The 144,179-nt window shown below is 37.4% G+C and overlaps 9 protein-coding genes and 2 long non-coding RNA genes across 16 annotated transcripts; 6 read left to right on the forward strand and 5 right to left on the reverse strand.

Annotated features, from left to right (window-relative positions):
* Positions 1–12,210: 12,210 nt before the first annotated feature.
* LOC110910913 (serine/threonine-protein kinase Nek2) lies at positions 12,211–20,349 on the reverse strand. Its single transcript, XM_022155490.2, has 15 exons — positions 20,146–20,349; positions 17,928–18,086; positions 17,684–17,750; positions 17,492–17,557; positions 17,359–17,405; positions 17,216–17,261; positions 16,535–16,615; positions 16,399–16,441; positions 16,273–16,322; positions 16,096–16,177; positions 15,968–16,017; positions 15,714–15,787; positions 15,457–15,508; positions 14,055–14,498; positions 12,211–13,089 (listed from the first exon to the last, which is right to left on the reverse strand). Exons 2-15 carry the CDS (start codon positions 18,011–18,013, stop codon positions 12,448–12,450), a joined length of 1,830 nt encoding a protein of 609 aa, XP_022011182.1. The 5' UTR covers positions 18,014–18,086; positions 20,146–20,349; the 3' UTR covers positions 12,211–12,447.
* A 34,090-nt stretch (positions 20,350–54,439) lies between these two features.
* Positions 54,440–60,502, reverse strand: LOC110910912 (peroxisomal adenine nucleotide carrier 1). The gene is made up of 5 exons (XM_022155488.2): positions 60,211–60,502; positions 59,124–59,355; positions 55,695–55,841; positions 55,069–55,226; positions 54,440–54,932 (listed from the first exon to the last, which is right to left on the reverse strand). Exons 1-5 carry the CDS (start codon positions 60,354–60,356, stop codon positions 54,644–54,646), a joined length of 972 nt encoding a protein of 323 aa, XP_022011180.1. The 5' UTR covers positions 60,357–60,502; the 3' UTR covers positions 54,440–54,643.
* A 1,286-nt stretch (positions 60,503–61,788) lies between these two features.
* LOC110910911 (ras-related protein RABH1e) lies at positions 61,789–68,265 on the forward strand. 2 transcript variants are annotated; one of them, XM_022155487.2, is made up of 6 exons: positions 61,789–61,997; positions 62,744–62,814; positions 63,354–63,442; positions 63,618–63,729; positions 63,963–64,053; positions 67,937–68,265. In XM_022155487.2, the coding sequence occupies exons 1-6, from the start codon at positions 61,881–61,883 to the stop codon at positions 67,982–67,984; spliced, it is 528 nt and encodes a 175-aa protein (XP_022011179.1). In that variant the 5' UTR covers positions 61,789–61,880; the 3' UTR covers positions 67,985–68,265. The 2 variants fall into 2 exon arrangements, with proteins under 2 accessions (XP_022011179.1, XP_022011178.1); XM_022155486.1 differs by having other exon boundaries at positions 61,792–61,997; positions 67,903–68,265.
* A 20,035-nt stretch (positions 68,266–88,300) lies between these two features.
* Positions 88,301–99,341, forward strand: LOC110910909 (uncharacterized protein At5g08430). Its single transcript, XM_022155482.2, has 8 exons — positions 88,301–88,607; positions 89,853–90,572; positions 90,706–90,815; positions 96,133–96,192; positions 96,262–96,312; positions 96,450–96,520; positions 97,461–97,645; positions 98,475–99,341. Exons 2-8 carry the CDS (start codon positions 89,912–89,914, stop codon positions 99,107–99,109), a joined length of 1,773 nt encoding a protein of 590 aa, XP_022011174.1. The 5' UTR covers positions 88,301–88,607; positions 89,853–89,911; the 3' UTR covers positions 99,110–99,341.
* Positions 91,866–94,883, forward strand: LOC118487395. Its single transcript, XR_004881741.1, has 2 exons — positions 91,866–94,670; positions 94,822–94,883. It is a non-coding gene; the product is annotated as an uncharacterized LOC118487395 (long non-coding RNA).
* A 795-nt stretch (positions 99,342–100,136) lies between the features above and the next one.
* LOC110914845 (late embryogenesis abundant protein 47) lies at positions 100,137–101,907 on the reverse strand. 2 transcript variants are annotated; one of them, XM_022159529.2, is made up of 3 exons: positions 101,693–101,907; positions 100,837–101,130; positions 100,137–100,466 (listed from the first exon to the last, which is right to left on the reverse strand). In XM_022159529.2, exons 1-3 carry the CDS (start codon positions 101,801–101,803, stop codon positions 100,278–100,280), a joined length of 594 nt encoding a protein of 197 aa, XP_022015221.1. In that variant the 5' UTR covers positions 101,804–101,907; the 3' UTR covers positions 100,137–100,277. The 2 variants fall into 2 exon arrangements, with proteins under 2 accessions (XP_022015221.1, XP_022015222.1); XM_022159530.2 differs by having other exon boundaries at positions 100,837–101,115; positions 101,693–101,897.
* A 7,017-nt stretch (positions 101,908–108,924) lies between these two features.
* Positions 108,925–113,082, reverse strand: LOC110910906 (DNA-directed RNA polymerase II subunit 4). Its single transcript, XM_022155479.2, has 7 exons — positions 112,948–113,082; positions 110,019–110,086; positions 109,743–109,851; positions 109,579–109,656; positions 109,397–109,430; positions 109,256–109,324; positions 108,925–109,176 (listed from the first exon to the last, which is right to left on the reverse strand). The coding sequence occupies exons 2-7, from the start codon at positions 110,065–110,067 to the stop codon at positions 109,099–109,101; spliced, it is 417 nt and encodes a 138-aa protein (XP_022011171.1). The 5' UTR covers positions 110,068–110,086; positions 112,948–113,082; the 3' UTR covers positions 108,925–109,098.
* Positions 113,083–117,740: 4,658 nt separating this feature from the next.
* On the reverse strand, positions 117,741–124,730 carry LOC110910908. The gene is made up of 4 exons (XM_022155481.2): positions 124,586–124,730; positions 120,732–120,839; positions 120,491–120,654; positions 117,741–118,042 (listed from the first exon to the last, which is right to left on the reverse strand). Exons 2-4 carry the CDS (start codon positions 120,826–120,828, stop codon positions 117,959–117,961), a joined length of 345 nt encoding a protein of 114 aa, XP_022011173.1. The 5' UTR covers positions 120,829–120,839; positions 124,586–124,730; the 3' UTR covers positions 117,741–117,958.
* On the forward strand, positions 124,105–131,758 carry LOC110910905. 4 transcript variants are annotated; one of them, XM_035984208.1, is made up of 5 exons: positions 124,105–124,263; positions 129,362–129,472; positions 129,560–129,605; positions 130,620–130,688; positions 131,133–131,371. In XM_035984208.1, exons 2-5 carry the CDS (start codon positions 129,374–129,376, stop codon positions 131,222–131,224), a joined length of 306 nt encoding a protein of 101 aa, XP_035840101.1. In that variant the 5' UTR covers positions 124,105–124,263; positions 129,362–129,373; the 3' UTR covers positions 131,225–131,371. The 4 variants fall into 4 exon arrangements, with proteins under 4 accessions (XP_035840101.1, XP_022011169.1, XP_022011170.1 ...); XM_022155477.2 differs by lacking the exon at positions 124,105–124,263 and adding an exon at positions 130,860–130,921 and having other exon boundaries at positions 129,256–129,472; XM_022155478.2 differs by lacking the exon at positions 124,105–124,263 and adding an exon at positions 130,863–130,921 and having other exon boundaries at positions 129,256–129,472.
* Positions 126,185–128,072, forward strand: LOC110914844. Its single transcript, XM_022159528.2, has 2 exons — positions 126,185–126,837; positions 126,908–128,072. Exons 1-2 carry the CDS (start codon positions 126,588–126,590, stop codon positions 127,525–127,527), a joined length of 870 nt encoding a protein of 289 aa, XP_022015220.1. The 5' UTR covers positions 126,185–126,587; the 3' UTR covers positions 127,528–128,072.
* Positions 131,759–137,759: 6,001 nt separating the features above from the next.
* LOC110910904 lies at positions 137,760–139,100 on the forward strand. Its single transcript, XR_002576575.2, has 3 exons — positions 137,760–138,028; positions 138,478–138,648; positions 138,826–139,100. It is a non-coding gene; the product is annotated as an uncharacterized LOC110910904 (long non-coding RNA).
* The last annotated feature ends 5,079 nt before the right edge of the window (positions 139,101–144,179 follow it).

Genomic DNA, 144,179 nt, shown 5'->3' on the forward strand with positions numbered 1-144,179 from the left:
ATCAATTACTTGTTTCTAAACTACTTATTAAGATCGTTTGCCCAAAATACCCATCGAGGGCATTTTGGTCAACTTTAATCCCATCATTTACGACGAAAGACTTTCCTACATATTTAACCTCAAACATCATGTTTAATTAATTTCAACACTTTATTACTTACTTGAACTAAGAAGTGATTACGGAAATCACTTACCTTGTAAACCTCATGCTTCTTACTTGATATGTTGCTTCCCTTGTCTTGCTAGCTCCGAAGGTACAAGTCCGCCTTTCCGAGGACCTATCCTTCATTATCATTTACATACACACACACGTTAACCCACAATCTAATACTAGCTAACCACATCCACAATCGACTTTCATGTCACATTAACTTCCAAGCATTCAATGTCAACACACACATTGTGACCTTATCCATCTAACATATTACGCATTCATCACACCACACAACATGTCTATGAGAGTCATGTTACATTCGTAGTTTTGCATAGATTCTAGGGTCATTAGTTTAACCATAGTATTACTTATATCAAGGCAAGTTTACTTCCTACTTGTTGGGTTTCTTAGAAGTCAAACCACCAAACTTTTCCACATCTAGACTAATCGTTGTAACATGGACCTACATCAATGTTTTCAATTAAGATTCTACATACCATCCCTAACAACACATGACTTGCATGTTTACCAAGCCAATGGATCACATAGTGTGTATCTTTTACAACAACAAGGTTCATGGACCTCTAAGGTGCCATCGTTCACCAATTGCATAACTATTATACTTGCAACATGAAATTCATTCAAGACACCTTCATTTTTTCATATTTACTAGCAACTAACACAACCAACTCATTATACTAGTAATTCACAATTTCAAGGACACCATATCATCTATTATCACTAGTTAGGCATTTTATCAAACACTTGGTGTGCATACAACTTACTAAGCATAGTTTACAACTAGTTTAAGCATAGTCATCTCCTTCCAAGTTCCAATCACTAAGAGAGTGCTCAATATCACATTCCATTCATACAATTAGCCCTAGACTATCATCTTAAAACCCATTTCAAGCTAGGAACAAGTAAATCAAGCAAGGATTGGACATGGGTATAACACCCATGTCGGCACTTTCATTCACCATGGTGGGTTTCACCTCAAATCATCAAATTGATATAAATTAGCCATGAATAAGGTCCCATTTCATGATACTATCACTTATTCATATTCAATTTCTCACAATTTCAACAATTCAAGATTTACCCATGACTAACAACTTCTCTAAGTTGAAAACTATGACTTACATGATGATTATTGTAACTAGATGGTGATGAATTAGCATCCATGCATGAGATTTGGGCTAGAATTCCTCTTCAATTGGAGCTTCATCAAGAAGTTGGAGAACTCTCCTCCTGCTTCTCTCAAAATGGCGATGGTGCACACAGACTAAATGTCTGGTATTTTTCCCACCCCCACATTCTTATAAAAATTCATCCCTATTGCCCACCTTTAGCCCCTCATGTTCTTTTCTTATTTATTTGACCCCCATTATTTTCCACTCTTATTTAATAGCCAACTTTACCTAACCAAGTTAAATGACTTGGTTATTAGTTAAATATCCCACTTAGTCAATAAATCCTATTTACTTATTCCATCCTAATTAAATGTCCAAATAAAATATTTGGACCCGAGTTTTGGGGCGTTACAAGTCTACCCCCCTTAAAAGAGGTTTCGTCCCCGAAACCTTGTTCATTATCTCAGAAAAATAACTGCCTTTTCTTCTTGGTCAGTATATTCATTCATTTACATATTAAGAACACACTCATAATGCGTACACCTTAGGGCTTTGCTTTGGTCTTCTACCGTTAGCATTCTTTCTAGTTACTCTCATTAACACATGTTCATTTAGACCATGTACACATGCATCTTGCTAACATTCATTCGGGGTTATGATCATTACTACATAGCTATTATTTCACTCTCATAATTCGCACTTGCTAGAAGATTAAGTATCATTCTGTTGTCATTACATGTATAACCACTAGGCGTACCCTTGTAAGGTAACCCCCGAGATAATAAATCATGACCTAAAATCCCATTCTAGGGTTTTATGTTCCTATCCATGACTCAAGTATGAGTCAATGTCCTTCCTGTGTTGACTTATAAATTCTCACCCTAACCACAACGTAGCTACTATTTCACGCATATATATATATATATATATATACATTTTTGCCATATCACAATTGTGCTACCATTAGTTCATATGGAATTACCTATTCAACCCATAGCCTTATATCTACATTCACATATTAAACAATTCACTAACCTTGTTACTTTGGCGCAATATTACGACTTGCAAGAACAGATCGGTCCACTTTGTCACAAGTCTGTGCCATCTCTGGATGGGTTTTATTCATTTTTATGACATATTCTAGCTCGCGAGCATCCTTTTACTAACTCTATTGGTTTCATCACCTCAAGAGTTTTACCATCCTTACATATAAAATCGATGATTAGCGCCTTTCATTCAATTCCATTAATCATGAAATTTATCAAGTTATCTTGTTTACATACTACCCCCCTTCCAAATTCCTTTAAAATATTTGTTCGTTTGGCCCGCTCGTAATGGGTCAATGCATGTTCGTTCCTTAGTATATCATCTTCATTTGTTTGACTTTTCGAAAGTCCCATACTAAATACATTCTCACCTCTGTTTTATTAGTTACCCAAATTTTGACACACCCTTCTCTAGTCGAGCCATAAGCTACTATTGAAAGCATAACCTTTTATACATACCTGGCGTGAGTCAAAAGCATTGACTCGCTATCAATACCTTGCGATGGTTATTTCTTTCAAATTTGTGGTGATGCATGCCCTTACCTTGCGCTTACCTATAAGCATAAAACTTGACAATCAAAACATTACTTACCGGGTTCATATGGCGTTTACCATTTGACCCGTATGACTCATTTGTCCTTTTAACCATTCTTGCATACAACATATTTTCATATAAATATATATGCAAAATTTGAAACATAATTTGGATAATATCCGCTTTAAAGGATATTTACTTGTTTGGTCCGTACTTACTTACGAATTCAAACATTTTCCTATAGTTCATTCTTACTTGTTTGACTCGTACTCACTTCTGGATTCAAACTTTTCATTCTACTTTTCATTCCTTTCACTTATATACTTTCATTTCTTTTACGCATTCGATTACCCAATTAAATGGGTAACGGCATATACTCTCGTAATGAGATTCAAGCATACCACTTACGACCCGGTCACATCGGGTTAATTGCTTTCAACATTAATCTTTCGTTCTATCCATATAACGGGTCGAACTTATACATTCGTTATTGCATTCACGACCACCCGTTCTAAACGGATGGTACCTTATCCTTACTCGACTTGTTCAACTTGAACCGGTCGACTTGCATAGCTTATCATAGCATTCGCTATCATAACCAAATCCGCAAGGGATTTGCATCATTCTTATCTTTCATCCTTGAATCCGTCTCGCGGATTCAAGCATTGCATTCGCATATTTCATTCCTTGAATCCGTCTTGCGGATTCAAGCATTGCATTCACATCTTTCATTCCTACAAGGTACTCTCAATCCCCCGAGAGTCTTACTACCCATTTCACCCACACGCCTAGCTGCTACCAAACTCTATCGGACATACCTGTAATAATTATCACGGTCTCACGAACGTCATACGTTTCTTGTGTACTGGCCAGGTACACATTCCACGTACTAGTTTCGTGCCTTCGTGTAATTGCCACCTTATGTCGAAGAATTTAGTTTCGGCTCGTGTAACCTTTTCAACTTATTTGTTATGTCGTTATTATATTTTGCTAAAAATTTTCTTTCACTTGCTTAATTATACCATTTCATATGCCCACACGTTAGGTTTACGTACCTGGGGTCAATTCGCCTTATTACTTGCCTTGATGTCGGTCCTAGACCGCATCCACGGATCTTCCCTTCCAAACAATTGCGCTTACCCTTCACATAACATACTATTAATTTCCTTCAATTACATAGGCTAATACATACTTACATTTGCTTTTGCCTTTAGGCCTTGACCGAGTCTTGGATTGTACGGGTTCCTTATCATAAGAGCACACAAGTTTGAGTTCGAGTACTTACTTTCTTGTACTTGATTCTCTCAAACCAGGGCTCTGATACCAACTTGTAACACCCTAACACGTAATTAGCGAAAGTCGCAGCGGAAGTTCGTGCCATAAACATTCTTTCACTATAAACCTTACGTCTTACTTGAAAGTTCACTTTTAAAATAACTCTTTTATATCGAATACAACAAACTGACTCTATTATAGAATAAATCATAGCTTATGTACAACAAATTTACATCCTTAGACAACCCCGTACAATCCCTTAAGTGACTCGGTCTTCGATCTTTATTCCTTGATGATCCTCCGTGACCCGCACAACCTGCATTCACCACATACATTCAAAAACATTAGCACACAATGTATAAACAAGATCATTCGTATACACTTCACATCTCGTTCTTTATCAAACTTCAAGCATTTCATCTGCGTATCCATTTCCTGGCGAGGCTTCATGAATGTACCTGCATTACTTATCATTCTCAAGGTACACCATTAATAACGTTAATCCTCAATGTGTCAAAATCATACACATATATGTACTTACATACCCACATACATATACATCTACATGCGTACATACACTCATACATACCCTTATACATACCTACATACACAACTACATACTTACATATCCTTCCTACAACTAGACATACGTACATACACTCATACATATCATTAAGCATAACTACATATCCTACTACATACGTACACTTGGAGTTATAAACATACATACGTGTATACCTACATACATGCTTACATAACTTCTACATACGTATACAATTACATACAAGCACACAAACTTGCTTATCTACATATGTACATACTTTAACGAACACGTACTAGATCACGCGTACCTCTTACATAATCATACATTATTAACGTGGGTCTTAGACTTAGCTTTATAGCCCATAAACATCCAAGGAACCTTCAAAATCATGTTTGGAAAGTCCGCCGTAGTCCACGGATATCAAACTGAAGCCCACGGTACATAAATTAACTTAAATAACAAGATTTCAGCTTTTGGGACTTGGGAAGGCCGTCACCGACGCCCCTAGGGCCGTCGGCGACGGGCCTTGCATTTACCCGTAGCCCAAAAACCCGTAGACAGGTAATTAACCCGTCAGCACAAAAGCTGATTTTCTAGAGCCCGTCGGCGACGCCCCCATGCCCGTCGGCGACGCCCTCTAGATTTTGCATTTTTCTGCAGCTCCGTTTCGTCGTCCGTACGCACTAAAACGCGCATAACTTTTGAACCGTTTACCCGTTTAACCTCCCGTTTCTTCCTACATGCTTGTAAATTCACGTTCTATCATATGAACTTAAAATCCCATATCCGGATTAAGGAAATTCTTAACTTACACTATCGGCTTATTATTCACTTATGAATTATTCGACCCGTTATGGGTATTTATACATTAAAAGGTCTATAACATACAAAACCCTATACTTCACTTTCATACTTGTCCAAGACATTACACTAATCAATTACTTGTTTCTAAACTACTTATTAAGATCGTTTGCCCAAAATACCCATCGAGGGCATTTTGGTCAACTTTAATCCCATCATTTACGACGAAAGACTTTCCTACATATTTAACCTCAAACATCATGTTTAATTAATTTCAACACTTTATTACTTACTTGAACTAAGAAGTGATTACGGAAATCACTTACCTTGTAAACCTCATGCTTCTTACTTGATATGTTGCTTCCCTTGTCTTGCTAGCTCCGAAGGTACAAGTCCGCCTTTCCGAGGACCTATCCTTCATTATCATTTACATACACACACACGTTAACCCACAATCTAATACTAGCTAACCACATCCACAATCGACTTTCATGTCACATTAACTTCCAAGCATTCAATGTCAACACACACATTGTGACCTTATCCATCTAACATATTACGCATTCATCACACCACACAACATGTCTATGAGAGTCATGTTACATTCGTAGTTTTGCATAGATTCTAGGGTCATTAGTTTAACCATAGTATTACTTATATCAAGGCAAGTTTACTTCCTACTTGTTGGGTTTCTTAGAAGTCAAACCACCAAACTTTTCCACATCTAGACTAATCGTTGTAACATGGACCTACATCAATGTTTTCAATTAAGATTCTACATACCATCCCTAACAACACATGACTTGCATGTTTACCAAGCCAATGGATCACATAGTGTGTATCTTTTACAACAACAAGGTTCATGGACCTCTAAGGTGCCATCGTTCACCAATTGCATAACTATTATACTTGCAACATGAAATTCATTCAAGACACCTTCATTTTTTCATATTTACTAGCAACTAACACAACCAACTCATTATACTAGTAATTCACAATTTCAAGGACACCATATCATCTATTATCACTAGTTAGGCATTTTATCAAACACTTGGTGTGCATACAACTTACTAAGCATAGTTTACAACTAGTTTAAGCATAGTCATCTCCTTCCAAGTTCCAATCACTAAGAGAGTGCTCAATATCACATTCCATTCATACAATTAGCCCTAGACTATCATCTTAAAACCCATTTCAAGCTAGGAACAAGTAAATCAAGCAAGGATTGGACATGGGTATAACACCCATGTCGGCACTTTCATTCACTATGGTGGGTTTCACCTCAAATCATCAAATTGATATAAATTAGCCATGAATAAGGTCCCATTTCATGATACTATCACTTATTCATATTCAATTTCTCACAATTTCAACAATTCAAGATTTACCCATGACTAACAACTTCTCTAAGTTGAAAACTATGACTTACATGATGATTATTGTAACTAGATGGTGATGAATTAGCATCCATGCATGAGATTTGGGCTAGAATTCCTCTTCAATTGGAGCTTCATCAAGAAGTTGGAGAACTCTCCTCCTGCTTCTCTCAAAATGGCGATGGTGCACACAGACTAAATGTCTGGTATTTTTCCCACCCCCACATTCTTATAAAAATTCATCCCTATTGCCCACCTTTAGCCCCTCATGTTCTTTTCTTATTTATTTGACCCCCATTATTTTCCACTCTTATTTAATAGCCAACTTTACCTAACCAAGTTAAATGACTTGGTTATTAGTTAAATATCCCACTTAGTCAATAAATCCTATTTACTTATTCCGTCCTAATTAAATGTCCAAATAAAATATTTGGACCCGAGTTTTGGGGCGTTACACAAAGGGGATCGATGAGCAAGACCCCCAAATTGAGAAGGTTTACTGGTCCCAGTGGCATGATGAGGAGAAACCTTAAAAGCTGAGACAATACGAGCAATGCTTACTTTTGGAGTCTTGTCTCGAACACGGGAAGAGGAAGGGCCAGTAGGAATCTCTATTGGATCATGAGAACTTCCCTACTCGGACAAAGAAAGAAAAGAGAACAACAAAAAACTCCCCAAAACAAAGCGAATGTAAGGCAACAGGTAAAAGAAACTCACTAGCAAGGGCGCACTCACAAGGCTGGAGGACCGAAGGTGCTTAGACAAAGAACCTTTAACCCCAATAGGGGGAAGTTCAGAAACAGCTTTCGTTGCAGGAGGGACCTTTTGTCCGCTGGCACTCCGGAGCCTCTGCCGGATGTCATGAGGGGCAAGAACTGGCTTAGGGCTAACAGCCTTCCTCTTACGAACCAGACGGATCTCCAGCTCTTCATCACCATCACGATCAGAGTGCTCGACTTGTAGAGGATCAGGGGAACTCTCCTCCCCATCAGAAGAAGTCCCCTTACCTTCTCCTACAGAAACAGGGCCCCCGGCCTGAACAGACTCTCCAACCACCTGCATCTCAACATCCTGGTTCAAGCCCAGTTCAACTTCATCACCAACCACAAACTTAACGTCTTTGGAATCCCCTTGAAGCAGTCTCCACAAAGTCAACTCTACACAAGAAAGAACACTAAAGATGACTGCACAGATTCCAAAGGGTAAGAACAGATAACAGCGAATCCAGGGTGAAAAGATACCTTTTTTACCGAAAAAGGCTTTGGGGCGAACTGAGTAGGAAGGGCTCACCCCCCCCCCATAGCCAGGATTCCCTCAGAAAAAGTAAAAGCACTCGTCGGATTTTCATACATACGCTTCCATTGGACGATCTCGTCAATAGATAAAATGGGAACGCTGTCTTCAATAGCAACCTCGGCATCCTTCGGTGGTGGAGACTCCGGTATCATGGCAGCAGAAACGAAGATAAACTTACTCTTCCATTCTTTAGGGTAAGTAGAGGTCGGCATAAAAGTATAACAGGGTTTCGACACACTATTCTGCCGTTTGGCAAAAGTGAACCAATCCCCATCAGATATCAGTTTATAAAACATGCAGAACAAGGGGACAGATGGCTCGCCGAAAACGGCCGCACAAGACAACTCAAAATGCACTACTCTCATAAACCCTAGGGGGTGCAATTGAGAGAAATGAATCCCGAAGTGACGCAATAAGGCTATCTTGAAAGATGAAAGGGGATACCGGACTCCACAAGAAGAAAACGCTAAGGTATAAAGGGGAATCCGGTCTGGTGTGCATTCGGCCGATTCATTAGGGCCCGGCAAGGTGGGAGAAAAATGCTCAGGAATGTTGTAAGAAGAAAGGGAAATTAATAGTTAATCAAAAACGGGCCCACATTCGTAGCCCGAAAAATATAACCTCCTTCTTGCACAGTTGTGACTCAGCCCCGGATCATGAGCCTTAGGTCTCAGAACCAGGGACTAAAGATGACTTGACGACGGGCCTATGGGTTGCCCCATTTACCCATCTTGGGCTACTATCGTGTGGGCCCAACAAGATATAAGCCCAACAGTGGCTTACCTTGCCCACTAAGGCTCTCCTTTTGCAAAATGGCCGGGAAACTGGAATCAGAGGACACAAGCTACATTTAATGCCCGATTAGAAAAGGATCTTTGGCTGGAAATTGTACTTCCCATCCGAAAGCATTAAATGAGGTTGCCATCTTACCGTTGGGGGTCAGACACGTGTCTGAGCCCCCCAAAGACTCTCGGAATCCGTTGGATCATCTTAACAAAATATCTCACATGGGAGATAAGGACTCGAGGTTATATAAGGGAGAAAGAGGACGATCACAAGGCAGATTCAAGGTATCACATTTAAAACTCTTTCATTTACTCCTCTCTCATTTATTCCGACCAATATTCTTATACATTAAACACACACATACATTTATTGGATTCACACCCTAGAGGAACATTCCGGTGATCACACTCATCGGAATAAGCTCCTCAAACTCTCCGGCAAGTTTACTAATTCTCACGCCGGAGCTTGGTCACGGGTCCCCCCCCCCCCCGAGGCCCTCCGTGACGAGGCTAACGGTTTACTTTTTTGTAGCGACGAAGGCCGGGATATCTTGACGTCAGCGAAGACCCCTTTGAACGTAACCAGGGATTTGGGCATTCGACAAACAATTGTCCCTGTTACCCTCATAGTAGAATAAGAAGGTATGCCGTAATGGCATGGATTGAGATCTGAGGCTCATTCCATTGGCTTTTGAGACTGTTTTCTTCAATACTTTGCATATCAACATTCATTAACTCTAACTCTTCTTCACTCTCATCATCTAATTCCAGCAAAAACACTTGCTTATTTTTATAGCGGTGAGCAGGTGTATACTTTTCATTACACCCAAAGCACTCACTCTTAGCCCTTTTTTCTTCTATTTCTTTTCTTGAAAGTGTTTTATAATTCCCATTTGTAAACAATTTTTTGTTGTTAGTAGGAGTGGGTAATACTAGGGGTGTTCAAAAAAATCCGAATCCGAAACCGAATCCGAAATATCCAAAAACTAAAGATGACTAGTCTGGTGGGTGAGAGAGCCCATTTGGTATATAAACCACACATCAGTTGCCCATACAACCGATGTGGGACAAGTCTCATACCTTGCAATGGTATTAGTCTATAACAGCAAAGAAGTCGTTTCTTTAGTGGTTGATAGGCTCATTGTATCTCTTTAAGTCGTCCTTTTTTCTGCAAAACAAGTGACTCAGTTGTTCATTGATCATGTGTACAAGTCACATAGATGGCCATCAATAATTGTCTCTGATAAGGATACAATTTTTTGAGTATTTTTTGGCAAGAGTTCACCAGGGTTCAGGGCATTTCGGTCAACATGTCCACTGCCTACCATCACAGAAAGAAGTTGTTAACAAATGTGTGGAATCTTATTTGAGAAGTATGGGATTTGACATACCAAATAAATGTGAAGGATGGCTATCTTTGGCTGAATATTGGTACAATACCAATTTTCATATAGCCATTGAAACAACACCTTTTAAGGCCCTTTATGGTTATGCTCCTCCTCTGCATGTTCTATGTGTTACTATAGATTCTAATGAAGATATGTGTGCAAGAGAGGAGATTATTAAGGTCTTAAAGGCTTCCTTACATAAAGCCCAGAACCTTATGCAACAATTTGCCAATGCCCATAGAACTCAAAGAAGCCTAGAAGTGGGATCTTATGCTTATGCAGCCTTATGTACAAACATCTGTTAGGACTTTGGGATATTCAAAGCTTTCTCCAAAGTATTTTGGGCCTTATTTGATAATTGAGAAAGTTGGTTCAGTTTAGAGGTGCACAAACCGGGTACTTTTAATAACTGGTTCTGGTTATGGAACCCGTTTCGGTTTCTCAGTTTAAAGGTTGGAACCGGTTATTGCTATAACCGGTTCAATTCCGGTTCTGATTCTGGTTATTTGACCAAAAAAACCATACTTTATGTGCCCGGTTTCGGGTAAGGTCCGGTTCCGTGTCTTAAGAAACCAGGTATTAAAATTACCCTATTTTCGGGTTTTTTATACGTATTTCCGAGTTTTTAAGTTCTATATTTTCGTATTTTTTAATACTCTATTGCGTTTTTATTACTCCATTTTCTCGTATCTTTTGTTTATTATTATTAAACTAGTTTAGAACCCCGTGTACTGGTTGCATAAATTTAATTTTATATAGTAAGCGATATGGTTATATCTTTAAAATAACTCGTATATTGCACGAGATAAATAAATATAATGTAATCGATTAACACGTACGGTCATCAAGATATGTATTTAAATGATAAACTTGATGTACTGTTTAGTTATTAAAATTTTAATTTGTTTTTTATTTATTATTAGGTTAGAAATATGTGTATTACATGTGATAGAACCAATAAAATATTAGATGATTATTAATAAACAGAAAAAATAAAATAAATATTAAATAAATAAGAGAGATCCATGAAGTTTGTGATTTAATATAATTTTCTTATTATCGCTATCTAAATTATATTTGGTTAAACAGTTGTTTAGTAGGAAAAAGATATTGAAAAATAAGACTAGGAGATTATTAGTTCAAAGTTTGATAAAAAATTGTTATCCTTATCTAAAATATATCTAGTTAAACTATTTTTTAATGGGAAAAAAATTGAAAAATAATATAAGGAGATACCATAGATTGACACGCGTCAAAAAAAAATTGTTATCCTTATCTAAATTATATCTGGTTAACTATTTTTTAATAGGAAAAAAAGATAAGGAGTCACCAGAGATTGACACGTGTAGTATAGAAAGATATGCATTGTATAATGTAAGAAAATTATAAGAAATGCACTAACACAAATTTAAAAGAAAGATATCAGAATCATGTATCGGGTATAACAGAGTATAATCGGTTACGGTTCCGATTTTTGTCCGGTTTCAGGTATGATCGGTTCCGGTTCCAGCTATTGAGATCCAAATGCATACCCTATCTCTACCCTACGGGTAGGGTCGGTTCCGGTTTCGGGTATAGAATACTTGGGTATTAAAAAACCGGTTCCGGGTTTTTTTTTACCGGGTACGTTTTTTTTGTGCGCCTCTAGTTCAGTCGCATATAGATTAGATTTACCTTCCACTGCTCAAATTCAGCCTGCATTCCATGTTTCATTACTAAATTCATCCTTTAAGCTGTAATATAGTAAATAGAAAGATATAGGTGTGTAATTGTAACATGAACAGTCAGTTAACTGATAGTCAGTTAGCATTAGTTAGGAATTTTGCTGTACTTAACAGATTAAACGGTGGTGAATGAGATTACGCAAGAATTTAAGATGTCGAAATAAACATACAAGGATTTAAACTAAGGTCATTACACTACATGCAGTTACAACTTACAAGAGATTAGAGAAATAATTCCTACAACCCTCCTCTATCGTATCGGTATCCGTGTCAGTATCCGTGACCCATTACATTCTATGACTACAATACGTCCATACATAATTATTGCGCATCATAATAATAACAATGATAATAACTTAGTTAAAGGAAAAACATAAACATTTTAATTTATCATTGAAATTGGTCCTCTTGCTTCAATGTGTTCTCCTTCAAGCTTTTAGTCAACCAAATAGCAGTTTCTCTTGGAGAAACCTTCCCTGGCCCAAACGGTTTCAACAACACTCCAAGCTCTTCAAATCTTTCCTCTTGCCACAACCTGGCACTGAACTCAAGAAGCCCTTCTAACGCTTCGGCTCGTTGTTTTTGTGACGACGTGTCGAACCGTCGTCGTCTACAGTCCGATGAGGTTCGGCTTGATGCACCCGCTGTTGCATTTTGGTCAGAGCAATCACTACCCGACCCATGCCATTCGGTTGGGGAGTTTGAGTTTTGCTTCGCGGATGTTGTATCAACGGCTTGAACCATGCACTTGTCTTTCATGATCGAGCGGTCATGTTGTGGGGAGGATGACCCTTGTACAGAGGTTATTGAGGTTCTACGGGTGGGAACGAAGAGGTCGTGAATTGGATCGAATTCGACCATTTTGTCAATTCGAGGGGCATTGACCGAAACATCCATGGAGTTGATGCAATCAAGGAAACCTGTACTTTTTCTACATAGGGGATCTTCGATTACAGGTTTTTTCGGAAGTGGGAAAGACGATCTTCTACTCGTTGGACCCGGTTTTTTTACTGAACTTCTTGAATATGAATCCTGCATTTGTAAGCGTTTTCATATTTCAGAATTAAACTTGAAAAGTCGCAACTTCAACACATTTACTTATGAACGGGTTGATTCGGACTAAGATTTATTTTTGACGGGTCAACAATTAATTAACAAGGAAAATAGCCCAAAGTCTATATAACATCCTAAATCAATTTGATATAAAAAAAATAACTAATGTACTTAACTAATAATGTAAATTTTGCAATTATATATAACGCATCTAGGGCTGCAAACGAACCAAACATTCAGCGAACAGTTCGTGAATTGTTCGACTTGTTTGTGTTTGTTAGTTTAAGAAAATGAACGAACAAACGAACAAGAAATTTCGTTAGTTTAGTTAAACAAACGACCATGAACAGAGGTCGTGTTCGTTCATTTATGTTCGTGAACATTCGGTAACGTGATTTATGCTCATGAAAACTCGTTTGTGTTCGTCCGTTTCCTTAAACGACCTACGTAATGTTTGTGATGAAAGATGTCGATTTTATTCGAATATTAATATATGTTCATTTGTGTTCGTTTATGCTCATGAACGCTTGTTTGTGTTCGTTTGCGTTCATGAGCGTTCGTTTGTGTTCATGAATGTTCATTTGTGTTTGTTTGCGTTCACTTTTGTCTGGTACCTAAAATTAACAAACGAACACATTTATTTCCTTAATGAACGAACACGAACAAAAAATCTCGTTCAGTAAGTGTTCATGAACAGTTTGTGAACACATAACTTTCTTAACAAACGAACACGAACAAAGCCTTGTTCGTGTTTGTTCAGTTCGTTTGCAACCCTAAACACATTAATTAACAAGAATAAATGGGCAAAAATGTGTATGTGGGTCAAACCAACCCAACCCATCTAGACAACGCCCTGTTCAGCCAACGTGTATATAACTATGATAATATACTAGTGTAGAAGGAAGCAAAAAATGCATGCATCATCAATATATAACGGATCATACCGTATCACGGCCCCTTGAGAATTCGGTTCGTTTTTTAGGAGCAGAGGATATCTTAGGTGAAGCGAACCTAAGATTCTTGGTAGAATTGGAAGGCTTGGAAGAAATATTCTTGCTAACGGGGGGCTCGTCACATGTGCTTCCAATAGACATCCTTTCCATTCTTCTTTGCAAATAATAAGGGGAATCCTGACACCGTTTAGTTAAATATGGTGAACCTTGGTCACCTAAGGATATGCTTGGATTCAAAGTTCTATCGTTTCCATACGACATCCGCCTGTCCCGTGATCTTGGACGAAGACAAACTGGCTCAACGAATCTTGTTTTCTTCATGTAATCAGGTTCGGTCCAATGGGTTGATAAACTGCTCCGTTTGGGGCTGTTTAGTTTAAGGTTGACTTTAAGTACGTAAGGCTGGAGGTGTTGATGCCTAAGTAGCTCTCCTGCCTGACAAACCAAAGACACAAAGATTGAACTCTTAAAGTCATAAAAATTAGCTATAAAAAACATTTTGGAAAGTGGAATGTCTTTTAAAGGGTATTTTTTTAATGCTTAAAACCTCTTATAATATTTGTAACACATATTTTACATACTGAATAAATCAATAAATTATGACAAACAAGTGTGTCATGGTCCCAACCCGGGCCCGCGTTGACCGGTTATCCAACCTGCCCAATCAGGGTGCTAAATGGGTCATGTTGGTGGGTCGAACCCAAAAATATAACACGAAGCGGAAAATTGTATAGAATATGTAAACCCAAAGACAAAAAATGTATTCACAGGTTGACACACAAACATGACCAGTTTAACCTGAAAAAAAAACAACAAAAACAAAAACAAAAACAAAAACAAAAACAAAAAAACAACTTATCCTAATTTCTCTTTTGCATATTAATACCCAAAAAATTACAAATTTACAACCAAAAAAGCAAACATATAAACAATTACGTTTAAACTATAAAATTTCATGCCCGTTCTCTGTATCAATAAAACTTTGGCATAAAAACCTTGTCAGTTTTAAAATTATGACATAAAACATTGTTCATGGGGGTTTAAGCTGAATCTGTTTAAACTAGACCCAAACCCACGAATTTTGTGCTAGGTTCATATCATGTAAGAAATGTTACCCCTACAGTATCCGAACCACTCATTTTGCCACCTTTGTAATCATGATGGGGAATGAACATGTGACAGTTTGTTAATTGTTATGCTGTCATATTTATTGTTTTTGTGAAGCAAAGTCGAGAAGCCAGGTTAAAGAGGCTAGGACTTCCAATATTGGAAAGTAAAATCAATAAGAAACTAAATTTGTAAAACATAGTTAACCCTATCTACACAAAGCAAGATTTGATTTATAACAGGAATGATTTGTATAATGTATATGATGAAAGAGAAGTATGCGTACACTTGGCCTTAGTTCCGGATTTTTCCTCAGCATGCTTTTTACAAGTCCCCGACTGAGACAAAAAAAAAGAGGAAAACGATTAGATTCTGAAATTAACTTGATGCCACAAGATATAAAGAAGAAAATCATACAAGTGAGTGCTTATAAGAGCATACTGCATAGCATCAAAAGTAAGTAAACTTATAATGCTCTGCTAGTCTCTACGATTAAAGTACTTATCGGAAAACTCGTAAGTAGAACAAAATTATGTGACTCACAAGGCACCGGTGTATTTGGTTGGAAGTGGTGCCACAATCGACTTATTGATCTTGTTAATCAGTGCTTGCATGTCCTGTTTAAGAGGTTAACAGCAAAATTATAAGCATTTGGTGAATCAGGTAGAACAAAAACCATGTTTTTGCCCGGTATTTGATCATATTAGTTTTCAAATAAATCAACTTTGGCCTTTTAGGTGACATGTGATGTAACATACCGCATAGTTAATAAAATAGGTATATATAAGAACACTTACAAAAGCTTTAAATGCAGCCTTATGGGAAGCCATTTCATATATACAGCATCCTAGAAGACAGAAGACAGAGAATCATTAATACATCGGAAATAATTATGACAAGCAAGCAAATATCATTTCTTCATTACCAAGAGACCAAATATCTGATTTTGAACCATATGGTATATCTGCAAGAAGCTCGGGGCACATATAACTAGGAGTTCCAACCACCTGAGTATTTATAAACAACAAACAATGAGATATGTAACAACAACAGAGAATGAAACTCAAATTTAAAGGGCGTATATAGGAAACATGTCACTCACAGATGAGGCAAGGTCGTCTGAAGTCAACATCTTGGCTAGTCCAAAATCACCTGAAAGAACCATCGAAGATGATGTTGAGTCATCACTTTCTTTCAGCTCAAAAATAGTTGAGGGATGTACACTTACCAAGACGTATATCGTGATCTTTTGTCAAGAATATATTTGAACACTGTGAAAGGTTATTGATCAGCATATGAAGGTCCATAAAAATTCGGAATATAATGATGTGTCAGTAAAAAGCAATTTAATCTGACAAGCTAACCTTTACATCCCGATGAAGAACATGATTTGAGTGTAAGTAGTCAAGCGCCATTAAGAGTTGTACAAGCCACTTACATAATTTCTGCATGATAGTTTGCTGTTTTGAATAAACAATCAAAGGAACAGGGAGAGAGAGAGAGAGAGAGAGAGAGAGAGTAGATATATGACCTATGCAGTTAATATAGGTGATATATCGGTTATCGGTCCCCATGTAAAATATCGGTGTCAAAAATCAGTCAGAATACCGGTACCGATATTATCGGCAATATTTGACCGATATATCACCGATTTTCCCGATATCAGTACCTTTCTTCTTAATTTCTACCATTCGTCTTTCTTCTTATTGCTGCTATTAGTGTTTTAAGTCTTAATTATTAATTGGTAGTGTTACACGTTGGTGTTTTAAGTCTTAATTGTTAATTGGTAGTGTTAAATGTTGGTGTTTTAAGTCTTAAAAGTTCTTACTTGCTACAATTGTTAGTGTTTTGCAAGTTGCAAAAGGTTAATTTGTTAATGGTAGGAGAGTATATTGAATTGTTAGTGTTAAATTGCTATATATAAATTCTTCATGATATTAAAATTATCAATATCCCACCGCGATAACCTATATCTCAAATATCGGTCTTTGACCAATATCCGATGTTTTACCGCATTAACTGGCTTAGTATATGACGATAAGTACCTCTTCAGAAAACAGCATGCCGTTGGCCTTTTTAATAGCTCCTGCCCTGTAAAAGGAGGATATTGTAAAGACCATGTCAATGACCATTGTACCATTGTGTCACAATATTATAGTTTTAAGAGGATTAGTTACAAACTACTAACATGTCTCCGCCTTCACAATATCCTATAATAATGCAAACATAGCATCCCTGTCAAAAAATAATACATGAAAGCTGAATTACATCGAAAATAATGACCGTGAACATAATACAGAGACGAATTTTCATTTTCTTACCCTTTCGACCCAAGAATCTTTATACTCAACAATAAAGGGATTTCGCATTTTAGAGATGAGCTCCATCTACAAACAGAGAAAGTGGATTAGGTTGTACGTATTGGAAAACAAAAACTGATCTAAAGTCATCATTAGATAGTGTTTAGATGTAATAACATACAAAACAACATAATTATCAAACATTATACCAACCTCCTGATGTGCAGACCTACGTGTTCTATCAGTTTGGCGAGCAAGGCGTATCTTTTTTAACACATACCTTATATCCAAAATTACACAGAATGGGAGAAATAATCAATATGTGTCAATGAAAATGAAACTTAGCATCATTGAACAAACATGATATGTATTATGATAAAGAAGCAAGGACATAAATACGTAGATGCCGACATAAAATATAACTGAAAAAAGTTAAAAGTTTAAAACTCATCCTCACTTTTTTCTTTCATGTTTATGACGTACGAGAAGGGCAGAACCAAACGCCCCCTTTCCAATTTGCTCAAGCACTTCATACTGGTCCATGTAGCTAGCAGTGCATTACAGTTATGGAGACTTGAGGATTCTTATCCCGATCGTGCATTCAACAAAATGGACCCTGTAAGCATACAATAATTAAGATACTCAAAACAAATTCCTATAATAGATAACAAGAGATACATAAAAACGCAGTAGCATAGGCCATGTAATACAAGCATCTTTGCACAATAAGGCAATATTTTTTAAATAGAAGTTCAAGAAAACAGAAGATATGCAACTACTAGGGCACACTTGAACGTTTGTGATGCCATTTAACTTTAATTCATTACAAATATAGAAACGTCAAGCATACTGGCGTAAGACAACGTTGTATATCTTAACCCCTCACCACAATCTGTAAACACATAAATGTGAAACTAAGTGGCTTAGAAAACAGTAAGAAGAACACGTTAACAATTTAATAGACCGCTTCTACATTTAGTTATTTAGGTACCAAGACAATAATATGCCCACACCCACCGTTTATAGAAAAACATAATGCAAAAATTAAACATCGAAGGAGATTATAACAAAAAGAAAAGAAAAAAAAAATCAATGAGTTGTATATTCAAGAAAACAATATGTGCTCTTACCCACCATGTATAAACATCGAACTGTGAAAACTAACTACTCGAGGTACACCAACCAGAATATGTCAGTGTCTTATAAATTGCTCAGCAGTTCATTAATTCAGATTAAATCAAGTATTGATTACCTACAACAACAATGCTTCCCTTCAACCACTATTTATAATTATCATAATGAAGAAACTAACAACTAAGTACTTGTAATAAAAAGACTGTGACTACATGTCTTAAATAATTCCTCCAGGATTCTTCAAAGTTCAAACTAAACAAAATTCGAAAGGATGCTACTCAAACAGTAATATGCCTCTCAACCACCGTTTAGTAAACATCAAAATGCAAAAAAAAAAAAAAAAAGTAACTGAGGCTAAAATAGCTAAATTAGGACACAATGTAACCAAGGTTTAAAAAAACGGAAACGAGTTTCTAGGCGTTTTCCCTTCGCCTCACGAGGCATAAGCCTCGAGGCGAACCGAGGCGTAAGCCCGAGGTGGAGTTAAAAAATAAAAATAAATATAAATATTATATATCTTATAAAAATAGTAATACTAACTAAATTCATCATCAAATTCATCAAAATAATAAAAAACACACATAAAAAAGACATAAATTGCTTGAAATTGACACAAAAACTCAAAAACATCAAAAACAAATATCAAAAACCCCTGAGGCGCACCTGAGGCGCAGCCTTTTTAGCGCCTCAGCCCCTCTGAGGCGCACATACAGTATAAACCCCCTGAGACACGCCTCAGAATCGTTTTTTGACCGTTTCGTCTTGAGGCGCGCCTCGAGGCGCACGCCTCAACCGTTTTTTAAAACCACGAATGTAACCACAATTCCACACTACTGTTGCAAAATGATGACTTAATCACACAAGCAGATACTACATTTGAATCTAACAACGAGAGATCCAAAGCAAATTACACAAATAACAGCATATAAGCTCACAGCACAACACTTGTAACCAAAATTAAGCACGAATGAAGTTATAATACCAAATGTGAGACCGTAATATGCAACAACAAAGATGCAGGTCTAGAAACAAACTGAATGCACAAACACGAATCGGAAAACAACTTCAAGCTAAACTAAATTCAAAAGGATGCTACTCAAACAATAATATGCCTCTCAACCACCATTAAAATGTGAAAACAAAGTAATTAGGGCTAAAATACCTAAAATAGGTCACAATGTAACCACCATTCCACATTTACAGACTACTGTAGCAGAATAACAACTGAATCACACAACTGCACAAGCAGATACTACATTCGAATCTAACAAGTAGAGATCCAAAGCAAATTACACAAATAACAGCATAAAAGCTCACAACACAACACATCTAACCAAAATTAAGCACAAAAGAAGCCCAAACACCAAATGCGAGATTATAGTATGCAAAAACTAATCAGAAGCAAACTAAATGCTAAAAAAAGAATCTGAAAACAACTTCAAATGCATCGGAAACCGTACCGACTAATGAAAAACGACTTCAAATGCTGTTTATAGTGACTGAATCGAGGTCAAATAGTAGAAAATGATTGAAGTTTATACCTGAGAAGGTGAATTTGAAGAGGAAATTGAAGCGGAGCAATGAAGAACGGTTGAAGATGAAGATTATTAGTATCGGAGATGAAGAGAGTGAAATCTGAAGGCTGACATTTTGCACGGAAAGAGTGATGGAAAATTGAAATCCAAGTGTTTGATGAGAGAGAGAGAGAGAGGAGAGAGAAGAGTGGGGTGGGGTGGGGTGGGGTGTGGGTAGGCCGTAGGGGTAGGGGTAGGGGGAGTGTAGCAGGCTATATGTATAGTGTATGTGTCTGCTGCTGCTACTCTCTGTCGTATATGAAAGTATAAGTTTTGATGCATAATGTACAAGTGTTATCGTTTCTTTATCTATAAATATAATATAATATAATAATTTAAAAGATCGGTGCAATATATTTTACCTAAAAATATTTATATTTATATTTATTTATTTAATTAATAAGAAAGCCATGGACTGTTCTTAGAGGAGAGGAGAGAGAATGCGAGGATGTTCACGAGGTTAGGGGATTTTTTTTAGAGTAAACCTCAATTTTACCTTTTGTGGGGTGACATTTTTACTCTTTTAAGTGTCTTATTCCTCGTCCTCTTCTAATTGCATTAATCCTGTTTTATTTAACTACCAACAAAAACGAGTTTATTCAAATGAAAAAATCAATAAGAAGCTAGCATAATACATTGAAAACAACATTACGGATATGTTTGGTAAAAGTAGCTGGTAGTTGGTGGCTGAAACCTAGTAGCTGATAGCTGTAGCTAGTAGTTGATAGCTGTAGCTAGTAGCTATAGCTTTTTAGATATATTTGGTGTTTGGTAGAGTAGCTAGAGCTTTTAATAAAATGTATAAAATGACCAAAATGTACATAACTAAAAATTTAAAAAGATTGTGTATTAAAAAGTTTATTATCTTTAGAGGTTAAAATAGTCATTTTTTTCACTAAAAGCTTGTAGCTACTTCTAAACGCTGTATGTTTGGCATGAAGCTTTTAGGAGCTTTTAGAAGCTTCTAGCTTTAAGCTTTTTAGAAAAAACTCCTACTCAATAAAAAGTCTTGTTTGGTTGAAGGAGCTTGAAGCTTTTGGTTGAACGCTACTACTAGTAGCGTTTAGAAGGAGCTACAAGCTTTTAGGGAAAAAATGACTATTTTAACCTCTAAAAATAAGGAACTTTTTAATGCACCAACTTTCTAAATTTTTAGTTATGTCTATTTTGGTCATTTTATACATTTTATTAAAAGCTTCAGCTACTCTAGCAAATACCAAATATATCTAAAAAACTACAGCTACTAGCTACCAGCTTCCAGCTACCAGCTTCCAGCTTTCAGCTACCAGCCACCAGCTACTTTTGCCAAACATACCCCTAGTAGAAGCGTTCAACCAAAAGCTTCTAGCTCGTAACCTAAAACCTTCAAGCTTCTTCAACCAAACAAGACTTTTTTATTGAGTAGGAGCTTTTTCATAAAAGCTTAAAGCTAGAAGCTCCTAAAAGCCCCTAAAAGCTCCATGCCAAACATACCCTACAAGCGAAAAAATCAGAAAAAACGAACCAGACACCCGAAGTATTTTACAACCCGTCTATCTCACTTTTCACATTCTTTCTCTAGGATAATATAGTACCCGTACTTAAGGTATCTGCAACAACAGGCTCATTGTCTCCATATATATGGTGATCTTCTAACTTTGATTCATTCGTTGTTGTAGATTCTATGTTGCTTCTATACAAGTTTAATCAGATGCTAAGTCAAAGTAATAAACGATAACAACGGCTTACCATACCTCTGGATCCAAGATTGATGTTTCGCAGAGAATTGAAGGAAGAAGACGACTTAAATTGTCAATTTTAAAAATCATGGGGTGTAAAAAGAAAAGGTATAAATGTTATTTCACATTTAAACTAACAAGAAGATGATGTCATTAGACAATAGGGTCCAAGATTGATGCAATTTTAATTAGCTTTTTTAATATTTTTTTACCTAATTTAAACCTTTTTACCCTTTTTAAAAATATCCACTATCTATCTTTCTCTACAGACACACTCTTAAAAAAAATACTCATCTTCTCCATCTTTTTAATAAAAAAACAAGGAATCCCGATTTATGGTGCGAGAATTGTTACTGGTCGGTTGTTAACTTCGATCAAGACGACAAGTACAATGCAGAGATTGACCGTAACATGAGTCAAATTCCACCACCGTCTCCCGACTTTGTTATTTCGGGTACGCAAAACGATCCGATTGAAAGTAAAAAATAGAAGATATCATAGAGGTTCCAAGAAAACCGGAAGAGGTAGAAGTTCGAAAAAAGACAGGAGAAACGTATGGGCCAAAATAAATAACAACTTCTTTGGACGAAAGAAGAGAAAATTGCATTGTGTCGTGCCAGGTTTGAAATATCGGAGGATCAAAAAGCTGGTATATTATTTCAATAATTTTTTGGTTTCGTGCAATTTTTATAGGTTTTTTTTAACATTTGTTAACTTTTTTTATGTAGTAGACTACCAAAAAGCGAGAACATTTTGGACTAAAATACGAGGTGGGAAGTGAGACACGTGACCGAATATGATATCGGGATGGTGGGCCGAAATTCGCAAATACGTAGGGCTATTTACGAATCTACATAACAGAAACAGTAATCGAATGCGACCAAGCGGGAGTGATGATCTTCAAGTTTGCCAATTCACTTGCGAAGAACAGAAGAAAGAGGTGTTTCGTAAGTACAAGATTAGGAAAAGGTTTGACGAGGACTGTGTGACAACTCGAATTTCCAAGATTCCTATTTTCGCATTTATTGCACGTTCTTGTATTGTTTAGTTGTTTATTTGCACAATTGATTGCTATGGAATTGTATACGTTTTAATTCAATAAAGTGTATTGTGTGTTTATACAAGGTTATGTGTTAATTGTGATAGACTTGTCAAATGCATAAACTTGGTGGTGAAACTGTGAAACTATTTGAGATGGTGTACTATTGTAAAATATATTAGTTAAGGGTGTAGAGAGCCATTAGTGAACTTAAGCTATACTTAACCCTAAATCATTCACTAAACCTCTCACAAGAATCCAAGCACGTACTTTCATTTCTTTGGCTCTCTAGCAATCATCACCATCATCATTGACAAGCTAATCATCACTTTTGATTCCACATTTCTCTAGAAACATCACAAGGTAAATGATTATTGTTTGTTGATTATTTGATTGTTATCAATTCTTGATCCTTGTAATCCTTATAAACCCTAGTTCTTCATATGATGTTTTGTGCTATTGATTTGATTCTGAGTATTGAGATAATGATGTTGATTAGTTGTATAATCAATTGCCTGATGATTTAGATGCATGATATGCTAGAAATATTGATTGTTGATTTGATCGGTGCAATGCAAATGTATGAAGTTAGGGTTTCCTGATCGTGTTAGTGTAAGAATGTAACTGTCCCAGTGATTGTGTGAATTAGCTTTGGAAATCACGTATGTTAAAGTTCGGAGTTAACAGTCAGAGTTTTGTGAAGTCACAAAAGTCTGAGTTTTGATTGTTGTCCGAGTTTTAGGTTGTATAAGTCCGACCTTTATCTATGTTAACTAGTCCGAGGTTTATTACTATGATATCATGTCCGAAGTTCATCACTATGTAATCATGTCCGAGGTTTGGTAAGGGTTGGCATGTCCGAATTTCTTTGGATAGAAGCAGGTCCGAGTTTTTTTGAGCTCCACCTCTAGTCCGACTTTTGTTGATAGAAGTGTGGTCCGAGTTTATTCACAACCTCATGTCCGAGTTTTAGTGAGGGATCTTGTCCGAGCTTTGTTTGTAGCAATGAGGTCCGAGTTTGAGGAGGGTCACATGTCCGAGTATATATAAGGGACCCTAGCCCGACTTTTAATCAAAGGAACTCTTGTCCGACCTTTATGGCAGTTGCCCGACTTTGTTTGGGCTCAAGATGGTCCGAGTTTAAGGAGGGGGCTACCCCTCCTCCTGTCCGACTTTTATATATCTAGCATAGACTTTCGGGTTCAAGCAAGGTGGTACGATTTTGGTGTATGTTTGTGATCCGAATCTCATAAGGATAGTGATTGTCTGAGTGTTAACTAGTAAGCTTTGCCTGAATGCTTGATGGTACAATGAAATAGCCCGATTGTTTGTTATACGCATGATCTGATTATTAATTAAACATTAGCCTTATCAACTCTCTTAGTTAGTAAACTATGTTAGAGTGTAATCCGGTTAAACACGTTAATTCCGTTATGATTGCAAAGATGATTATCACAGCTAGACATATAACATTTCTATTATGCGAATCCTTTTAACCTGTTCTTCCTATCAAGCATGAAATGTATGAAGATGATTAACTGGTTGCAATGTCTGATGTTAACTGTTACACACGCTATGTGATGAACTTTGCTTGCGAAACCATACAAACATGAACTGACTGTGAACACGTGCATACTCTAGGCTTTGATTGATTACTTGTGAGTGCATAATCTAGCATACCGAGCAAACCAAGGTGAGTTCACACCCTTACTAAGGCATGGGATTCCCAAGGGCTTGGGAATGGGATTGAAGGAATATGATTGAATAGATTCGTACTGACACTAATACTAGACTACCATACCACTGTCCTCGGTTGTGCAGGACACGTACTTATGCTATTCACTGTCCTCGGTTGTGCAGGACACATACTTACAATCTACGTAGACCTATACTTACTACTATCCTCGGTTGTGAAGGATACGCACGTAAAACCTACGTGCATTTATACTTACTACTATCCTCGGTTGTGAAGGATACACACGTAAAACCTACGTGTACTTATACTCACTACTATCCTCGGTTGTGAAGGATACTTATGGTTACGGGTAGTCTAGTGGTTATACAACATGGGAAGCCCCCACCAATAGAACGTACTAACGGCCCAGTAGAGCCACCTGTTACAAACGAAGTTACTATTACGCATTTACTTTCTGTGAACTTGCTCAACTAGTTGTTGATCCTCTGTTACATGCCTTGCAGGTCGTTAGGTATATGGAGCTTGCACAGGAAGGAGCAGGTCGTTGTGGGCTTGGATCATGATTATCCTGTTAAACACTTTTGATATTTGATACTTATTTACGATGGGTTTTATTTATACGCTTCCGCTAAACAAAGATAACTTTCTTATGATTTGAAACACCTTTCATATGGATTTGGTTTGGTTTAAATGACAACTACTTTTATTATATGTATTGTTCTGTATGATTGGTGGCTTGATCCTGGTCAGTCACGCTCCCAAGCGGTGATACTCCGCGGGTGGATTTTGGGGGTGTGACAGATTGGTATCAGAGCCATTGGTTATAGAGAACTTGGTTTTAATATGGAAAAACGTTTTTATTAAAACCAGACTATAACCAGAACAGTGCTCTCAACGATCCACAACGACGCTTCGCTCCACGTGCAAGACTCAACATCCTAGGTAATAAGGTTTATGTTTATTGCCTACATGCTAGAAATTGCATAGAACTTTGCTCATAGTATGCTCACATTACTTTGCTCACTACTTGTTATTGCTTAAGAACACCTATGTGCTTACACTCTTCTGTCATCGCACTATTCGCGAACCTCTCTCACCTATGTTGCTTTTGATGTGAAGATCAATGGCCGGACGTATTAACATGACTCAAGCCCAGCTAGAGGCTCTTGTTCAAGCTCAAGTTGTTGCGGCACTTGCAGCTGCTCAAGCAGGTAGTATACCCTGCAATATAGACACACTAGGATCTTTAGATCCTACATTAATTCTCGTATTTAACTTTGCCCTATTCGTACACAATAGGTCAACACGCGCAGCAGCCTGTCTGCACTTTCAAGAATTTCATGGATTGTCGCCCTAGCACGTTCAGTGGCACTGAAGGAGCGGTTGGACTCCTCCACTGGTTTGAAAAGCTCGAGTCTGTGTTCGAGATGTGTGAATGCCCTGAGGCTCGCAGGGTCAAGTATGCCACTGGTACTTTGGAAGGGATCGCGTTAACTTGGTGGAACGCGCAAGTGCAGATCCTAGGGTTGGCAGCTACTAACGCCACCCCTTGGAATGACTTCAAGGAACTGATTAAACGTGAGTACTGTACTCGGGAAGACATCCACAAGCTGGAGGATGAGTTTTATCATTTGAAGATGACTGGGTCAGAAATCGAGGCTTATACCAAGAGGTCGAACGAGTTGGCTGTGTTGTGTCCAACCATGGTGGACCCTCCATACAAGCGTATTGAGTTGTATCTCAAGGGTTTGGCGCCAGAAATCCAGAGCCACGTAACATTGGCTAATCTTGACAACATTCAGGCTATTCAGCGCCTCGCTCACCGCATCACAGATCAGGCAGTGGATCAGAACAGACTGCCAAAGCGTATCAGCGCTACTGCTACCGCTACTGCTTCTACTACACTTGCTACTCCCAGTGAAAGCAAGAGAAAATGGGATGGGGATTCTAGCAAGGGATCAGCTTCAGTGCAGTCACAAGCTCAGCAACGAAAGACAGACAGTTACCAGAGTCCCAGTCAGCACTCCTCAGGCAGCCACAGACAGGGAGGATATCGAGGAAACCTTCCGAAGTGTAACACCTGCAACAAGCACCACAGTGGCCAGTGTAACAAGGGCCGCTGTCAAAGATGCCTCAAGATGGGTCATGAGGCCAAAGATTGTAGAAGCCCTCGACCTGCGAACCAGAATCAGCAGCAGCCCCAAGCACATCAGAATCAGCAGCAGGGCAACAAAGGGTGTTTTCATTGCGGTGCAGAGGGTCACTTCAAAAGGCACTGCCCTCAGCTGAACAGGAACCAGAACAACAACAACAACCATAACAACAATCAAGGAAATGGCAACAACAACAACAACAATGGTGGGAACAACAATGGCAATGAAGCAAGGGGTCGTGTGTTTGTGTTGGGGCAGGGTGATGCCAGAAATGATCCCAACGTCGTTATGGGTAAGTTTCTTCTCGACGATATTTATGTTACTGTTTTGTTTAATTCGGGTGCGGATACGAGTTATATGTCTTTGAAAATGAGCAAATTGTTAAAACGTACACCAACACCCCTAAACACCAAGCATGTGGTAGAGTTAGCAAACGGTAAAAGTGTAGAGGCCACACAGATAGTTAAGGGTTGTAGCATTGTCTTAGCTGGTCAAGCTTTCTCTATCGACCTTATTCCTATAGTTCTGGGTAGTTTCGACATCGTCATCGGCATGGATTGGTTATCTAAGCAGCAGGCGGAGATTCTATGTAAGGAGAAGATCATTCGTATTCCTCGTGCGGGTAAGGAACCTCTCGAAGTTCAAGGCGACAAGAGTGGTGCAGTGGTTGGCATCATCTCTTTCCTGAAGGCTCAGAAATGTTTGCGAAAGGGTCATACGACTATCTTGGCACTAGTAACTGATGCAGCGACGAAAGAGAAAAGAATAGAGGATATTCCAGTTGTACGAGAATTTCCTCAAGTGTTTCCAGAAGATTTACCTGGCCTACCGCCTCATCGTCAAGTCGAGTTTCAAATCGAGCTAGCTCCAGGAGCAGCACCTATAGCTCGCGCACCGTATCGTTTAGCTCCAACCGAACTGGAAGAACTGTCAAAGCAGCTACAAGAGCTCTTGGATAAGGGTTTCATTCGTCCAAGCTCTTCGCCTTGGGGAGCTCCAGTACTATTCGTGAAAAAGAAGGATGGCACTTTCAGAATGTGCATTGATTATCGCGAACTGAACAAGGTCACGGTGAAGAACCGCTATCCTCTTCCTCGCATTGACGACTTATTCGACCAGTTGCAAGGGTCGAGTTACTACTCCAAGATTGATTTAAGGTCAGGGTATCATCAGCTGAGAGTCCGGGATGAGGACGTCTCCAAAACGGCATTCAGAACTCGCTACGGCCACTACGAGTTCCTTGTCATGCCATTCGGGCTTACGAAGGCGCCTGCAGTCTTCATGGATCTTATGAACAGGGTGTGCAAACCTTATCTTGACAAGTTCATCATTGTCTTCATCGACGACATTCTGATCTACTCCAAGAGTCAGGAGGAACACGAGCAGCACTTACGTCTTATCTTGGAACTTCTTCTAAAGGAGCAACTGTACGCAAAGTTTTCAAAATGCGACTTCTGGCTTCGTGAAGTCCACTTCTTAGGCCATGTGGTGAACAGGGATGGGATCCATGTCGATCCATCCAAGGTAGATTCGATCAGGAACTGGCCTGCACCGCGTACACCAACAGAAATACGCCAATTCTTGGGTTTGGCGGGATACTACAGGCGGTTTATCAAAGACTTCTCCAAGATCGCGCAGCCGCTTACTATGCTGACACAGAAAGGTGTCGTTTACAGATGGGGTAATACGCAGGAAACTGCTTTTCAGTACCTGAAGGATAGACTATGCAGCGCACCTATCCTCTCACTGCCCGAGGGCACGGATGACTTCGTGGTTTATTGTGACGCATCGATACAGGGGCTTGGTTGTGTATTGATGCAGCGGGATAAAGTTATTGCCTACGCCTCTCGTCAACTCAAGGTTCATGAACGGAACTACACGACGCACGATTTAGAGCTGGGAGCTGTTGTTTTTGCGCTTAAGATATGGCGACACTACCTGTACGGTACCAAGTGCACTATTTACACCGATCACAGGAGTCTCGAGCATATCTTCAAGCAGAAGGAATTGAATATGCGTCAACGACGATGGGTCGAACTGCTTAATGATTACGAATGCGCTATCAAGTATCATCCAGGCAAGGCCAACGTTGTGGCCGACGCCCTTAGTCGGAAAGACACCTTACCTAAGCGCGTGCGAGCGCTACAGCTTACTATTCAGTCCAGTCTTCCTGCACAGATACGAGCTGCTCAGATAGAAGCTTTAAAACCCGAGAATGTCATGGCTGAAGCCTTACGCGGCTCAAGGCAACGGATGGAACAAAAGGAAGACGGCGCCTACTATGTAACGGGGCGTATTTGGGTCCCACTTTATGGCGGTCTACGAGAGCTTGTGATGGACGAAGCGCACAAGTCTCGCTACTCGGTACACCCAGGGTCGGATAAAATGTACCACGATATCAAAACAACATACTGGTGGCCAAGTATGAAAGCCCACATCGCCACCTATGTTGGCAAGTGCTTGACCTGTGCGAGAGTCAAGGTTGAATATCAGAAACCCGCAGGTCTACTGCAACAACCCAGGATACCACAGTGGAAATGGGAAGAAATTTCCATGGATTTCGTTACGGGCTTACCTAGATCCCAGCGTGGAAATGATACCATATGGGTGATCGTGGATCGACTCACCAAGTCTGCACACTTCCTGGCCATAAAGGAAACGGATAAGTTCTCCACTCTCGCAGACATCTACCTTAAAGAAGTTGTTTCGAGGCACGGAGTGCCCACCTCTATCATTTCGGATCGGGATGCACGATTCACGTCAGAACTATGGCAAGCGATGCACAAATCCTTCGGCTCACGATTAGACATGAGCACAGCATATCATCCTCAGACGGATGGGCAGTCTGAGCGAACAATCCAAACTCTTGAAGATATGCTTCGTGCATGTGTTATCGATTTCGGTAACGGCTGGGAAAAGCATCTCCCTTTGGTGGAGTTTTTGTATAATAACAGTTATCACACCAGCATACAAGCCGCTCCATTCGAGGCATTGTACGGACGTAAATGCCGGTCACCTCTCTGTTGGGCAGAGGTGGGGGATAGTCAGATTACGGGTCCAGAGATTGTAGTGGACGCCACAGAAAAGATTGCACAGATACGACAACGCATGGCGGCAGCACGCGACCGTCAGAAAGCCTACGCGGATAAGCGTAAGAGGCCATTGGAATTTCAGGTCGGGGACCGGGTTTTACTTAAAGTCTCACCCTGGAAGGGTGTGGTTCGATTTGGTAAACGAGGCAAACTCAATCCACGGTATGTTGGACCGTTCGAAATCACTGAAAGAATAGGCCCAGTAGCCTACAGACTGAACCTACCAGCTGAACTCGGTGCAGTTCACAATGTATTTCACGTGTCGAATCTGAAGAAATGCCTATCAGATGAGACCCTCATAGTTCCTTTTAAGGAACTCACTATCGACGAGCGGTTGCAGTTCGTCGAGGAGCCAGTTGAAATCACGGACCGGGATGTTAAGGTCCTCAAACACAAGAGAATCCCTCTTGTTCGAGTTCGTTGGAACTCCCGACGTGGCCCAGAGTACACCTGGGAACGCGAAGACCAAATGAAAGAAAAGTACCCCCAGTTATTCGAAAACCGCGCAACCACTACTGAGACTGAAGCTACTACTGCGGAATTTCGGGACGAAATTCCAAATCAACGGGGGGATGATGTGACACCCCAGGAAAACCAGTGAACAGTACAGCTTACCTAGCTTCCTCAGTGAGTGCGTACCAAATTTCGGGACGAAATGTCTTTTAAGTTGGGGATAATGTGACAACTCGAATTTCCAAGATTCCTATTTTCGCATTTATTGCACGTTCTTGTATTGTTTAGTTGTTTATTTGCACAATTGATTGCTATGGAATTGTATACGTTTTAATTCAATAAAGTGTATTGTGTGTTTATACAAGGTTATGTGTTAATTGTGATAGACTTGTCAAATGCATAAACTTGGTGGTGAAACTGTGAAACTATTTGAGATGGTGTACTATTGTAAAATATATTAGTTAAGGGTGCAGAGAGCCATTAGTGAACTTAAGCTATACTTAACCCTAAATCATTCACTAAACCTCTCACAAGAATCCAAGCACGTACTTTCATTTCTTTGGCTCTCTAGCAATCATCACCATCATCATTGACAAGCTAATCATCACTTTTAATTCCACATTTCTCTAGAATCATCACAAGGTAAATGATTATTGTTTGTTGATTATTTGATTGTTATCAATTCTTGATCCTTGTAATCCTTATAAACCCTAGTTCTTCATATGATGTTTTGTGCTATTGATTTGATTCTGAGTATTGAGATAATGATGTTGATTAGTTGTATAATCAATTGCCTGATGATTTAGATGCATGATATGCTAGAAATATTGATTGTTGATTTGATCGGTGCAATGCAAATGTATGAAGTTAGGGTTTCCTGATCGTGTTAGTGTAAGAATGTAACTGTCCCAGTGATTGTGTGAATTAGCTTTGGAAATCACGTATGTTAAAGTTCGGAGTTAACAGTCAGAGTTTTGTGAAGTCACAAAAGTCTGAGTTTTGATTGTTGTCCGAGTTTTAGGTTGTATAAGTCCGACCTTTATCTATGTTAACTAGTCCGAGGTTTATTACTATGATATCATGTCCGAAGTTCATCACTATGTAATCATGTCCGAGGTTTGGTAAGGGTTGGCATGTCCGAATTTCTTTGGATAGAAGCAGGTCCGAGTTTTTTTGAGCTCCACCTCTAGTCCGACTTTTGTTGATAGAAGTGTGGTCTGAGTTTATTCACAACCTCATGTCCGAGTTTTAGTGAGGGATCTTGTCCGAGCTTTGTTTGTAGCAATGAGGTCCGAGTTTGAGGAGGGTCACATGTCCGAGTATATATAAGGGACCCTAGCCCGACTTTTAATCAAAGGAACTCTTGTCCGACCTTTATGGCAGTTGCCCGACTTTGTTTGGGCTCAAGATGGTCCGAGTTTAAGGAGGGGGCTACCCCTCCTCCTGTCCGACTTTTATATATCTAGCATAGACTTTCGGGTTCAAGCAAGGTGGTACGATTTTGGTGTATGTTTGTGATCCGAATCTCATAAGGATAGTGATTGTCTGAGTGTTAACTAGTAAGCTTTGCCTGAATGCTTGATGGTACAATGAAATAGCCCGATTGTTTGTTATACGCATGATCTGATTATTAATTAAACATTAGCCTTATCAACTCTCTTAGTTAGTAAACTATGTTAGAGTGTAATCCGGTTAAACACGTTAATTCCGTTATGATTGCAAAGATGATTATCACAGCTAGACATATAACATTTCTATTATGCGAATCCTGTTAACCTGTTCTTCCTATCAAGCATGAAATGTATGAAGATGATTAACTGGTTGCAATGTCTGATGTTAACTGTTACACACGCTATGTGATGAACTTTGCTTGCGAAACCATACAAACATGAACTGACTGTGAACACGTGCATACTCTAGGCTTTGATTGATTACTTGTGAGTGCATAATCTAGCATACCGAGCAAACCAAGGTGAGTTCACACCCTTACTAAGGCATGGGATTCCCAAGGGCTTGGGAATGGGATTGAAGGAATATGATTGAATAGATTCGTACTAACACTAATACTAGACTACCATACCACTGTCCTCGGTTGTGCAGGACACGTACTTATGCTATTCACTGTCCTCGGTTGTGCAGGACACATACTTACAATCTACGTAGACCTATACTTACTACTATCCTCGGTTGTGAAGGATACGCACGTAAAACCTACGTGCATTTATACTTACTACTATCCTCGGTTGTGAAGGATACACACGTAAAACCTACGTGTACTTATACTCACTACTATCCTCGGTTGTGAAGGATACTTATGGTTACGGGTAGTCTAGTGGTTATACAACATGGGAAGCCCCCACCAATAGAACGTACTAACGGCCCAGTAGAGCCACCTGTTACAAACGAAGTTACTATTACGCATTTACTTTCTGTGAACTTGCTCAACTAGTTGTTGATCCTCTGTTACATGCCTTGCAGGTCGTTAGGTATATGGAGCTTGCACAGGAAGGAGCAGGTCGTTGTGGGCTTGGATCATGATTATCCTGTTAAACACTTTTGATATTTGATACTTATTTACGATGGGTTTTATTTATACGCTTCCGCTAAACAAAGATAACTTTCTTATGATTTGAAACACCTTTCATATGGATTTGGTTTGGTTTAAATGACAACTACTTTTATTATATGTATTGTTCTGTATGATTGGTGGCTTGATCCTGGTCAGTCACGCTCCCAAGCGGTGATACTCCGCGGGTGGATTTTGGGGGTGTGACAGACTGTTTGTGGAAAGTTCTTAGGAATTGTTCGAATGGACTGAGTTAGTTAGCATAGATGAAATGGGAGACTAAGAATCAAAGCGTACGAAAACTAATTCGCCCGGGGCATTTGTCTCCTCTAGTAGCTTGGATGCTCATGTAGGCATTGATGTCACATCCCAACCGATGACAGAATCACCGGATTGAGACGAAAATGAGATTGTAAGAAAAATCACAACCACTAACTGTGACAAGTATTTAAAAAGTGAATTTTCATTTCATTCCTAACGGTTCAAGTACATGATTTGGAAACAAAAGTACAACAAGGTAACATAACGACTAAACTACTAAACATGAATTAAAGTTTGGTGCGTTTCTAGTCCTTCCTACTAAATTCTTTTCAACGCTTCGTGATCACAATCCTGCAATATATATTAAAGTAATATGTCAACACATAAAGCATTGGTGAGCATGCAAGTTTAGCTAGTAGCATAAGTATAAAAGTTTTTTGGCGAAATCAACATGCCAATAACATATGCTAAGGCATAACATGACATGAACTATCATGAATCACATACGTGTCAACCCAAAGATTTCACTTGCGTAATCTTATCGTCGCAACGACAAGACCGTTTTGTATGTATAAACTTAACATGACCACAAGAATACGGGTGATGTGCTACTCCTATAGCGCTATTCATGTTAAGGGAGGCTTGTACGAAGTTAATGACAAAGTATTATGCAGGTATGGCTTTGTAGTATGCATGTATTTCTAGAGTATAAAATATAAAGCGTGTATATTGGATTCGATTGTATGAATAAAGTGTTTGCATATATGTGTTTGTGTAAGTTTTAATATGATATATATATATATATATATATATATATTGCACCCAAAAGTGTAAGTGGAAAAGGGGTCATGTATACTCACGGTTTGCGTGGTAATTCCCGCGTACGTGAGTTTATGCGTTTGAGAGTGTTGAGAACCGCTGAGTTATCCTACAAGGAAAAACAAGGTGTATGAGTTCGGTGGAGTTTGGATTCGGAATGCAAAGTGCAAGATGATTATTTAGTAACAAAATACATGAAAACTTATCTTAACGAAATACCCAAATTTAGACACCATAATGTAGTGTTCTATAATGTAGTGTTCTTCATAGGCACAAGCTTGCCTATTGGAAGTCCAAATTAGAAGGAGTTCAATCAAGATATTCACCAATACATTTAGTAAATAAATGACCACTCCCAAATTCTTTGATTTTTTCGTGAGTGGTAACATTTATATTATCAAAAAAGGGTTAGGATATAATAGAAAGTTTTTTTGCCTAGGAAGACTAGGAAGTAATCTTGACCATCAATTGATTTAATCAAGGGCTAAGATTAAATTGACTAAAATACTCTTACTCTTTATTTTAAATTTTGCCACATGTCATAATCTTATTACTTCATATCCTTCCTAGCCAAAATAAACTTCTTATTTGATCTCACCCTATCAAATAATTAAAATTAATATATACCATCAATTTATTAAAGAACTGGAACTAATTTTATGTGTGGTCTCTAAACTTTATCTCACTTCCAAAATGTCGGTAAGCTACACCGCAATAGACAATTAGAAATTACAATAAACGTGATAATAAATTGTTTGAATATCTATATTTTAATATAAAACATAGATGGAAACTATCCAGTAATATAAATATAGGGTCGGGATTTGGAGAAAACGGTAGAAAGTGTGAGAACAGTGAGAACGCTTATGGATCGTCCGATTAAAACAATCTATGGACTAGATTGGCGCGGTGGCGTTTTCGTAAATAACATCAATTTTATTACGTGGACGCGCCTCATTAAGGGTAAAAACGTCTTTACACCTCTATACCAAAACGTCATACTGATGAATAAAACGCCATTACGGACCAAATCACATCGCTATATAAATAAAAAACATCGAAGACATAAAAACACATCCCCCAGAACCTGAAACGCCATATTTTCTACTATATACCATTCAACTTACAAACGCCAAAATCCCCAAAACATCAAACACAACTACTCAAAAACACCATATTTTCTACTATATATCATTCATCTTAGAAAACACCAAAACACTCAAACATCAAAAGATTCCAAAAGATCGACGGTTCTTTCAGATAACTATTTCCTCAGTAAAACGCCAAAAACGTCAAATATCGTTTCTTGTATATTCAAAATATTGTTCTACGCCAAAGTTTCGGATAATGCATTCTTCCCTGAGGTGCTGTGACTCAAATAACATTTTGCTGCATGAGATGGACAAATCATAAACAAAAAGATGCTGGGGTCAGACTTATGTCATTTTCTGTGTTTTGTTCTTGATGATTCGAATCAGAAAATTCGGATTATCTGAATTTCGGATATCCGAATTTTCGGATAATTCGGATACGGATATTCGGATTCGGATGATTTTGAACACCCCTAATTGAAATTTATTTATCTTTTCAAAACGCCATAATTGACTGTCACATTATAGGCTTGTATCCTAAATGGCAAAACACTTGATATAATAAAATCAAGAAAATTACTGATATTTTAACATTAAAAGCCTGCATCCTGATCTAAAAAAACAATAAAAACGCCAAAACAATACTTAAAACGCCAAAATATTTAATATGATTCTGATCTAAAAACAATAAAACGCCGCGTATTTATTAAACGCCAAAAAAATGGAAAGATGAAGGGACACGCGTTAATAAAAAAGAAATATGAAAGGACAAAAAAGCCCCTCTGCCTTTCTCTAAGCGGCGTGACACGTGTTAGGCCAGGAAGCGTTCTCACCGTTCTCACACTTTTGAGCGTTTTCTTCTGATCCCGTTTCTATAAATATAAATATAGGGAGACATTAAATTAAACTCAACTTAAATTTTTTTAAACGGCAAATTTGGATTACTGACGGACCACTAGAGCATTATTGTGCCATCAGCGGAACCCCCCTAACATATCCATAGTGGCGGATCTAGAAAATATTCGTAGCGGTAATATTTTATGAAAAAACGGTAATGAAATCGAAAAACGTCAAATTTTTCCAAAATTTACACTACCGCCGGAGCGCCAAGCGGTAGCGGAGGCTACGGCCTACCCCTACCCCTAAGGTAGGTTCTCCCCTGCATATCCATCTCCACTAGGCATAATGCCTATACACCAATTCAGAAGAAAACCCAATAAATATGGGAAAAACCTCATTGTGGGAATCGAACCCAGGACCTATTAGTCCCAAAGTCTTATCCCACCCCTAAGATATCACTAGGCTATAGCTAGGCTATAATTGTGAGTAATAAATTATGGAGTTATTGGATTTGATCACCTCAAACTATCAGCTATTGGCCGCTACCACCCTCAACTATCACTTTGACGTCCGTCACCCCCAATTTAACACTTAGTGTGTTCTGTTACCACGTCATTAACTGATCACTCACTTTTGATCCTGTTACTATACTTTTAGGGTGTCATAGGGATCTTAGGAAGGTTTTAGGGATCTTAGGAGACTCCCAAAAGTATATTAACAGGATCAAAAGCTAGTGATTAGTTAACGACGTGGTGACAAAGTCACAAAACACACTAAGTGTTAAGTTAGAGATGGCAGACGTCAAAGTGATAGTTGGGGGTGACAGCGACTAATAGCCAATAGTTAGAGGTGATAAAATCCAATAACCCTAAATTATGAGACCTTCATAAATAATTTTTTTCGTAATTCTATAAAAAATATATTGAATGAGAGAATAAAAAAACGATTATACGTCTACATAAGCATTATACATTAGACTACACATTGTAGCCACGCGACCAAGTTGCGTTAGCCACGCGGCTGCCAACCTGGCTCGCAAACACCACAACAGTGTCACGCCAGGGTCGGCGTAATCAAGCACAGGTGAGGGTGGTAGTGGGAGAAAACTAGCCGTTGGGGAATGGGGAAGAGGAAACTATCCGTTGGGTTTTATTTTGATTCATGAAAATGTTCGACTTTTTTTCATTAATACCTTTTCTTAATTTATTTGTAAGTTACATTTTTTATTTTATTTTGTTTATAAGTTACATTTTTTATTTTATTATTCAAAACAATTATATTTTGACTTCTGCATGAGACCTATAAAACACGTTGAGAATGAAAGCAAGAAACTTTGGATCAAATTATTACTCATGTGCTAATCATTAACTCATTATGAAGTTAAGTGGATTAATTTCTTTTGAGTTAATATTGTACTTATTATATAGTTTGGTTCTTAAATGCTTATTAAATTAACATAATGACAATAGTAAATGAGAGGTAGTGGTGGAGTGGTTGTGGAAAGACTTGGTGTTCTTTGTGACTCAGGTTCGACTCCCACTCTTCTCATTATTTTCTGCGGCATCCAGGTAAAGGGCGGATACGAGTGGTGCCTGTTCGTCTTGGATGGGAGGCGAAGTTTTACCGATTATTCCACGGTCGTGGTTTCGGGCGGGTGAAGGTCGGGTTTCCGCGCATCTGGGAGAGCCAAGGGGGTGGCAGCGGTCGAGTAGTCGACCTTGGCCACAACGCCCGGTGTCACGGTGGTTGGTACGTCATTCCTTGTCGTTCAAAAAAAACATAATGACAATAAATTTTAGGTTTTTTGCATTATATCGTATGTTTTCACTTTTTCTTGGGTAATATCATTTATTTGTAAAATTACGCCCCACTTGCGGTATGCGCATATAATGTATATATGTGTGGGCCATCGGGTGCAAACGTGAAAGTGCACTAATTTTAACGTTATTTAACTAATTTTGTGAAAATAACGTTAAAAGCTGAGGATAGTTAATCATGCATCATGTGGTGGTGTTGATAGCTGTAAGACAAAATGGTACATGCACTAATCGGTCTTTGTCCAGATTGTTGAGTGTTATGTGTCTTATGTCCAAGGCTTGATGCAAAAATACTATCGAGCGGGGGGTATCACTGGAAGCAGCCTCTCTTGTAACGCTTCGCATATTTGTACCTTCCCGATTTAGTAAGTATTGTTGTACATTCTATTTTTAGAAACTCGTACTCATGTCGTATTCTATCTCGTTTCATTTTGTAATCTGAGACAATTGATCATAATGAAAACGAAAGTATTTTATTCATATTCATGTTATTTATGTTTGACTTGTTTGCATATTTATACTCACAGTTGACATTTTAAACACTATTCTACATGTTTCATAATTGCACAATACGCATCTATGTTCGTTACACGTAAAACCGATTAAAACACACAACATAATCAAATTTGAACCTAGAGAGAAAGGGAAGGACCCCTCTGGCGCGAATGGCCTTTTCGCGCGAATGGGGCTGTCGCCCATACTAGCCCCTCTCGTCCGAACTCGTCTATTGCCCTAATTTCACCCTACACCTATAAGTAGGTGCACTACTCCACTCCTTCACTTGCTCATTTCACAAACACTCTCCAGAATGCTCTGAACTCTCCCTCTACGATCAGAAGCATTTTTGTATGTTTTCCTTCCATATCATTCATTTCTTTAACATATTTCTTACATTTTATTAGATTTCTTAAATTTTTCTTGCAAACCTTCTTGATTCAACACATCTCAAGGATGGTTTCCACTAGTTTGCTTGGGCAAACTGCTATCGGAGCATCACCATATGAGATTCAAGATCAAGATCGATAAAACTTTAAACATTTTACAACCTGATTCATACATTTCGTTCTAACTTCTGTAAAATCTTGATGGAATATGGAATACATCAGGCCCTCAACTCATTCCATAGTTAAGGGTTTGCATTAGGGTTAATTTCCACCGAGTATTGATCTGTTTCGGACAGATCTAACATACGTTTTTCGACAAAACAGTCACCAGTCACCCGAGAGGAGATTCCTTTCGCGCGACAGGGTGTTTCCTTTTGCACGAAAGGGACTGTTTTCGTAAGTTTTGTTTTCGATTTCGTTTTTGTTTTATATCAGTTCATCAATTATGAACCCCAAACAGTTTTCTAGCCACAAAGTGAGTTAACCCCGTCCAGCCTCTGACACTTAGTTCACTATTTCCATGTCGTGTTGGCACACCTGGGTTATCCTCACTTGGCTGTTTGTCCCTTTTACTTTCTGTTTTTCAATAGGTTTAACAACTATTCTACTGTTTATGTTTAATCAGTTTACGATCTGTTTTACACATTTTGAAACAGACCAGTCGCCCGAAAGGAAACCCCCATTCACACGAAAGGCCAATGCCCTTTCGCGCGAAAGGCCCTTTCTTCCGAAAGGTTCTGTTACTCGTTTTGTTCCGTATTTTTCTCGTATTTTACAATCTGATCCGAACCTCTTTCACATCAGAATACTTACACTTCTGTTACCCATTTCAGAGTGAACTCGGTGTTCCAAACCTCATCAAGTCAACTGTCGGTTTTCGTGGAACTCTACGCAAAACTGTGAGTATACTCGATCCCCTTTTCATTTTTAAACACTTTGGGTGCAACATGTACACTTATCTAAAAACACACAACACTATTAAACATGTTTATCAATCACACTCTATCCACAATTAAACATGAAACTTGTTATACTTGTTAATCTCATATGCTCTGTTTACATTGTGTCTATATGCTCATTAACTTTGCAAGCCTACCTTAACAATTATAGCGCTACAGGATTGACGCCCCGCCCGTATTCTTGTGGTATTGTTAAGTAAAACACATTACACCCTCATCGTTTCGACGATGTTGGGTAATCATGATTGCGTTAAACTCTGGTTTGACATATAGCTTACACCCATTCAGCATGTTAGTAACTTGTGTACATTTATCATGTTGGATATGAGCATAGTTAAAACATTTTCATATTATGCTATGTATTCAAACTTGTATACTCACTAACATATCTGTTGATCATTTTTTAATACATGTTGCAGGTTGATAAGCGATGATATGAAGAAACACAACTACGATGGACTTAGATACACGCCTAATGATAAACAATTATTTATGTTTCATGTATTTTGTTTGCTACAATTTGATTGTAATTGTCTTATTTGAACAATGTATTCAATTTAGTATTTATGGAATTTTGCTTAATTAATTATTGTCACAACTTAGTGTTATGATGCTATGAACAATCATGTTTTCGTTTCACTCCGATGTTTTCGCCATCGGTTGGGGTGTGACAGATTGGTATTAGAGTCATAACTATAGGGAATTAGGAAAAATAGGAATGTTTTTACATAGTCTATAGTTTAGGAACATATTCTTATTTGTTCTTTAAAACTACTTACATTCTATCTTATTTGCTTCTATCTGTTCTCCTTGGTCTTTAATATACATGCCTTTCCTAAGGCTAACACAATACACACTTGAAGACATGATGAAGACACTCTTATTTCACAATCGAAACGACTCACCAAAATAGGGGTGATTCCCACATTTGGTGATGGCTTTCAATCCGCTATACTTGTTATTTTGCACAAAATTTACCCTCAAGTTAGGAGTGACATCCATATCTTGATGAGAATTTCCAATTCATATTCTAGTGGACCCTTATCGTTCGATAAATACCAACCACACTAGGGTACGATGTTACCAAGTTAGGGGTGAAACCCGCATCTTGATAACTAGTCACACTCCTCGATTTTCAATCTCGCCAAAGTTTCGATTTTCCAATTGACTAGGGACGTGTAGTAACTGGAAGGACAAATACCGTTAATCGCTTCTCGACGAGAGTATTTGTCTATTAGGCCAAAGCACATTTCCCTAACTCGAAAGGACTTCGATTTACTTTGGATTAGTCTTAGTTACGTTCCGTGACATTCCGATTTTTCACGTTAATTCTCTTTTATGCTATCTCAATTTTAATGTGTTTTATATTAGATACGTTATTCATTTCAACGTTAGAGGCCCGAATCGCACTATCATCACAATCTAAAACAATAATAATCTCTCGTGAACAAATTAAATTTACAATGCCTTCATCATTATTTGTTATACAATGTGAACTCTTGTTATGCTATGTGAATTATGTGAAACATTTACATGTTATGTGATGCATCATGTGAAACAAACTAATTTTCCAAAACATTATGATCAAGTCTCATTCATTCCTCTATTTTGAATCTCCAGATGTCTTCCAGTCGTCTTTCGAATTCAACCAGGAAGTCCAAGAATGGTTCTAAGAAGAAGATGCTAGCTTTCATGGCAACCCAAAAAGTTATAGCCGTTTGAAAATGAATGAGGAAGTGAGTTTATGAGTCAAAAATATTGGATTTTCCTATTTTACCTCTTTCGCCACTTGTTCCCTTGTTGTTAGTTATGTGAACTCTATATTTGATGACCACTTAATCTCAACCGTTAATCATACAAATCAAAGGCCAAACTTCTTTCCTACACTTTTTTCCTCATACAATAAGATTACTCATAATAATAAATAGGTTTATAATTGTATTCGTAACCATATTAACCCCACTCTCAAGTTAATGTTACACTCAATTATGAAAAAAAATGAGCCATATTGTTCGATGATAGAGTTAATAAGGGACAAATGTGTATTCTATCCTCAAAACCAAATATGAGTTCAATAATGCCTCAAAACCAAATATGAGTTCAATAATGCTTGAAACATATTATACTATCCACCAAACCTAACTATTTTACAATACGATAGCAGTGTTTTGTTTGCTTGATATTATATTAGGAAATGGAAACAGATACGACTTGTGATATATTATAGAAAAATTGTGGGGATATATGTCCATTAATCAACTTCATTATAACAGTTACGTTTTACGTCTTTTTTTTTCCGAACGGTGACTTTCTTTTTGAGTGACCTAATGTCACACCGCCTAAACAGCGGTCCTAGCCAAGATCTGCCCAGACTATGTTGTCTTAACCGGGCCCGCGCTGGGTTGGTCAGACTTGGTTACGGCGTTCCCCCGAAAACCGTACTGCCTCCACACGAGATGCCTCGCTGAAGTAACAGCCGGATGAAAACCGGGGTGCGGCTCTGGATCGAACCCCCTTTGGTGGGTTTGTCACCATCATTGCCCAATATCTACCCCAAATATGATACAAGTGAGAATTGAACTTGAGTCTGCATTGAAAAACTCAAATCTCCTACCACTAGGCCACAAGTGAGGGGATAGTTACGTTTAACGTCTAATAGAGTATCTGTCGATGCAACATTTTTACTATGTATATATCTAATCTATAACCCTCATATGAATATTATATCAATAACGATATGCAACTACGCCTTGTGATAGTTTTCATCGTTTTCAATTATGATATTCAATATATTTAAAAAAAAGAAAAAACATTGTATTATTGTTCCTAACGCGACCTTACGTGAAATAATAACACTAGGCACATGTATGCGTCGAACCATGTAGTACGTTTAACACAATACTATGGTTTTTCTTATGTGTCATTAGCGTTTAAATTGTTATATCGACTTGTGGGCCTTTGTGTTGGAGTTGTATAATCTTGTTTTGAGCAGTGTAGTAGTGTACGTATTTACGATAGTAAATTATGAATCTATAATATCTCACATGTTCTCATTTTTATCATCATCAAAATAGGTGAAGTATACTTGGGCATGTATATCAATACAAGATTTAATTACAAAAAATTGTGGTTTTTTGATATTAATTGAACCATCACAACTCAATTAATCCTAACGAGTTTAAGCCCGATTACACATCAACCCCCCCCCCCCCTCCTACAAACTCAAAAAACACCAACAAGCGAGTCTCTAGGTCTCCTCTCTCACGTAAACTTGTTTGATCTCATCATTTCGTAAAACGAGTATCTCTCCTCCGTAGCACGTCCTATATTTTCCACATCACACTCTCTCTTCTCAAAAATCATGGTTACACACTTCTACTGGGGTCCTCTAAGGTGTATATTTTGGATGGAGAGATCTTTCATATTCAACGTACCAAGACATAAGTGCTTATTGGTCGTAATTATCATATGACTGAAATTAACTTAGCATGCCGACAAGATTAAAATGGGGGCTTACTTTGAGTCCACTCAAATCTATCACCTTCAAGCAAATATAATTAATACTTTAATAAACTAAACACTAGAGGATAATATTAAGTGAGACATTGTAATATTTTATGACTTCATGTTATATGATTGAAAGTGGGTTGAACAAAAATAATAAAAGCATGTTGGTTTAAATTAAATATATCTATCATAAAAGTGTAACAACCATTATTTTTTATACGCATTACATAGACACATACTTTCAAGTTAATATAATATCTATATCTATTAAATGAGAAGTATATATTCATGTGAAGCTTTAACGTTTTAGAAGTTGGCTTGTGAAAACAATTAAAAATTCCTCAACTCCTACCGCCTTTTTGTATTAATATATCCATACGACCAAAAACACATATTGGTATGTTAAATTAAAAATGGTCCATGTAATTTTGTAGTTTCTAAATGATTGAAACATATCTTTATTAATTATTATAAAGTTTTTTTATAACAGCCAACAGAAAATTTATTGATATCTAGCAAGGCACTAAAGTACAAAATACAAAACCAATTTTAGCGATTTACACAAAATCATATAAATAGCTTTAACATTTAAGAACATTATTTTGAAAGATTAAGTATAGGCTACAATAAGTTGAATAAGTTTAATGTATTGTAAATATGTATGAGATTCAAGTGACATCTTCCTATATAATAAAGCAATCTTAAAAATCTGAGATGTCACAATTCTAAGTCCCCCTTATTTTAATCCCATGTGTCAAAATTCTAGCCAGCCCACATCATACTTTCCTAGGTGTAATTATGTGAGATTTTTCAATTTTTATGTATTATTAATTGTTTCAAACATGCTGAAATGTTTGGGCGGGCCAAATTAGGGGGTTCAAATTTTCATTCAAATTTCAAATTGCATTCATTTAAATCACGTGTCTCTCTCTCTCTGAAAAGCCCTTTTGTTTCTCTCTTCCCCCTTCTCCCTCCTTCATTCTCTCGAAACCCTAAAATCGATAGCCGCTCCCCTCCCTTTTGCACACACAAGCCAGTTACTTATAATTGTTTCTATACAAGATGATAAGGATGCATCTGAGACAAAAGCTAATGTGGAACCAACCTCTAAAGCAGAGAAAGGGAGTTGTGATGATGACAGTGACGACTTAGAAAAAGATGATAGGTGGCAGACGACAGTGGGGCTTCAACTAAGAGGAAGATGGTGATGGTGATGGTGATGTTGGTCTGAAGAGGAATGATGACGGAGAGATGGGTTGATTTAGGGTTTATCCTACGGTGGTTCAAAGTAACGACGACGGTAGTCTTAGCGGAGGCTAAGATTCTACCAGATCTAAAGCGTCGATGATGACATGATATAGTTAGGCTTCCGGTTTCAGGGTTATGTGTCTTTGATCTGTCTGATTCCAACAAACCTGATAACAGTGATGATGACAATATCTCCGGTAAGTTCTTCTTAATTTGAAGAACTTGAACATCTTTGTAGTTAAATGCATAAATGGTTGTGCTAACTGATATGATTTATTGTTTGATCATGCTAGGATTGGATGTGATTTAGTATTGCCTTTTTGACACACTTTTCGTGGGACAGGAGGCGACCTATTTGGTGCAACGACTAAGATGTGGGCATGGGAAGATGGTTCTAATTCCTTAGCCATGGCTAAGCAAAGAAGTAAGATCAATAAGTTTTAACTCTCGAACATGCCTCTTTTTGTTAAATTCTTAAGTGAAATTTTGGTTTTGTTGTAGCAAGGGCTAACTTTGGGTTCCTAGAAAAGCTTGGAGTTGATAGATGGTGTTTTCATGATAGAGATATTTCCCCTCATGGTGAAAGATTAGAGGTAACTATCAGAAGTTGTTAATTACAAGTTGTATGATCAATTTGTTAAATTACTATTGCTCAATTAGTTGTTTGTTATCTTTGTAGGAATCTGTGAATGCGATTTAGGATCGATTTCGACTCCCGAACGATTGCGAAGAACACGTACGACGTGCGGAATCCGTGCACGTGTGTGGATCGAACACAAGAACGTAATTAACAATGATTCTATTCAATGATTTGACAATGTTTACACCACGAATCACCTTGAATACTAGTTTCTCTCTCTAGAAGCACTAGTCTTCAAATGTTGCAAAAGTTCTAAAATGACTCAAAACACTCCTATATATAGGGTTTTCATAAGGAAGATTTCCTTATTTACAATAATGCCATTACCCTATATTTAATACTATAAAACCATGTTTTGATCAGTTTTCTCCTACGATTGGATTGACGGAAGTGATAGACATTATGCACTCACAGACTCCCCCTTGGATATTATTGTAGTCAATCTCGTAGCTTTCTGTCTTCTCTCTCTCTCTCTGACTCTTCATAAAGGCTTTGACATTTTCAGCAACCTTCCTTATGTATTCAGAAAAAGGAGGAAGCTAAGCCCAAGGTATGTTAGACCTTTTGAGATTATCAAAAGAATAGGACCAGTAGCTTATCAACTACAATTTCCAGAAGAAATGGCAGGAATATATGATGTGTTCCATGTATGTAATCTCAAGAAATGCTTAGCAGACGAATCACTGGAAGTACCTCTTCAGGACATAAAGGTAAATGAGAAGCTTAAGTTTGTAGAGAAACCACCACAGATTGAAGATAGAAAGATCAAGAATCTCAAGCACAAGAAATTAGTTCTGGTCAAAGTAAAATGGGATTCAAAGAGAGGACCAGAATACACATGGGAACTCGAGTCAGAAATGCAACGAAAATATCCGCACCTATTCCAGTGAATCTCGAGGACGAGATTTAAAACAAGGTGGGGAGGATATAACAACCCTAAAAAATACCCCTAAACGCTCTAATTATACCCCGAATACACGTAAAAGGACCTGAATAACCTTAATTTCAACAAAAATCAAATAAAACAAAATTCTTGGGTTGCTCGCAGGCCGAGACAGGGTCATCCCTGTGGTTCGCAACGTGCTCCGTGGCACGACACACGGCGAGGCTAGGCTGGTGAGTAACCAGACCTAGCCGTAACTAGGCTTTTCTCGCGGGCCGTGAAGGGAGTAGACGAGGCTCTCGCGGGGCGCGAGAGACCTCTGTTTCAACCTATAAAGTGAGGCCATCGGCCTCAGTCTTCCTCGTTCAATTTTGTTTTCTCTCTCAGACTTCTAGTAGGCGAAAATTATCGGGTATTATACCCCCGAAACATGAAGCTCTGCCTCGTTGTAAGTATTTTAACCCCCAATCACTAATTCGTTACCCAACCCGATTGATCTAGGACCCCGTAACGCATGTCGAGGCTCTGCCTGACTAAGTTCGTTGGAGTTCTGTCTCGTGTTGTATGGCTAATGTGATTTGGGTTATCTTACTAAGACGTGTGCATTGTTTATTTTTAATAGAAAATAATCAGGAAGCTATAGAAACACCTAAGTCTACAACGTGAGTCATTATCTTTTTCTACCAAACTGTTTTTACAAAACCTCAAATATTTTCAGTTATACTTACAGTGATTGAGTCTATGTATTCTACAATTGCTGCCGGTATTATGGGGTTTTGTATACATTACTTGATAAGCGTCATCATTGGATAACGGGTTAGCCAATGTGTGATATGACCATAGCCACAAATCCGGTCGAGTGGCAAGTATTGAATGAGTATATTGGTAGATATAAACATTGTAATCGCTCTCAATACTGTAAAGTTATAAAAGCTTGTTTTGATTAAACGGGATGCACTCACCATTATTTCTTGCTGATAAAATCTTTTTAAAACGCGTTTCAGGTAACTTAATTTGAAGCTATAAGAAGCTAGCTATGGAGCACTGAAGGCTTAAAGAAGTGGCTATAAAAGTTACCTAAATAAAAGTTTATGTTTTCAATAATTAAGATTTATCCCTACAAATGTATTGTAACGGTTATATTATGTGTATGCATTCATATGAAGAAACTAACGGTTATATTATGTGTAAGGTAAGCATAACTGCTTGGAAAGGATGATCCGTGAATGCGGTCTAGAACCGGCATCAAGGCAAGCGATAAGACAAATGGACCCCAGGTGCGTAAATTTAACGTGTGGGCATATGAAGTGGTATAATTAAGCGAGTGAAAGAAAAGTTTAAAGGAAATATAATAGTGATATGGCTCGGAAGTTTTGAAAATGATACACGTGCCGAAACTTAATTCTTCGGACATAAGGTGGCGATTACACGAAGACACGAAACTAGTATGTGGATTGTGTACCTGGCCAGTACACAAGAAACATATGACGTTCGTGAGACCGTGATAATTGCTACAGGTATGTCCGTTAGAATTAGGTAGTAGGTGGACGTGAGGGTGAAGGAAACGTAAGACTTTCAGGAATGAAAGTACGAATGATATGTTAGAATCCGCAAGACGGATTCGAAGCATGAAAAGAATGAAAGTATGAATGATATGTTAGAATCCGCGAGACGGATTTGAAGCATGAAAGTAATGAAGTATGAATGACCTGTTTGAATCCGCGAGACGGATTCAAGGAATGAAAGGCATGAATGGAATGTCTGAATCCGTAAAGCGGATTCAAGGAAATGAAATGTAGAAATGATATGTCTGAATCCGCGAGACGAATTCAACACATGTAAGGAATGAAAGATGTGAATGATATGTTTGAAATCCGTTAGATGGATTCAAATCATAGAAGGAAGAAGAGGTATGAATGGTACGTTTGGAACCGCTGGACGGATTTAAAAATATAAAAAGGATGAAATTAGCCCATATCAGAATATGCCGATAGTTTGACCTTGGTCGCGTCAAACGATTCATATGAGTAAATATGAAGTAATTGAATGAAAGAATGACCGTAATTGGCATGCAAACCGAAATTTTAAAACAAAAGAAAAAAGTTTCGAACAAGCTATGTGTTAAATGTGTTAGAAATCGACTCTTAGGAGTCATAATAAATGACGGGCTACGACCCAGACAATAAATTAAGTATGAGCAAAAAGGATAAGTTTTGCTAACAATACCGAAATGATGTAGTGAATGTTTTTGCAAGTAAGCATGAATTGAAAGAAGTACGACGTGTGCCTCAATACTTATACAATAATTAAGAAATGTCAGTTAAGCTTTGAAAAGTCAAATGAAGGTTGACGAAATAAGTAACTAGAATAAAAGAATTTCGTGTGATAAATGAAATGTGCTAACTGTTAAAATTGTTGATGATAATGTTAGAACCCTTGATGTGATGAAACCAATCAAATTGGTGGAAGGATGTGTACGATTGGAAGGATGTGTACATGGATGAATGAAATCTAGCCTGGTACAGCTAGCACTCGTGAAGAATGTGGACAGATCTGATTTACGGATCGCTGAAGTATGGAAGGAAATCGAGGTAAGTAAAATGCTTTAAATTATGTCAGATAAGTATGAATTAGTAAATTGAAAACGCCCTACAAAATGCATGGTGGAATGAGTACGGTATAGTACGGAATGTTTGATTCCTAATAGTTGACATAAGAAGAAAACTATGTCATTAAGGAATGAATCTCAAAGGTTTTAAGTGAAAATTTCGAGAATTGGTTAAACTCTCGTATAATGAATTTGCGTGACACGTGGGATTATGCAAATTAAATAATGTATGAAACGAGAGGAATAGTAACGTAGAATGAATAAAGTGAATTGAAGGTAACGTAAGAGTATGTATGGCACGGATAACTATAGAAAATGAATAATGATGTTAACTTTGGAGTCAAGCACGGATGCATGACTATAAAATAGTAACTTCGTTGTGATAACGAAACAAAATCAAATATTATGTAATATATGAATAGAATATGATCCTAAAGGATGAGATGAAGGTATTAGAATTGTTATAAATGAATCATATGAAAGTAAGTATTATTATAAGTTTGAATGAATATGTACATTGAACTGTTACTAAACGGTCAAGGAAATGAGAAGGTTACGTGGAAATATGGCATGGAAAGTATAGACTTGTTAGGAAGAAGTCAATCGTATAAATAATTACGAAATGAGATAGTATGATTACTGATTACCTATAATTATGATGTGATCATAAAGTCAAACATAGATATATGTATGTGTAAATGGAAGTGAGAAAGGTTTCGGGGACGAAACCTTATTTAAGGGGGGTAGATTTGTAACACCCCAAAACCCGAATGTTTATATTCGGTAAATGTTCTGATATGGTATATCATGAAATAAACAACTAGGCTATTTAACCTAGTTAGGAATGTAGTAAAAAGCAATTAAAGGATGATAGCTGTGCCAATATTATTTAGTGGCAAACTTGAGGGACTAAAGTGGGGCAAAGTAAAAGTTGAATTTAATATATGAAAAACACACACAAACACACAAATCGTGTGTGTTCTAGAGAGAGCAGGAGCTCTCATGAAGCCAAAACCCTAACTTCATCTAATCCATCAAATTGGAAGGCTAAACGAAGCTCAAATTCATAACCGAGCATGGATTAATGATCATCTTCACAAGGGGATCGTAAGGTATGTCTTAAAAGTTAGATTGGTGATCCTTCACGAAGTGGGTTATGATGTAAATTGCGAATTTGTATGAAATTGAGAACGGGTGTGTGTTAGAATCATCATATAGAACATAGATTATGCATAGTTTAGGTTAATTTGATGTTTAATGGTGAAACCCGTTTGTTATGGTGAAGATGATGACATGGGTAAATCATCTATGTCTAAATTCTTGCTTAACATTGATGTATTTTGATATGTATGGTAGATTCTTGTTAGAGGAATTGAAAGAAATGTGATACTAGTATGTTTGATGTTATGCATGAATGATCCATGTTGATTAGAAGGATAATTTGATGATTTATGTATGAGTTTAGAAGAATATGCATGAATTGGTTGTACATTATGCATAAATTGTGGTATGCACACCAAGTGTTTGATGAAATGCTTAAGTGACAATTATATGTGGAAATATATGCAAGTTGTGGGTAAATATGTATAGAAAGTGATAATGATGTAATTGTTAGCTAACTAATATGTGAAGTGTGACCACCTTTTCCAGCCAGATAGCGATGGGTTTTTATCCCATTTATTTATTATAAAAGTTTGGTGTTTTAAAACTCTGAGATTTATTTCCTAACTACGATCCTGATGTTTTAATTCCACTGCCAAATTAATAAACACCGATACCACTCGCTCTATGTCTCACGGCGCCCACTTCCGGGGTAGGGGTCGGGGGCTGCGACATCACATTCTAAATGAAAAGAAGTTCGAGAGGCAACACGAGGTAGTAAGAATAGACGTGGAATTGGGTTTTGGTGTTTTAAAGTCAAAATGGGGTATACTTAATTGACCTACTTGTGCTAAGACTGTGGAAAAGATTAGGTATGTCGTATAAACATGCATTATTTTACATAACATGATATTAAAAGACGACGGAAACGCGTAGCATCGTTGCACATTCAGGATCCCCCAGTCGAGGCCGTTTACAATGCTACTGTTTTAAACGAGCTGATGGATAAAATTACGCATTGGAGACTAAAACATGATCTTATGGAGCATCTTGGAGGACTAGATTTACCCTACCTACGGTATGGATTTTGATACACATGTTTATAGTGATGCATCAAACCTATTATAACGGTGTATCAAATCCTTCTATCATTTTGTAGAGGGTTTTTTTTAACAATTAAAAAATAACAAATGAGGTTTACATTCTAAAATAACAAATAAAAGCAACTTCTAATTAATTATTATTATTATTATTATTATTTTATTTAACGTATACAAAAATCATGTCCGGTAATAGTATTCTCATTGTACTGGTTGAGTTGGGCGGCCACATGCCAGCCATATATTTTTTTTTTTGTCAAATTATAATTTTGCCTCGTTTATATTTATAGTCATGCATGACACTCCCCTATTGGCCTAACAAATTTACGATTTTATCCCGTTTTAAAATTACGCTTTTACCATCAGTTCAAAATTATGTTTTTACCCTCACTTAAAAATAAATTTACGCTTTTGCTCCCAGCTAAAAATTTTCAATTTTGCCCTCAGTTTAACATTACGATTTTGCCTCGTTTAAATTTACAGTTTTGCCATTAGGTTTTTTTCCTTATAATAACGATTTTGCCATCGGTTCAAAATTATTTTTTTACCGTCATTTAAAAATAAATTTACGCTTTTGCTCCTACCTAAAAATTTCAATTTTGCCCTCGGTTCAAAATTACAATTTTGCCTCGTTCAAATTTACAATTTTGCTGTTAGTTTTTTTCTCACACAGCCAAGTTACGACTTTGCACTCAACCCCATTGGTCCATTTAATTTACGATTTTATCCCTGAAACAAAATTATGATTTCCCCATCTGTTCAAAGTTACGTTTTCCCCATCGTTTTAGTTTTTCTAGCAAAAGTATAAAAGTTTTTTGTTTTAATTGGTTGGCTAGATTTATTTTTTTTCGTCTAAAGGAGCTGCCTAACACTCGCTCACTAGTCCTGAAAAATTACAGTTTTGCCCTGAGCCCAAAATTACGGTCTTATTATCGTTTTAGTTTTTTTCCTAGCAAAATTATAGTAGTGTTTTTTTAATTGATTGAAAACTATTCGGCCATCGCCCCGCAACGCGGGCGGGAAGTATCACCTTGTCATTGGTTCAAATGGGTGGCGAGCAATACCCATTGGACCAACCAATTTATTATTTTATATCCATTTTAAAATTACATTTTTGCCCCGAGTTAAAAATACGATTTTGCCTCAACTTCAAAATACGTTTACCCTTTTGCCCCGAGCTAAAAAATACGTCGCCCTCGGTAAAAAATTACGCTTTTACCCTCAGCCAAAATTACGTTTTTCGCCCCAGTTCAAAATAAAATTTTGTTTTTCCCCGCGACTCAAAATTACGAATTTACACCAGTTTATTATTTTTTACCTACTTTAAAATTACGGTTTTGCACACAGTTTAAAATTACGTGTTTGCCCCCAGTTCAAAATAAATTTATGTTTTTGCTCCCAGCTAAAATTTACGAATTTCCACTCGGTTCAAAATTACGATAGCACCCTCAATTCAAAATTACATTTTTGCCCCCAGTGCAAAATGAAAATATGGTTTCCCCTAGCTAAAAGTTAGGATTTTACTCTCGGAAAAAAAATGATTTTTTCCCTCAAGTAAAAATAAAAATATGACTTTATCACCAGCTAAAAATTGTGTCAAAGAGTTGCCTAACACTCTTTTTACTTTTTATTTCTAACAAAACTATAATACTGTTTTTTTAATTGGTTGACAATTATTCGGTCATCGCCCTACAACGCAGGCAGGGCATCACCTAGTTCAATACAGAAGACAATATCGATACAAGATAGAATATCAGTACAGCATAAATATTGTCAAATGCATGAGATAGAAGTCAAATACAAGGTCGCTCAAGTCAAATGGAATACGTTAAGAATAAAACAAGTTTCATAAAATCAAAAAAGTACTAAAAAAAATCTTATAGGACAAATGAAATGATATGAAAATTTAAAAAAAAAATAATTTAGTGTCTATAAAAATATAATATTGGAAAAATAGTCCATTAAGGGGAGTCTTCTAACACATTTTATGGCATTTAATTTGCAATTTATACACTACTATTATTAAATAGCATTTAGGACATTTGTCTCATTTCTCCATTCAACAACCATACTAAGCTGTCGGCAAAGATTTTCAAATCATGTTCAACTTTGTGTTTTCTAATATGTTAATTGTTAGAGCATTCACATCCATTCCACCATATATTCATCCTAAATTACATTAAGAAGACGTTTGGTTTGCAGGAATTTAAGAGAATTGGAATTTGAATTCCATCTCTTAAGATGTTTGGTTCACAGAATTTGATGAATTGGAATCCCAATTCCAACCTTCGTGTGTTTGGTTGATAATGGAATTAGAATTGGAATTAGCCATGAATTCCTTCAAATTCCTTTAACTAAAGGAATTCAAAATCCTTCATATATGTGAAGGAATTAAAGTAAATTCATTGAAATTTTCGATCGTTTCGAACCGCGCCGTTTCAACCCGTACTGTTTCGACGCGAACCGTTTCAACTCGTACCGTTCTGTTTCGACGCGAACCGTTTCGACATGAACCGTTTCGACCCGTACCGTTTCGAATCGAACCATTTCGACCCGTACTGTTTCGAATCGAACCGTTTCGACACGTACCGTTTCGACGCGAACCGTTTCGACGCGAACCGTTTCGACGCGAACCGTTTCGACGCGTACCGTTTCGACGCGAACCGTTTCGACGCGAACCGTTTCGACGCGAACCGTTTCGACCCGAATTGTTTCGACTCGTGCCGTTTCGACCAGTGCCATTTCGAATTGAACCGCTTTGACCCGAACCGTTTCGACGTGAACCGTTTCGACACGTACTAGTGGTTGTGGGTGCCGGGGTGATGGATTCCATTTCATTTGACAACCAAACACGACAAAAATGGAATTGAGATTCCAATTCCAACAATTTTCAATTCCAATTAGAATGTTTAGATTCCAAATCCAATTCCTTTAAATTCTAATTCCTATACAAATTCCAATTCCAAATCATTCCGCGAACCAAACACCCCCTAAAAACACTGCATTTTTTCTCTCATTTTCAAATAAATAATATTTTTTTATACCTTTATCACTAACTTTTCTCTCTCCCCCACTCACAACCACTTTCAAAATATATTAACAAATTATAGAGGGTGAACGAGTATCCCCCAATATACAGATGAATAATAACATTTTCTCTCTTCTGCCCTCACAATCACTTTTGATACTCTTTATATTATAAAAACTCCACACAAAATTTAATAGAATGGATGTGAATGCTCTTAGTCATACATATCACATGTTTGGAGACGTACTTTCTAAGATAATCGTTTTGGAGACGTGCTTTTTAATATTTATAAGAAAATGAGTTTTTGATTATCACATAGTATTTTTTTATGAAACAAGAAATACAAAAACGGGACGATCGATGGGTCTCATCTTTGTGCATCTTTGGCATTCGTTCACTATCCACCTTTTTTTTACAGGCTAATCCTATTTATGTGAGATTTGAGCCCTCGACCTTATAGACAGGGACACCATTATAAGCAATACAAGTGAAGTTGTAAGCGTTATTGTAAACACCATTACACTCATTTGCATTTGGTCATCAGTACTTTACTAGCATAGAAATACAATAATCGTGAAAAAAATAATTCAACTCAAGACCGATGAGTAGATCAATATAAGATGAATTCGTTAACATTCCCCTCGGTTAATTGGTTTTCAGTTAATTCAATTTTTTATTGGTTTTGGTTCGGTTTCGTCTGTTTTCAATTCGGTTTCGATTAACGATTAAGTTATTGCTCACACTTAGACACTGTTAACTAAGTCATCATTCTTTCCTTGTACTTTTTATTCACTTGCAAAATTTAATGTTTTTCCAAGTGTTTTTATAAACAAAACGAAAAAAACGTACACACCCCTCTAGTTTTCTTAAAAGAACAACAAAATTAGTAATATAGTTTGTGTTCAACTTCAAAGTCTACTGAGTTGAACTGACTCAGTTTGACTAATCAAAGTCAACTATCCTTACCTCTTTACTGATCCCTTTAACCTTCCTTGTGTACCCACAACATAACTTCTAACCGCAAGTACGAGTACCCATGTTGTAGCTGTTATTTTTTCTTTTATCATCAGAAGCAAAGCCGAACTTAAAACCGTCTTCAATATCTGAGCCTGCAATCCCTTAAAAAACCCGAATATTCCTTCTTGTTTCCAGATAGCAGCGAGAACACTCGATATTGTTTTGCGCGGTTTCTTTTTATTTCCCTTGATTTCGTCGTCACTCGAGTCTGCAGCTTGGATCATGACCTTGCACCTGCATAACGTCATGGATGTTTGGCGTTTATGGTTTTATATTGTTTAAAAAATTGAACAAAATATTATTTTTCAGCGAACCTGATGGCGGGTTATATTGTTAAAAAAACTGAACAAAATATTATTTTTCAACGAACCTGATGGCGGGATATGTAAGAACGGTTGCGATACTTTTGGAGATTGCACCGAGCAAAAAGGCAGAGAAGGCAGAAAGGGATTCGGGTGAAGACCCGTTTCCTATCTTTTTTAGTTTCCGATCTAAGAGTTTTTGTTTCAGCTGATCAAACACCGTGTACTGCATAAATACATTAAAAACTGATCAACTATGGTTATACATTTAACTAATAACAGGTCAAAACAGGTTAAATGTTAATATTTATATTAAATATGTCAAGCGAGTTGAATGATTTAGAACTCGATCAAAGTATGCTAACTACTGAGAGTTTACAGCCTCTTAAATTGTTTTATTTAAAAGAATAGATCATAATGTTAATATTAGTTTCTGTAACCATTTTGAAAAAAAAAAAAAAATCATTATCTGAGAACTTTATGAAAGACACAGAAAAATTTGATGGGTCAACCCAACCCATTTGGACCTGTCACACATGGATTGATACTTTTCATAATCATAAAAAGATAAAATAAACTTTAGCGGGTCAACATAACCTGTTTTCAACAGTTGAAAATTTTACCAGCTTTGACCCGTTATTAGACCAGACCAGACCCGCCCTGTTGATAAATTCTAGGGAGATAGGTAATGTACCTGTATTGCAGGGTTGGATGTTAAAAGTAAAGATATGCCAAGCCCGTCAAAGACTTCACTCCAACTCCCTTCTGTAAGCATTGCCCGAAGCCCTTTTGATCTCCCAAACGCACTTGTTTGCATTCGTGATGATGCTGTATCAAGAGGCTATATAATAATGTTAGATATGGTTAAAATTTTATAATTTACATTTATCTCGAGAATCAGTTTTCCTACAACTATTAGGGTGTTTTGATTAGTGTTACTGTTTGGATAAGCAAAAGTTACTTCTAACTATCTGATTAATTAGGGATAAATAGATACGTTCATACCTGATGCAACTGACCTATTATTTAAGGTCATAATAAAACTACATATTTACCTATTCTTTAACCAAATTTATTACTTCACCCCTTCCCTTGCTTCTCCAATTCTGACTCGAGATCGGCTCGCTAAAAGCTCAAGCCCGAGCCTAAACATAAGTTCTTTAGTCCAAGCTTTATATATTGAGTTAGCATAGGCTCACGAGCCTACTATTTACATAAATATAATACTTTTTAGTTTAATACATACATGTTAGACAATGAAAATAATTATGCATGTATTTTGATAAACATAAATAAATAATATATGTTATGTATATAAAATTAGGCAGTGTTGCAAAAATCGCGACTAGTCGGCGATTAATCGGCGACTAGTCGCTAGTCGGCCCTCTACTGAGTAATTTTTCACTAATCAGTGAAAAAATCGCTAGTCGGTCAAAGCCGGTCAAAGCCGGTGCTAATCGCTGCTAGTCGGCCCAATTCGGCCTAGTCGGCCCAAGTCGGCCCATCTGAATTGTTTACAAAAGTGGCCCAAAATGAAAAAAATAGCCCATTTTCTTTAGACTTAAGCCCTAAAATCACTGTTATCACTTATCAGTGACATAATATCAGTGATTCCTGCCCTAAAATCTCTACAAAAGTGACCAGCGACATCAGCGATATAAGCGACAGCGGCGGCTTCCTTCTCCGGCGGCCCTGCCACCTTCTCCGGCGGCCTTGCTACCTTCTCCGGCGGCCCTGCTTCCTTCTCCGACGACATCAGCAACAGGTAATTTATTGGACTAAATGACTAATTATATGATGTATTGTTAAACATTATTGAATAATATGTTGCGATTGTTGTTTAAATGTTTAATTAGTGTTTGGTTGGACTGATTAAGTGATTATAAGTTGATGTTAATGAATAACTAAGTTTCAGTTTGTTACAGACTTAGAGTTGGCCGATTTTTTTTTATTATAGTTTAATTAGTTGTCCGATTATAGATTGATTATAGTTTAATTCAGTTTGTTATAGTTTAATTAGTTGGTTGATTATAGGTTGATTACATTTGGCCGATTATAGACTGATTATAATGTTTGAGTAGACTGATTATATGAATAATATGCCGATTACAGTTGGCCGATTACAGTTTGTTACAAATAAGTTTCAGTTGGCCGATTATAGGTTGTTTCTTACAAATAGTTACATTAGTGAATGTTGTAATTGTATGCATAATATGCCGATTAATTGTTATCAGCTCTATATTCTTGTGAAATCTGTACTGAATTAGTGAATTGATGAACTATTTGTTAACGTTTGAATTTTAAGTACTTAGACTTGTTATGTTATGACTTATATGTAAGTTTAGTTTGAATTTTGAAATACTTTTATCTTTTTAAGTATTATATTGATATGGATGTGTGAGTATATATATACATATTTATAAAAATGAAAAATATACATATAAAATTCCCGATCCGATTAATCCCGAGTAATCCCGAGTAGTCGCTAGTCCCCACCTCACCGGCCGACTAGCGACTAGCGAGTTCTACAACCTTGAAATTAGGTAGAGGATCCTGTAAAAAGTGCTCAAAGTGTGAGAAGTGTATTATAACACTATATATAATACTATATAACACCATATAAACACCGTATAACAATATGTAACACCATATAATACCATTACCATATAACACTATGTAACACTATATAACATTATATAACACTATAGTTTGTCTGATAGCATGTCTATGATAGATGTATAGTGTTATATTTGTTATAATGTTATATAGTGTTACATAGTGTTATATGGTATTATATGGTGTTACATATTGTTATACGGTGTTTATATGGTGTTATATAGTATTATATATAGTGTTTTAATACACTTCTCACACTTTAGGCCCTTTTTACACTATCCTTACCCTATAAAATTATAACTATAAATATATATATAAAAATATTTGTACATTCATTTCAATCAGGTTAGGTTCAATAGAAAGCCATTAAAAACTTGAGAACCGAGAAAACTACTACCAACCAAACAATCATTTTTTATTTAACTTTTCATTTCCGTTAATTATAAGGTTAGTATTGTAGAAATAAAAATAAAAAATATACGTAGCTTGCCAAGATACAGATATGATGTATAATGTAGCTCGTTGATCTACATATATTCTTTTGTTTTCTTTTTAATTTCCACGAATAATAGTAACATATAAAAAAAATGAAAAAAATAATAATAAAAAAAATATTGTTTAAATTTTAAAAGTGTTTTTCTCTAAGTTTTCTAGTATCTTTTAGTTTTCTAACGATCCCTTTCCTATTTCTTAAAAATTAATGAATGATTAACGAGCCGAGCTCGAGCTTGAAATTTTTCTTACGAGGTGAACTCGAGCTTTGAGTATAGACCTTGAAACAAGCTCGGCCCATCTCGGCTTGCTTACACCCCTAGTTGTGACGTCAAATATTCAAGTTCCACAAACATGGAGACAAAGTTTCATAGACTACATTTTTATACATGATTATGTGATGCGGGCCCAAGTGTGGAGGAGCGGGCCATCTTGTATTTGGAGGCCCAAGATCGCGTAACAAAAGGGGCTGCACTAAAATGGCTCTAACTTGGGCTACAGGTGTCCGTTTTGGGCGTGCGACCAGGCGAATCGATCGTGAGAACGAAGCCCATCTTTCTACAAACAACCGTAGGTGGTTTGGGTCATCGTTCGGCCCAAAAACGCTTATTTCTATGAGTTATTTATATTTTTACGTTTTTTAGTGCTTTTCGTGGACTTTTATTTCGTTCTAGCTTATGGCCCAAATGTGTTTTGAGGCCAGTTTTCAATTTACGTTATTATTTATATGGATGTAAAGGGAGGAAGATAATCAGTTTTGAAATTTATGAAAAGTCATTTTTCTCTCCCAATTCACTGTTGAGTGTTTTGAGTGTGAAACCCCCAACTTTCGGTATTCTTCGTGAATCAACGAATTTTGGAAGAATCGTTCCTGGCATTCTGTGAGAATCAACAGGTCCGATTCCGTATCCCGTTTTCTAGTCTACATCATTATGTTACAATATTATCAATGGGCATCATCCTCATTACTAGGAAAAGAAAGAACGTCAAAGAATCAAACGAGATAATTTCTAACCTGAGTTATGATGGCAGTACAGGCCCCAGCAGAAGCAGCAAGAAGCAAGTTGGCTTTAGTTCCAATCGACTTTGTATTGTATTTTATCTGGTACAACCTTTTAAAGTAGCTGTATCCGTAGAAGTATACAAATTGTGCAATAAACGATTGCAGGTTCTTGGTTCCAAGGCCTTGATACAATGATACAATTTGACCCGTGGAAACCGCCTCCCACAACACATCTGATAGTTTCCTGCATGACCCACATGAGAACTATATCAGTTCCAAATTCTGTTTTGATATAATACATATAGCTTCATAATGACTTGTGGATTTCTAGGATTAAAATCCGGTACACAGTTATATCTATATATTCAGGCTAGAAATACATTATAGAATACTAACAGACCCTTCTGTATACGAAAAACATTTTTGCAATTCTAGTTCCAGACTGATTGGAAAACTGCAAACCAGACCCTAACTTTGATCCAATAACAAAATGAATACTTGAGCGCCAGGCGCGCCAAGGCAAGAAGGTCCCCAGAGCCGAGGTGTTAATATTTATGATAGGGTTGCGTATATAACTGACCATCAAATCAAAAAGAAACCAACTTATTTAAAGTATTTTGAGTTATATAAACGCAAAGTAGTCAAAGGCACATTGCGCTCGCTCCCACATCAAGGCGCTCTAGCCAAAATCCGGTCTGAAACATCCAAAAGTGGCCTGGAACCAGCCTAGCCTAACCAAACCAAACTCGAAAAAAAGTTTGTTTATACTGTGCGCCTAGCTTACCCTTGAGTACGCTTAGAGTCTTCGACTACCTAGATCACTAGATTATCGCTGCCTTACGAGAGTGTTTGGACTTATGCCTAAATTAATTATGATTTGCTGATTATTTAGGGTCAAAATATCAGATTTAGGAAAAACTATACTACAAGAAAACTGATTATTACTAAGATAAATATAAAAATTATGATTAGTGATTTGATTATGATCTAAATCAAAGAACAATAAAAAATCATATACCATGACAATCACAAAATCCTAAATAAACAATCACACAACAATGAAATGAAAAATACAAGAAAATGAAGCAACAAATAGTACCTATACTTCTGGCGACCATGGGAGCGAACTTCAGCCTGAAACTTGGCTTTGCATGTGTCAAGAGGATACAAGATCGTGGTGCTCAAAATAGCCCCAATTGCCCCTGATGTTGCCTCCGAAATTGACTCCAGATCAATCGAAGACATCGTAAATAATAATTACCCAACCTCGGCTCCGACCGAATGCAAATTATGGAAGAAAAAGGAGAGAAATTGGAAGTCAAATTTGGAAGAAAAAGGAAGTCAAATTGAGTTTGGTGAAGGGTGATCGTGTATTAGAACACGTTTACAACAATGAGTCAAGGATTTGGTCACGGTGGTACATTTTTCGTTTTTGGGGTCTCAAAATATCTTGATAAGACGGTAATGGTTTACGTTTTGCTATAATATAAAACCACATGTTACACGTTGGGCATTCATAAGATTTACTCATATCTTTGATTTATTCATACACTCTGAATCTTATTTATACGTTATTTTTTAGTCTTTCTATATATACGCGCATGATGGTTATTTGCGGTAATTGACGGTTTCGGCGGGTATGGCTTCCATCTAATTAATTAATAGGATATGTGGATGTGAATATTTTCTGACTTGTTCATGTTTTCAGCGAAAACTATCTAACTTGTTTGGTTTCTCGTCTTTTTAGGAATGGTAATGACCAGGTATGGGACAGATATTGGTAATCTCGGTCTCATGCCTTGTTTTAAATTTATGCCCCATGTCTAGTAGTGGTAGCCATTAGGTTTGCGGATATTGGGCATAATTGTTTATGTTCTTGTTTTATTAAAACTTACACTATTGCGACAATATTTAATAGAAGACTGATTTCATTTCATAGCAACATTGTCAGGTTACAATACATGGAAAACAAAGTACAACAATTGTTTCAACATACGACATTTCAAGAAACGAAATACAATAGAATAATACAAGTAGAACAACCTATCTAGTAATTCAAAATGGGTTTCTAAAGCATCCCTACTAGATTTCATCAATGTCAATGTCAACGTCATCAACCTGCAATATGTTTAAAATAGATGGTTCAATACAAAAGTATTGACGAGTATACAAGTTTGATACATAGCATAAGTATAAAATGATTTAAACGAATCTACATGACAAACTTAGTTGTCAAGATTAATGTAAAACTGACATGCGAATATTCAAGTCAATCTTATGATTACCGCAAGTATTAAAGACTTAACATAACCACAAGACTATCGGCGGTGCGCTACTCTTATAGCGTTGTACATGTTAAGGGGAGGCTCGTACGAATTTAATGACAAGTTTATCACATAAGAATGTTCCAGAAACACGAATCAAGTATAACGTATTAGCATGCATGTATTGGATTGTTTATGCGTTTGTATAAAAGTCTAGGTGTAACTGTGTAGGTTTATACGTAAACATATTGCACCCAAAGTGTAAAGTGTAATTTGGAAAAAAGTTTAACTTCGTTAAGTTTTTTTAACGGGGGATCATTGTAGGAAAAATAGGTAAAAGGTGAGACTGGTGAGGGAATATTGTGAGATGGAATTATTAATGGCCAATAAGGTCTGGTGAGATTTATATTATTCATTACTCACTGACTCACTCACAGATTGAAATCTGAGTTGATTTGATTTGATCGTGTGATTCCAAAGTAACAAGTGACAGACAGACAGACTAATGGCGGGTGTGTCACCTCTCGCCAAATACAAACTGGTATTTCTGGGCGATCAATCCGTCGGCAAAACCAGCATCATTACCAGATTCATGTATGACAAATTCGACACAACTTATCAGGTATCCGGATCCTCCCAACTATTCTTTAGATACATATCAACCTTTCTTAACATATAGTAATTTATAAAACGGATATTCTAGGTTTTCACCTAATTTTATGCAGCCAAACACATAATAATATCGCCAGTAAGTCGTCTAAGGGGCTGTTTGTTTACCTATTAATGATGCTCTTAATGGTTCAGACCTCTTAATGGGTTCAGCACTTAATAGTTCAGACTGTTTGTTTCACGGGGTCTGAATGGTTCAAACATTTGCCTCTGGATGGTTAAGATTTATACAGAGTCTGAATGGTTAAGATTTAATCAATCGCTTAAATTTGCTGCCTTCAATCATGAGATTTAAGCACTTAATTGTATTTATTTTGACTAAGACCATGTGTAGTGGTAAATCAATATAATGCCCCCATCATGGGGCGTTTTGCGACACGTGTCATCCCAGTCAGCATGGGGCATTATAGCATAAAGTGGTGTAGTGGGAATAATACCTAATAATGCCCCTTCCAATCTTAAAAAGGATTTACAAAAAAAAAAAAAAAAGAATCTTACACATGTAAAGCCCCCATTGGCCAGTCAAACTCCACATTCTCATCCAATATGTATGTGAGCGTTTTAATGGGGGTGGCGGCGTTTTGGGGCGTTATTTTGCAATTTTTTTTAAAAATAACGCCCCACTACGGGTGGTCTAAGAACTCATATTTCTTTTAGGGCGTTTTAATCCTTAAAAGCTCATGCTTATATCAACTGCAGGCTACCATTGGCATCGATTTTTTGTCTAAAACAATGTACCTTGAAGATAGAACAGTTCGGTTACAGCTTTGGTAAGTTTATGACTTCTTTTAACTTTTCAGTTGCTATGTGTATACATACATCTTTAATACCCTGCCATATTCTAATATTTGTGCTCCGAAGTCAATGGAGAAACTTAAACGAATGGGTTTATATTCGGCTTACGTTTTCTCTGTAATGAATCAAAGTATCAAACAAGTACGATAAAAATGCAAGTTGAAAAGGAAACGGATTAAATGAATGAAACAGGTCAAAATTTGCACAAAGTGTCTATTTGTGCTACATCCTAAATCATTTTTTATATAATAAATTGGATTCTTACTGAGATAAAGTAATTTCTCTAGTTATATTTGACACTAATTGTTTATAAACAAAAATTAAGATATTTACATAAACAGTGTTTCAGGTCAACCCAACAGCAACCAAAACAAAAAATAAAAAAATTTACCCAAAACCATTACTCAATCAAGCCGACCCACCCATAATGCCACCTCTAGTTAGCTTATTTTTATTCGTAATTGATTATATATTATTTGTTTTGTTTTTTACGTTTCATAGTATAACACTTCAGGGATACTGCTGGGCAGGAGAGATTTAGGAGTCTTATTCCAAGTTATATAAGAGATTCAACTGTTGCAGTGATTGTCTATGATGTTGCCAGTAAGTAGCATTTCACCGTGTTCTTGTTGCCATTATTAGATGCACCATATCTTGCATTCTTACTGCGTTTATTAATCAAACACTGTGCTATAGCCTATAATTATATATGACTCATAGAATCTGTGTCTATTTTGGTACCCTTCTATAACTCTATAAGTTACCGGTTACTTTTCAGATCGTGAGTCATTTTTGAACACTTTAAAGTGGATAGAAGAAGTACGTACTGAGCGAGGCAGCGATGTGATCATAGTCCTTGTTGGCAACAAAACTGATCTTGTTGACAAAAGGTTTGACTTTACTGAAATAATATATTTGAAACACGGTTTGTTTGTAAAATATTTAATATTTTTGGACAAATAGCCTTTTAACCGGTCATTTTCCCACCTTCAACTTTTCAGCATCTGTGTTACATTGGTTTTCTTTTACTGGACACGCGTAGCGCTTTGTCTATTTTTTTTACTAATAATTGTTCTAGCATTGCAAATGTTGAGATGTTGCTGACTCTTTGGTGGTCAAACAGGCAAGTGTCGATCGAAGAAGGAGATGACAAAGCTCGTGAACATGGAGTCATGTTTGTTGAAACGAGTGCAAAAGCTGGATTTAACATTAAGGTACCATACTCTGTCTTGTTATACCATTTCACTTTTACACATTTTGACTGTCGACTTCTGATATATAATTCTGCATGCGAGTATAAAACGTGTATATCATACAAGCATTATCGTGTAGGTAGGTATATGTACAAATCACGAAACACTATCTTATTTTCTTTTGTTTCTCAAGCAATTGTGGGATTAGGTATTATGGGGAAGGTTCATTTGAGAAGAAAATTTAATTGAGAAAAAAAAGAACAAAGAGTAATTTTGTAAAACATTAAATAATTTCTTCACTTATCTCATTTATTATCATCTTTGATTAATTAATTAGTCATAAAGACTATCATCCTTCACACTAACTTTTTTTACCTACACACATCAAAAGTTATCCTACATATTTCGAAATTTATCCTACACAACTCGTAATTTATCCTATACACCTCATAATTTATCCTACACTTTAAATTATTTATTTTATTTAGTACCTAAGGACTATGCTTTACTTTTCCATTAACTTCCTCATATCACGTCTTACTGATATCTTATAGGTAATAGAGTCTCAAAGCAGGGTCCCCCCAATGACAGCCTTCTTGTCTACTCACTTTTGATACTAGTACACCTTTGCGTGGTTTCTGTCTTCACTTTATGGCAATTCTCTCGATCTCTGATAAGTCAGCTAAAGGAAGCAAACTCTAATATAAGTTAGTAGCTTTCACATCCTTCCTATATATAGGAAGTAGCTAAAGCATCCTTACTCTCTATAGTCAGTAGCTTTCGCATCCTTTTCTTATCTATGTTCTTACCTCAAGTTTCTTTCCTTAGGCAGGTTTCACACTAAAGTTGAGAAAAGGCATAATAGAAAAGAAGTGAAAAGAAAAAGAAGTGGCGCTATAGAGTCTGATTCCCTATAATAAATAGAAGTGGAGGGGTTGCTTGCTATTCCCATATCAATCGATGAAAGAGAACTAGGGAGTGGTTAGAAGAAGCTATTTAGGTAACCTTTGCTTAGAGGACCGGCTATACTACTAGTGACTTAGATCTTGTGAGAAGGCAGAAAGTCGGGTGCCCGCAGCTACTTTAAATGTGAAAGGAATGAAGTTAGCCTATCAGTAAGCACTCCTTCTACTCTTTAGGAATCCCCTGGAAATAGAATGATGAAGTGATGGGTAAGCTCAAGTAATCCCTACCTTCCCTAGAGAACTGAGAAGAGATAGAAGTCAGATTAGCTCTCCAAAATGAGTAGAGAAGAAAGTCTAGCTTCCCAGGGAGTAAAGACGGGAAAGCCTTACCTCTTACGAGATAGAAAGAACCTCAGAGAACGGAAAGAGCCAAGGTCGTAAAGACAAAGGCAGAAAAGCCTAGGTATAGGTAGCGAAAGTCAAGGTACGAGACACCAAGGAGTTAGAAAATAATAGAACCTGTAACGGAAACAGAGTTTTAGCCGGCTCATTAGAGCAAGTGAAATATGCGTCAAATTGGCTTCTTTATAGGATTCTCGTCTGATTGAACAAGAGCGTATGCACCTTAAAAAAAGGGATTCTCGTCTGATTGAACAAGAGCGTATGCACCTTAAAAAAAGGGAGGATCGTATGATTGCACGAGATCGTATGCACCTCCTTTTCTCCTTTATTCCGGGCAATAGATAAGTAAGTGAGTGCCCCGTGTACTTTCCCTATCAATTTTCATGTACTAGTTTTTATTGTATAGAGAAGAAATCTCGGTTCGAAGGTAGGTAGCTTCCTTTCACAAGCCTGTTTTCACTTCCTTATAGAAAGTAGGCTGCTACCGAACTCATTAGCAAGCAAACGGCATCGCCCTATCTCAAGCAGCTCACTACTCACTAAAGTCTATGTGAGAAACCAAGCTATTTCACTCCTGTGGGATTCAAACCCACCCCGAAAAAATATATATTTTGAAGATAAGTTACAAAAAATTTAATGTAGTTAGCTATTAAAAAGGAAGACTACAAATTAATGATCTATGTAGATTTACCTAGGGATGAGCATATGCCACCGAATACCGATCCCGTACCGATCCCGTACCGATCCCGATCCCGATCGGTATCCCGATCGGTATCCACTTTTTGGCGTTTTCGGTATCGGTACGGTACGGTATCGGTATTATACCGATACCGACCCTCAAAATACGGTATAATACCGATACCGTACCGTACCGATACCTAACCGACATGTTTCGGTATCGGTATCGGTACCTAGTTTGGGTGAAATTCGGGATCGGTATTAGGCGGTATCGGTATCGGTTCGGTATCGGATACCGATATGCTCATCCCTATAGTAACATTAAATACTTATATTAAATGAAGTAAAATAAAACATTCTTATTGGTTGAAATTTCTTCTTTTTTCTTCTTACAAAAAATTTCTTCTCATTTGAACTCTCCACTAGGTATTATTATATATATAAAAGTTGAGGGGGTCTTTTGTGTACCTCACCCCTCAACTTTCAACATTTACACTTATACCCCCAACTTATTAAAAACTTTATAAAATGTCCTTTTGACCCCTTCGCGTCTTATGTGCGTGTCGGTATAAATTCAAGTTTGTTTATGTTTCGACGTAAATTGGACGTTTTCAGTTGGTCTACGTTTTGGCATAAATTTTGTCGGAAACGAGTCTGGTTAAATATTATACGTTTTCATTAGACGGTATAAATTTGAGTTGTACTATACGTTTTGACGCCGCCACAACGTGCAGTACCATTTTTTAACTTAAGAAAACACTATTTTCTTATGTGCTTGTTTTTATGTATGTGTCGGTATAAATTCAAGTTGGTTTACTTTTCGACGGAAATATTTTTCGGAACTGAGTAGGGTCAAATTTAATACGTTTTCGTGTTTTTTTATGTACGTTTTTAGTTGATCTATGTTTTGACGTTTTTTTTCCGGAAATGAGTCATGTCAAATATAATACGCTTTTGTGCTTTTATTTTTATAAACGTTTCCAGTTGGTCTATGTTTTGATCAGTAAGCTATTACAAAAAAATCAGTACGATCAAATCACGTTAAATAACCGACCCCGCAATGCAGGGAATCAATTATAGTTACAGTAATAATCCATATACATGGGAGCATTAATAAAAAAAAATACACATTGGCCGAATCTCAACCCATTTGACCCGATCCAATTTCCTTGACCCGTTTGATAGAAACCATAACCACTATATGAGCTTTGGCCTAATATCATGGTAATAACTAATAACTTAAGTCAGTCAAATCCCTTCTTTTGTTTATAATTAAAATTTATATGTATTATGAGAAAATTGTACAATATAAAATTTAGGGAAATTGGCCTATAATAATCCAACCTAAACCTTATTGGCCATTAATAATCCCACCTCAGAATATTTCCCCCACCAGTCCCACCTTTCACCTATTTTTCCTACAATGGTCCCCCGTTAAAAAAGCTTAACGGAGTTAAGCTTTTTTCTAAATTACAAACATATTTTTTAGGGCTTTTGATTAGAACGGCGATACGAGTCCATTGATGTAAAACTTGCCTCGAAACGGTGCTCCAAACGATGAAAACGGCGCTTCAATTCGGGTGTTTAAATTTTCAATTAACCAAAATCAAGTCACTTGGAGGCTTGGAGCACCATTTCGAAGTAAGTTTTACATCAATGGACTCATATCATCGTTCTGATCAAAAGCCCTAAAAAATCTGTTTGTAATTTGGAAAAAAGCTTAACTCCGTTAAGTTTTTTTAACGGGGGACCATTGTAGGAAAAATAGGTGAAAGGTGAGACTGGTGGGGGAATATTCTGAGGTGGGATTATTAATGGCGAATAAGGTATAGGTGGGATTATTACAGGTCAATTCCCCTAAAATTTATGATTTTGTTGCATGCAGCCTTTATTCAGAAAGATTGCTGCTGCCTTGCCAGGGATGGAGACAATTTCCTCCACAAAACAAGAAGACATGGTTGATGTGAACTTGAAGTCTAGCTCAAATACAAATCAGCAAGGTGGAGGTTGTGCATGCTAGATTATTAACTACTCATATTCAGTTGCACCTTTTGTTTTCGAGTTTTAATATGCGTCACATCATATCATCTTATATAGATTGGGTTGGTTTGGTTTGGTTTGAACTAACAAGTTTTAAAATGGAATTGGAACAAAGTTAACAACTTGGGTTGGTTATTTGGTCTTGTATTCTTTGTTTCTAGTTTCGGTTTGGCCCAATGGATGAGATGAACACATGTGTGATGGTTAACAATCCACCTTACGTCTACTCTTTGATCCTGGTAATCTGGTATTAATCACTTATAAGTGAGTCGCCTTATTAAGGCCACCCGGGGCCTTCACTAGATTCTTCAAGGGGTTTGACTAGAAAACCGCCGCAACCAATTTGATCTAGCTAGATGATGGGTTGAGTGGGTTCACGAACCATCTCTAGATGGGGATTGGATGTGACCGTTACCAATGGTCATTTGATCGTTACAATTAAAAAATAGATAAATGATAAACCATATTTTTACGCCATATAAACTCATCTAAAAATTTGATATTTATACATCTTTTCTACTGTCACACTATAATATTTCTTTATTACATAAAAAAAGGAATCAAATAGAGGGGTCAAACAATTTGTTTTCACCTGACTCACCAACTTCTTCCCACTCTATTGATTCTACTCTTGAATTTTCTTACCATGGTGGCTACAACATTAGAAGAACTTGAAGATACGGTGCGATCAAAGAAAAAGTATGTGTGACGTGACCAAAAAGGACTCGTGAAGTTCTAATGAATGTTTACTTGGTCGAAAACTCAAAGTACGATGTTTAGAGTTGAGATTTCGTCTATGGAAAAAGTTATTTGAAAATTGTGGGAAATATAAATGCCAACTTTAAATGGTTTCAAGTAGGTTACGACCGGAGGTACAAAAAGAGTTTCACGCCACTATAAAAATGCACATCCGTAATTCGTCAACGCACAACCAGTAATGTGCCTGATAGATACGATGAATATTTAGCTATGATTGATAGGACTTCACGTGAATATCTAGAACATTTTTGCAATGTGATTATTAAGTTATACGGTAAAGAGTTTTTACGTGGACCTACTAGCCACGACATAACACGTTTGTACGAACAACAAACCTAACCGAACAATTTTGATGTTTAAACACGATTTAATCCGACTTCGAATCACACCAATCAACGATAAACCACAATTTAACAAATTCTTTAAAAACATAACCAAATTTCATGAAATCACAAATCTAATAAACCTATACAATGAATTTCATCAAACAAACATGTTTAGATCCGAAATTGATTCAAAATCAGTTCATGAAGAACAAAAACAGTTGTATTCACTTTTTCTTCAAAAGTCCACCAAATTCAACCAAAAAATCAAGAGCACGGTGATCTAATCGACTATTAGATCGATAACATGCTTTGATAGAAACTGAAAGTGCATGTTTGGAATTGATTTCGATTGAAATTGGTAAACAAATGAACAAATTAAATAAATAAACGTGAAGAACGATCCGACATAGATTGACTATACCGAAAGAGTTTACATCACACACATCGTGATATCACCTCTAATGATCTCCCCTCCACCTACACACCCTCTCTCTCGAAAGATCTAACACTCAAAGTTTATGAAATAAGACCATCCATAGTGGACTCGTGGTCCACCGAACCATGAGCCACCACGAACTCCACACCGCCCCACCTCGTGAAAGGGTGTTTTTGCCCTCTGCTCGTGGTGTTGGTCACTTGACAATGTTTGTTTCTTCCAAGGAATATGGGGCGAGTACAAGGAAAGAGTGATATGCGGGGCCAGTATCATGGAATATTGAGGGTTTTTTTAGAGTAAATGTTTGTATCAAATTGCAGACGGTGTCCTTTGCCTATAAATTTGACGAGTTTTGTCCTTAACGTTTCAAAAACCTGCACGTTATGTCCTTTAGCCCTAACTCAGATAGATTTTTTTTGTTAAATATAGTCATGTGACTTGCACATGAGGGCATCTTTGTCATTTTATCTTTCGGAGGCTATTTTGCAATGAATTATTATTCGGAGACTATTTATAAAACACTGAAAATAAAAAATAAAAAAAACTTTCCCTCCTCTCTCTCTCTCTCATCACTTCTCCCCCCCCCCCCCCCCCTTTAAAATGGAAAACCAAATAGATGTTCTTACTTTTATCTTACACCAATCTAACTGAAGCTTCTGATCCAAATTACAATCAAACAGCAATAACAACACAAATCGAATACAGAAGGAACAATATTTACCTAGAATCTGATAACGGCATCACCGGTTCTTCCGGTTTACTGTAACCTTCTCTCCAAACTCATACGAAAAACTCAAAACCCCTTTAACTTTTCCCGACGATCTTCTCACCTATAACTAACAAACTACATCATCTTCCCTTCATCTTTTACACCTTCTAGAAGCTCCTTCACCGGAACATGAACTTCTCCGAGGTTCCTGCCGCCGATAATCCCCGCCGCCTGAATTTTAACGATGAGTGTTAGGCGGTTTTGGAATCCGTCGCCATAATTATAATTTTAACGACGAGTGTGTATGAGAGAGTGAGAGAGAGAGATATGAGTTTAGAGAGAGAAGGGAGAGAGAGGGAGTGAGTTTCAATTTTATATTTTTTATTATATGTTTTTTTTTACAAAATACTCCTTGAATATAGGGGTGTTCAAAAAACTCGTGGCTCGCAGCTCGCTCGAAACTCGCTCGAAAAAAACTCGGCTCGAAATTGGCTCGGTTGTAAACGAGCCAGCTCGGCTTGGCTCGGTTTGTAAACGAGCCGAGCTCGAGCTTGGCCGGGCTCGGCTCGTGAGCTCGTGAGTCGGCTCGATAAGGTTTACATCCTTCATTTTTTTGTCCCACATTGCTCAGAAGATAAAAACTAAGGGAGTATCTCCCATATAAAAGAAGGTAAAGAAAATGTAGAAATTGAGTTAACTATTTATACTTGCATATTTAGCCACTTGGTTAAATTAAATTGCAATTATTTCCCTTAGTATATGAAAAGATTCATTTTTAAGGCTTTTTAAGTAGTAAATTTTAAGGTTCTTTGTTAGTTCGAGCCGAGCCGAGCTAGCTCAAATTTTAATCAAGTCGAGCTCGAGCCGAGCCAACTCGAATTCAGTTCGAACCAAGCTCGACTCGACTCGGCTCGTTTAAAGCCCTACTTGAATATTAATTGTTTACACAGTAGTCCTTGGAAAGATAAAATGATGAGAATGCCCTCATGTGAAGGCACATGATCAGATTTAACCAAAAACATAAATTGGGTTAGGCTCAAAGGATATATCGTGCAAAATTTGAAACATTAAGTACAAAACCCGTCAATTTTAAAGGCAAAGGACACCGTTTGTAACTTGGTGTAAACATAAAGGACAAAACTTGTAATTTACTCGTTTTTTTATTTGAAGGTTCTATATGGTGATTTTTTTAAAAAGATGATGAAGATAGAGATACTGTATGTATATGTGGTGATAACATGTGAGTCTCATGAGATGTGGACAAGAAGGGGTTGGATAAGGGGTTTTGTATGTAGTTTTTATTTATGAGTTAAATATCATTTTAGTCTTTGTGGTTTGATCAATTTTGCCAGTTTAGTCCAAAGATTTCATTTTTCATTTATGGATCTAAAAAGGTTTTAGTGTTGCCATTTTAATCCACTGGGTTAACTTCACCTTTTATTTCTATTAACTAGAAGGGCATTTTGGTCATTTTATATGGTTGAATTGTCCTTCTAGTTAACAAAGTTACATATAAAATGACTGAATTGCCCTTCTCGTTAACTGAAAAAATGGATGAACTTAACACAGTGGATTAAAATGGCAATGGTGAAACTTTTTTGGACCGAAAATACGAAAAATGAAACCTTTGAACTAAAGTGGCAAAATGGCTCAAACCACAGGGGCTAATATGGCATTTAACTCTTTATTTAATTATTATTACATTATTTAAAAATAAATAAAATTAATTAAATGGTTGGATGAGGGGGTCTTAGATGAATTACTTTATAAGATTAAATTACTAATTATCTATGTTCTATATAGTTTTTTTTTATTTAATTTTAATGAATTTATTTATGTTTTTATTAATTGTTGAAACATTATTTAAAAAAAATTATAATAACTAATCATTTTGTAATCATCATGTAATTAACTAGGTTAAGCGCCCATGTAATACACGGCTAAACAATTTAAATTTTGATAAGAAATAAAAAAATTTAAAAAAGCTACAAAGAATGAAAATTATATAAAGCTTAAAAGTGTAATTACTTGAAATAAAATATGAACGTAAAGTCGTAAATAACAAAAAAAAAAAATGACATACACAAATATTAGAATTCACAAAATATACAAAGAATTCATAAAGAGTTAAATGTCATGTTAGTTCTTGTGGTTTGCTCCATTTTGCTAGCTTAGTTCAAAGATTTCATTTTTCGTCTGTGTATTCAAAAAGGTTTTACCATTGCCATTTTAGTCCACTAGGTTAACTTCATCCATTATTTTTGTCAACCAGAAGAGCAATTCGGTCATTTTATATGGCCGAATTGCCCTTTTAGTTAACAAAATCACATATAAAATGACCGAATTACCCTTCTCATTAACAGAAAAAATGGATAAAATTAACTCAGTGGACTAAAATGGCAACGGTGAAACCTTTTTGGACCCACATGCGAAAAATGAAACCTTTTGACTAAACTGCCGAAATAGCCCAAACCACATGGACTAAAATGACATTTAACTCTTTCATAAATCTCTAAATATTTTCCAGTATATAACATTGAATGTTTTATTTGTAACATTGTCATCCATATCTAACATTAATAACTTAACACCAGCTCTTGCTTCTTACTTTTGATACAATTCATCTCCTTCGGTTTTCGGACTTACATCTTGACCTTCATCAAACCAATTCTTAATCCGCGTTCAAAGTAGAACTAATAATACATGGGATCATGCATTGCCTTGAGAGAAATGGGACACTTGAACTATTCAAGCGATGCTCCCAAAATATCCTTTTCACGGCCAACACAAAGTAAACATTTTGGGGACTGTAATCTTCAATTTGTACTTGATGCATCTAGATACAATTGACTTTCCATACTTCTTAAGCAAATCTAAAAGTTGTAATAAAACATGCTTTTTTGTTGTTTGTTGTTTTCTTAAGTACCTTCCCTAAGCTCCCCAATGATTTGAGAGATCTGCAAACAGTACCACACAATAGTGGCTCATCTTTTAGAGCAAAAATTATTTCATATGCGTTGTTCAGAGAATGCTGCATGAGATGGTGTTTCCATGTGTTTAAGGTGATGTTTGTATTTTTAGAGGTAAAATGTCTGCAGTTTGCGGACCACATCTGCAGACATCTGTAGCAGAAGAGGTGGACCAAACCTCTGCAGTCTGCAAGAAGATAACTGTTTATTTTTTAACATCTGCAGTCTGCTGAAATAGGTTGAAATTTAAATAAACTAAAATAAGAGTTATATAACAGAGTTTTTCAACATTCAAATGAACTGGAATTTAAATAAACTAAAAATTTTTAAACTTAAAAGAGTTTTTCAACATTCGTTCGAATTTAAATAATAGTTGAACGTCCAATATCTAATGAGAATCCAAAATTCATTTGTACTAGAAATCATCCTAAAGACGTCATATATCAGTCAAGCAATATTGTCACCCATCCAAGTTTGTGTTATTCGTCCAAATGTGCATATAAAACAAAATCATCACCACCTACATTCATAAGTTTTAGATATTAAAAAAATTACAATCCTGAAATATAATATGTACATACATATGATGGTGATGAAACACCGATTAACACCAAGGTTAATAGATGGGGTTATTTCTTCTGTGGGTTCAACCTCTTTCCTAACTCGTGACAATAGCTTGAATCCTGCAAAACAGTAACACCGTTAGTCTTGTTAAGAGGGGGAGATGGGGGTTTTCCCTCTTAACCAGGCTCCGGCGTGAGAATAAGTACTGTTCTGAGAGGATAAAACAGTGTGTGTATAGAGTGAGTAAAGAGAGCCAAGATCCTTAACCTGAATGATGGAGGTTCCTATTTATAGCCAGAGGTTGAAGAAGGGAGGAGCAGCTGTGCCAGCTGTGGGTACGCGCCAGCTGTCTGACCAAGGGGAATATCCTCTTGGTCTGCTCTGTTACGGCTGGTGTAGTGGTACACGTGGCGCGCTTACATTTGTCCATGCTGGAAACCTTATACTGGTGTTGTCAGCTCTGCCCCCTGATTTGTCGCAGGCCTATGTGGCGCTCTGCGAGTGGTGACACGTGTTGTCCTTTTTGTCTGATAGAGCATCTTTGGTGCCACCTGCAGCTCTTCCAGAAGTTTCTAGAAGCTTCTGGATTGCTTTGCTGATGTGGCCGCCAAGTGTGCTCAGAAAGTGGTGTGGTCCCTGCCATGGAGGCAGGGAATTGGGACCATACCTCTTCAAGTCCCCCCAGTCCAGTGTGCCTTCTAGTTGAGTTGATCGTCTAGGAGGGATTCTGGACTTATAAGAATAGTGGTTTTTACGGCGCGTGGAGTTTGGTGATTTGAAAGAAAGATTTGAACCAAACGGACGCGCCGCGCACGGGTCTTGGTGCTTTTTATAAAAAATGAGCCAAATGGACGCATGGCGCATGGATCTTGGCTCTTTGTTAAACACGAGCCAAATGGACGCATGGCGCATGGGTTTTGGCCCTTTGTAAAAAGTGGGCCAAATGGACGCATGGCGCATGGGTTTTGGCCCTTTATAAAAAGTGAGCCAAATGGACGCATGGCGCATGGGTTTTGGCCCTTTATAAAAAGTGGGCCAAATGGACGCATGGCGCATGGGTTTTGGCCCTTTATAAAAAATGAGCCAAATGGACGCATGGCGCATGGGTTTTGGCCCTTTATAAAAAGTGGGCCAAATGGACGCATGGCGCATGGGTTTTGGCCCTTTATAAAAAATGAGCCAAATGGACGCATGGCGCATGGGTTTTGGCCCTTTGTTGTTTCCTTCTGATGGAAGTTTGGTGGTTTTGGGAGGAGTTTGATGTGACTATCTGACATCCCTGTCTTATCGGAGGCGAACAGGCGCTTTTTCAGTTACTTTCTGTCACGTCAGCAGGCCCTGTTACCCATGCTTCCCGAAAAAAAGAGGTGACGTCTTCTCTCTCTTCTGACGTGTCACTCCCTCATTGTTTGCTTTTCTTGGGCTCTGACGGTCCCTTACCCATCGCATTAAATGCGATGGGTATAAATAGGAGACGGTTTCTCCCTCTTCTTCACTTTTCAAATTTCTCAAGTTTGGTTTTCTCCATCTCTTTCGTTTCCTTCTTTCTTTACTTCGAGTATTTGTTTAACCCTTCGTTGTCCTCATCATGCCTGGTACGAATCCTACCCAGAGGAAGAGAAAATATAAGGGGAGGGCTCCTCCTGGTCCTGACCAGGCGGTCATAGGATGGAAGGAGGAAGAGTTCAACAATCTTGTTCATGGGATGGCTTTTCGCCCCGAGTGGGGAGCCCAGTATCCTCTTGCTGGTTCCACTGCCCTGGATGCTCCTCCAGGTTATATCACTCTATATGCTGCATTTTTCCGAGAGGGTAGTTTTAGGCTACCGATTACGAAGTTTACTGCCTCTGTCTTGAGGGGTTATGGGTTGCACATTTCGCAGATCAACGCGATTGGGCTTCCACGTATTACTCATTTCGAGTATGTTTGCAGGGCTTACCGCATTGAGCCGACGTTTGAGATGTTCAACGTCTTTTATAGCGTTACCTATACCAGTGGTTTTTATTCATTTCAAGCGCGGACCGGTGTTGCTCCGGTGTGTTCCGTTCCGTTGAAGAGCCTGCACGACTGGAAGCAAAAATTCTTCTACATCCGTCGTGGTGTGATTCCGATAGATATGCCTTATCGGTTGGTCAGCCAAGGGATTCCGAAAGTTGATGTTATGGGAGATTATGCTGCCCAAGATTGGTATAAAAAGATAACACACAAAGCAACTGCCATTTCTCAGTTGGAGGAGATGGCTTTGGTTGGTGCCGGAATGAGTATGCTATGGGTACCAAAGAATCCTCTGGGTCAACCTGTTTATAGCTATCAAGGCAAATGTGTGTTACTTTCATAAGTTACTTCTGAATTATCCTTCCTTATGTTTGTTATATTTTTATGTGTTTTCTCTTATCTTCTTGCCCTTTTGCAGTTGGTTATAGTTTGATAAATGTTCTGGACCCGAAGGCGGCGGGTGCCATGGTTGAAGCTATTCAAGAGGATGGGAAGCCAACATGGTTAGACCAAATCCGGGGCCGTTTCTTGCACCCAACTAATGAAAGCCTGAGTAGATATGCCAACGATGTTCTAGGTGAAGATGTTGAGACTGACCCTGTCGATCCGGGTCGAGAGGAAGTCGTTGTTCTTTCGAGTGGGAGTTCTGACCAAACCCCTGAAGGTCTAACCTCTCGTTGCGCGCGTGCAGGTACCGCGCGGGGTGATGCTGCAGAACCTGTGCAAGAGGTTGTTGATGATGCTGCTGATGCAGAGGTGCCTGTTGATCCTTCTGCTCAGTTGGAGACAAGAAGAAAAGTGAAGGCTGATAAATCTGAGAGGGGAAAGGAAAAGGCGGAGGGCCGAGTTTCTGGTACTTCTCGTAAGCGACCCCCTATTCTTCCTTGTCTAGATTATGTGGTTGTCTCTGACACGTTGTCTGGTCTAGGAGTTGGTGAGAAACCTCGAGAGTCTGATCCGGATGATCAGTCTACTTTGACTGATCATATGAAGAAAAAAGCTCTTGAAGATAAAAAACGCAAGCTTGATGAGCAGGCTGCTGCACTTCTTGCGGCGAAGAAAGCTAAGCTCCACAAGGAGGCTTTTCCCACGCCCTCTGAATCCGAAATTGATATGGGCATTTTTAGTGAGAGTCGCGGGAATCTTTTGGAGGAGATTTTTGCTGCTTCCGCCCCTCCTGGTAATGATTTTATAGTTGCATCTTTCTTTCATGTTTCTTCAAGTTTCTTCTGATTGTTGAGGTTGCTTTATGGCAGAAGTGAAGACTGGCAAGAAACCGCGCAGGGTGGATATTTCACAGATTACTCCTCCTGCTTCTCCTCCGTCAAGGACGGTTGGGTTAACCCCTCCGCGCGAGGGAGCTGGGGAGAAGGAGAAGCCGACGGAGGTTGTTGCAGAGACTGCATGCGAAGGTGGTGGTGATGTTGCTGGTGGTGAATGTATTGGATGTAAGGGTAAGGGTGTGGAAACCTAGTTGGAGTCTAGTGAAACTACTCCGCTCCAAACCATATATACCAAACGTGCTCCGGGTGGGGATGGTGCTACCTCCGGTGTGGCTCGTAGCCCTCAATTTGAGAAGTTTCATGCTGATTCATGGGAGACACGCAATCCTGCTTGTGATGACCTTCCGCACGCTCCTCGGTGGAACCTGACTCAAGGTTCCCGGATGAGTGACTTGGCTAATTGTCATGAATTTTTCTCTCTGTCTCTCCCCCCTGCAGAAAGAATGTTTCAAAAGAGGCGCGATCGGTTTGAGTTGTTGGACGACCATGTCCATGCTGGAGTTAACTTCTTTGCCACTTCTCAAGAGATTCTGCGCGAATGGTGATTGATGGGGGAAGAGACTGTTGAGTTTGAGAATGCGAAGAGGGCGTTGGCTGAGGAAAGGGAGAAGTTTAATGCTGAAAGGAAAGGGTTACAGTGGAGAGTTTCTGATGCTGAGCGCAAGCTTGAGGAACAGAAACAACTTAACCTTCAGAAGCAGAAGGATTGGGAAATTGTCTGTGAGCGCACCAATGCTGAAATGCAATCTCAACGTGATGCGGTTATACATTTATCGAATGAGAAAAAGGAGTTAGCAGATGAAGCTAATAAGGCGCGCCTTGCAGCTGAGAAGAAGGAGAAGGAGTATGTTGACCGGATTGATAAGTTGGAACTCCTTACACAGCAGAAAGTTTCTGAGTGTCAGGCTTCTGAGCTCTTGGCTGAGGAGGCATCTGCTGATTGCAAATGGCTGCTTTCTCGCGCTGTTCCTTTGGTAAGCTTTCCTTCTTTGTTTTTGTCTTTGTTGTATCTGGTAATGTCTTTTTGATCCTGGCGTTTTCCTTGTGCAGCTTGCTGACCGTATTGTGAATTCCCCGGAGCTTGCCACTTATATGTATGAATTGGGGCAGGCGGGATACAACAGCGGTCGAAAATACGGTTACTCCGAGGGTAGAGCTGCGGTTGTTAACAAGGAAAAGGATTACCATTTTGAACTTTACAAGGAAGACTGTGATGGTAACTATGCTGCAAAACGGAAAGAGTTTGCATCCTTGGAGTTTGCTGTTGTGAGGACTGCAGAAAAGTTAGCTAAGAAAGCTGATGGTGTTTCTAGGTTAAAAAAGGCTCTTGGAGATGATGCGAGCGCGACAGGGGGTGCTGGTACCAGCCATTCTTGAATGGTGGATTCCGGCCTGCGAGCCGCGTATGGCCTGGGGCGGCCTTGTAATTTTGATAACCTGTTTGAACAATTTCGTTTTATTTTACGTGTTGTGTTTATGAACAATTACTCGTCTGTTTTTTGTTATATCATTTGTCTGTTTTTACGTAGCTTTGGTTATGCGAATTTTGTTATCGTCATAATATGTGCATGTTCAATTACTTTGATTAGGAGTCACGAATGAATGATGGCGCTGAAAGGTTATATTGTGTTAACCACAATGTGTATTCTGTCGTATTTGCGCGCGAGTAGGTTCGTGACTACGAAGTGATCGAGTTGCAGGTTATTGTGTGAGCTCAGCTGTGTTCAGCTTTGGGAGCATTACAATGTTTATTTACTTGCTATCGATGTTTTCGTGTTTGTGTGGGCACGAAGTTGTTGTTCTGGCGTTTATAGGCTTTAGTTGTGTTTTTTACCCGGCTGTGCACTCGGTTGTGACGAGCCTTGCGGGTCTACAACGTTTCATATGGTTGAGCCATGGATGTTTTCGTGTATGCCCAAAGTAATTAATGCAGTTGTGACAAGAAATTTGCATGAGATAAAAGTAGCCAAACATTTCTTGTATTATAATAAATGTGTTGGCGATTCGGCCTTTGTGATTACATGGCTGTTTTACATATAGCACTTTCTAAGCTGCTGAGCGTTCCAAGTTCGTGGAACCTCTTTGTCGTTGATGGTGCGTAGTTTGTAAGCTCCTTTGCCGAGTACTGTGTCGATGACATATGGGCCTTCCCATTTAGGAGCCAATTTTCCGGGCTTTTCTGCGTTGGAAGCCTCATTGTCTCTTAGGACGTAGTCCCCCGGGTTGAAAGTGCAGACTCGTACTCTGGAGTTGTAATATTTTTCCAGCTTCGTTTTGTACTTTGCCTCATTGATTGCTGCCATCTCTCTCCTTTCTTCTAGGAGGTCCAGATCAATCCTCCTTTCTTCTTCATTGTTGATTAGGTTCATTGAGAGCATTCGTGGAGATGGCAACCCGATTTCTGCTGGTATTACTGCTTCAGACCCATAGACTAAGCTGAAGGGTGTCTCACCGTTGCTTGTCTTTGGCATTGTCCTATGGGCCCACAGTATGCTTGGCAGTTCGTCTACCCAACCTCTTCTTTTCTCGCCTAGCCTTGCCTTGATACCATCGACAATGCTTTTGTTGACTGCCTCTACTTGACCATTCCCTTGCTGGTGCGCAACCCAAGAGAAGGTGTGTTCGATGTGCAATTCTTTGAACCATCGTTCGAGGTCGTCTGCTGCGAAGTTCGCTCCATTGTCGGTGATGATTCTGAGAGGTAGACCAAAACGGCATATGATTTGTTCCCATATGAATCGCTTGACGACTGTTGATGTGGTTGATGCAAGTGCCTTCGCCTCTACCCATTTGGTAAAATAGTCGACTGCGACTATTATGAATTTAACCGCTCCTGACGCTTCTGGGAAAGGGCCTACCATGTCTATGCCCCATTGTTGAAAGGGCCATGCGGTCGTGACTGGTACTAGTTCATTTTTGGGGCGCATGGTCTTAGACGCATGTCTCTGGCATCCACTGCACTTTTTCAACTCTTTTACAACGTCTAAATGCATCCCGGGCCAGTAGTACCCAGCGTTCATCACTTTTGCCACCACCATTCGAGGCCCGGCATGAATACCACAAATTCCTTCGTGAATTTCCCGGATTAAGTAGTTTGCGTCTTCGGCGTCTACGCATCTTAGCAACGGGCCCAGGTATGACTTTCTGTATAAAATTCCATCGGCCATCTGGTAGTGCTCGGCCTTGTACTGGATTTTTCTTGCCTCTGCTTTGTTTTTCGGGAGAATTCCAGATTGAAGGTACATGATTATTGGGGTCATCCAAGAAGTTGTCCCTGTCTGGATGACGCTTACTTCTCTGAGTGGGACGGATGGGTTGCTCAAAACTTCTATGCGCACATCCTTTGCTAGGTGTTGAAAACTTGGTGATGCGAGTTTACTCAGCGCGTCCGCTGGCTTGTTCTCGCTTCTGTTTATGTGGTGCACCTTGTAGGAGTAGAAGGTTTGTAGCAACGTTTTTGCTTGGCTGAGATAGAGTGCCATTACATCCCCTTTGGCTTCGTACTGGCCGTTGATTTGCCCTGCTACTAGCATTGAGTCCACATGCGCTTCGATGTGTCGGACCCCCATTTTGATCGCCAACCTTAAGCCAGACAGGAAAGCTTCATACTCGGCTTCGTTGTTCGTACTTTTAAAATCCAGGCGTATGGCGTATGTGAATTCATGTTTGTCGGGGCTTACCAGCCTAAGCCCTGCGCCTGCTCCGTCTTCGTTAGACGCGTCGTCTGTGTATAACAACCATGGCTCTTCTGTTTGCTTTTTCTCAGCTTTTTCCATTGCTTTACATTCTCGATCTTTGTCATCTGGAACTTCCGTCATAAAGTCTGCCAAGACTTGACCTTTGATTGATGGTCGTGGTCGGAAAACCACATTGTGACCTCCCAGTTCTATCGCCCATTTGGCTAGTCTTCCTGATACTTCTGGTCTTGCGAGGATGTTGCCAATTTTGTAGTTTGTTAACACATGGATAACGTGGTTGGAAAAGTACCTGCGCAGCCGTCTTGAAGCATGAATCAGTGCGAGGACTAATTTCTCCATGATGGCATATCGGGTTTCTGGGTCGGTCAAGGTTCGTGACACATAGTAGACTGGTGTTTGGATACCATGACGATCGACAAGTAACACTGCTCCGACTGCCCTATCGGAAGCTGATAGATATAGTACCAAAGGTTCTCCTTTGTTTGGTGCGGTTAGTGTTGGCAACTTGATGAGGCAATCTTTCATCTCGCGGAATGCACTCTCTGCTTCCGGAGTCCATTGAAACTGGCTTTTCTTCATGCAATTGCGCAATGTTTTGATGAACGGAAAGGACTTTGCGGCGTGATTAGCTAGGAAACGATTGAGCGCGGCTAAACGTCCTGCTAATTTTTGCATTTCTTTGATGTTTGATGGAGAAGGCATCCTTTCAATTGCTTGGACTTTTTCTGGATTCACCTTGAAGCCATCTTTTGTGACAATGAAGCCTAAGAATTTCCCTTCTTCCATACCGAATGTGCATTTTGCTGGGTTCAGTTTGATACTTACGCTGCGCAGCGTGTTGAAAGTCTTTTGGATGTTTGCCAGCATCATGCCTTCTTCTTTGCTCATAATCACCAAATCGTCCATATACACTTCTATGTACTTGCCGATGGCGTCGCTGAAGGTTTCGTTCATCAATCTCTGGTAGGTCGCGCCCGCATTCTTTAGGCCGAAAGGCATCTTGGTGTAACAGTACAGCCCTGTCGGCGTGCGGAATGCGGTTTTGTCCTCGTCTTGGACAGCCATTTGGACCCGGTGATATCCCTTGTAGCAATCAAGGAAGCATTTCCATCTGAACGTGGCCAAAGAATCGATTTTTTCGTTTATGTCTGGTAAGGCGTAGCAGTCGCGCGGACATGCCTTGTTTAGATCTTTGTAGTCGACACACATTCTCCAGCTGCCGTTTGGTTTCTTTACCATTACTGGGCTTGCCACCCATGTTTGGTATCTGACTTCTCTAATAATGCTCGCATTTAGCAACTCCAGTACTTGCTCTTTCATGGCGTCGTGCTTTATATCGCCCAGGTGGCGTTTGGCGTGTACCACTGGCTTTGTTTCGTCTGAGACGTTTAGACGGTGTTCTGCTATGTGCCGTGGGACACCAACCATAGCAGCTGGTGTCCAGGCAAACACGTCCATGTTTTCATGCAACAACTTCTTGAGCGCCGCGCGCGTTAAATCGGACATCGCAGGTCCTAGGGTAACTGTTTGTTTTGGGTATGCGCTGTTCAATACCCATTTCTCTGCCTCTGTGCGCGGTGCTGGTTTGCTTGTTTTTGCAGGTCTGATTTCATCTGTTGCTAAAACTTCTTTGCTCGCGTATATCAGTGCAATGCCTGTTTCTGTTGAGAATCCAACAGCTGAATGTGGTGCAGAGCATATCATACTGAAGTCTCCTTGGGATTCTCTTCCTAGGAGGATGTCATGTCTTGAGTGTGCTGGTAATACCATGAATGTGACCTCTTCTGTTCTTGAATTTCTTCCATCCGAAAGTAACACCAGGAATGATATCTGCCCAGGGGAAAGACGGCTTCGTTGCAGAAACCAGTTAGTGGGTAATCCACTGGTTCCAAGCGCGCCTTGTCCTCCTGATCAAATTGATTGAAGCATTGTTCATATATGATATCCGCGGTGCTCCCTGGATCGATGAAGATGTAGTCTGTCTGGTAGTGGCCAATCACACCTGGAATGACTATTGGTCGCTTTTCCCTCGGGCCTCCTCTAACAACTGGGAAAATAACTTGCTTCTCGCGCCATGAATCATCTTGTGTGCGCTTGTTGTAGTTTTTCCTTGGTCTTCGTGGACCTCCCTGAACCATGTGGGTTTCTAACTTCCTGAGTTTTTTGTTATCTGGCCCTTCTTCTTGTCTTTGGATTTAGCGATAATCGCGCTTTCCGCTTTTTACCAAGTGAGTGAGCTTTCCATCTCTAAGGGCCCTTTCGATTTCTTGCTTTAAACTGAAACAATCGTCGGTTAGGTGGCCCGTATCCTTGTGAAATTCACAGAAAAGATTGGGATCTTGACCCCTCTTGTTGCGCATCTGTAGGGGTGGTTTGAACTGGTGATTTTCGGTAGCCAAGACTTCTGAGGGGGTTTTTGTCAGTGGTGTCCACTGTTTTTCCCTATTTTCTCGTTTCACTTCCTTTTCGGTGAGCTATTTGATTGATTGTGTGGCGCGCATCTTCCCTTGTTGGGCTTCTTTCTCTGTGACCGGAAGCCTTCCATGGCTGACCTCTGCCCCTTCTGTTATGTCGGTCATTGGAGTTATGCGTGCGTTGACGGTGATCGTCACCGGTCAACTGTCTATCGGTCTGCGCAATGGTTTTTGCTGCCTATATGAAGGTTTCCCAATCTTTGGGTCCTTCGTCTCGTCCTTTGATTCTTTTGACTAAATCGTCGCACTTGACCGCCCTCATGAAATGTGCGCGCATCATCTTCTCGCCCACGTCTCCGATTTCTAAACATTCCTTGTTATATCTTGTAATGAAGTCTTCCACACTTTCATGATCTTTTCGCCATATGTTTAAACAATCACCGGGATCTCTGGTTTGTCTTCGCTGCTGAGAGAAGTGTGCTAGGAACTTCTCTCGGAAGTCAATCCACGACTTGATTTTTCCTGCTGGCAGGCTGTCGAACCATATGCGCGCTGCGCCGACGAATGTTTGAGCGAACAGGTGGCACCAAGTTGGCAAGTTCCATCCCCCTGTTGCTCCTGCGCCATTAAAAACTTGGAGGTGATCATCTGGGTCTGTCAACCCGTTGTATTTACCCACGTTGTGCGGTAATTTCGTTTTGTCGATGGCGGCGCAGGCGATTTCTTTGATGAATTTTGAATTTTCAGCCATATCATCTGGACGATAGCTCAAGGTGTAATCATGTTCTGCTTTTGGGTTATACCCCGCGTGCTTGGACGGGTTGTATGCTTTGTGCTCTGGATGGAGTCTACTGAACACTGTGCTCTCCCCTTTGTACGTTGGGTCGTCTTCTTCTTCATCCCATTCTGTATTCATGTTGCGCGCGCCCAAACGAGCTTGGATCGGCCTCCTTTGCAAGTTGGAGTGTTGTACAAAATTGCTTTCTGTTTCGCCGTAAGTGTCGCGCGTGTCATGTGCGCTCGGTCGTCTGACGTTTTGCATTGGTCCTTTCTCCGGACGTAGGTTCCACGCGTTAGTCTGTTGAGTTGTATGTGTACTCAGAGACCTTGGTTGTAGGGTTACAAATGTTGACTGGTTAGCTTGTGCTTGGAGCAAAGCTTGTTGCGCGTTGAGCTGTGTATAAACGAGGTTATGGACGCCATTTGTTCGGCATACCAGGAAGCCAGAGTTTTTCCTTCGGGTAGCCCTAAAAGTGCAGAAAAATTGAGTTGTGCTTGTTCCGATGGAGCTGAGGGGCCGGCTCCATGGCTTGGTGTCTGCATTGGTGGAGGTGTTTGGTGTAACACCCCCGGTGGAGTTTGGAAGGTGGCTCCGTTTGTGGTTTAAGTGATGATCCTGGTTGGGGCTTGGAAGGTGGGTCCAATTGTGGTTTGGCTAACAACCCTGGATGCACTTCCAAAGATACCAGGAAAATCATTGTTCATCTGTCCCTCTTGGATGATTTCGTTCCTTTGACCCCTTTGGACGTGTGCTGTGTCCGAAACGAGTTCAAAGGAAGAAACTTCTCCATCGACTGGGTGTGAGGGATTTTGTTCAGCCATTTCTGACGAGTGTTTTTCAAAAAGGAAAAGAGATGAGATTGGTTTTGCAAAAAGCGGATGGCGCCAATGATGAAACACCGATTAACACCAAGGTTAATAGATGGGGTTATTTCTTCTGTGGGTTCAACCTCTTTCCTAACTCGTGACAATAGCTTGAATCCTGCAAAACAGTAACACCGTTAGTCTCGTTAAGAGGGGAAATGGGGGTTTTCCCTCTTAACCAGGCTCCGGCGTGAGAACAAGTACTGTTCTGAGAGGATAAAACAGTGTGTGTATAGAGTGAGTAAAGACAGCCAAGATCCTTAACCTGAATGATGGAGGTTCCTATTTATAGCCGGAGGGTGAAGAAGGGAGGAGCAGTTGTGCCAGCTGTGGGTACGCGCCAGCTGTCCGACCAAGGGGAATATCCTCTTGGTCTGCTCTGTTACGGCTGGTGTAGTGGTACACGTGGCACGCTTACATTTGTCCATGCTGGAAACCTTGTACTGGTGTTGTCAGCTCTGCCCCCTGATTTGTCGCAGGCCTATGTGGCGCTCTGCAAGTGGTGACACGTGTTGTCCTTTTTGTCTGATAGAGCATCTTTGGTGCCACCTGCAGCTCTTCCAGAAGTTTCTAGAAGCTTCTGGAGTGCTTTGCTGATGTGGCCGCAAGTGTGCTCAGAAAATGGTGTGGTCCCTGCCATGTAGGCAGGGAATTGGGACCATACCTCTTCAGATGGTCTAGTTATGAAAGGATAGGATGGTCTAGTTATGAAAAGATAGGATGGTCTAGTTATGAAAGGATAGGTATGCAACTGTATACGCTGTTGTACCATAGAAGAATGTTTTCCACTATAAACTATAAAGGTGAGTAACAAACAAACAAATGGTTGCAGTAAAGAATCACCAACCAAGTTATAGTTTATTCATTTATTACTTACATGGTGGGGCCTATGACAATCACCATGTTTGAAGCCTCTAAAGAAATATATTGTTGGGCTGCAGAATCACATCAAATAGAATGTGTGACATTGGCCAACTTTTGGGTGAAAATCTTGATACACATGCTTTTTAACACAAAAATCAATTCATGAAATAAAGGAGCATGGCGTACAACAAAATCGTTGAGCACACTTTCCAGTACAGGGTGTCTTCCGGCATCAATTGCCAGTGGCCCATTCTATATCAGAAAATATAACAAGTCGAGCGATTATGTCATCATGTGAGTAAAAGGTGTTTAAAATATATCTAAAATTTATACACACCTGCACACACGTCAAAAATCTATGTTACTTACCAGCATTCATTGTTGACGTTATTTTCACATATGTTTCAGGTGCAAATGTGTGACTATGAAAGCGTGCTACACGTAGGATGGACACGGACCTTAGTTTTGCTTTAAAACAAAGAACAATTATTTGTGTTTTGTTTATGTTTGAAAGACAATGTAATTTAATTAATCAATAACCATGAAACTTTAAGTACCATGTGTTGTGAAACAATTTGTAACGTGACCCCTCACGTTTCCGTCGCGGGTTGTTTTATACGCGGTCGGGGTGTTACATTAACTTGGGTCATTAGAGTTTTCGCATAATCCTTAAAATCTACCAACAATCTTGCGACGCCATTAACTTGGGTCGTTCATGTTTTCTATGTCTATGTAGAGCTAAAACATGTTGATGCTCTTGGTGGATGTTAAAGGTTTTGGATGAGACTTCGGGTTGGGTAAGCTCTTGCCTTTGTGTGGATATAACACCAAAGCGTAAAGGACTTGATATATATATATATATATATATATATATATATATATATATATATATATATATATATATATATATAGGGGGCTGCTAGAATGAGAACCACCCCGAGTTGTAAGAACCGCGAGAACTACACCCCACGAAGCGCCGTTCGCCATGATTTTTTTTACAAGTAGATGTGTGTATTATAAACACAACCGTAAAAAATCATGGCGAACGGCGCTCCGTGGGGTGTAGTTTTTTACACCACAAGTTTGGTGTTTTTTAATTTTTTTTTCTTTTTTCTTTTTTTTTTCACCAAACTTGTGGTGTAAAAAACTACACCCCACGGAGCGCCGTTCGCCATGATTTTTTACGGCTGTGTTTATAATATACACATCTACCTGTAAAAAAAAATCATGGCGAACGGCGCTCCGTGGGGTGTAGTTCTCGCGGTTCTTACAACTTGAGGTGGTTCTCATTCTAGCGGCTCCCTATATATATATATATAAGTAGCTACATTAGGGGAATTGACAACTCACCAACGGACCAATAGACACTAATATATATCCCTTAGACTAATTAATTAATATTGAATACCGGCATCGAGTGGCGTTTCCCTACTGGTAGGGGTGTCCAAAACTATCCGTATCCGAAATTTCCAATCCGAAATATCCGATATCCGAATCCGAAATATCTGAAAAAACAGATATCTGAATTTTTCGGATTCGGATAGTGATTTTCAAAATTTTCGGATATCCGAAATATCCGAAAATTTAATTTTCATTTTTCTCGGATATCCGAATATCCGAAAATATCCGAAGTATCCGAAGTATCCGAAATATCCGAAAAATATCTGAAAATATCCGAAATATCTGAAAAATACCTGAAAACTTATATCCGGATATCCGAAACTATCCAAAATATCCGTTTCTGAATATGAAAAAAATAATAAAAAAGTAAAAATTAAATAAAAAGTTGGATTTTCGGATATCCGATTCACTATCCGAATCCGAAATTTCGGATACGGATTCGGATAGTGAAATCTGGTATCCGAAAATTTCGGATATCCGCAATTCGGATATCCGGTTTTGAACACCCATGCTTGCTGGTACCCAATTTTAAATCCACCGGAAGCAGCTTGCACACCTCCATGTTCGGTGGCCTGTCGCTTGAGCAAAAGCTGAGTTTCGGAGACCTTTGGCGTGTGTTTTGAGCTCTCCTGCTTCGTTTGTTTCCAGTGGAGTAACTTAAATTAATCCATATGATTGATGATTCATGATTGTTTATATGAATACTCGAGTAGTTAAATTGGCATATGGTTTGACTGTTATGCCTGATATGTAGAGTTCTTACACGGGACCAAATTTGTTTGGATTAGGGTGTGACATGGGTTTGATTTGATTTAGAAGGCTTGAAACCAAATTGGTTTCATTTAGCATACGGTGTAGGAGCCATTTAAATCGGTGGTGTGGTGCAGAAGGATACAAAGTGTTATGGGTTTTAATCAGAAAAGCTCAATGTGTTAAAGTTGCGAGATTACCAGAATACTCTTCGACTTAACGATAAAACTAACAGAAACTTGACAGAAGGACACAAACAAAAGCGAAATTAAAACTTCGAAGACTCAACTTGATTTTTGCCACATGACATAGTCCACATGAATGCAAATTAGACTTTACTCACACATAAAAATAAGATAACACCTAACCCAAATCAACCACATAAAATAAAATAAAATAATCAGATTTTAGGTTGAAATTCCCACATTAACATTTCTTTATACCCCTTCCGTTACACAAATTCACCCCCAATTTATTTACTCTTATGCCCTCCCCTCACTCGAACCACCACTGCTTCACCCTACCACCAGCTCCGGCTGGCTCACACCACCGTCAGCCACCGCAACCAGCACCTGCAACCACCGCCTACACATCGTAAAACCTAAATCCTCAAACCCTACCGCCTCATACAACGCCTCCGCCTCGTTGACCTAACCACCAAACCGCTGTCGCACCACCGTATCACCGTCGCATCTCCGCCGCTTGTCCGAAACCGGCTCGTAATTCAAAACTTTCACGGTTTGTTACTTTGTGTTTTTTTGATTTTTAGGTTTTTTTTCGTATTATTAACAAATTCGGTTTCAATTTTATGTTATTTTGAATTAATTTAAGTCTGATTGTTGTAATTTATGCTAATTAGGTGTTTGTTCTTTTTTATTTTTTTTTGTGTGTGTTACTAACAATTTAGGTTTCAGTTTCATATTATTTTGAATTAATTCTTGTCTGATTGTTATAATTTAAACTAATTAGGTGTTTGTGCTTTCTATTTTTAGGTTTTTTTTGTATTACTCAACAATGTGGGTTTCAGTTTCTTGTAATTTTGAATTAATTTAAGTCTGATTGTTATAATTTAAAGCAATTAGGTGTTTTTGTTGACTGTTTGTTAATACAATAGCATATATATATATATATATTAACAATTAAAATATATTTCATTCCAATAATTTGGGCAAATTACATAAGGATAGCAGGTAGACGAGCAACAAACTGCGCCGCCATCCCTTTCTGAATAGAAAACCCTAATCTACTAAAAACAAAGCCTCGCCCCTAGGGGTCAAAAAGTTGCCGTGGACACTAATGAAAGTTCGATTCTAGCAGTCGATTTTTACACACTACACACCAGTATTTGTTTGATATAAAATTAATTTGATTATCTATGATAAATTGTTTGCACAGGTTTATGTTCTTGCAAGTTGAGATTTTTTAATCTTTGTTTGTGGGGTAAAATTGTCATTTATTAGTATTAAGATGTTCATTAAGCACAATAAAGAATCCACATTTTCTTTCATAATATAAAGAAGCAACCTAGCTGATCCCATACAAGATAAAATCCCAAAATTTTACAAGTTCATAGCAGGGGTGAAATCGGCTCTATACAGCTATACTTACAAAGCTAAGTATCTATCACCGACTCTCCGGGTTGTGATTTAGTACTGGGTTGGGTCATAAGTCTATCTACACAGTATGCATTGACTTGTCACGACCTCTTGAGTTTTTAGCTTTGTAACTCTAATATAATATGATTTTTTTTTTTGATGAGTGATAATTGTTTGCTAAAGTTACTTTTCTTCTATATGTTAAAGCCTTTCATGCTCATTATATTGTTGTAATATGGAACGACTTTAGTTTCAAGTAATCCAATTTGTCATTGTTTTGCATATATTTATTATTTTAAAGTTCAAGGCGATTTGAGTTATGTATAATCTGCCCTCATGTGATTTCATTTATCGAGCTTGTTGAGATATTTCTTATGGTTAAGTGCAGTTTTATGGCGTTTTGAACTGTAAAAGTCACTCAAGGGCTGGATTGAGGACAGTATTGGTATGGGCGATCGGAACGGATCATTCTTTTGGGTGGGGGACGGGGATGACCAGACACTGAGTCCCGTGAAGCATAGGAGAAAGTCAAAGTCAAAGAAATTGGAGTTCTTAGGGTGGGGTTCCAGGCCGTTAATCGAATTTCTCCAATCAATCGGCAAGGACACTGGCAAACAGCTCTCTCAGTATGACGTAACCGCCATTATCAACGAATACGTGCACACTTACAACCTTTTTAACCCTATGAAAAAGAAAAGGGTTGTTTGCGATGAAAGACTTCATTCTCTTTTCAGTAAGAATTCAGTTCCCAGAAATAAAATATACGAACTGCTGAACTCACACTTTGCTGAGAATAAAGATTCATCCGAAGATGACGCTATGTATGATTCAGACGAGTATGAGGATGTTAACGTAACTTACAAGAAGCAGAAGGTTTCTAGTTTAGAGAAACAAGCTCCTAGCCAAAAGAAAAAAGCACTGTTAAGCAGTTTTGCGGCTATTATTCCCGAAAACATAAAGCTTTTATACTTGAAGAGGAGTTTAGTTCAGGAGCTTGTTAAGCATCCCGAGAGCTTTGAAGGGAAATTATTAGGTAGTTACATTAGGATAAAGTCTGATCCGATGGATTTCTCTCAGAAGAACTCTCATCAGCTTCATCCTGTTACAGGCGCGTAAAAGTTTCTATATTTACATTCGTGCCATTCTTTTTATAGAATCTGTCTGATACGCAAATAGCTAGAAACCCTCTGTTTTCTTGGATCAGTTCTTATTTTTATTGTGGGCTCTCTGTTATTTTACAGGGGTGAAAAATGTACCTGGAGTTAGTGGCGGACATGAAGTTCTCCTTGAGGTTCCAAACGTGGTAAAAGACATACCAATACGCATGCTGTCAGATGATGACTTCTCTAAGGTAACTTACATATTAACATAAGTTCATCTTGGTTTTAAAAAGTGCACCTATGCGTGAGGTTCCCTCAGGTGAGGCGTTCATCTCTTCTGATCGCATGAGGCGACGGGTGTACATGAGGCGCGTGAATTGTACATAGAGGTGTTTATCAGAAATATAAAAAAAATACATTATAAATATCCTGAGCCTCACGTACATGATGCCTGCAGTACTAGGGGTGAGCAGAAAACCGAAATAACCGAACCGTAACCAAAATAACCGAACCGAAACAGAAACCGACGGTCTTGTTTTAGGATTTTTAATAACCGAAAACTTCGGTTCGGTTTTCGGATAACCATTTTCAATAACCGAAAAAAACCGAACCGAACCAATAAGTTACAATGGCAGGACTAGTCCATGTCCATATATTTTTATGTTTTAAGTTTAAGTTGTTCAAGTGTTTAACCCATGCTAGTAGAAATTATTAATTTTACTCTTGAATGTTAAGACTACTCCCATCCATGACCTTTCCCATATGTGGGTTGCCAGGTGTAATAAAAAATAATTAGAAAATCAATTTTTTATTTCCAAATCTCACGACCTGGCCTCCATTGCAACCTAGGTTGCAACCCCATCTTTTTTGTCTTTTTAGCACATGTCATTTTTTAATTGGTTGGTTATTTATCAAATAAAACTTACTATCTAAATATTTAATTTAACATTATCCTATTAAATAAAAATAACCCAAAATTTATGATTTTTTTTTCTTTATTTACTAACTAACAATTTGTTTTATCTTAAAGTTTTTTTTTCCCAATAACTTATTATACTTGGGTGTTCTTAAAAATCTAAAAACTGTCAGTTTTGTTTACGAATTATATTTAACAAAAGTTTTTAATATAAAATATAGCATTTTCTTAACTTTTTTTATGAATGTAAATATTTTTAATAATGTTATATTTCTATAACATGTTTTAAAAAAATAAACATTTTTATTATTTACAATAAATTTTATAAAATTAATTAAAGCATAAGTCATATTTATTTAAAAAAAAAATACAATAAAAATAGTTTATGTTGGGTTGGTAATGGGTGTGAAAGGTTGGGTTGGGTTGGGTTGGTGGAACTGGAATAGAGAGAAATTATTATTTTATTAAAGGTTGGGCTGAGAAGGGTTGTGAATAAGGGTAGTCTAAGTATTTATAATAAAACATTAACATGTTTCTTTATAATTGAAATGATTTATCTATTAGCCTACAAGAAATAACAAAATTTAATATAAAAATTAAATGATCTTCAAAGTATTATAAAAGAAAATGTCTTAATAAAATCTTTGGAGAAACATAAAAATAGATTAGAAGGTTAGGTTTATGTGAACAATATTAATTAAAAAGGTTAAATATAATAACTTAAATGTAAAAATCTAAGAAAGGTTCTTAAATTTTGGATTATACTTTTAATTTTTGAATCTTACGTAATTTTGTTCCAAAACCGAACCGAACTGTGCACACCCCTAGCGTGCACCTTCACCTTGGCGTGCCTCTCACTGTTATCCAAAGAATAAACTTGGGTTAGTCATAGCAGTCTTTAGTCTTCAATTAGCTTTAGCAACAGTTTGATATTTTAGTAATCGTCAGTGCACTTGTACGCATATTTTATATCATTCTTCTACTTTTATACTTTTTTGAAAGAGTAAAGTGCAATTTGCCACCCTGTGGTTTGGTCCAGATTGCCAGATAACACCCTATCTTCCACTTTTTGCCATCTGAAACCATGGGGTGGGATTAAACTGCAATTTGCCACCATGTGGCTTGGTCTAGATTGCCAGATGACACCCTATCTTCCACTTTTTGCCATCTGAAACCCTGGGGTGGGTATTTCATCACACCCTGCCCCAGGACGTTAGTCAACAGTTATGTTACCGTTAGATTTAGGGGTATATTGGTCTTTTTACCCTCGAAGCTTCCTAACCACACCTTAGCTACTCCCTTATCTTTACTTCATCACGCCCTGACACCCCATTCTTTACCAAACACTTTCCATCTTCTTCTTCCACCGGCGAACCACCAATCCACCGGCAAACGACAAGCCTCTGGCCACCGATTCAGTCCAAAGACATCGCGACATGGAATTTATGGTTGAGGTGCAAAACGATTCAGTCCATGGTACGTATGTGAAGTACATTTCACTTGAATCTGGTTTGATTTCAGTCCACTGTACATTTTAAGATTACCCTCGTTTGATTCAAAATTAGGATCGATAATGTGGTGGTTTGTGATGATTTGATTGTAGCTGGAGTAATGGTCACGAGACCCAGAACCATTGTGGGGTGGTTCTGGTCAGGGTGGTGTTGCGCTGCTTGAACAACATATCGTTCAACTTTGGAGTGGTGTTCCCTGCATCACCCCAACAATCACGTCCACCGTCCCCATGACCACAGAATGCCATGATCCCAGTCTGGTCCGACATCACCGTCACCAGAACAGAGCATCACCCACCTTCACCCTCCGTCTCCATCACCACAGAATGCCATGATCCCAGTCTCTGGTCCGACATCCCCACCACCATCACCATCACCAGAACAGAGCATCGGCCACCTTCACCAAGACTAGTGTAATACTAGTCTTGGTTAGTTTGATTAAGGTTCCTATTATTAGGTTATGTGTAATTATAATTTGGATATGTATAATTATGCTTTGGATATGTTTATTTGCTTAGGTCGATATTTTGCTATGTATAATTATGCTTAGGATATGTTTAATTATGCTTTGGATGTGTTTAAATATTAATCTATGATTATGTACTGCTTTGATGTTCACAGTTGGATATCTATACTTATGCATTGCTTTGAGGATCATTAAACTGAATTTGATGTCACAGTTGGATATCTATGATGATGATGATGATCATGTACATAATTTTTCTGATTATGATGATAGGGTTTAGGGTTTATTTATTTTAATATATACAGTTAGTTTTTATGGTTAAATATGACCAAATGGACCCCACATAGGGGTACTTTAGTCATTTTACCTTAAATATTAAAATAAATAATCATCTCCAACACCCACCTGCCACCACACCCCACCTACAACCACCAACACCACCATCCACCTGCCACCCTGATCTGACCTAAACAACCTCCTCCCTGACCTTAAACCCTAGCCCCAAAAACCCTAGTAGTCCTCCTCATCTCCACCGACGGCACCACCACCACCTCTGCCGCCACGACAACCGGAGAATGTCACCGTCGCCTCTCCCTCTTCACCTATCCAACAAAATCTCAACGAAACCCTAGAAAAAGAAACCCTAATTTCTGATTTTCCCCAAATTGGATCTCATGATTACACCTCTCTGCTCACCGATCAAGTCGAACCCCACGAGTAAAAACGACAACCCTTGAAACAACAAGAAGTAGAAATGGATACCTTGAGCCGATAAAAGACTTCTCGTAGAAGCAGTTAGTAACAAAAACGCCATCATCAACTCCTTTGTATAGATCCTATTATGCTTCTTCTTTTTCTCCTTTTCTTTCAACTCGGCTTCGAGTTTCTCGAGATCGGGTTCCGACCCGGCCTGTTGGATCTCTTTCGACTCGACTAACGAAACAAGATCACCTTCGGAGGACCTTCCGGATTTCTTGGTGACAACCCACTCGTACGCGCTGCCTAGCTGGAACAGGTTCGATATCATGGCGTTGAATTTGGTTACCGACATTGTGTTTTCGAAGAGGAGATAGGGGACTAGAAACGGGAATGCTTTTGGGGACGGAAGGATGCTGAGAATCGACATGGTGGCGGGGACGTAACAGACGAGGCGGTGAGGCGAGGCGGTGAGGCTTAAGCCTCACTAGACCTTGTGAAAATTGAAAAATTTTAGGTTTTCTGGACTTAATTGGGGGCCAACCCAATAGTTTACTTAAAAACATCTATTAGGTTAAAAAAAACCTAATTGGATGATGAGTGGATAGCCAACCCGAGTGGGGATGAAGATGGCATTGGTGGAGTTGGCGGGTCAAATGAGGAAGAAGGTGAGAGTTCATCATCTAGGAGGAAAAGGAAAAGAGTTATTAATTTGGTTGATGAAGATGACGATCTAAATACGCCAAATGAAAACTTTGAGGATGATGATGCGGAGGAAAACAAGTTCTATGATATTTAGATGTCATAACATTACTAATTTAAGTTGTTCGAACTATTTTATACTATTTTATGATGTTTGTTTTATGTTAAACCTTGTTTGTTGAATTATGTTCTATTTATGATGTTTGTTTTATGTTACTTTGTGATTTTTATGAGAGATATATATATTTTTTAATATTTTTAATAATGTTTCGAGGCTAACGCCTCGATCTGCCTCGAGGCTTACGCCTCGTGAGGCTAAGGGAAAACGCCTCGATGCTCATTTCCGCCTTTTTAAACCTTACAGACGACCCAAGCCGGGAGGGTAGCCTCGGGTGGTGGTGGTCGGTCTGGTGGTGGTGGTCCGGCAGAGAGCTGGTGTGTGTTGTGAGAGAAAGAGCTGGTGTGTGTGTGTTGTGTGTGAGAGAGAGAGAGAGGTCTATATATATAATTTTTTAATAATTTATTTTAGTATTTAAGGTAAAATGACCAAAACACCCTCATGTGGGGTCCATTTGGTCATATTTAACCATAAAAACTAACTGAGTTAGGGCTAAAGGACATAATGTGCAAGGGTTTGCAAACATCGAGTACGGTTTTTGTACTTATTAAAGATAAAGGACACAGTTTCAAATAAGTAGCATACATAAAGGACGATTTTTGTAATTTACTCTTGTTCTGATGATGATGATGTTCAAACCTGAACTTAATTATACTTAAGTGCAGAATCGATTCCTGAATTTTAGTGCAATTGGACACAACTTACGGTTAATTATACTACTTAGATGACTCGATTCTTGAACTTAATTTGGTTGACTTTTTTAGTCAAACCTTGAATTATACTACATCATTAACTTATAAAGTCAAAACTAGAGAACGGGTTTCATTAATTTGACTTGGTAAAGTCAAACCTGCAAGTTAAAGGTAAGAATGGAGGGAGTTTTGAATTTAATATAGTGTGAAGGGAAAACTAGTTTTTAACATCATTTATTAACAGCCTTTAACGTTCCTGGGGTAGGGTGTGATGAAATACCCAGCCCAGGGTTTCAGATGGCAAAAAGTGGAAGATAGGGTATCATCTCGCAATCTGGACCAAACCACAGGGTGGCAAATTGCACTTTACTCTTTTTGAAATAAAGGATTGATTCTAGTGCTTGGTGAATGAGTTTACCGTATACTAAATCAGATGCACATTTTTTCTATTGCCATTTCTCTTGCAGGAAGAAGTTGAGGATTTGTGTCAAAGAGTTAAAGACGGGTTGCTTAAGAGGCCTACCGTTGTAAGTCTCTCTATCTTATTTAAGGATTTTCTTTATGATCTTTAAATATCATCAAACTCTCCTTGGTAGGTAGAGGTTGAACACAAGGCCCAAACCTTGCACGAGGATATAACAAAACACGTAAGTAATGCTCATTATAGTAAAATAAATCAATAAATGCATAAACACGACTTGAGCTTCATATATGCAACAATTTATTGTCTTCATGTTATTCTTTTACTCATCTGTACTCGATAAGTTTACTGGTTTGCTTACAGTGGCTTCCTAGAGAACTTGCGCATCTACAAAACCTCATAGATCGAGCCAACGAGAAGGGATGGCGCAAAGAATATCCTTTTTTATCAAAATAACCAACATTTATTATGTAACCATGAGAATCTATTAGGTAAAACTCACGGGCCCCACCAATACTCTGCTAACTAGTGGGGTCAGGTAAAGCGCATCATACGCTATGCAGGTCAAATCTTGGTTTAAAAAAGCGTGCTTTAAGCGCAAAGCGACCCTAGGCGCAAAGAGCTGCGCCTTGTGCGACATAAAGCGAGCTCTGTACAAAAAGCGAGCTTTTTTGGAAAAAAATCCCACTGAGGCGCGCACTTTTTGTACATAAGGTGTTTTTGTGCTTTAAAGTGTTATACATGCAGCTAAAATGGTTGTACGTTATATGATTTATACATTAAATCATATATAAACCTTATTTGTCACTATATAGAAAAAGTATATCGTACATTACGGCTTAACGTACTTCACGTACGACAACGTGCGTGATTTTTTCTATAACATGCGTGATTATTGTTTTCAATATGCGTGATTATTGTGTTTCAACATGCGTGATTTTGGATTTTTGAGTTATAACGTGCGTGATTTTAAAATGAACGTGCGTAATTACCTGTCGTACATGATGTACGTTAAGCCGTATTGTACGTTAACCTTCCTCTATATATATATATATAAATATATAAGCACCTTATGCCTCACGTACGAAAAGCCCACCGCTTTTGCGATTTGCGCTTCGCGCTTTGATTTTAGACCTTGTCGCTTTTGTGCGCTTCACGCTTTTTTAAACCAAGGGTCAAATTATACTTTTGTGTATTGTCGACTTAGAACCATTTTAGTAATTTTAATCATTGACCAAATTGCTAAGATAATAGTTTTTCAGAACAACACACATGTCCTACTAGATATATTAAATAAGAATCTTATTATTCAATAAAATTATAAATGCGTCATATAGAGATGCTTGGGAAACCTTTACTTGCTTGAGCTCTTACGCTATTCGAGTATCTGGAAAGAAAGAAGCTGCTCCAAACACCATCAGAGCAGTCAAAGTTGTTGACTGAGGTGCCAACGGTGACGGCAGATACACTAGAGCCAGAAGCTACACCACACGAACTAGTAGCTGATATAGAACAGCCCAATACTTCACCAATCTCGATTCATGGTTCAGATGCTGCAGGTATGTAGTTATGTACAAACATTTAATCGCAACACATCGTAATATTTCTAAAAAAAAGATCAGTTTGTAATAACATTGCTTTCTTAATCATTTAACACGGGAACTATTTAATAGAAACTAGTGGATTACCACCCGTGCTCCGCGGCAGGTTCCAAACTTAGATAAAAATAGGCAAATTTCGACAGTACATTCTATGTGACGATGAAAAAACGACGTCACGGAAAAGTTATCGGGTCAGTTCGCTACGGTATAGGCAAAAACGAATACTCAGGCGGGTTTGGGATGTAGTTAAAATAACTTACTTACGACGGTACATATGGAATTTAGGAAAACGTTACATTCAGAAAAAACTAAAAAGAAACGACCAAAAATAAGTAAAAATGAAAAAAACTAAAAGTTTAGGGTCTAAATAGTAATTTCTATAAGTGTAAAGGAAAAAATCTAAAGTTAGGGGTGTAAATAGTAATTATCATAAAGTGTAAGGGAAAGAACAAAACTAAAGTTGAGAGTCTAAATAGTAATTAGAATAAAGTGCAAGGCAAAGAAAAACCTTATTGAAGTTGAAGGGCTAAACATGTAATTATTAACGTTGAGGTGTCAAAGTGTAAAGGAAAGAAAAACCTTATTAAAGTTGAGGGGCTAAAGTTGTCTTGATCAAAGTTTAGGGGCTAAAGCTGCCTTGATGTGACAACTTAGCCTTTCAATGTTATATGAATATGAATTAACAAAACAAGGTTTGCAGGCCAATCCAACCCTAACCGGTTTTGACCCGACCTGCACATTTAGTATTTTATAATTAAATTCGCGTGCTGTTTTTTCTTTTATGCAGAAAATAAGCTGGTAGTTGTTGATGGAGTCGACGAAGGCAATGCGGAACCAATAAAGAATTTGCGTTCTGAAGAACAGTTAACAAGCTTCCAGTGGGTGGAAGCCGTGCAGATGCCCAAAAAGCAAAGTTTCGGTCAAACAATTGACTTCACCAAAACAAAGAACTCTGGTTCTGGAGGACACTTAACGGGCTTCCAGTGGCTGGAAGCCGTGGAGATGCACAAAACCCAAAGTTTTGGTCAAACAGTTGACTTAAGCAAAAGAAATAACGTGGGCTCTGGAGAACACGTAACAAGCTTCCAGTGGGTGGAAGCCGTGCAGATGCCCAAGACAAAAAGTGCGGGTCAAACAGTTGACTTGAGCAAAATGTCAAATGTGATTGATTTATGTGACGATGAAGAGGAAACGCATGATGTGCAAGTGGAGAAAGAAAAAACGACCCACGAGCAAGAAGACGAGCATGAATTCTCTCGTCAAAAATGGTTCTACCGGGACCCACAAGGACAAATACAAGGTCCCTTTTCAAAAACCGAGTTGAAAAGCTGGCGTGATGCAGGCTATTTCATGCCCGACTTTAAGGTGTGGAAAGAAGGCCAGACACCCGAGTATGCCATCCTGTTGACAGCTATTCTCTAGCAAATTTGATTTGTTGATTTTGATTTTAGGAATTAGTTATTTCTGTTATGCCTTGGGGGTTGTGAGATTATTTTAATTTAGTCGTGTTTTAGTCAGGCTTAAATGTTTAATCATAGTTTTGTTTAATAATTTGAAGTGATTTATGTAATAGATCCAAAAAATCCAATAAACCTTGGAACACAGTAAGATCTTGAGAAGCTTATAATGTATGCACCATCACTTCATTTCTACACGTGATTATATGTTATATTGTATAGAACTTGAAATCTTCCAAACGTTTTTTTGATACGAGTTAGATCTTCCAAACGGTCGTTCTACACGAGGAATGATTATTGACCCATTTCAATGTTGTTTTGAGTCTTTAATATAGACTGAAGAAGTGCTTAAACATAGAAGTATTACGTTGGATCGACAAGATCAAAATTTTGATAATTACCCTACAAGATCAAAATTACTCTACAAGAAACATTTTACAAAATTACTCTAGAAGATCAAAATTACTCTACAGTATCATTTATAGAGTAATTTTGATAAGTACCCTACAAGCAGATAATTACAAAAATGTCACCGTGTGCTTTTTGCTTTTTCATGCTATTCGTACGTTTAGTACGTTAACTTTATTTGTACAGTAACTTTCCCCTGTAAATATATACAAGTTGTATAAATTAGCTTATATATTATTTTGTAACCCCCTTCATGCACCATTGAATCGATATTTTTTATGTTGTTTGATGTTTATTCTATATTTCAGATTGCGTGATCGTTGATCAACTATGAGTCTTGAACTTGTTTAAAGCATTTGGTTGTAGTCAATTGACGGTCAATCTAGTCATCGACTCTTGGCTACGAATCTTGTAATGATTCTTATGTCCATGTTATATATAAATTTTGTTCTATATATATTTTCAAAATTTACGAGTGGATTATAAACATATGATCATTTTAATTTAACAACATTAATTTCAACCATTTAATTGATATATAGACAAGGTTCCTCTATCATAATCATCATCAAAACCAACAAATTTGTCTCACTGTATGATGTACTATATATATACACACTGTAATTCAATACATAAAATATTATCATACATTAATATAATTGTTATTAAAAAGAATAGGAAAGAAAGCCAAAGCCCCCCAACATTTATTGTAGCATGATCAAAATTCATTCTTTTTTTGGGGAATTTTGGTTAAGATTGTTGATTTGGTTAATCCTTGCAGCTGCGGCTAGCGACGCTGCAACGCCACCAGGACGGGTTGTCAGATTCGGATCGTTTCTCAACTCGGCTCCTATCACTCCCTCTGCGTCTCTACGCGTCACCGGCTTGTCCGCTGGTAGCTTTGAAGTTGCTTCCTGTTTCACATTCATTTTAAATTTTTATTTTCATTTTCATGTATATGTATGATTCATACCAAACTATGTCATCTTTAATTTTTTTTTAATACAAACTAATGATTTTGAGAATTAAAAAAAAAAAAAAAAGAACCGGTTCAAACCACCAAAATGAACCATCTTGACTAGTGTGGCCGGTTCTACCAACCCGACCGGTTTGGTTTGATATTTTCCATAATTGTAGTTTATAGAAGTAATATGTAAATAAAAACCAGGTTGTGTTCTTGTCAACCCATGTGAATCATGTTTGTGTCTGACATGATTTTTAAGTTTGTGTCGGGTTCAACCGACCAACCCCTCAAAATAACCCTCTAGAGTGATGCATGTTTACCGCTAGAATCTCGCTCAACTTGGTCTTTTCATCATCTCGTGTGAGGCGAGCGTTGCGAGTGGCGGCTGATTGAGCGGCCGCAGCAACGCCGCCAGGCACTATGTTGGTGCGGCCGGTAGCCCTAACTTCGGCCGCTTGTATGGCGGCAGCATCACTGTAATCCACAGGCCTACTGCCTGCTGTTAAAGCTGTGGCTTCCAGTGCTTCTCCAATAGTGATGTGTCCTTGGTCTAATATTTGATCTCCTGATGATGCCTGCTGACTGATTTTCCTGCCACCCTTCACATTTTCACCCTATTTTCATCAACATCAAAATTCTTACTTAACATGTTATCCAACCTATAACTTATCATTTTTTTATTATACCCGCTCATTGCGGCGGGCCGGTTTAAACTAAATTTTGTATGATAACATAGATAAAAAAAACATGTCACATGCGCTTTTGCAACATCAAAATGTAAAAAAAAAATGTTGTAACAGTGTATTCAGAAATTATAGAAAAGTTACGTCGTAAGTTTAAAAATTATAATTTAAGATCATTTAAAACCACCGTAACATATCCAAATTTATTATAAAAATATATAGTTCTAAGAAAAAAAACAAAATACGTTTTTTTTTTTTTTTCAAATAGGTTTTTTTTTTTTACTCTAATGTAGCTAGAAGTTGTATTTTAATAATAACAACAATGCCATTTACATGAAAGAGAAATAAACCATCCAAAACGCTTGATATGTGCATGTTAACAGAAAAAGTTAAACAAAAACTAATTTTTGTTTAACGACGTGCGAGTTGTTTTTAAGAAACAAACCATACAAAACGCTTGATGTGTGCATGTTATGTATCCAACTTGACTCACCTTGCTTTCCTCGTTGAGATCTTTGTGTTCTTGAACATGGGCGGCGGCGTGTTGAAGGGAATCTTGAACTTCTTCCCCTAATTGTGGTTTCATAGGTTGTTCTTGGTTCATCTTGTTTGTGTTTTGCCTAATCTACCTACCTTATTGCCTCTAGATTCCAAAACTTTTGGAGATATGTATATATGTAAAATGAAATTTTAGGATATATAACAAATTGGATCAAAAAGTGAATGAAAAAGGGTTGGATAATAACATTTTGCTTGTATTTAATAACATGACAAGTGGTGGGTTCACTAATAATAATATATATGCATGACTTGGTCTTCTATTTTTGGCCAGAAAATGTTGCATGTTTGCAATGTTATTATAGGATTTTGTGGTCTACCATGATTTTCTCTCCCACAAAAAATTATAATCACCTTATCATTCCGCCCCTCCTTGTCGAAGCTATAGTTTATCCAATTTTCTATTATTAGGGTATTTAACATAGCGCTTGCTCGGTATAATTGTTGAATCAATTGTAAAATCTGTCGTGATAAAATTTATCTGTTTTCTTGTAGTTTGACCTTTCAAATTGTTACTTAGACTGTATTGGCTTCTTGTTTTGCTTATATAAAACTAGGTTATAACCCGGTGTATTACACGGGGTTGAATAAATAAATTTTATATACTAAATAATAAAACAATATATCTTTAAAAACCTTATTTATTATACACGGGTTGAATAAATGTAATTTTATATATTAAATAATAAAAAGTTATATCTTTATGAATCTCGTATATTGTACGGGTTGAATAAATGTAATTTTATATACCAAATAATAAAAAAAGTTATATCTTAAAAAACCATCTGTATTACACAGATTAAATAAATGTAATTTTGTATACTAAATAGTAAAAACGTAGTATCTTTAAAAAATCCGTGTATAATCTGATTGAATAAATCTTACAAATAATAAAAAAATTACATCCTTAAAAACCCCGTATATTACACGTGTTGAATAGATCTAAAAAAGAGTTATATATTTAAAAACCATGTGACACAGATTAAATAAATGTAATTTTGTATATTAAATATTAAAAATGTTGTATCTTTAAAAAACCCGTGTATAGTCGGGTTCAAAAATCTACCAAATAATAAAAAAATTATATCCTTAAAAAACCCCGTGTATTACACGTGTTGAATACATCTAATTTTACATAGCAAATGATAAAAAGGCATATCTTTAAAAACTTCGTGTATTACACAGAGTATATAAATGTAACTTTGAATAATAAATAATAAAAAAATATTTTTAAAAACCCTGCGTTTTACGGTTTGAATAAATGTAATTTTCTGTACTAAATAATAAAAAATATATATCCTTAAAAAACACGTGTATTGTACGAATTGAATAAATCTAATTTTATATATCTAATAATAAAAAGTTATATCTATAATAAATCTAATCTATACTATATGTACTAAATAATAAAAAGTCGATACATAAAAGGTTTCGTTGAAGGGCATATAGTGATGGGTACTGGTTGATACATCTTAATTTTATATCTATTTATGAGCATTACACGGTGGAGGTGAGTAACGGTGTGAGTGGTAGTTGATGGTTTGTTTTGAAGGTTATAGACAGAGAAAGTTGGGGGTGATGGTTTTAGGTTTAAAAAGAAATTACATTTCAGGCCCTGTACTTGTGAAATTTCAAAAAAAAAAAAAAAAAACTCATCAAAGGATTGTTTCTAACCTAGTTAGGCATTTGGATGAAAATGACAAAAAGTTACAAACGTGGGGGGCTATTTGGTACAAAAAAGTCATTTTGGACGAAAATGACAAACATGTCCAAACCTCAGGGACGATTTTGGCAATTAACTATAATAATTATCCATAAGATATTAAACTAATAATATTTAGTAGGAGTATTATCTTTCTATACTAATAAACAAAAATCCTTTTTGGACACGTGTCATTCTCTGATAATTTCTCACCTTTATTTTTTATTTATCTCTTTTATTAAATAATAATAATAATAATAATAATAATATTAATAATAATAATAATAATAATAATAATAATAATAATAATAAACATCAATTTAACTAAATCTATTTATCTCTTTTGTTTTCATAATCTAAAATTGATTTCTTTTTTAACTCTAAAGTTTTAATCTTTAGCAATTTAAGTCTAAAGTTTAATCTTTGGTATTTTAACCCCTTTGATTAATTTATTTTTTCACTTCTAATTCAAAAGTTTTCATCTTTTCCAATTTAACCCCTTTAATTTTTTTTACTTTCAACCCAAAGCGTTTCATCTTTCGTAATTTAATCTCAACACTTTTTTTACTTTCAACTTTAGTCTCTTATATATTTTTCATCTTTCACAAATTCTCCGTTTAACGTGTCATTCTAAATTTCCGAGTTAACACGTTGCAACGTGCGTGTGGGGTTCAACGTTTTTTTACCCCTTTGATTAATTTATTTTTTCACTTCTAATTCAAAAGTTTTCATCTTTTGCAATTTAACCCCTTTAATTTTTTTTACTTTCAACCCAAAGCGTTTCATGTTTCGTAATTTAATCTCAACACTTTTTTTTTACTTTCAACTTTAGTCTCTTATATATTTTTCATCTTTCATAAGTTCTCCGTTTAACGTGTCGTTCTAAATTTCCGAGTTAACACGTTGCAACGTGCGTGTGGGGTTCAACGTTTTTTCATCTATTTTTTTCCTGTTTGACATGTCCGTCACAACGCGTCTATTTTTCCCGTTTGATAGGTCTGTCGCAACGTGCAATTAATTATTTTTTTTTATCGATTTTACACATAGACTCGTGGTCATGTGAGAAACATTTGCCTTTCATCTAACATGATATATAACTAATGAATACCCGCCGCATTGCGACGGGTGATAACTCTAGTCTATAATATAAGATATTAAACTAAATAATATTTAGTAGGAGGTTTATCTATAATTAATTAAAATACATTAAAGTAAAATTATAATTATCTATAAGAGATTGTCTAATATGATGACAAGTGTCCCAAAAGTGGTTAGTATAGATGTGTACCATGGTTGTAAAAGTCCTGCCTAGGCTCCGAGTACTCCCTGAGTACTCGCTACAAGGTAGGCTGCCGAGGCACGAGTACTGGTCTCCTAGGCCAATTACTCCCCGAGTAATCTCCGCCTAAGCCGAGTACTTCCCGAGTACTCCCGAATCCGACTAGGGAGCGCCTAGCGACTTTTGCAACCATGATGTGTACCAATTTTTTTTACTAGGTTAACTTTTTGTTTGGTGTTAATATGTATGTAATCAAGTAAATTAAGGTTTTAAAGTATAAATGAAGCATTTAACTCGCCAAAAAAAAATTTGAAGCATTTAATATGATTTTACCTTGGAGAACTACTAATGTTCGTATTGAATTATGGAGTGTAAATTCTTAAGTAACTTTTTGATATGAATGAATAAGATAAATAGCATAAAATGATTTGTTATAATATTCTTTTACGGGCTCACTTATAAATACCCATTATCGTTGTTCAAAATTCGTTTTGAATTTGAAAAATTCGAAATTCGTTTAAATTCGATTCGATTATCAAGAATTCGTTTCGATTATAAGAATTCCAATTCAACTTCGATTCAATTCAAGTCAAGTAAATCGAATACGAATCAAATACGAATTTAAATTTCAAATTCGATTCGATTCAAAATTCGAATAAAATTATACATTTTTATTTATTATTTTCATATATAATACATATATAACTTTTATTAGGCTATACTATAAATTATTTTCAAAATTTATTCCAAGTATTAAAATTACCCATTACCAAGCCCACTACATGGCTCATAACTAGGGGTGCAAACGAGCCAAGCGGCTCGCGAGCTACTCGAGATCGGCTCGAGAAAAAGCTCGAAACGGGCCGAGCCTTATCGAGCCCGAGCCGAGCTTGAGCCTCAAAACAAAGCTCGTTTGTTTATCGAGCCCGAGCTCGAGCCTCACATGTGAAGCTTGTTAGGCTCGTCGAGCCTTATCGAGCCTTAGTGTAAACGAGCCGAGTCGAGCCGAGCTTATTTAAACTTGTTTACAAGCCGACCTCGAACCTAAAAATAAGCTTAGTTAGTAAACGAGCCCGAGCCCGAGCTTTACTTATCGAGCTCGCAAGCCTAAAAAGTCTATTATTTATATTATTTTTATTTAATATACTAATTAATAGATAATAAACGAGCCGAGCCCGAGCCGAGCTCGAGCTTGATAAAATACAAACGAGCCGAGCTCAAGCTTTGAAAACAAAGCTCGAATCGAGCCGAGCTCGAGCCCGAGCTCTCATAAGTTAATCGAGCTCGAGCTCGGGCTCGGCTCGGCTCGTTTGCACCCCTACTCATAACTAAAACCTAAGTAAAAAATCTATCAATAGATTTCTAATCCTAAAAATATTAACTTGTAATGTGGAGTGGTTATTCCCGACTTCTTGTTTTGAATTTAAGATTTATGATACGTTATTTGGAACTTTTTTAATATGATATCGTGCTTTATGGCTGCTTTAAAATGTATGTTACATTTTGATAGTTTTTTACATGTTTTTAAAGAATCTAAATTAAATCGAATTCTATTCGAACTCGAATTTTTAATCGAATACGAATCGAGTTTTTTATTCGAATACGAATTCAAATCGAATTCGGTAGGTTTTAATCAAATTCGAATCGAATACGAATTCAATGGAAAATAAAAATTATTCGAATAATTCGATTCGTAAAATTCGATATTCGATTTGATGAACACCCCTAGTATCCATAAGTTTACAAGTACAAGCATTGTTGTAAAAGTCGGATTCCAAGGCCGAGTACTCGGCGAGTACTCGGTCCTCGGAACCCCTCCGAGGCGACTTCCTCCTAGGCGGACTCAATTAGTCGGCCTCGGTCAAACTCGGCGCCTAGTCGGCCTAGTCGGAGCCTAGGCGGACGTAGTCGGAAAGAGTCGGCCTAGTCGGTCTAGGCGGTCAACTTGATTTGTTGACTTTGAATTAGTCAAAATCGGTCAAAATCGGTCAACATCGGCCTACTCGGCCTTGTACTCGGACTACTCGACCTTGTACTCGGACTACTCAACCTTGTACTCAGACTAGTCGGACTTATATTCAGAATATTTGAACTTTAAACATGTTTCATTTTAAATTATACTCAGTTGACATGAATTATGCTTATTTTAACATATATATATAATATATAACAATTAATTTTCTTTATAGTTACCATGTCCGCGTACTCCCCGAGTACTCTCCGAGTACTCCGATTACTCCCAACTCCCTAGTCGGCCGACTAGGGACCGCCTAGCGACTTTTACAACACTGAGTACAAGTAACATATCATTGTACAACATAATAAGCAAAAGTCTCATAGGTTGTTGCTACAACTTTATACCACAAAAGGTTCATAATTTTTTTTTGCTATTGTGTTTAAAGGAATTTTAAAGAAACTTATATACGACTGTTAATTGAAAGCTCATTGTGGCATGACGGTTTGAATGGGGTTTGGTTTAACAATAAATGAATAACATACTCTAAATTGTATATGTTTCTATAGCCAACAGGATTGTATTTTAGACGTTTTCAATGATAAGAACATTTGATTAGACACCTAATTAAGAAACATGAGTCAAAAGCTTATACAATAAAAGAATTGTGACAAGATACGAGTTTGTCCTAAACCACACCATGTGGATCAAGTATCACAAAGGTATGTGCTACCAACCACATTGACATATCGTGTAATTCTTTGTAACATTATTTTGACGACACACAAACCGTAAGCTAATCTCCGGATTAATTTGGTGTTTCTTCAACTAGACAACTTTATTTTACCTAACCAAGTGACACATCATATTTAATAATTAACTAGTATTAAGCCCCCCCCCCCCCCCCCCGCGTTGCGGCGGGAGCGTAAAACCGTGACAAATAGCACCAAACAGCCAACGACCACCAACATTGAAGGTGCGGCGTCTTAATGTGGAGAAATTAGACCGACATATAAAACAGAGAAAATGATAACTAACTCGATTTAGGACTCGCGCGTTGTGATAAACTTATTAAACGGGAAAAAAATAGATGACGTAAATACACTGAACCACATACGTACGTAACGCCATGCTAACTCGCAAAATTTAGAACGAAGCATATAACAAAACGTAAAATCATTGAACCACACACACACGCATTGTGCCGTGTTAACTCGCAAAATTTAGAACTAAACGTAAAGCGAAAAATTTTGCAAAATATGAAAAATATAGGGGATCAAAGTTGAAAGTAGAAAAGTTGTTAGATTAAATTGAAAAACTAAAAACTTTTGGGTTAAAACTACAAAATCAAGTAGTTTTGTACAAACGATCCTAAATATTTAAACTTAGTTGTCTGCGGAACCACTTATCTCTCACTGGTTATTTGGGTCCTCGTCGTCACCTACACCATTGAAATCAAAGTACATGTACTTAGTCTTAGAGCGACTAATTCTTAACCCTTTATCCTCTAAAGTTGCTCGCCATTTCTCTAACCTTGCAAAAAGCATGCACCATGGAACTGTCTCCTGAATTGAGTTTGACAACTCATCCAGAACGACTATGAAAAGAAACAGACTCAATGCAGATCCTTGGTGGAGTCCTATCTCCACAGGGAAGAAATCAGTATCTCCTACAGACGCCCGAACGCTAGTTATAGTCTTGTCATACATGTCCCTAATTATGTCAATATACTTGGGAGGTACACCTCTATCTTCCAAACAATCCCAGTGTCAACCAAGGTTTAAAAGAACGGAAACGAGTTTCGAGGCGTTTTCCCTTCGCCTCATGAGGCGTAAGGCCGAGGCGGTATTAATAAATAAATATAAAAATTATATATATTACAAAAATAATAATACTAACTAAATTCATCATCAGATTCATCAAAATCATCAAAAACACACTTAAAAAAGACATGGAATGCTTGAAATTGACACAAAAAGGCAAAAACATCAAAAACAACTATCAAAATCCCCTGAGGCGCACCTGAGGCGCAGCTTTCTTAGCGCCTCAGCCCCTCTGAGGCGCAAATACATTAAAAACACCATGAGGCGCGCCTCAAACTCGTTTTTTGGCCGTTTCGCCTCGAGGCGCACGCCTCAAACGTTTTTTAAAACCATGGTGTCAACTTGCTAACACTTATCCACCCTTTCAATAATAAGTATTGCCTTACCTATTATTATTACGGAAATAATATTAGTACTACAATTGTCTATACTTTCTTATAAAATGAACTTCCCCTCTCAAACTGATGGTCATCAAAAAACAAGTATATGATAAAGGTACAAGCTCCAATGCACTTAATACAAATCATCACTATAGCATTACCTTACAATCTTTGGAAATGAGGACAGAAACAAGACATAGAAACTACTCAAACTTCTTAATCAAAGACATGTCATTCAGCATTTTCTCAATGGCTTCATCATCATGTCCCCGTCCCCTTGACTGCATAAACATATTCAAACTTTACTAACACATGCTTCCTCCATTTACAAATGTTTTTTCTAAGCTTTTATTAAAGTACCTTGATAGACGGAACCATAGCAATGGCTTCCTCCACGGTTTCAGGGCATAGGTTTCCAAGAACACAAAGCTGCATCTCGCATATGCGGTTCAGAATACAATCAAGGAGAGTAATTACAAATCATTTGTATGAAAACATTACCTCGAATTCTGCTAACTGGTAGCGACTCAGTAACCTGAGCACTGGTTAAGAAAAATCAAACTGACAGCCTAGATGCAAAAAAAGCACACAGGAACAAGAAAAGCGTAATTATAAAAATAAAACATATATGTATGTATATGATGATAGGCATAGAAAATGAATATGCATGTAATCAAGGATACTCTCGAACTTGTCTAACGGCATCTGGATTTTTGTAGCGACTGAAACGCTTCACATATTGCAGGGACTTCTCAAACACTCTGACCAAAAAGCGTAAAAAATTTCGGATTTTTTTTTAAAAATAAAATAACCAACAATATTATATTCAATAAAACATTATACTCACTGAGAAACTTGATTCATTGGATCTTCAGACATCTGCTGAAGCTGCTCATATTTGTGTTCAAGAATCAAGGAGACTTCACAATTCATTAAACACTTGGCCTTCAAAAACTCTGAAAACCATATGCTGTTATTTTCAGTAACAAGAAGTTGAAAAAAAAGAAAAGTGTCTTGTGGGTCCCGCCCCACGGCCAAACAGAAAAGCCTAATGGAAATCCAAAGTCTGTAATTACATATGCTATATAAGATGTGCAGATAGAAACCCGAGAGAAAGTATTACCATCGCCTATCTTCAGCTCTGCAGCATTCTCTTCTTCTTCTCCAGACATACTGACCGATAACTTGAGCCTAAACATGCATCAAATCAAAGTAAACATAAACACATAGTCAAAGTTTCTATACATAAAATAATCAATCAGTTATTAACAACCTCCATATGGAGAAAAAATGCACTAGATCATATACGATAATGGATAACTATAGGATTTTGGTGAATGACGAGTCAGTCTTTGTACAGAGCTTGATTGGTTGGGGAGTATGTGGCTGGGAAACAGCTCGGGTTGGGTTCGTTTTCTGTGGTGTGGCATGCGAGGCATGTGGTTCATGATACGGAAGTTGCGATTAAGGAGATTGTTACTGGAAAGTTGAATAAAAAGTTGGAAGAGGGTCGTGTCTACATTGAATTTGTATATTTACTAGTTACAATTTTCATGCCTATTTTTTATCTAATCCCAGCAACTGATGCTACCTAGAATCACGGACTCGTATCAGAGAGGTTGAGATATGCGATTCAGAAAACTCACGGACTCGTATCAGTGGTTACGGTGTTCATCAGTGGTGGTTGGGTGTCACGAAGATGGTCAGAGGTGCTTGGTTGTTCGCTTCTAGGTACGGACAAGCACTTGGTACTGACCAGGCCTGGACCTAGTGTTGCAATTGGGTCGGTCAGGTAACCAATAGAGGACCCAGAGCGATAATGTGTTTGTAGGAGATGGGTACATCAGACTCAGCTGTCACATTGGAAATCAGCCATGAAAGCAATAAAATCATATGTCAAAGATTTAGGATCCTAATGTGATCCCATCATACTAACCAACACAACCCAAATACAATCTGTAAGCTAAAACCCCACAATAAAACAAAGCAAGACAAACTAACAAATCCACACGACAGTCGGAAACAAAGCGAAAAAGAAACCAAATTTAGGAACCTAATGTGATCCCATCATACTAACCAACATAGGGTCAAACCAACACTCGAACAGTAACTCCATTTTCAACCATCAACAAAAGTTAAAGCAAATTAGAGGCCAAAACAAGACCAGAACATGTAGAAACTTGCTTAAAGCAACAACCACATTAACCTCGATCAATCATACCACAAACTACAGTTTCCCAAAACAAGAATCTAAGTATCCAACAACTCGGGTAGTACAAAACTACAAAATCCCAATGTGAATCCATCAAACAAGACAACATACAACTCAAACCACGTCTAAATCGTCATGAATATTCACGGGTTCCTAACTATGGTTTCGATGTGTATTTGAAATTGAACAATTAAGAAGAAGTTTAGAATGCATAGTGAATTTACAGAAAATAAATTAACCAAAAGTGAAATTCATACCTTTCAATCGATCAGATCAAGAAGTGTAGAATAGATTGCTAATAGGTTGATTTAAGGGAGTATTTGGGTAGAAATTGAGAGCGTACTGGTAGAGTAGAAAAGATGAGAGCGTGGATGAGTTGTTAGGGTAAAAAAGATAATGACCCATCCTGACCCATTCTCTTTGTCTTAATGGCCCATCCTGATCCATTCTCTTTTAGTTCTGATTTTCTTATTACCCATCTAGACCCATTAATAATTTTAATCAACCCAAAATGACCCAGCAGCTTAAAATTAAAGTCCAAATTAACCCAAATTTAGGTATTTGGGTAGAAATTGCCAGCCTAAACCCAAGTGAATATCTTTTTAAAGTTTTAGAATTACCCAGTTGGACCCATTAATCATTAAAAGAAAGCCCAAATTGACCCATAGTAAATTAAAAAGGACCCATATTTATTCATACGGGTCATGATTGCCCCCCCTAACTATAAGTCTTTCAATGCCGAACCAATTCTAAGTAGAGAACTGTAAGGCAAAACGCAATTTGTGCTAGACAGGCGGTCTTCAAGGGGTTAAAGGCAGAAACCAGAGAAAGCTGGATTCGAACATGAGCCCTTGTAAGGGAATCAGACGCTTACCACTACACCAATTCCTTGAAGGTTCCCCTGATAAACTATTATGAGTAATCTATGCTCATTATTTGTTTAAGGCTTTATATTAGTTAGGTAACATGGTCGATCCCCGTATGAAAATTCCGTTTGTTGTTATAGAAACACATGCCATAAAACAAAATGAGCATATATAAAAATAATGTAACAGTTTGCTGCAACCAACCATTTCTATAACTACTTTAATCTGTAATCACAGTATAACTGGAATAAAACCTTATAATTCCACAATAAATACTCAATTACAAACAGACAATTGAAGTGCCTGTGGAGGATCAATCCGATAATATAGGGGTGTAAACGAGAAGAGCCCGAGCTCAACTGGGCTTGAGCTTTGTTTCTAAAGTTTGAGCACGGCTCGTGAGTAGTTTTTGAAGCTCGAGATCAGCTCGTTTGTTACTTATTAATTAATTTATATTATTATAATTCTTATTATAAACTTTCTAATAAAATAAATTTATCATAATTTTATACAAAATATTAATTACTATATAAATATATATTTATATTTATATATTAAAATAAATTATATTAATAACAGACTCACGAGCGGGCTCGAACTTGATAAGTGAGGCCCAGGCTGGGGCTTGTTTATTGAACAAGTTTACTTTTAGGCTCAAGGCGCGTTTAAGCTTGGCTCGTTTTGAAGCCAATCTCGAATAACTTGGATTTTTTAACCCCTACGATAATAACCTAAAACTAAACAACTTTTCAGAGAATTTAACCTAAAATCAAACAGCAAATTGAATACCGGACAAGAGCAGCAAATCGATATAAACAAAGAAACCCTAAACTACAATTATAGAATGAAAAGAAACGGATTGTTTGAAGTATTGTAAATAAGATGAAATCAAACGGAAGAAACCCTAATAGACGAAATTAAACGAGAAGAACAAAATAATAAGCAATTAGGGTTAAGAACAGAAGAGATGATACCTTGATCGCTGTATACGGGCCGCAGATGGATGACGAATATGCTGCACAGGTTATATAAACGACGCCGTTGGGGAAGTTTGAAAAAAAAGAGTGTAACACTCTAAACTTGAAGTTTTTTACCCTTGACTATACATTCAGGTCCCCTAAATAAGAGTAAAGAGTAAAATACAATTTGAGTCCGTTGGGTTAGCAACAGATTGCATTTTGAGTCCCTATCTTTTTTAACTTCAACCTCTGAGTCCCGAACATTGCGCACTTTCAACAATTGAGTCCCTCACCCTAACGACTGTTAAATAAACGTTAAGTAGATAACGGTGGTAAGGGCATTTAAGACATTTCACATTGACCCCCACCTTAACACCATAACCTACAGTTGACGCTCCGGCTCAACCTATTTCGAGGCCTAAAGCGAAATGAAAATCCGAGGCCTTTTATTGCCAACGAATAAAACTTGTTAATTGGTTTTGGGATGCCATGTTATAATATTGGACAGTGTTTTAAAAACCGGTAAATACCGGCCGGTTATACCGGTATTACCGTTTACGGATGTAAATCCGGTACGAAACACCCCGGTAAATAAGTGAAACGACATAAGGTTTGTACCGGCGGTAAAATCCGGTATACCGGTTTGAAACGTAATACCGGAACCGGCCCAGGGTTATTTTAGTTTGGGTTGTTGCTTATTTTTTATTATATATGTTAATTGTCTTACGTAATTTTTATATATTATGATTATTCGTAACTAAAAGTTCTTATTTAATATTGTATAAAACGAAAATAGTTATCCTTTAGTTGATGATGATGGCGATAATAGTGAATTTCATCTTTTATGCGATCGTGAACTTGATGTATTCAATACTCAAATGGCTTAAATATATAGTACACTTTCATTTAAAAGAGCTTGTTGGAAAATTAAATGATTTTCGATTATCTTTTGGATTATTTTTTATTATGGAATTACTTTTGGATCATCTTTTAATATGTAATCATACATTTTTCAATTAACTTTTGAGTTGATGTTGTAATTTATGAAATTATAGAGTTAGTTAGTCAACCCGGTTGAACCGCTCGGTACAACCTGGTTCAACCGGTTGAACCATTTTTTGGTCTAATCCGGTTTGATTTAAAAACCGGTTTTTAAAACATTGATATTGGAGTTGAATCAACAAAAAAACCACATACAAATTTCATATAAAGTAAATGTGCAAATCTTAATACCAAATAATAACTGGGCACATGGTAATCTTAAACTAGTTCAACATTTGTAATAGGTGATTGTTACTTTAATAATATAAATAGAACTTTGATTGCATCAAGGATTCTGGCCCAATGGATAAGGCACGTTTCTACGAAACCAGACATTCTGAGTTTGACCCTCATTAGAATCATATATTTTTAATTAGAATTAGAATTAGAATTAGAATTAGAATTAGAATTAGAATGAATAGTAACATAATTAAGAGATGAACAAATGGTATCGGGTATAGATACTGGTCTTAAATTTACCAAACCGGTGTATTTTCGGTACCGGTTCTGCACAGGTATTCACCGGTTTTTACCCTCAAATACCGGTGTCGTACCAGTACCGACCGGTACCGAACCGTACCATACTAGGTATATTCGGTACCGGTACCCACTTTCGGGGATTTCGGTAACGGTATTTTCGGTACCGGTTGGTACCGAGCTCATCAAATCCTGTAGCAACGCATCAATGCAAGTAATTGCACCGTTTAGATTACTTTTCATACACACAGTAAGTAAACTGTATTTCGTTTGAATGAGGTTTTATATACACAACAACTTATTTTGCTTTTTTTTTGTTTTTTTCTGTAATGAATGAATTGTAGCATGTAAAATTAACTTGGATATTTAGAATATTGATGAGCAAATTGTATCAAATCCTGTAAACGAACCGGTATCGTATCGGTACCAAATTTACTATACCAAATCATTTTCGGTACCAATTTGGTACCCACCTTTTGGTGTTTTCAGAATCGTTACTTTCGGTTCAACACCGTTCTAGCACCATACCTGTATTTATTGATTTTTACCTTCAAATACCATAACGTATTGTACCGAGCATTTTCGGTGCCGGTACCTAATTTCGATGATTTTCCGAATCGGTACTTTCGCTGCCGTTACCGGTACCGAGCTCATCCATATTTTAACGTGTTAGCACCGTAATAACTGAACTGAAAACAACTGAATTTCCAACGTGTAGGACGTGTGGGTCCTATTATTATATATTAGGTTATTTAAAATCGTTTTTTTATGACGGAGTGACTATCCTTACCACATCATTTTATTTATGTTTTAATATTTGGTATCTGTTTGCCGTTGCTGACACGCCTTTTGTAGTCATTAGGTCCCGCCGCAACGCGCGGGCGGAAAATAACTAGTTTATATAATAGTATAGATTAACTTTTCCCTACTGTTGGGCTTTTCCTAATTTCCTATCCCTGCTAGTCTTGGACCTTGCCCATCCTCCCACAGCCCAGCCCAACCACATTTGACAAATAATTTTAAAAAAAATGAGGCCTTATTTATTTGGTGGCCCAAAGCCCTAACTTCATTGGGCTTTGGCTGCCTCCAAGTGTCCGAGATATGACATCCTCGAATATAACATTCTTAACATAAAATTTCCCAAATGTCTTTATTTTTCAAACTTGATCTTATAATGTTGTAGCTGGAATATGGTTGAATGCAACCATACGCCACATGGTGGTCCGGTCCATATCAGGGTAGTGCTCAGGTTCTGGGCAATGTCAACGTGAACACTCGGTTCGAAAGAGTCAGGGATGATAGAATAGAGTAAGGTAGTTGATAATGGTTTATGGGTATATTTTTGTTTGATCATTTTTGGCAATAGTAGTTATAATCATTGATAATAGTTCATATGCAACCAGACATTGTTTGACACTGTATTGAGTATTGAGTTTGATATTGTAATGGATTAGTATAAACAGCTAGTTTCAACGTATGCAACCAGTTCTGATACACAGCAGTTTCTGATGAAACTTAATTGTTGATTAGCAGTATGATTAGTTTTGTTTGGCTGCAACCACTATGATTAGTAGTTTAGCAACAACCGGTTTAAAGTGTTTTAGCAGTTTAGCAACAACTGGTTTGCAGTGTTTCAATGCAACGGTTTAGAAGTTAATTATACAAATGTTAATTATACAAATGGTGTACACGAGTTACAATTTTAGTCATTGTTTTAGAACTAATTGATGCCCCGCCCGCGTTGCGGGGCAATGACCGAATAATTCTCAATCAATCTAAAACGATGATAAGACCATATTTTTCGGCGCAGGGCAAAAGTGTAATTTTTCAAGACTAATGAGCAATTGTTAGGCAGCTCATTGACATGGGAAAAAATTAAATCGAGTCAACCAATTAAAAAAAAACTTTTTATACTTTTGCAAAAAAAACTCAAACGATGGGAAAAAACATAATTTTGAACTGAGAGCGAAATCACAATTTTTTTTCAGGGATAAAATCGTAAATTAAATTGACCAATGAGGGAGTGTCAGGCATCTGCCGGCATGACAGTAAGTTTACACTGGCGGCAAATTTGTAATTTACCCAAGGAAACAAAAAAAAAAAAAAAACGGTGAAGAAAATGTAAATTTAATTTGAGGGCAAAATCGTAACTTGGCTGTGAGAAAAAAGAACTAATGGCAAAAGTGTAAATTTAAACGGGGCAAAATTGAAATTTTTAGCTGGGAGCAAAGGCATAAATTTATTTTTAAGTCGGGGAAAAAACATAATTTTGAACTGATGGCAAAATCCTAATTATAATGGGAAAAAAACTAATAGCAAAACTGTAAATTTAAACGGGACAAAGACGTAATTTTGAACCCAGGGCAAAATTGAAATTTTTAGCTGGGAGCAAAAGTGTAAATTTGTTTTTAAGTGAGGGTAAAAACATATATTTGAACTGATGGCAAAATCGTAGTTTTAAAGCGGGATAAAAACGTAAATTTGTTGGGCCAATGGGGGAGTGCCAGGCAGTTGCCTGACACTATTCGTTTGCCGCCCATGTGACCCAATAAAAGGCCGGCACTATTCCCGCCGACATTAAAGATTGTAGTTGTTGAAAATGATTGTCCCAACTATATGTTGAATCATAGACCCTCTCAGTTTTCTTTTACTCTCTTTCTCCCCACAATTTCTATTTTCATCGCGGTGACCGAGTTCGATCCATGGTGGCTAGGTCGCTAACAAGTAAGGGTGTGCTCAAGCTTAGGATAGGCTCATTTAGAACTCAGTCAAAGGCTCTCGTTTTGATTCGTTTATTATTTATTTATTTTATACATATTTATAATTATAACTTGATATTTATAAAATAGTATATACCATTACCATTTATGTAGTTATCTTTGTTATAATAACATGCATAATGATGTTTATTATGCAAACATGTATTTGTTATATTAATATAAAATTAAAACAAACTCATGTATGCTTGAGAGCCTGTTTGAACTCATTATTTGAAGCTGAGGCTCGAACTTATTTATTAAACAAGCTTAAATTTAAGCTCAAACTCATTTACACTCAACTTGAAAAAGATTCGTTAATGAAGCTCAGGCTCAATCCTATTTATTAAATGAGCCTAAATTAAGCTCGAGCTCATCTAGAGTAGCTTACGCTCGACTCATTCACACCCTCTATCAATGAGAGACCATGGTGACCATGGGGAGACTGGATTACCCTTTGTCATCCATGGATTTAACAGCCTTAACAATATCCATAGTAATAAGGTCCAAACACCTAACGGTTTTACAAACAGAGGCCCAAACATAAACAATGAATATACCACATGGAGCATTTATGTAATTAACTCTATCATTCTGATTCGATTTATTAATCAAACAAAAACAGATAGGAACATAAAGATAACCATACAAGTCTTTTCTGCAGAAGTGACCAAATTATATGACCAGTTGAGCTTAAGTCTTAAAAGTCTTGATTAGTCCTTAACAGGGCTTTGCTAAAATCCTGCCGCCTCTCACTTTTTGGATTTTGGAGGTTCGATTCGAGGCCTCCAAAGTCCCAGCCTGTATTTGTGTGCATACTTCAATATCAGCTTTCTCTGTTGCACAAAACCAGAAATTTTTAGTCAATAATTAAGAAATTATTATATCCCAATAACTGAAAAGCTTCATATGCAAATATATATTTGATGAATAAAAAAAATTCAAAAGCACCCCTGAGGCGGTGAGGTGATCGAAAAGACGCCTCAGGGTCGGGAAGCAGCGCTTCTTGTACATTTGGGTCAAAATCTATGTTGCCAAAACTAGGGGCGTGAATTTCTGACACGACCCGAAAACCCGACACGAACCTAACACGAAATTTGCGGGTTTAGGTTTAGTCTAAACGGGTTCGGGTCAGTTTCAGGTTGAACCCGCGAACCCGTTTAGGTTAACGGGTCGGGTTCGGGTCAACCTGGTCGGGTTGGCGGGTTGACCCGTTTAACACATTTATACTATATTATATTTTTTACAATATATTTTATGTCATAAATTAAATGGGGTGTGTATTTTATGCAATGATTATAACTTAAAAAGAGAAATTAACATAGATTTTATAATTTAAATATTATATTATTATATACATTTGTGCTTTTTAAGTAAATTTTGATTTTAATATATTAATTTCAGAAAAAAATAAAAAAATTCGGGTTGAACGGGTCGTGTTCGGGTCAACCCACGAAATTTCGGGTCGTGTTCGGGTTCTTATGTATGATACGATTTTCGGGTTCGGGTCGGGTTCGGGTTTGTGTAAAATTTTCGGGTTCGGGTCGGGTTGAACCCGCCAACCCACGAACACGACCCGTTTAGCACCCCTAGCCAAAACCCCTTCGGGCATGCACGTAGGCCCTCAGAGCTGAAACATGGGAGAGCGTCCAGCAAGATTTTGGCCCAATCCTGTAAGTTCCTTGAAAATTATACAAATTCCAGGCAAATAGAATTGATTATCCAGCCTAGAGGAACCCTAAACAAGCCTAAAAGATGTCTAAATCCCCCAAAAAAATTGCATGTTTATGCTATGCACCTTGCTTATCTTGGGCCCTAGCTTATTAAACGAGTTACGCCTAGGCCCAACTCCCAAGGCTCACCCTTTGCGCCTTTGCCAACTATGGTCAAAATTAGGGTACATGATTGTAGGTAATAACAACCAAAAGGATGAAAAGACTATGAATGGTCCACTTTGTTTTTTAACAGCAAACACACACACCCTAAAATCCACTTGTCGCCCCATGTGAGGGACTCAAACCCGCACTCTTTGGTGTGGATAAACACCTGGTACCACTAGGCCAATAGGCCATTAGCTAAATGGTTTACTTGATGCAAAAGGCCGATGTATAAAAGTGACGAGAGAGATACAACTTCTGGTTGTACATACAGCTACATCTTTCAGATCTAAACCGACTCGAAAATTTACATAACCTTAAATTAAAAAGTCGGTGACCACCTTTCTAATTTAATAAAATTCACCCAACTTTTCTAAATTGACAAAAGTCAACCCCTTAAATTTCTAACTTGATATAAACCAACTTTCTAGCTTGATAAAAATGACTCTCCTACTTTCTAACTTTTCATAAAAGACCCTTATACTTTCTAACTTCTTATTTACCCTCAAACTTTTGATATGTAAACCATTCTGCCCCCAAACTTTGCTATAATATCAAAGGTAACCCTCTAACTTTGTAAATATCACTTTGACCCCATTAAGTTTCCAACTTACCATAAAACTAATTTCTACGTTTTTATTTTTATGGACGTGTCGGTATAAATTCGAGTTCGTCTACGCTTTAACGTAATTTTTGTTAGAAAACGAGTCAGGTCAATTATAAAATGTTTTCTATGTTTGTTTTAAGTTGGACTACGTTTTGATTTGGGTTAAATTTTGAACATTGTGATAAATTTGAGTTATCATATATATTGACGTAAATTTAGTTAGGAAACGAGTTTGATTGATTGGGCGTGTTTGGGATTCCTTCTCAAAAGGACTTTTTAACTTCTTTGAAAAGTTAATAAGTCTGAAATTCTCACTTATTAACTTTTTCACTCACATCACATGCAATCCCAAACACCCTAGAAGCAGTGGCGATTCCGACAGGGGGTCGAAAACGTATATACCAAAAAATTCTATAAAACCGGGGGTAAAAAACGTATACCCAAAAATTTCTAAACGAAAACTACATACTCTCCACTAACGAGCTAAAAGTTCGGGGGGCCGGCCGCCCCCTCCCGCCCCCACAAAGCTACGCCCTTGCCTAGAAGTCCTTTTTAACTTTTTAAAAAGTTAATAAGTTAATAAGTTGTGAAAATAAGGAATCCCAAACACCCACATTGTAGTCTATACGTTATCATTTCGCATATGGCGCCGCCGCAACACGCGGCGGGTAGTAAAACTAGTTCTTATACATAATGCAATGGCATACACAAAACAAGTGGCACTCGACATAATGTAACAAGAACTTAACTAATCAAACACGATTACAATACAATCATAACAATATTGTAGAGATACTTACATGTTTGCAAACTTTGGGATCACCTCCTACGTTGATCTTCTTCAGCTTCATAGACCTAGCAACCAACAGATTCTGCAAATCCCCAAACTCCGATTCGAGCTTTTCCGCATAAGTCTCAACGCCATTTCCTATACCGTTCAAGAACTCCGGTATACCAACTTTCACTGTAAAAACATCAAAGAATTCTTCATCGCAATCATTAACCTAAAAACAAAAGTATGTAAATACGATTATTAATCACCATGGTAAGGACTCGATTTCGAAGAATATCTAGCAAAGAATGTAGCCAAATTTGAAGGTAGGTTTCGATTCGATGATAACAATTGCCTCAATGCCATTTCTTCAAACCCTAATTTTCAAATTCATGAGATTAGAACCCTAATTTTCGAATTGAGAAAAAACAGGTTTTTGTTAAACGGCGTCGTTAGCAGAATCGCATAAAAGGAGTTGTATGTTGGTATGTATTTATTGTCCCAAACAACTCAGGTGTTTAAAGATTTAGTTTCACAACGACAACAACCTATTGGGTGGATCTATAGCCAAGAAAGGGGTTACTGGTCATAAGTAGGGGCTGTTTGTTTACTTTTTGATCGGCTCTTAATTGTTCAGACCTTTTCCTTTTACTGGTTCAACACTTAATGGTTCAGACTGTTTGTTTTATGAGCAGATGTCTGAATGGTTCAGACATTTGCCTCTGAATGGTTAAACATTATACTAGTCTGAATGGTTAAGACCTCTAATCTGAATTGGTTAGACATTTGCCTCTGAACAGTTAAGCATTATACTGGCTCTAAATGGTTCGGACCTCTTATTGGTTCAGCACTTAATGGTCCAGACGTCTTACTGGTTCAGCACTTAACCATTCAGAAGTTGACAAACAGCCCCTTATAGTGGTAAGCTGAATAGAAACGACTGAAGGAATCCTTTAATATGTTTTAGGGGAACGTTTGTACTGGTAAAGCGCATCGTGTGTTTGGGGGTGTTTGTGATACGTGGTCGAAAACCGGTGCTTGTAATTGTTTAATTTGATGTTTTTACACAAGTTTTAGTTTCGAATTGCCTACTCTTGATTAGATATGTATTTTGCAGGTCTAACGGAGTTAAAGGAGCTTTTCGGGAGCTTTACGGGTCATCGGGATGAAAAACGAACCACCGGGAAGCGAAAAGGGTCACCCGGGAGCAAGGAATGCGAAAAAACAAAAGTTGGAACATTCGGGCACCGTCGCCGACGCCCATGTGGGCCGTCGCCGACGGTTATTGCATTTCTCCGTCGCCCAAAAAAGCCCGTAGGCAGCAAAGTAGACCGTCGGCACCAAATGGAAATCCACGCACCGTCACCGACGGGGCATCAAGCCGTCGGCGACGGCTCCTTTATTCTGCAGACGCGTGAAAATTGTTTTTGGGGGTTTTGAACGAATCAAAAGAAGGGAGTCATGAATGATTCGGGAGTTACACAATATTTTGAGTTTTGAAACCATTCTTAGAGCCATCTTTCACCCATCTTTCACCTACCATTCCATCTACCATCCTTCCTACAACCCGAATCAAGACAAAATCACCATCATCTTCTTGATTCTAAACCCTAGCTCCATCAATTCACCAATCCATCAATTCAATCATCCATTCACCATCATCACCTATCCAAAACCCTAACCTTCATCCATCCATTCATCTTCAAGCTTCACGATGATCCAATTCAAGCTTTCAACATCCGGTGATCAAGTTTCTTCGATCATGCTCGGCTAATTTCTGGGAGGTTTCACCCCGGTGTAGACTTTTGTAAGGTTTAGGGTTTATTATGTTTTGTTATTTGTTTTGTGACAACTTGAATTGCAATTGAATCTTAGACAATTGTCCTACGTTGGTATTGAATTTGCAAACTGTCGAGTGAATGATTAAATTTGACTTTGTGAAATGAATACACGTATTTATGCCTTGTCTTTTGGTAGGATTTGCTAGTCCAAAGTAACGAAGTGTATCATGGTCCGTTGTTTACGACGTTGATAGCGATTGACACCTAAGCTTTGTGATTGCGACCCGTTAATGAACTATTTCAAGTAAAGCTAATTAAAATACATAGCAACCCTAAGTCTTGCATTTGTTGAAACCGGGTGTGAGCCTTGTTTTCTTATTATTGTTCAATCAATCAAATTTTATTTCTTAAAATTTGTTAATCATTAATAGTTAATCCATTCAATCAATTTAGTAATTTTAATTCACATCTTTCAATCAAACAAAAATATACAAAAACAAGATAGCAAGCTTCATAAATTGTGACTCATATTTCAATTCAATCAAATCCACTCGCAAACCACATACTCTTCGTGGTTCGACCCCTTGCTACCACTAACTATTTGTTAAGGGTAATTTGGGACTATAAATATTATCTTTGACCGGAGCGCGACACTCCGATCAGTTTGGGAGTGCTTATTTTAGCCAACTTATAACTTATTGACTTTCTGAAAAGCTAAATGATGTTTGAGTTTGGGAGTGTATGTGATGGGAAAAGTCAATAAATGATTTATTAACTTTTCCAAAAAGTAATAAGGAGGTTTGAAAAGCTAAGCCAAACACCCCTTTTGTGGGTAACTAGTTGATGCCCCGCCCGCGTTGCGGGGCGATGGCCGAATAATGAGTGAGTGTTAGGTAGCTCATTGACACGGAAAACAATTAAATCGAGTCAACCAATTAAAACAAAACACTTTTATAGTTTTGATTAAAAAAACTAAAACAATGGCAATATTGTAATTTTTAACTGAGAGAAAGTTGTATTTTTTGACTGGGGTAAAATCGTAATTTGCCAAAAGCTAAAGTGATGGCAGTACTGTAAATTTGAACCAGGGGCAAAATTGTAAATTTTCACAGGGGCAAATTCGTAATTTTGAACTTGGGGTAACAGCGTAATACATATTTGAACTAAGGGCACAATCGTAATTTTAAGCTGGAGGCAAAACCACAATTTTATTTTGAACCGAGGGCAAAATCGTAATTTTGAGTTGGGGGCAAAAGCATAATTTTATTTTGAAATGAGGAAAAAACATAATTTTGAAATGAGGGCGAGATCATAATTTTTTAAACGGGAAAATCAAATTTTTGAACAGAGGGCAAAATCGTAATTTTTAGTTGGGGGCAAAAACAAAATCTTATTTTGAACTGGGGCGAAAAGGAAATTCTGAGCTGAGGGCAAAACCACAATTTTATTTTGAATCGAGGGAAAAAATCGTAATTTTGAGCTGGGCAAAACCGTAATTTTAAAGAGGGGCAAAAACACAATTTTAAAATGGATATAAAACAATAAACTGGTTGGTCCAATGGGGGAGTGCCTGGCAAAATCGTAATTTTGAATTGAGGACAAAATCGTAATTTTGAATTGGGGACAAAAGCGTAATTTTATTTTGAGTTGGGGGCAAAACGGTAATTTTAAACAGGAGCAAAAACATAATTTTCAAAATGGATATAAAATAATAAACTGATTGGTCCAATTGGGGAGTGCCAGGCAGCTGCTGGCACTATTCCCCCATTTGGTAAATGTATGTACAGTAAAAGTAAATGTCTAGAGTTCGAGTCCCTGCTTTTCCTTTTAATTTTTAAAACTCCAAACGAATTAGAATTCCAAACGCAAACACAAACAGAGACGCGACCCCTGAACACAACATCCCTTCCCTATCTTCCACTCCAGCCACCACGCACGTCGTCCCCGTTCATCCAGCTCGCCGGAGCCCGGAGCCACTCCAGCCCATTCTCTCAAAGTTTCACTCGGGCACTCTCTTCAGGTTTTTGTTGATTTTTAGATTCAATATGTTGATTTTTAGATTCAATTGGCAAAAAGAAAAAAAAAAGATGGGAACCTGAATTATAAGACTAAAGTTGTGTTGCTTTCGTGTGCGATTGGAATTGTTATCACAAATCGATATAAACAAAGAAACCCTAAACTACAATTACAGAATGAAAAGAAACGGATTCGAATCCTGTTTGAAGTATTGTAAATAAGATGAAATCAAACGAAAGAAACCCTAAGGTGCAAATAGATGAAATGAAAGGAGAAGAACAAGATAATAAGCAATTAGGGTTAAGAACAGAAGAGATGATAGATACCTTGATCGCTGTATACGAGCCGCAGATAGATGACGAATACGAATATGTATATGCTGCTGCACAGGTTATATAAACGACGCCGTTGGGGACACTGCAAGTTTGGAAAAAAGAGTGTTAACACTCTAAACTTGCAGTTTTTTACCCTTGACTATACCATTCAGGTCCCCTAAATAAGTGTAAAGCACAATTTGAGATCAATGTTTTCAGAACCGGACCGGAGGTCGACTCGGTCGTCTTACGGGGTCAAAGGTCGAACCGGTCCAACCGGTTCGACCGGATTTCAAACCCGGATTATGTCATCTAATCTAATCTAACTATATAATAAAAGAAACCAATGAAGGGACACATGTCATTCATTAGAGCCGGTTCGACCGGATTTCAAACCCGGATTATGTCATCTAATCTAATCTAACTATATAATAAAAGAAACCAATGAAGGGACACATGTCATTCATTAGAGCCATCTAATTTTTCTCTCCTACTTAATTATAGATAATTAATATTAATTAAAAGATAAATATAAAATTAAATTTAATATAAATTTAAACAATTCGTATAGAACATAATATAATATTAATAGTAATTAAAAAATAATTATAAAATTAAATTTAATATAAATTTAAACAATTCGTATAGAAGATAATATAATATTTTGAAATATTTATTAGATTTCAAAATTATTTATCCTGAAATTAAAAAAAGAGGTATACTAAATATAATAAATTAATATAATGTAAATGATTTATTTATTTTATTAAACTAAAGTAGGTAAGGGTAGAACTTATTTCAAAAATGTTTATAAAGGGTAAACAAAAACATTAATCAATTCACTATGTTTACGTGACATTTATATGAACCATCACAGCAATCACCCCATCCATCATATATCGAGTATATTCGTTCGATTTTTTAAAGATATCAATTTTTTATTAGATTCATTCAATAAAAGAGGTTTTTTAAAGATATAATATTTTTATTATTTACTATACAATTTGCATTTATGCAACTCGTGTAATACACCGGGTTTTTAAAAATATAACTTTTTTTTTATTATATGGTTTATAAAATTAGATTTATTCAATCCGTATACATGGGGTTTATAAAGATATTAAAATATATAAGTTTTGATTGATTGATATATAAAATTACACATGTGCTCAACCCATACAATACATAAGGTTCTTAAAAATGTAACTTTTTCATTATTTAATATATAAAGTTAAGCCCGTACAATACACGTGGTTCTTAAAGATATAATTTTTTTATTATTTAATATATAAAATTACATTTATTCAACCTATGTAATAAACAAGGTTTTAAAAGATATATTATTTTATTATTTGATATATAAAATTACATTTATTCAACCGTGTAATAAACGAGGTTTTAAAGATATATTTTTTTATTATTTGATATATAAAATTACATTTATTCAACCCGTGTATTACACGGGATTGAAACCTAGTAAATTATATAAAAGACATTTTATTAAACTACAATTACTTGATGGATTAATAAGTACATATAATAATAAAAACTATATAATTATCTTAAAACCTACCATATGAATTTATCATCTCCAATAAATAATAAATGCACTTAACTATTTTTTTTTTTACTTTTTACGTTTCCCATACATTACCTACCCATATCCCTCTCATATCAATCTCAAAACTTTTTCTTTTACCAATTTCTCTCTCATGCTTCATCTTCTTTCTTAGACTGAGGGGAGTGGGGCGACTCCCACCCCCAGATCGTCTGGAACACCGCCCCCGGAGGCGACTTGGGTGGCGACCCCCTCTTGCCCGACTCAACCACGTCGCCCAACTCTCACACTTTCCCACAATGTATCCGTTGCCAACGGATAGTTTGGCCAAGCTTTTTTTTTTTTTTTTTTTTTAAATCCAACCTTTATAAATAATACCCCATATCAAACACATTTTTACCACAATCTTCTCTCAAATCATCAAAATTTATACCAATCTTCTATCAACTCATCAAAATGTATCCCCACAACATCCCTCCTTTCAACCAAAATACACAATCTTCCAATCCACAACCCGATATGACGGACCCAAACGTTTTAAATAACCCCGCTTTTTACGCCTATTTCAATAATATGCACGTTGCTAGCCCTACACCGCAAGTATACTACAACAATACGCCCATACCGCAACATATGGGGTTCACCACTTGGAACACACAACAACCCGGTGGTTTTCAAAACGTTGGAGGATCGAGACAACAAAATGGTATAAATTTTTTAGATATTTTTTTGTAAAGAATATGTTTTTTTTTTAACTTTGTTTGTATTCCATCTAGTGGTTGATTTAGATGACGAAGAAGTTCCGGAGACCCAGTTCGATGTCGGTCAAAATGATGTTGAACCTCAAAAAAAGAAACGTTCATACAAGAGGAAAACACCGGGTGAAGAACGCTTGAAAACCAAACCGATACCATGGACTTCCAACGAGGAAATGAGCTTATCCAAGGCTTGGCTAGAAATAACCGAAGACCCGAGATGTAGTAACTATCAAAAGGAAAAAACATATTGGTCTCGTATTTACAACGTTTTCCTCAAGTTGGAAGATCAAGAAGATGGATACCGTGATGCCGATGGTATCGGTGCGAAGTGGCGTAAAATGCGTCCTTTGATTCAAAGTTTCAACCAAATATACACTCGCCTAAGTAACTCGCGTGTGCGCCAAAGTGGTTCCGACGATGCGATGCTCCAAGCAAACGCCCAAAATGAATTCCGAGTCGAACACAAGAAGGCGTTTCCTTATCTTGCTATTTGGCAATTTTTAAGAAGGAGTTCGAAATTTCACACAGTCATCGCCTTCGATCCATTTAAAACTCGTGGCCAACCGTCGGCTAAGCGGTCAAAACCTCATCCTCAAACGACCATCAAAGTACCGGGTCGGACGCTCGGTGTCAAATAAATCTCAACGACATTGAGGAAGACAACGAAGAGCCACATGAAGAGGCCGAAGCGTTTCAACCACCACGACGGCCGGTTGGCCGAGATAGGGCCAAAAAAGCCGCCCAACCGTCTTCTAGCGGTGTACGAATCGACTACACCGAAACGTTCGAAAAAGTGACCAATAAGTTAGACGGCTTGTTGCAAACGAGCCAACAACGGATCAACTTAAAAAAAGAACACGGGGACCGAAAGCTAAAGCTGAAAGAAAGTCGTCAAAAAACACTTGATTTGCAAATATTAACAACCGACACGACAAACCTTACTGGAGCCGAGCTCGCTTTAGCCGAGCAAATGAAGCAAGAAATTCGAGAAAAATATAACCTTTGTTGAAGTAATTTTTTTATTTTGGTTGAAGTAAATTTTTTTTAGTTGATGTATTTTTTTATTTTGGTTGAAGTAATTTTTTTTAGTTGATGTATTTTTTTATTTTGGTTGAAGTAATTTTTTTTTTAGTTGATGTATTTTTTTATTTTGGTTGAAGTAAAAAAAGACTTTTATAAAAAATAGGACTTTTTTTTTATATCTTTTACATAAAAAAAGACAAAATAAATCAATCCACGTGTCGCAAGACGCCCCACCCAGCAAGGTTGCCCCACTCCCCCTTTTTTGGTCAAAATCCTCTTATGTGACGTAGCGCCACGTGTCGCAAGACGCCCACTCAAAAGGTTGCCCCACTACACTCAGTCTTAACCCCTACCAATTTCTCTCTCTTCCTTCATCTTCTTTCCTAACCCGTACTACAAAACTACCTATAGGAACTGTCATGGAGCTTTGTCTTCATCTGGATTTACTAGGATGATGATATTCGAGATGGATGTGCAGATGCGAGAGGCTGGATAATGATGTTGTTAGAAGAAAAAAAAAAAACTCAAACCGGTCCAACCTTTTACTGAATTTCCGGCCGAACCGTCGGTCAACCGGCCGAATCGCCGGCCAACTGCAGAAACGGTTGGTTGATGTGAACCGGCCCGGCGTTAGCAGCGGTTCCCGGCCCGACCGGTCGGACCGGCCGGTCCGGTCCGGGTTTGAGAACATTGTTTGAGATCCTTTGGTTAGCACTAGATTGCATTTTAAGTCCCTACTTTTTTAACTTCCACCTCTGAGTCCCATACCTTGCGCACTTTCAACAATTGAGTCCCTCACCCTAACGACTGTTAAATAAACGTTAAGTAGATAACGGTGATAAGGGCATTTATGACATTGACCCCCAACCTAACACCATTAGTGTCCCCCATTTCTCCCCGAAGAAATTTCTAGAAAAGTAGCAGGTAAACGGGCAATAAGTTTGGTGGCAAACCCTTTTGAATAGTTAGGTGAATCTGATTTTGATTTATTACTAATCAAATTTAGCCGAATATTTACGTGTGAATATGGCCCAATCAAGGTAGCGGTGAGCAAGTTGGACCGAAAATAACCGAGGACCGAACCGAAAATATACCTAACCTGACCCGAACCTAAGTACCTAGGTATTTAGATCGGTTCCAATTTTTCATATAAAATAGGGTCGGGTCGGTTCTCGGTTCTTTTCATGGTGAAACCCGACTTGGACCTATGGACCGGAACCGACCCTATATTTAGGATAGTGAATCGGTTCTGTATTTTATGTTTGATCGGTTCTCGAGTCAGATCAGGTAATGATCAGGTCGGGTCGGGTTTTTTCCTTTTGCTCACCCCAAAATCAAGGTCGGGAAACAAATTTATTATACTGAAGCCGGGAACAAAACCCCTCTTCTCCCCCGTAACTCCATTTGTGTGCAAGCCCTATTTACCCTCCGATTATCACTTCTCTGTAGTAACGGTAATTCATGGATCCACAAACGCCGATTCACAAGAACGATGCAGATGAAGAAGACGACAACGTCAAGCAGCTTCAACAATGCTCCTCTATCTATTTATTATTACAGGTACAACCAAACACATGTGACATGTTGTATATTATTTCTCTAATGTTGCGATTGAGATTGCTAAACCCTAGAATTTTTTTGTTGCAGGATTGTCTTGTTAATTCTAATAGAAACTGGAAGGCTTGCCAGAAAGGTATTTATTCATCAACAAACATTTAAAATCATGATTATTTTACTTAATAATTAGTTTGGTTTTAAAATGCCCACATCACAACATGATGCAGTTAACCTGTTTTCTTACAAATTAGACTGTCGATTGCAATGGTGAAAGTTTTTTAAATTTGACCATCGGTTGAGGCGTTGACCAATGGGTCGTTTTATTATTTAAACAAATTAGACCACCGATTGAACACATCTCACCTGAGTCAGAGTGATGAGAATATCTTATATTTTAGCGTTTATAAGTTACTAGTTAAGATATTATATATGGGGTAGGATCAAATACAAAACAATCCTAACCTAGGAAGTGTAGGAAACTGGGACAAACGAACTCTGATTGACCTCATTCCAGCGGCGTTGGTACCGTCTTGTCGAATCCTATTCAAATATATATAGGGTTTAGCTTTTAGGGTTTAGGGTTTATTTTTTAGTGTTTAGCTTTAGATTTTCGCTTTAGGGTTTAGCAGTAGTATTTAGGGTTTAGTGCTTTGTGTTTAGCCTTAGGTTTTATAATTTAGATTTTAGGGTTTAGCATAAGGTTTAGCTTTAGGGGTTAGAATTAGGGTTTCTGGTTAGGTTTTGACGAGCCGGTTCCAACGCCGATAGAATGAGGTCAATTGGAGTTCGTTTGACCCGGTTTCCTACACTTCCTAGATTAAGGACATTTTGTACTGGATCTTTACCCATATATGGATCTTTTAATGTTTTTAACAACAAACGTCTTGCACATTTGATGCGCGTGCTTCGCACAACGCGCATTGACTCTTAGGATAAAAAGCACATTGAAGTTATCTATTATTAACCTTTTAGTGTTTTTTTAACAACGACCGTGTCACATATGTGATGCACGCCGCACGCGCTTTGCACAACGCACATCGGGTTTTGGGATAAAAAACGCATTGAAGTGCCACATGCTTTTTAAAACCAAGATTATGAGTATTGGTTAACTTATTATAAGTATACATGATCTTAAATAATTGGTTAACAGAAGTTCAAGACCTGAAAGCATGCAATGAGAGGAGACAGCAGCTTGTGAAAAGGAACAAAGATGGTAAAAGTGAGTAGGTAGGTTACAAATTTGTTAAACATTTCTAGTTAATATATGATGATTTCTACTCTTTTTTTAACTCTTGTTGTGGGACAAATCAATAACTTGGGGTTTAGAGACACGGTTAAGTGGCTGGTTATGATTAATCATTTTATTTCGTAATGATATTTTCATGTGAAGAAGAAATGATATGCATATGCACAACGGCTGAACCATGATCCCCGGTCACCAGAATTTCTTAGGTTTCATTTCGTCTATCAAATCATTCTAATTAAAGTTTTCGATTATTATTGGATTGTAATAATATGTAATTATGATTAATGTATAATAAGAAAGTTATGCATATTTAGGCTTTAAGTCAACCCGATCTGGTCCATTCTTTTACACATGCCAGGAAATTAACTTGTTTTCACAGTTTTTCAACCCTGATTATAAGTCATCTATCTTCTACAGGCTGGAATCCACACCGTGCTGCTAGAAATTCTCAACCGTCCGGGTTGGAGTACTTGGGTAGAATTCCTAAAGTGTCATTGACTAATACATAGTTTGTTGCTCACATTCCATATGGTTAGTGAGAACAATATCTTGACAAATTGTTTCACAGACCAACAGATTATAGATGTCACCTTTAACCTTCTATATGATCATTAGAACTCATGCTTTAGAATTTAATGAACAATTATTATATGTTATTCTTTGTATCATTCTAAGTATGTAGCAAGTTTGACATCAACTGTTTCCTCCCATGATGTGAGACTATGCGGCACATGAGGCTTCCGCATGTGTGGGGTGGGGGTGGGGGGGGGGTATCGGTCAACTTGGGCCTGGTGTACGTTTCCTTACCCTGCATTCTTTTTGTGAGAAACTGTTTCCACGAATCGAACGACCTCTATTTTATGTGGCAACAAACTTACCATTCCTAAGGTTCGTCACTAGACTTGGAAATAATATAAAATAAAATTAAAGGTCTTTTGAAAAAATGTACTCAACTTTCAATTAAATTCCCCTTGACGGCTTGACTCTATGTAACTTGCAACTTTCAATTCACAAATCTCTCCATATAAAAAGTGAATTTATGTGGCTAAACAGAACTTTTAAACTAACTATAAAAGGAAGTCTTAGAATATGTAATATAAGTTTAGTTTTGAAATCTAACAGGATTATTATGCCTTGCATGCACTTGAAATGACTCAAGAAGAACCAGTATATGGTTTTGAAAATTTGGTGTGTAACACTACCATATTGCTTAAAGATGCCCTAAAAACATTAATGGAAGTATTTAGAAAATTAAAACATCCTTTGAAATGGAAGTTTTCAAAAATGAAGTCAATTGTGCCTCCTCCTCCTGCTGCTGCTGCTGCTGTTGCAAGGAAAGACATTCCCCATCCGTATCCCCATTTTTAAAATTTAGGGAAATTACCATGTCAGTATGTATTTTTCGTCCCTCAACTACTGACTGTGTATTTTAAATCTCGGAAAAATTGGTCGAGTACTCCCCGGGTGCTCGCTACAAGGTAGGCTGCCAAGGCCCGAGTACTCTTCGTATAGGCCGAATACTCCTCGAGTATTCTCCACCTAGATCGAGTACTTCCCGAGTACACTCAAATCTGAGTAGGGGGCGACTAGCGACTTTCGTAACCATGCTTTTTAAGTATTTTTAATATGGTACACAACTTATTAATTTAACCAATTTTACACTCTTTTAAGTTTCTTTTTTCGTAAACCCCTTATTCTTGTATAACTTAAAAGGTATAATGTTCTATCATTTTTAAAGCCTACCATGTTGCTGTTGCTGAACTTTCGAAGATCTAACGGTCTGATTCCATCCATGTAAAAAAAAAACCAAACCGCCAAAATTGAACTGTTTTGGGTGGCTCGGTTTAGTTTCTCCAAAACCATAGTTGCCAGTTTAGCCTAGAATCCAGACAGTGGACATCCCTATTCTTACCTGCCCTCGAGAATTGAGTACAATCTTTTTATTTTTTATTTTTTTACCTAAAGTGCATTCAATATCAAATCCTTTCGCAACAAAATCAATATTTGTTACAGTCATAGCACATATAATGTTTAGTTGATGTTGCTTATTCTATTACGGTGATAAGGGGGGACGTGGCGCCACGTGATGGTACCTCCACCACGCGTGGATCCATCATGCACACCGCCACCGGTGGTTTTGACAACGCGTCAAACCCAAAACTCGTTAACTTTTTCACGCGTTATATATTTGAAAATTTTGAACGTTGTTGCTTGTTGACCATTGATAAGTTACCGTTGTTTCTTCGTCGAATTGAAACGGAATCGATAGATCGGGAATTGGTGATGGAACGAGCGGTTTCTTTGATTACGTCATTGTATGCGGTGGTGGTGGCAGTCGGAACACCTCTGGAGAGCATAGTGATCGGTGTATCGCCGCCGTGGAGTCGCCGGAAAAGGTTAGGTGTGACGGTTTTGGTGAGGGTACGGAGTGGGTTATGTATAGTGTGGAGTGTCGATATGCACAAGGCAGATGTTGCTTGCAGGAGATTGACACTAGAGTTGCAGTTATTCACGTTTTTGCCATGAAGTGCTTCGTGCTGAAATTGGGGGAACTAGTAGTTATTTTTTTTATTGTTAATTTGTAATTTGGAAAAAAAAGGTTGTGAGTGATGGAATTGCATCACAAGTATTTCCACTAAAATCCATCACTAGTGATGGAATAATGCTTGATCACATGGTAGAACTTGATTGAAAGTTGTGAGTGAGTGATGAGTGATTGGCGCCCCTACCCCCTCATAATTTGTTTGGTTGATGTTTCTGAATCAATCTTTTAAGAACGACTAACTCTTAGGGTCTTACATGCCCTCTAATCATATCCTAAATTTACATATTTTTTTATCGTAGACTTGAACCCTCAACTACTTGCAGATGAACATTTTTCCAACCCACCTTTATACCAGTGGGCTTCAAGACTTCAAGTCATTTGGTGTTTCTAAATCAAATGACGTGTTAAATAAATAAGGAATGGAATTATCAATTACATTTTTAAATTTAGAGGGTGTTTGTGATTGCTTAATTAACTCCAAAGTGTGTGTGTTTTTTTTTTTTTGTGTGTTTTCCTTTTAGAAGTGCTTATTGAGTTATGTCTTATCCAAAAGAAAAAAAAGTGCTTGAATTAGCTTTTGTGGTGGGAAAACCAATAAATCAATAAGTTTTTTTTTTGAGTAAACTGTCATTTTGGTCCCTGTGGTTTGGGCACTTTTGTCATTTTAGTCCAAATCTCAAACTTTTTAAATCTGGGTCCCTGTGGTTTCAATTTTGTTGCTATTTTGGTCCAAATCTCAAATCAGATTTAAAAAAAAAAACTGGTTTTTGTCATTTTCCCCATGGGTATTTTGGTCATTATACCCTCTTCCTGCACACACACCCTCTCTCACCTCACCAGACACTCACGTGCTCCCCAAACTTTCGCCACGTGTTCAACCATACCCAATTTCATCTCCATCTCCATATATACATATACATACATACATACATACATACACACAGTACAATACATACATACATACATTACATCCTCTTCATCCCACCTTATCAATTTGTGCTCTGCAAAAACCCTACCAACCTTCCCCTTCAAATCCACACTCTTCACATCACAAATTCCAAAATTCCTCTAGGGTTTCTTCGATCTCCGCTCTCAATTTCATAATTATTCGATTCTTTTCGTGCCTTATTATCTTTCCGATGCACAGGTCGTTTCAGCTGGGAGACGAAGAAGAAACCGGTTGGAAATCCTTCACTTCCGGAATTGGAGTCATGTCTCCCAAGGCTAGAACTCGTGATAAATCTAAATCTAGGGTTTTATAACAGTAATTGTTGAGAAAAAAGGAAAAAAGTTTCCATTTTTTTTGTTTTTAGGGTTTCAATTTGGGAAATCATGACTTGTGTGTTTGTTCAGAGAGGCAGTGGATCCTCATCATCTTCTTCATTCGGTGGTGGTGCACAAACTGCAGTGGTGGTGGTGTTAATGGAGGGGGGAGGAGGTGGCGGTGGTGAGAAGGGGGGAGAGAGAAGAGAAAGAAATGAGGTGTGGTGTTAAAGAGACGGAGATTGTTAACCATTACTCACCTTTTTATTCTTAAACTTCTAAAGAGACGGGGATTGTTACGGTGGCCGGAGATGGTGATTGTTACGGTGGTGGGAGATTATAGAGATTATAGAGAAGCTGATGGGGTGGGGGTGGGGGTGGTGGTGGGTTGGTGGTGGTGGTGGGTTGGTGGTAGTGGTGGGTGGTGGGTGGTGGGTGGTGGTTGTTCTCTCTAAGAAGGTGGCGGTGGTTGCAACGGTGGTGTAGGTGGGTGGCGGAGGTGGAGGTGAGAGTGATATGGTGGTGTGAGGTTTCTAGAGAGAGAGTGTACTTGTATCAGTGTGTTGTATATATATATATATATATATATATATATATATATATATATATATATATATATATATAGGGTAGGGATATGGTAAAAAGTGTCTAAAATGTAAGAAGGGTAAGAAGTGTTTTAAACCATTGGATATTTGATCTAATGGTTGAGATCAATAGGGTATAAAAATGTAAATTATGTTTTAATTAGAGAGACCTTATGTAAAATTGAAGGGCAATAGTGTCTTTTTCAATGTTTGAAATATGGTAACCATATCATACACGAACAAAAAACTCCTATATTTACTCCTTTTTCCTTAAATATAGGAATTAATGATTCACCTTAATTATAGGAGGTCTTTGGTTGCATATTCGTCATACATTATCATAACGAGAACTGTAATCAGATTCATGGCATGGTGTTTTAAAACAACTGGATAAATTGACTATGATTCAAGTCATGGTGTTTTATCTGGAGACATTGTTCATGGCGTGATGTTTTAAACATCTATGATTCAAGTCATGGTGTTTTATCTGGAGACATTGTTCATGGCGTGGTGTTTTAAACATCTATGATTCAAGTCATGGTGTTTTATCAAATACACAACATTCCCAGAACATCTATGATTCAAGTCATGGTGTTTTATTGATGTGAGGGTGTTTAATCGTGTTTTAAAGTGTTTAATTATGAGGCTTTACATGATTATGTGTATGGAAACGGTTTACTTTGGGTTGATTTTGATTTGCATGTACTCGGAGCATAACGGATGGCTTTTGGAGCTTGACGGAAGGTTTTCGGGAAGCATTATGGAGTATTGGAAGCATACACACAAGTTGGAAGGCCAAAATATGAAAAACGGGAAGTTCGGTAGCAATCGGCGCCACTAGGTGCTAATTTCAGCGCACCACAGAAGGAAAGTATAGTTTGGCGCACTAGGCGCTGTTTTTGGCGCACTGGGCGCTGAACCCAGATCTGACTTGCGAATTTCTTGTTTTTCCACCATATTTAAGCACAAACATTCCCCAAACGAAATTATCATTAACCCTAGCCGTTTTCCACTTCCCAAGAACGAATTTTGGAGTTCCTAACCTCCATCCAATCATCAATCATGCAATTCCTCATCAAGATTGAAGATGAAATCAAGAACATGAGCGGCTAAACCACCCGTGACCATCTCCGGGACTAGGGTTTGTGTTAGGAACCGGGTTGACTTAGTTTTACAAACTTTTGGATTGAGATTTGACTAATCATTCGGTTAGTTTATCTTTATTGTTTATTTGTTTTTATTAAACATTGTTAGATTATCATTTGCATACTTGTTCATCAGTTATTTGGTTTTGTCATCAACAATTGGGATTAAATTCTAAGTTGTCATTGTCTTCAACCTTTAACCATTGAACTTGTTCATGTTTATGAAATCTAGGATTGGTAATTATCTAGGTTACTATTCAGTTGCATCAATCTTTCGGTTTTGATCGTGGATCATTGCAATCAAATATATTATCTGTTAATTATTTATCAAAACAAGTAGTAAGCAAATCATGTCTATGTGATTTCCAATTGGTAGTAATTAGGTTACCGTGTTTCTACACAACCTGAAAACCCGGAGATTGGTCCCTCTTCTCACAATTGTTTACAATCATAATTTATATTTGTTTTCACAATTATTTTCAAAACTGCAAAAAGCAATTAGTTTAGACATAGATGATAATTAAAACAACGAGCTTTCGTACTTTCCACTGATTCCCCGTGGATTCGACACCCTACTTACCCTTTACTAGTAAAAGGTGGATAGGACACTTTTAACTTTATTTTTGACCGACCTTACGACATCGATCATTTATCAATACAAAATATTCCCAGATTTTAAAACACCATGACTATGATTCAAGTCATGGTGTTTTATCTGGAATCCAAAAAACATTGTAAATCATCAAACAAACAGACGATTCAAGTCATGGTGTTTTATCTGGGATTCGAGTCAGATAAAACACCATGACTTGAATCATAGTCAATGTCTCCAGATGTTTAAAACACCACGCCATGAACAATGTCTCCAGATGTTTAAAACACCACGCCATGAACAATGTCTCCTGATAAAACACCATGACTTGAATCATAGTCAATGTCTCCAGATGTTTAAAACACCACGCCATGAACAATGTATCCAGATGTTTAAAACACCACGTCATGAACAATATATGATTAAAAGATGTTGCGATTAAAAGATGATGGAGAAGATAAAAGAATCAGATGTATAATGTTTCCTAAAATTTCTCCTAATTCAAAATTCGATTCATCCCTATAAAAAATCATCGCAAGTTTTTTTTTTGGCAGTTATCTTTGAAATCAATTAAATGATAAGAAAGTCAAATTACTAATATACCCTTTTGAATTAATTAGGATAAAGGACACTTGTCACTCCCAAATTATTTCTCACACTTCTTATAAAAGTCCCACTTTGTACATGATCCTCTACCTATATATATATATATATATATATATATATATATATATATATGGAGCCGCTAAAATGAAAACCACCCCCAGTTGTAAGAACCATGAGAACCACTCTCAACCAATCAGATTATAACAACCAAAAGGGTGTTTTAGTCATTTACCACAAATGTCAAATCTATTTCTCTCTCTTCATTTAAATCATCAGACTTTTTATATATCTTTTATCTCTCATCTCTCTTCTTTCTTGTCACAATTCTCTCTCAAGCTTATCTTCCCTCTATCATCTCTTTCTTTCTTCTTGTTCAAAACAAAAACAAAAATCAGAACTTTGACAAAGAAGCTCTAGATCGATCTTGGTTGCATGTTTTACAATGAAGTGCTAAATCGATTAACCACCTCATGAAGAGTGTTCTGTTTGAAGATCCGGATCCGCTAATGCTTTGGATGCAATAAAGACCCGAATTCGAATCATTCGATGAAGACCCATATTCAATGAAGAGAAAGATTGTAGGTTCCTCTTTTTTTTTTCCTACTTTGTTCATCTATTTCTTTTTTCTGGTTAAAAATATTAAAATTCTTCAAACCCCTTTTCAATGTTCATCAACCAAATCCAATTCATATTCTGGTGGAGAACACATAAATTGAAAGTGATTTGGAACAAGTAGGTTGTAGATATCCAGAAAACTCATATAACATTTTACATCTTAAATTCATAATTTTTTTGGGTGAAGTCAGATGCCACTAAACCTCATTTCTAAAAATCATTTTGCTGCTGAATGAAATTTATAAGTGGGGAATGTGAGCTCCTTCTTTTAAAAATCATTTATTGTAGAATGACGGTTGTGTGTATGAGAGAGATGGGTTGGGGGCGTCGGTGGGTTCAAGTGAAGGGTGGTTGGTGTGTGTGAGTGGTGTCTATGGAGATGTCTATGATGAATATGTGGTCTATGTTGCAGGTGGTGGTGTATTGACGGTGTGGGGGTCAAAAGGTTCGATTTGTTTTTCTTGGGGGGGGGGGGGTTCTTCTGGTGGTGGTGGGTTTGACGGCGACGGTGGTGGTGGGTTTTGACGGCGACTGTGGTAGTGGGTTTTGACGGCAGTGGAGCCTGGCGATGGTTTCCTTCCCGGTAAGCCTGAGTTTTTATCCTCTTTCTTTCTCAGATCCATTTATTTTTCTTTCCTTCTTCGGGATTGTCACGTGATGTTTCAGAAGGTGTTCAGTTCGGTTCAGTTCAGGTTAGTCGGGTTTCAAGTATTATATCGGTTAAGTGTCGATTCAAGTCCGGTTGTTTTTGTTATTTCAGTTGGTTCGGGTTTCACGGCACGGGTTAGCTCGATCAAACAGACAACTCGGTCAACTGTCGGGTGCACTCGGTCAAAGCTGGTCAGCCGTTTCAGTCACGGTTCAGTCTTGCTTCGGGTTCGGGTCAGCGGGTTAACTTGTATTTATAATTTGTTGCTTCGGGTTCAGGTTAGCGGGTTAACTTGTATTTATTAATTGTAAACGTAGAATCATATGATTATGTTGTTTCGTTTATTGTGTATTGAATTTTGAAAATTATAACGACAACTTGTATTGTCGGGATCGTCCAAAAACAGAGGAAACTCTGCCCGTTTTTTGTAAAAATCCGTTTAATGTTTAACGTAAAACGTAAAAATGTAAAAAGTTTAACACAAAACGTAAAACGTAAATAGTCTGACATAAAACGTAAAACGTAAAACTTAAAAAGTTTAACGTAAAACCGTAAACTTTTTAATGTAAACCGTAAACTTTTTAACGTAAAACGTAAACCGTAAACTTTTTAACGTAAAACGTAAACCGTAAACTTTTTAACGTAAAACGTAAAAACGGTAAACGTAAAACGTTAAAAGGTTTACGTAACACGTAAAAAGTTTAACGTAAGCCGTAAAACGTAAAAAGTTTTACGTAAAACGTAAAACGTAAAAAGTAAAAAGTGAAAAAATTGGCGCGTTAAAAAAGGGGACATAAAAACGGAATGCTAAAAAACGGTGCGTAAAACCGGGAATAAAAAACCGCACGTAAAAACCCGGGCGCAAAAATGGCGTGAAAAACGGCGCGTAAAAAAACGGCGCGTAAAATGGGTCGTATAAACGGCGCGTAAAAATGGGACATAAAAACGGGACGTAAAAAATGAGGCGTAAAAACGGCTTATAAAATCGTGAAGTAAAAAACGGCGCGGCAAAAAACGGTGCGTAAAATCGGCCATAAAAAATGGCACTTAAAAACTCGGTCGCAAAAACGGCGTGAAAAATGTTTTGTAAAAAAAAAGTTATACCGTAAACTTTTTAACGTAAAATGTAAACGTTTTAACGTAAAAACGTTAAACGTAAAATGTAAAAAGTTTTACGTAAAACGTTAAAAGGTTTACGCAACAGTAAAAAGTTTTACGTAAATCGTAAAACATAAAACGTAAAAAGTGTTACGTAAAACGTAAAAACGTAAAAAGTGTTACGTAAAACGTAAAAAGTAAAACATAAAACGTAAAAAGTTTACGTAAAACATAAAACGTAAACAAATAAAACATAAAAAACCGGCGCGTAAAACGTAAAAACGTTAAAAATGTTGAGGTAAAAAACCGGCACGTAAATCGTAAAAAAACGTTAACGTAAAAAACCGGCGCGTGAAATGTAACAAAACCGGCGCGTTAAAACGTAAACTTTTTTATCGTAAAATGTAAACTTTTTGACGTAAAACGTAAAAAAACGGCGCGTTAAAACGTAAAAATTTTAACGTAAAACGTTAAAAAAACGGCGCGTTAAAACGTAAAAAAATTAACGTAAAAAACGGCGATTTTCTGTTGCGTTCGGTTTTGCGTAAAAACGTTTTTGTAAAAAAAAATTAAACCGTAAACTTGTTAACGTAAACCGTAAACTTTTTATCGTAAAACGTAAAAACGTGAAGCGTAAAAATTGTTACGTAAATTTTTTCGTAAGTTTTACGTAAAACGTAAAAAGTTTTTCGTAAATTTTACGTAAAGTTTTTCGTAAGTTTTTCGTAAATTTTTTTCGTAAATTTTTTTCGTAAGTTTTACGTAAACTTTTTCGTAAGTTTTCGTAAAACGTAAAAAGTTTAACGTAAAACGTGAAAATTTTAACGTAAAACGTAAAAACTTTTACGTAAAACGTAAAAAGTTTAAATTTTTAATGTAAAATGTAAAAAGTTTTACGTAAAACGTAAAAAGTTTTAGGTAAAACGTAAAAAGTTTTACGTAAAACGTAAAAAGTTTACGTAAAACGTAAAAAGTTTAACGTAAAACGTGAAAACTTTTACGTAAAACGTAAAAAGTTTAAATTTTTAACGCAAAACGTAAAAAGTGTACAAAAAGGGGCGCGTTAAAAAAAGTGAAAAAAACGGCGCGTTTAAAACGGCGTGTAAAAAACGACGCATTAAAAAACGTGGAGAAACGGCGCGTTTTAAAAAAACGACGCTTGAAAAAACGGCGCGTAAAAACGCGTAAAAAAACGGCGCGTTAAAAAACTTCGGAAAAACGGCGCGTTAAAACGGCGTGTAAAAAGCGTGTAAAAAATTTGGCGCGTTAAAAAACGTGGAAAAAAACGGCGCGTAAAAAACGTGTAAAAAACCGCGCGTTAAAACAGCGCGTAAAAAACGGCGTTAAAAAACGACGCGTTAAAAAAACGCCGATTGAGAAAAACGACGCCTTTAAAAAACGGCGCGTTAAAACGGCGCGTAAAAACGGCGCGTGAAAAACGGCGCGTGAAAAACGGCGTTAAAAAGCGGCGCGTTAAAAAACGGCGCTAAAAAACGGAGCGTTAAAAAATCGGCGCGTTAAAAACGCCGATTGAGAACGGCGCGTTAAAAAAACGGCGCGTTAAAAACGCCGATTGAGAACGGCGCGTTAAAAAACGGCGTGTTAAAAAATCGGCGCGTTAAAAACGGCGCGTTAAAAACGCCGATTGAGAACGGCGCGTTAAAAAATGGCACGTTAAAAACGGCGCTTTAAAAACGGCGCGTTAAAAACGCCGATTGAGAACGGCGCGTTAAAAAACGGCGTTAAAAACGGCGCGTTAGAAACGGCGTGTTAAAAAAACGCCGATTGAGAAAAACGACGCCTTAAAAAAAACGGCGTGTAAAAACGGCGCGTAAAAAACGACGCGTAAAAAACGGCACGTTAAAAACGGCGCGTTAGAAACGGCGTGTTAAAAAACGCTTATTGAGAAAAACGACGCCTTAAAAAAACGGCGCGTGAAAAACGGCTCGTAAAAACGGCGCGTTAAAAAACGGCGTTAAAAAACAGCGCGTTAAAAAACGGCGTTAAAAAACAGCGTTAAAAAACAGGGTTAAAACGGCGCGTTACGCTTGAAAAACGGCGCGTAAAAAAACGGCGCGTTAAAAAACGGCGTTAAAAACGGCGTGTCAAAAAAACGTAAAAAGTTTAACGTAAAACTTAAATTGTAAAAAGTATAAAAATCTTTTAAAAAAAATCTGAATTTAAAAATGTTTTTAATAAAGAAATTATGTTTAAAAAATAAATATAATAAAAAGTAATTAATGAATAGGACAAAAAAGATCATTTAAAATTAATATATATAAAAAGACAAAATAGAGTTATTTTACTTAAATACCCTTTTGTATTATAATATTAAAGACATAATAAGACAAAAAACTTTTAACATTAATATTAACTACTTTTAATCACATCCATCTATCTAGTTGATCTAAGGGCCATAAAGTGGTTCTCATGGTTTTTACAACTAGAGGTGGTTTTCATTTTAGCGATCCCATATATATATATATATATATATAGTGTGAGATTCATTGGGGAACACTAAAAAAGTGGGGAACAGTGGGGAACCGGCTCAAACGAACTCCGATTGGACTTATTTCAGCGGCGTTGGAACCGGCTCGTCGAACCCTAACTAGGATCTCTTAACCCTAAACCCTAAATCATAACCCCTAAACCCTAAATATATTAGGGTTTGGCTTTTAGGGTTTAGCTTTAGGGTTTAGCCTTAGGGTTTAACCTTAGGGTTTAGCTTTAGGGTTTAGAGTTTAGCTTTAGGGTTTAGGGTTTAGCTTTAGGGTTTAGCCTTTAGGGTTTAGCTTTTAGGGTTTATAGTTTAGATTTTACGGTTTAGCTTAAGTTTTAGCCTTATTTTTTAGCTTTAGGGTTTAGAGTTTAGGAGTTAGGATTTAGGGTTTAGGGTTAAGATATCTTAGTTAGGGTTCGACGAGCCGGTTCCAACGCCGCTGGAATGAGTCCAATCGGAGTTCGTTTGAGCCGGTTCCCCGTTGTTCCCCACTTTTTTAGTGTTCCCAAATGAACCTTCCCCTATATATATATATATATAAATTTAGACATAATTAAAAGAAAATAAATTATAAAAAGAGATTGGATGAAAATGGAAAAACAAAAGTGACCAAAATACCCTTCAGAAAAGGATAAAAAACCAGAGGTTTTTTTTTAAATCTGATCTGATTTGAGATTTGGACCAAAATGGCAACACAATTGAAACCACAGGGACCCAAATTTAAAAAGTTTAAGATTTGGACTAAAATGGTAAAAGTGCCCAAACCACAGGGACCAAAATGGCAGTTTACTCTTGTTTTTTAAAAAGTGTTTGTTTAGCTTATTCATGTAAAATAACCAAAAAACACATCTATATATATATATAAAATCATTTACTACTTTTATATATAATCTTAGGAGGGCACGCTTAATAGGCGTTGATATTGATATTTCTTTGGTATCTACTTTGTAAAAGCAATAGCGAGAGGTAGGCTTGTTCACGAGCCGAGCCGAACCGAGCGGACCTTTGCTCGTGTTTGGCTCGTTTACAAACCGAACCGAGCGTAGCGGCTCATTTAGAATCGAGCCTCAAATCAAGCGAGCATTTTTTGAGCGAGCGTCGAGCGAAGTTCGAGCGATTTGGACAACCGTGTCGCCCAATTCAAATTTGCTGAGAGTGATTGTGACAGTGTTGGGTCTCAAGTTTTTATGTCTTTAAAAACATGCACATTTCATGGCATAATATTTTTCTTATAAATAACAATGTTGTGGCCGACGAGGCGATGATTATATTGCACGAACAATTACGTTGAGAGCAGGAGACGATCAACTTAGGGTAACGACATGAAACATTGAGGCGATGAGCAGACTATCGTTTATCGGTTTAGGGTTTAACTTTTAGATTTGATATTAATTTTTTTATCGCCGTGATTGGGCTAGTACATATAGATATAGTTGTAAATTTGTATATAGTGGACCAAAATCTAATAGATTGGTACATATAAAACTCTAAATTTAATTTATATTTAAGTATATATGTATGTGTAATATGTGTATATATTTAGGTGTGTGTATCTATATGTATAATTTATATTTGTGTATATATATGTATATGCATGTTTATTATATATGTAAATGTATATGTATATGTATATTTATATGTATATGTATATATACTAATAAAAAATAATCATTCGAGCCGAACCGAGCCGAGCGGATCTTTGCTCATGCTTGGCTCGTTTACAAACCGAACCGATCAGAGCGGCTCGTTTACAACCGAGCGTCAAATCGAACGAGCATTTTCCAAGCAATTTTCGAACGAGCGTCGAACGGCGAGCAATTTGAACAGCCCTAGCGAGAGGAGATCTAATAGTGAAGCATCAAAGAAT

This window comes from Helianthus annuus, chromosome 15, assembly GCF_002127325.2.
Source record: "Helianthus annuus cultivar XRQ/B chromosome 15, HanXRQr2.0-SUNRISE, whole genome shotgun sequence".
Taxonomy (NCBI): domain Eukaryota; kingdom Viridiplantae; phylum Streptophyta; class Magnoliopsida; order Asterales; family Asteraceae; genus Helianthus; species Helianthus annuus.

Coding starts and splice junctions, on each gene's coding strand:
- LOC110910913 (XM_022155490.2), bottom strand. CDS start 18,013: ATGGACCAGTATGAAGTGCTTGAGCAAATTGGAAAGGGGGCGTTTGGT. Junction 17,406..17,491: donor AAGATTCTTGGGTCGAAAGG/GTAAGAAAATGA, acceptor ATTTTTTGACAG/GGATGCTATGTTTGCATTAT. Junction 16,323..16,398: donor AGATCACGATATACGTCTTG/GTAAGTGTACAT, acceptor TGGTTCTTTCAG/GTGATTTTGGACTAGCCAAG.
- LOC110910912 (XM_022155488.2), bottom strand. CDS start 60,356: ATGTCTTCGATTGATCTGGAGTCAATTTCGGAGGCAACATCAGGGGCA. Junction 59,356..60,210: donor CATGGTCGCCAGAAGTATAG/GTACTATTTGTT, acceptor TGGGTCATGCAG/GAAACTATCAGATGTGTTGT. Junction 54,933..55,068: donor CTTACATATCCCGCCATCAG/GTTCGTTGAAAA, acceptor GACGTTATGCAG/GTGCAAGGTCATGATCCAAG.
- LOC110910911 (XM_022155486.1), top strand. CDS start 61,881: ATGGCGGGTGTGTCACCTCTCGCCAAATACAAACTGGTATTTCTGGGC. Junction 63,443..63,617: donor GATTGTCTATGATGTTGCCA/GTAAGTAGCATT, acceptor GTTACTTTTCAG/ATCGTGAGTCATTTTTGAAC. Junction 63,730..63,962: donor ACTGATCTTGTTGACAAAAG/GTTTGACTTTAC, acceptor GTGGTCAAACAG/GCAAGTGTCGATCGAAGAAG.
- LOC110910909 (XM_022155482.2), top strand. CDS start 89,912: ATGGGCGATCGGAACGGATCATTCTTTTGGGTGGGGGACGGGGATGAC. Junction 96,313..96,449: donor ACGAGGATATAACAAAACAC/GTAAGTAATGCT, acceptor GTTTGCTTACAG/TGGCTTCCTAGAGAACTTGC. Junction 97,646..98,474: donor TCATGGTTCAGATGCTGCAG/GTATGTAGTTAT, acceptor TCTTTTATGCAG/AAAATAAGCTGGTAGTTGTT.
- LOC110914845 (XM_022159529.2), bottom strand. CDS start 101,803: ATGAACCAAGAACAACCTATGAAACCACAATTAGGGGAAGAAGTTCAA. Junction 101,131..101,692: donor ATCTCAACGAGGAAAGCAAG/GTGAGTCAAGTT, acceptor TGATGAAAATAG/GGTGAAAATGTGAAGGGTGG. Junction 100,467..100,836: donor AGTTGAGCGAGATTCTAGCG/GTAAACATGCAT, acceptor AATGTGAAACAG/GAAGCAACTTCAAAGCTACC.
- LOC110910906 (XM_022155479.2), bottom strand. CDS start 110,067: ATGTCTGGAGAAGAAGAAGAGAATGCTGCAGAGCTGAAGATAGGCGAT. Junction 109,852..110,018: donor AGAGCTGAAGATAGGCGATG/GTAATACTTTCT, acceptor TATGGTTTTCAG/AGTTTTTGAAGGCCAAGTGT. Junction 109,325..109,396: donor ACCAGTTAGCAGAATTCGAG/GTAATGTTTTCA, acceptor TGCGAGATGCAG/CTTTGTGTTCTTGGAAACCT.
- LOC110910908 (XM_022155481.2), bottom strand. CDS start 120,828: ATGGCATTGAGGCAATTGTTATCATCGAATCGAAACCTACCTTCAAAT. Junction 120,655..120,731: donor GAAATCGAGTCCTTACCATG/GTGATTAATAAT, acceptor ATGTTTTTACAG/TGAAAGTTGGTATACCGGAG. Junction 118,043..120,490: donor ATCCCAAAGTTTGCAAACAT/GTAAGTATCTCT, acceptor TTTGTGCAACAG/AGAAAGCTGATATTGAAGTA.
- LOC110914844 (XM_022159528.2), top strand. CDS start 126,588: ATGTATCCCCACAACATCCCTCCTTTCAACCAAAATACACAATCTTCC. Junction 126,838..126,907: donor AGGATCGAGACAACAAAATG/GTATAAATTTTT, acceptor TATTCCATCTAG/TGGTTGATTTAGATGACGAA.
- LOC110910905 (XM_035984208.1), top strand. CDS start 129,374: ATGGATCCACAAACGCCGATTCACAAGAACGATGCAGATGAAGAAGAC. Junction 129,473..129,559: donor CTATCTATTTATTATTACAG/GTACAACCAAAC, acceptor TTTTTGTTGCAG/GATTGTCTTGTTAATTCTAA. Junction 129,606..130,619: donor CTGGAAGGCTTGCCAGAAAG/GTATTTATTCAT, acceptor ATTGGTTAACAG/AAGTTCAAGACCTGAAAGCA.